Source organism: Corvus moneduloides, chromosome 5 (genome assembly GCF_009650955.1).
Source record: "Corvus moneduloides isolate bCorMon1 chromosome 5, bCorMon1.pri, whole genome shotgun sequence".
Classification (NCBI taxonomy): Eukaryota; Metazoa; Chordata; class Aves; order Passeriformes; family Corvidae; genus Corvus; species Corvus moneduloides.
This window is the reverse complement of record NC_045480.1, coordinates 67,281,129-67,425,307: the sequence shown is the minus strand read 5'-3', so window position 1 is coordinate 67,425,307 and position 144,179 is coordinate 67,281,129. Positions and strand designations below refer to the sequence as shown.

Genomic DNA, 144,179 nt, shown 5'->3' with positions numbered 1-144,179 from the left:
ATTGTTTGGCTGTAATTCAAAGCTTCAGTGATGTGTTTTGGAAACACATTTCGATAGCAAGCACGTGCTAAAAACAGTCTCTTTCCCAGTGCTGATGCAGGGAAAGGAAACGACTCACAGTGGCTTACTCTACATGATCTATTTACATGTAAATCCTACCATGCTGGTTCATATCTAGGACTGTTCACAGAGGCATCTTTTGGCTTCTTTTTTAAGAATAAACACAATTCCCCAAAGAACAGGGCTGTTTTGTTTACTTCTGCTCTGTATATGCTTATGAAGGAACCAATGTACACATTCTATTTCCTGACAGGTAGGGCAGGTTCTCCCCAAAGAGGCAAACAGCTGAGCTAAAGACTGTAGCTGACATGGGAGAGTCACTGATGTGACAGTACTGGGGCTGTTAATGACAGGTTTACTGCTGTTCTTGCTGCCCTGAAGGATTTTTTGCTGAAGGTAGGAATACAGTGCAGGCAGTGAGAATTAGAGGGCTGCTGGTTCAGATTGCTGGCTTTGCTTGTAATACTGCTTGGCATAGCTTGTAAGGAGATCTTTTGTATAACCTGAAGTTTGTCTCTGTCAGCTCAGCTGCAACTCCCTTGTCTCTGACTGCAGTTCTTTATTTGGTATATGAAGAGCAGAGATTTGAATTACGGGGGTGGGGGGGAAGGGAGGGATGTGGGGCCTGGGGCAGGTGGAGAGCACTGTGCCAGCAACAAGGAATTATTATCCAGGTTTAATAACCTGAAACATTAGAGAAATGGTCACTGCATCATGTTCTAGAGAAAGGAAAAAACGGTTGGCTGCAACATTTTTGAGCCACCAGATATATATTCAAAGTGCCTTTAAAATGTTGACTCCAATACTCGTTTTCCCCAGACTTTAAAGTGTGGCTGTGTATGGGGGTTGGCTGGGGGTGCTGGTTTGACTCACACAAGCAAAGGTTTATCTGTAAGCAGTGCTTTTCTTTTGGTGAGCTATACTTTTCAAAAATTAATCCATGAGGGACTGCCAGTGCAGGATTTGTTCAAAAACCTTGGACCAAAAGCTTTAAATGACTTGCAAAAAGAAGGAAGCCTTTTTATGTTTAAAGAAGTTTGTCAACATGCTCTCAGTGTGTCAGGATGTGTGTTTCTTCCCCTCACCCTGCCTGTTGTTGAATGTCCTGTTGCTTGATCTTGTGAAATAAAGCTGGGCTGTGCCTAGGTCTGGGAATAAACTTGGTTCTCCTCAACCTTTTCCTTTTACATCTTGGGGATAAAAGACATTTGTTTTTGTAAAAAGGTGCATTCACATAAGAACAAAGAAGAAAACCTAAAAAAAAAAAAAAAATCCTGTGATAGCAGCTTTTGTGAGTGGAAAGTGGTTAAAGGAATAACCAAGAATAAACTCTTTTTGTTGAGCCTGGTGAGAGGTGCCAAAAGGAAGCCGGAGATGAAGGCAGAAATATGAAAAAAACTTATTTTATGTTACATTTCTGTCAAGTTAAACCACCTATGCCACTGAATGGAACTCGTCAGTTTGAATGTTGTAACAGACCAAACAGCAAAGCTACATTTGGGAGAGACAATATTCTAAATGGCATTTGCAAGGACAGTCCCTTAAGCTCACAAGTTTTACACACATGCACACAGCTATCCAAGTGTGTCACTAGGGCCTGCTTGCTCATGAGCAGCCAGGAAGTTGCTTTTCATGTTCTTTTTTCCCTGTTCTGCTGGTAGTGTCACCTGATGAAGCCTCTAGTGCTGAAGTGGCCTCTTCTCCTGACAGGCTTTTCCCATGGCGTGGTACAGATGCTTCCACTAAACTGAGCCAGACCCTTTGATCTCATAGACCAGCCCCAGGTCCTGCTACTTTTGGTAGAGGCAGTCCCTACTCATATTAGTCCTTGGGCTCCTCTCAGCTGTGGCATCTAGGTTTGCCACACACTTGTGTTTATTCCCTAGTTCTCCTTTTTCCCAGTAAAACTGCAGGTTACTTTTGAGTTGAGGGAGACTGCACAGGCACTCACCTACACATTCTGCTTTGCACACAAGCCCTACTTTGTTGGCGTAGATCACTCCCTGAGCCCTATTTCTCATCCCCTGCAGCTTCTCAAAATGGCCATGAGCCACACGTTCAGGGGTGTTATGGACTGAAAAACTATTGTTACCAGAATATGAATATCTATTTATAAAAGAGTTAAAGACAGTTGGATGCCCAAAACATTTGAATTTCAATTGGAAATATTCAGTCTTGTTAACTGAATGTAATATTTTGCCAGCTTTCTTTTAAATGACATAATGATAAAAGAACTCAACCAGTTTTCAAATGGCTGCATATTAATAGCTTTGAGCAGGTGCTCTGGAAATCAAGGGAGTCTATGAAGTTTCAGAATGCCCCCTCCCCCTATTGAAAGCTTATTTCTAAAAAGTGCACATGTCTTTAGTCTGGTGTAGCGAATGTGTGAGACTATGATCTGTTTGTACTTCTGCTGTTTTGAGATCGGTATTTTTGTAAGGATTCATCTTGCATCTGTCTCAAGTGGAAATTCCACAAAAGCTTAGCCAAAGCACCTCTAAATCATACCATTTTAGGTTCCCAAAGTGCAAAAAGAGTTAGCATAAAGCTTCCAGGAAGAAAAACACCAAACAACAAGAAAAAGCCCTAAACTCTCTGAAATGTCTTTTGTCACCTGACCTGCAATTGCTCAAAAAGCTGGCACAGAAAACTACAAAACTGCATTTCATCTGCAGTTACAGACTGATAGATGTTCTTTGTGGCTGACAGTAGGCAGTGAGGCATAATTCTTTTTTTTTCCTATGGCTGTTTAGCACAGTAAGTAAATTTAGGTCAAACTCTCAATCGTTTGACCGTATGCCTGGAGATGTAATACATTTTGTCTAATAGCCAGGGGAAACAGCCATTTAACCAAGTAACTGTTTCATTTCTTTAAGTGACTAATTTGATAGACAAGGCACAGTTCATAGGAGAACAATAGATCCTACAATAGGATGTTCTTAGCCTGACCTTTCTGCCCAGCTGGATGCCAGTGGGGTTTGTTAGCATGGAGATGTTTGCCAGCTTGAGGGAAAGGTTTTCAGCATCATATCTATAATACAGTTACATCATGCAGTGCATTGCATCATGTGTCTACTACAAGTAATTTGCCTCTTTTTCTGCCACAAAGTTGCTGAAGTAGGGTACAAAGGAAGAGCATTTAGTTAAAAGAAAAGCAAACAGTTTGCTTTACCTTTAGTTTCAGAAGAGCAAGGGCTTGTGTGTTTTGCACCCTTCTTGATCCCGAAGACGGAATTCAGCACTTTATTGCACAGCTAAAACAGCCAGTGGATTTAAAAAGAAGGGACAGCTGTACAGATGAGCTGCTGTATAAGCAGATTATAAAATATGCAGTTTGTAGAGGTGGAACGTATCTACCCTCAGTAAGGAACTCTCTGCTGGCTGTTATTTGACAAGTTCAGCCATCATCTCTTGAAGATAAATGTTGGTATTGCCGTTGTAGCTCTGACTAATTCCACATTAGTCCTCTTTATCACCATGGTTTTGACTCTTTGGAAAGGTTTAGTTCATAATGGAAATATATTTTGCTCGTCTACTTTAATCATTATAAACCACCTATACTTGTAGTTTAGTGCTGTCAACTGAGCATTTCAAATTATTCAGTACATCGTGTTCTTCTCCAGTGACACAATTCCTTTCTGTTTGGTGATGACCCAGGAGAGAGAATCTGCATTTATATCTAAACAGAAAACCACTAGAATTATTGCTAAATCAGATACTTTTATATTCAGATTTAACTGAAAAAAGACTTTCCACTGCAATTTTTAATTCAAATTGGAAAACAAGGCTGCACAGCTAGCTTTGCAAATTGTTGTAGACTTTTGTTCAGGCAGAACAGGCGTGCATCCTTGCTGTTGTTGCACCACACCTTTTATACCAGGCTCTCATTGGTGTGCCACCTTGAGGGAAGGTCTTTATCATACCTTCATCTGGGATGAAAATTTGCAGCAATTACCTTTCATTCTCTTCTTTCTGTAGAGCATATTATGTGCAGGATTTTCTCAAGTACATACCAGCTAACAAGCATATTTAAAATGATGAGTCCCAAGGACTGGAAAAAAATTTAATGTATACAATTCAGCTCTCAAAAATCTTTGTTTTCAAACTCGAAATTTATTTCACATTCCTTTAATCATATTCCTTTCTTTCACTGCACTTTCTCTTCACAGAGGTTGCTTTAAAAAACTTATTTTATGCTTTTTTTTTAAATTCATGAAGGTGCCATGATCCTATGTGTTAATTTGCCCATGGTTCCAAGTGGTGTGATAGACTGTCTGTTTTATCTTCCTGCCTGGTCAAATCCAAAAAGTTGAGCAAATGGGATGTTCTGTACAAGTGACTGCTGGGCAAGTGCAATTTGTATGTGCTATGCACCAGAATGGATTCCTTTCCTTTCCTTTCCTTTCCTTTCCTTTCCTTTCCTTTCCTTTCCTTTCCTTTCCTTTCCTTTCCTTTCCTTTCCTTTCCTTTCCTTTCCTTTCCTTTCCTGCTCTGTTTCTGATACACTTTGGGATCAGTTTCATACACAGGCTTCTCTGGAGAGTCTTCTCTCTCAGTTTTCCTATAATTAATATCTAAATCACTGCTCTTGGAAGTGAGAATGCAGCCAATTTTATGATTTCTCACCAGGGTCCCCTTAGTCTTCCCCCAGTTAGGGAGAACAAATGGGCCTTTTAGTCTGCCCTAAAAGTCAATAAACTAGAACTAGTTTGTAGGGGGTGGGGGGACAAGTCTCCAAACTAGGGGGGTTGACAGCACAGAGGGCACATCCACCTCTTAGTGGTATTCCTGCCCTAGTGCTCAGCTGCTCACAGTTTGGTACAAAGAAGTTGTTGTTCGGCCTGGTTTGCAAGAGTAAATTACTTTGTTGCTTTACAAGCAAACAATGATAAGAACATACATCTGCTTCAGAATGGCATGATTACAGTTCTGGAGTGAGATGGATTTCCTCTGAGCGCTGGGAGTTATCAGATCAGGCCTTGAGGATGCTGCTGAGAGCACAAGAGCACGTCAGGGCAGGACAGGCTTGTCTTAGGCAAACAGATGTCAACTGACTTTGTAAAACAAGGCTGCTCCATTTTGTGTCTGGCCAATGGTACCACGAGGATTCTGCCTCACTTCTGGGGTGAATAGTTTTGAGGTGAGGTGTGTTTGGTTTTTGTTTTCCTTTTGAAAGAGAAATTCCTTCTATGCTTGCTTCCTAATAATGTCAAAAGTGATAAGTTTACAAGCTCTGAGGCTTAAGAGCTCTTTCATTTCCTCTAAGTGTAACAGAGATGTTACACCCGTATCACATACACAAAAGGTGTTTGCATCATATTATATTAATATAAAGTTTTAGATGTCTCTTGAGAGCTAAGACAAAGGCCTTGGCTGCATCACCAGTTTTTATGTTGAAGTACATCTGCACTGAGATATCCTTTTCCTTCTACATTTTCTCCAGAAAATTCATTAGAAATTACAAGTTCTCAAGTACAGTCATTACACTGGGGCTCGAATTTGCAGAAAGAAGAGAGGAAAACCCATTTCTATCAGCAGAAATAATGTGTTTTTGGGCTTTGCCTACCTGTGATAGATGAACCACCTACTGTGAAATCCCGAGGGAGGCAGGCTGTTGCTGTCGGGCATTTAAGGACAGGGTTCACTGTACTCATTTGTTCATGACCGACTATCTGGTTTGTTTAGTGATAAGACTAAGACTCTCTGTAGACTAGAAACTGTCTCTACTAGTGAGTAAACAAAAGAAAACCATTTCTGGCAGTCAAGACAGAGCCATAATGCTCCAGATGGCTCACAGTATTTGAAATAACTCTAATATTAAATAGTTACAGTGTTTCAAAAACTACAAGTGCCTTGTAGGGTTTTTTGTTCCCTTGTCTCTTCTTCTTTTTTTTTTTAAATTTTTTATTTTTAATTTCAGGATTATTTGACAAAGACCATTGCTGGGGTAAAAAATGTGGCATTGACACCCAAAGTTTAGGAGGCTGCAGAATAAACCAGACTTTGTGGTAGTCTCATCACTGGAAGAAACGGCTCAATTCTGGTGTTTGTAAATGATACAGGCTTGTCTTCGTGTCTGTGTGCTTCTCTTACAGTCCCATACCTTTTCCTGTGTGCTGTTCTGAGCATTTTTTCAGAAGGAGCTTAGTAGAAATGCAGCATCTTAAGACAAAAAGTCTGCATTTTGCCAGATACTGTCTTCCTAAGTATCAAGTGTAAATCTGAATTTTCCCTTTAACAGTTATTCAGCAAGAAAGACAAACAGATTAGGAACACAGAGGATGCAGATGACTGGGCAAGTTACAACAATAGTAGTAAAGTCCCAAGCAGTGCTGGAAGCAATGCATTTGCAAAGAAATGTATAGATCCCAAATTAGGAGAGGGTAAGCAAATGGGAGAGTGCAGGAGGGCCAAAAGGTTCATTTGATTGATTCTTTAATTTTTCTTCACATTCCTGGGACTTGCTTAGGTCAATGAAGAAGGTGTATTATTTAAGGTGAGCTGTTGGGAAAAGGTATTAGAACTACCATCAATCTCTCCTTGGCTTTCAATAGAACTTGGAAAATACCGGCTTGAACCTAATTGTAGCTAGAAATAGATTTTGTCAAAAATTAACTTACTGAACTTGAGTGAACATGAATCTAAATTCTGGACAAAATAATTAGGCAAGACTCACTTAGCATATTTTGGCCTGTACTGTGCTGGTTATGTAAATTAAATTAGACCCCCATATGATGATGAGATGGGGATAACAGGCCACAGCTACTTCTATTTGATTGCATGAATACCATGATTTATTGATGAGAAAAGTAGGAATGACTACAGCTTAGTGAACAGCAGTTAAAAAACTCCCTGTGGGACCAACATCAGTTGGAACTGACCTCGGGTGCAGTTACAGTATCTCAAGGACACTGAAATTTATGTGAGCTTTTCAGCTTTATTAAGAGAATAATTTTGTGTGTGTGTGTGTTCTTATTAGCTGCTGAATTGCAACTCGCTGTTTTCATTTTCCAGAGGCTCCTAAATCCACAGGAAGATCAGTAGTGCTTTGCAATTAAAGGTTTTCTCAGGTGTGCTGTGCACAAGAGCTATAGCCAATAATGTAGTTTGGGGAAGATTTGTACGTTGGCAGGTAAATTCTATGGGGATGGTCCTTCTTTGCTCTTTTTCCAGAACCCTGTGGCCTTGGAAAGCTTTGGAACATTTATGTATGCATACAGGCTGTGACTAGGGAGGTCAAACATTGCATGTGACTCTTCCTAGTTCAACACCACAAAACTGATGATGTACCTTAGACTTCACAGTCCTTAGGATTTATCGTGATTGATTTTGGTTTTTATATAATGAAACTACAAGATACTTTTTTTTTCCCCCCACAAAAGGTGAAATAATCTTAATTTGTGTCTAAAATATGTACAGCACATGCAATGATTTTAGAAGTTTACTTACACTGCCTAATACATTCTCTTCAACCCTGTTTCTAAGAACAAAGTGAAAAACTAATTTGCTCCACCCCCCTCTCCCAAACAATTGCAGGCATTTTTTTATTCTGAAAGCATGGGAACCCTAAGAAATGGATAGCATATTTATCCAATGACTGGTACAAAGGGAGAGTAATCCTTAATTTTAGGCTTTAGCTATTTTCAACAGAAACCATGATTTTGACTTCAGATTCTGTGCCTATTTAATCCTTAGACTGAGGTTAAACAAGCATTTAGACACCTGTGGTGATGGGGAGGAGGGATGTTTCCTGGCTAGGCAACAGGTGTAGTTCATTTAGTGCTCAGTAAAAACATTTCTAAATGACATATACTGGGTTGTCCAGATATAAGTACAAGAAAATAATTACCTGTTTGTAAATAGAAACAGAAGAGAGAACATACATGGCCAAGGTTTAGAACAGTAATGGGAAGACTAAAACTGTGTCTATATTAGCAGCTGGGTTTTAAATAAGAGTATGGTTTTAAAGTGAAGCTCTTGATTGTCCCAATTTACTGCATATGTATTGAGTTCTTAAAGGGATCTGGAAACAACTAGATTCCTCTAGGAGGGATCTGACCTGGAAGTTCAGGTCCAAATATGCTCCTGTGTTGGTGTTTGTTAGGCTCTATCCTTCAGTTTGGGATTTGCCACCGTGAGGTTATCTTGGAAGACTAAATACAGAAGGGTCAAGATGAAGAGCTCAAATGCTGATGGCTCTCACAGCATCCTGAAGAAACCTTCCTGATTCATCTATACCTATTTGGAATTGAAATCCTTTTCCTTCTGTAATTGCCCATCTTTCTCTTTTGTCTTCCCTTGCTGAATTCCTATTTCTCTTTGTTTCCACTTTGTATAATGAATGCCTTCTCTGTTTTGTTCACCAACTTTTGCCAAGTCTATAGTTGCCTGGTTTACCTCATGAAATTCAGAAAGCTGCAGCTTTGGGGCTCCAAAGATCTGGCAATCTTTGAACTGTGCAAGAACTGGGATTTTAGTGCCATCAAATACATCTGCTGTTGACCTGGAAGTCATTAATATAATGATGGCTGTTGAAAGAGGAGACTGGCAAGCAATGAGGAATTCAACCAGCTAAAAAAGTGAAGGTAGAGGCCTTGAATGGCTCAAGAACAACATCTGACAGAGGCACCATGTAGAAGAATCCAAAGGAGAGTGCCTGTTCTGGAGTTTGCTCCAGATCCCAGTTCCACATAGAAGGCTTCTGCAAGGACAGACCAAGAAATATCTCCTTTCATGTTTCCATCTAGTCCTGGAGTCAGTGACCATTTGTGCCAGTGCCCTGGATCCCCTGGACCCCACAAAGTGAGCTGCTTTATGTTGCTCTAGGAACAGGGGGGAAGCCTTTCTGGTAGGCTTCCAGCTTCAGGCTCAGAGCCACGAAGAAGCTGTGCGCTGCTGTCTGATACTTTTAAAACACACTCCTTCAGAGCCATCAGCCGTGGAAAAAATTCCTGTATGGAGCAGCTATCTCAGAAATTTCTTCTCTAGTCCTAACTCTGAGTGAGTACCTAGCTCAGCCCCAGTGTCAGGGAGCTGTGTTTCATGCAAGCTGCAAAAGCACAGCTCTCCAAGGTTCCTGTGCTGACAGCCTACAACACAGCCCCTTTCTCACTCTCGCTGCCAGGGATTAGCCTGCTCACAGGGCAGTAACTTTGTGGAGCTTGTCCCTGACCCACAAAACACAAGATCAAGTACCATTTTTCTGACATACAAAGCAGTTATTGGCTGAGGTGCTGGTGGATTACTGGGGAAGTAACCCTTCTCTGCATTTCTCAAAATTCAGGAGTTGCTGCGTCACCCATCCTCTGTCAGCCCCTGAAGGGGAGCCACAAGGATGTGACCATCTGTAATTGTGACAGTCCTTCTGCAGAAATGTCTGTGCAGGACAGAGTCATCCCCCTTGTTTTAGGAGGCTGGGAGCTGTGTTGGTTCCTAGTTTCAGCAAAGAGCTCACAGACAGGATAAGTTATAATTCTCTTGGGGTGAGAAAGAGAGAAAGGGCTGTTGGCTTTGTGTGTTGTCAGGCCATTACTCCAAACAAGATGTTGGGTTCATGTAGTACCACAGCATTACCAGTTTGGGATGCAGATGCAGGCAGGCTTGTGCACCAGCAGGAATGCCAGAGTGAGCAGCCCACAGTGTTCTTCAGAGCTCCCTATCTGCAGGGGTTGAGCAGATTTCCAGCAAAAGCTCATAAGAGGCTGCTGATGTGTTGAGATCACTTCTCTGTTATTCTTGGGAAATTGGAGATTTTCTGCCTCCTTCCTCTATGGCCCAGGCTACACAAAGTCTGTGAGTGTGTGTGTGGAGGGGGGTGGTGTCAAATGGGACAGAAATTCATGTCTTAATAAAAGGAGTAAAGAGAAGGGTTTTTTGCTGGGAGGATATTATCCTTCCCACCCAAATTGGCTGCTGCATGATTCCCTGTTACTGATTTTCCCTCTGCTGCGATATGCTGCTGCTTTAACAACTCTTATCAAGCTTTCCTTCACCTCTCCTTTCTTGTGGCTTGATGATAAAAGCTTTATGACTGTTGTGGGTTGACTTCAGCCAGCAGCTGAGCACCCACATAGCAGCTCAGTTGGTTCCTCCCTCGGTGGGATAAGGGAGAGATTAGGAAGACCAAAAGCCAAAAAAAAAAAAAAAAATCATGGAACAAGATAAAGACAGTCTCATAAGTTAACTCCATCCCAGGCAGACCCAGTACAAGAGTCCAGTGTCACAGGGGGTCTATAGCACATCCTGTGGTGCCCATGGGCACCCAAATGCTGCAAACGATCCTCTCTCTTCCTCGTGTCTCCCTGCATTCATAAATGACATTAATGTGGTGCTGAAAGATTTGTAAGAAGTGAGAAGACAACGGGTGCTTGGAGACACCCTTAGTTTAGGCTGTGAAGGCCTGAAGGATAACCGCCCTTCAGAAAGTTTGGAATAATTTTGTGAAGGTGCTTTGGCCTTAGGCCAGGCTATCATCCAATGTGACACCCCTAAACCAAATATGAAGGAAATATGAGGTGTTTCAGCACCAGCCTCATAGAGCTGCTGAACAGCTCATTTTAGACTGAGAAATGATGAGAAATAACTTAAAACCCAAGGTGCTGGCCTCAGTCTTTGGAGCCATTTAATCTTCTTCCTCTAACTTGTTTTGCTTACAAAGAGCATCACCCTGTTTCTGTAGCTAAATACTCCCAAAGGGATCTGTTATGACTTGTGAAAACGATGCCAGTTTTAATTGAAAAGCTCCATCCCACATCCTGACTGTTCTCTTGATGAAGCAGCTGCACAGCTGTTGGGATCCCATTTATATTGACAGACTGTACTGAAGGGTGGGGGCCACTCAGTTTCCGTTCTCAGGTTTGGTGTGGCAAGTGTTGCTGTAGTGTAGTATATCCATCCTGAGCTCCCTGATTCGGTACTGGCCATCAGCTGTGCTTGTCAAGGCTGAGACAGCAGCAAAAACATCATGTCAATGTTTTTAAGGTAAGGGGATTTGGGCAAAGTCACTATATGCATGGGAAATGCCCTCAGAAAAACCAAAAGTGCTGAAGGAAGGTGGTCTGAATTGCTAGACAGTGGTTTTTCCTTGCTACTCAGTACTGCATCACTGGTGTAGTTGAGAGGAGGTTTCTAAGCTCGTATCTTTTAAATGTCAGACTTTTTTAAACTAGATGCGGTAATGCGATACCACGGTGACATTTACCACCAGCAAGGAGCGTTAGTCTGGGCATCCTGGCCTACTCCAACAGGCAAGAGGTGAACTTTGAAAACTTGCCTGTTCAGGAGGTGCCAGTGACAACACACATGCTGACACTCCTGTTGCAGCACTGATCTGTTCTAGGATAACACGAGCACGCAGTAGCTTTTATAGCTATCGTTTGTTCTGTAGTCACATAAGCAAATTTAAACCACAAATCCAGAGTTGACAAAATATTTAAAGTTAGAAACAATGCCAGTAAATCCAACTGTCTTTCCGTGTGGCACTGTAGCTTCTTAGACAGCTCTGTGGGATTGCGTCTGTCTCGCCCTGCTGGGTTTGGAGGAGTGTGGGACAGAAACAGGATGTTTGCAGCTGAAAGGAAAAAAGGGGTATGGCTGAGGATCCAGTACTGTGCAGAGAAATCTAGGTAGAACTAGTAACTCTCCAAAACCTGAAAGAAGGAAGTACGTCTCCAAGGACTGAAGTTGAGCTATCTGGAGACATGCTGAAGAGAAACTTAACCCGTTTTAAAGAGAACTGACTTCCAAGAAAACAAAATTAATTTGAGCCATATGCAAGTATTCAGAATTCCTGGAAATAATTAAATAGCAAGACTGTTGCATATTTCTCCTCTATCTAAATATCAAGGATCATTATTAACATATGACCCCTGCATCTGTGACTTTGATTTTTGCACACACTCATTGACCCTCGCAATGCAGGATTTTGCACACCTAATTTGCTCTTTCTTCAACGTTTTGCCCCAGGAGGCACAGCAGAAGTGGACAAGCTCCGTATCAAATAATACAACCTGTAACCTACATACCAAAACTTCACATGGCTCTCTGGCCAATATGTAATATCCATAGGAATTGATGCCTCTTAGTATAGCCAGTTATTTAAATTGATTGATGTTGAGGGGTATCAAAGTAAATCGATATCAAAATTCATAGGTATTGGTACTTATCAGTTAGTATTATGTCTACTGATGACTGCCATAACAGTAAGTATCTCTATCAAAAGGTATCAATATTGATAGGTATTATAGGTACCCATTCTTATCTAAATCAGTCTATCAATACTTACCTATCAGTAGGTATTAAAAATTATAAGTATTAACTACTCTTGCTTTTGAAAGGTACCAATATCAATAGGTATAGATGCCTACTGATAGCAAAATCAGCATCAAAGTCAACAGGTAGAGATGACTATTGAAATCAGTAGCTCTTGAAACTGATAGATTTTCATGCCTATCAATGCCTATTGATTTCAAAATCACTACAGAAATTGATAGGTATAAATTCCTATCTTTAGATACCTATTGATATCAGTAAGTATCAATGCCTAATGATATAAAAATCAACACTGAAATTGATAGCTATGGGTGCCTACCAATATTGAGATTAGTTTTGACAGACATTGATATTAAAGGTATTGATTCCTTTAAGTAGGCACCTTAATCTTTGCATGCCTATTGGTATCAAAATTTATCAAAATTGAAATAGGTTTTGATGCATTCTAATATTGAAATTTGGTTTCAAAACTAGGAGGTACTGATAACTTTACTTATCAATGCATTAAGATAGATATTGAGATTGGTGTTAAAAAATAAAGGTATTGGTGATATTGATACCAAAAGGTGATGATCTGTATAAATATTAATGCCTGTCAATATCAAAATTTTGAAATTAATAGGCATCAATGGGTAGTGATGCCAATGGATATTGATATCAATAAGTAGCAATGCCTATTGGTATCAAAATAGGTATCAAAATTTATAGTATTAATATCTTTACTATGCCTAGGTCCATGGGCTCTTGTTCAGTTTAGAGAGACGAGATGGCAGGTGCTTAGTATGTCAGAATTCCTGTTTAATTACACTGATTTGTTACACCCTTTAAGTTTGGTAAAGATAAATGTTGACTTACTGGGAGATGTAATGTAGTTAGATGTAATGATGAATGAAATTACAACTTGGAGATCTCCTTGGTGCTTTAGTGATGGTGCACTCATGAAATGAAGAGCAGAATCTGTTTCTCATTCTCCTTGAGACAATCTAGACCCATACATAGATATGAAGTTCACCTAGTCCTCAGGTATTTGAAAATATCTGTGTCCATACTGCTACAGACAACTTCTTCTCTTTCAAAGAAAAAATGTCTGAGAAATGTAACTTTTTATTCCAACTTTACTCTTTCTACCACTGTCCTGTTTAAGTTTCCTTAAAGTGCTTCAATACTAAATGGACGTTGTGGCTTTTTTGCTCTTCCTAAATGGTTAATCCACAGTTAGTAGGCTTTGTAATGTTCCTGAAAAGCTACAAGGTTATTAAATCAAGGAGTGCTTTTAAGGATAGAACCCTCATGGGAAAACATGCTCTATCCTTTTCTTCCATGGTTTTCTTCCATGGTTTTCTTCAATGGTTTCTCCCTCAAGTATTTCTGCTGATCATCACAGGGTGCATACAAGTTAATGTGCTAGTTCTGAGAGGGGATGTCCTGTGACTGGAATCTCTTCATCCTCCTTCCCTGCCTTTTGTTGGTTTGTGTTGTCAAATTCTCTTGGAGAGCACAAACTGAGTTCCTCTTAGATTAAACTAAAACAAAAGGCAGGCTATAGGCTTTATGTAGCCTGTGTTTATTTACAGGCTGGATGACCATTAGCTTTAACTGCTATTGGTCATTCAGTGCAAGGTGGAGCCAGTATAAAGCATTTCTCCTTCCCTCCAGTAACACCTGTAAGCGTGAGGTTTGAATTTACAGCTACACCTGTTTTGCTATTCAGACTTGCTCTGAGTGTGCTGCACAGCTTGCTAATAAAAGTATAGCCTCAATTATGCTGTATTCTCATCCATCTAAAAGAAAAATATTAAAAGTGTGGTGTGAGTCCTAAAAATAGGCTTAAATATTTGCATTTTGGTGCTGTTTTCAACAGAATAGCATTTTCTACAGAAAAATGCAGGTCCTCAGTACAGTAGTTTGGTGTCTTAGTCTTTAAAGCATCTTTTAATCCTGGTGTTTTCAGATGTATATGACAGAATTTTAGTAGGGAATTCTGTTGATGGTTACCAGAGTGAAATAGAATTCAGTTCTTTCACAGATACTCTTTAGTGAATTAAAAGAGCAGTAGATCTTATTTTCACCACTAAAAGAAGCTCAAGGGACTCTTATCTGTATTGAAGGAACACATTTCTGAAGTGCAGGAGGACTATTTCTTAATGCTGATGACTTTAATGGAACTGTACTTGCAGACCTGAATTTCATTCACTGGCATCATAAAACTCCAGAGAGTTTTTCCAGAGAAAATCCTTCCTGTTTATTTGGGCTTTTTTTTTTTAATACATGGTGTTTTTTTCTTCTAAACAGCAAGAATATGGATAGCGTGACTCTGCTACAGCTCAAACCATGGCATGGATGCTTTCCAAAAAATGTGCCATTGTGCTTTTTTGCCAAATGTTTGTTACTAACCAAAATAAACAAAATTGATTTCTGCTGCTTTCTGTCTGGCTCTGCAGATGGCTTTTACAATGGAGGTAGTCCTAAAGATAAACATCAGTATTTACTGATAAATTAGCAAACTCCATTTACTTTCTGAATTCTCCTTAATTCTCACCAAGAGTACAATAATTGAAAAAATGCACTCAGAGAAATGTCAGCTTTATGATGCAAAGAACAAGGTTGCTTCAGCATTACTTCTATGAAGAGTTCCACAAGTCTAATGTGATTTATGGCAGAAGCAGTGATCAAACCAAACCCCTAACCATTCTGCCAGGTAAACAGGAAATGGCTCAGCTGGCAGATGGAGGAACTTAAAGGCTTTGATGAATAATACCATGAAAAGAAATCTGGATTTACAGGTCTTTTGCCAGCTGCATTTGGGATGGTGAAAACAAGTGCACTGAGAAGGGAGGCAGAGCTAATGCTTGGTGTGCCTTCTGTTTCAGAAAGCAGCTCTGTGTAGAATAGGGATAATTGTGTACTCAGAGGACTTTAATCTTAGTCTTTTAGACTCTTTAGAGATCAGGTTGGTATGCACATGTTTAGAATTTAAGAGACTTTTAAAAGCTAAATCTGCAAAATGCTTGTGGACTGCTAAAATGGAGATTTACAAGTGATATGTTGCACACAGAGTTAAGGATGAGTTTGCTTCAGTAACCATGTATTCCCAGAAAAAAATGAGCTGGAAGTTGAAGCGTCCTGAGGCACTGATGTAGAAAATGGCCTGTTTTGGGGAAAGTTAGTGTTGGTTGATTTGGAACAGCAATTGGGCTATGGTAAGTTGCATGAAGAAGTGACTGATAGAGAGCTAGTGAGTGCTCTGGACATGTACCAAAGATGCCAAAGAGAGAGAGAGAGAGAATACTTGAGCCTGTTCCATACAAGCAAGACTAGACTGCCTAGACTGTGATGTTTTCGAGTGGCCAAAAGAGTCCAGGTGCCAGGGCAGTTGCTGGGAGGAACAGCCGCCAGGAATGGAAACAAAATAAAGGATATCCATGAGGATCAGGAGAAGAGGAAATAAATATTAAAATGGAAGAAAAAGGCTCAAGACAGGTTCTCCTCAATTAATAGAAGAATTTTGTAGGGGAAACTTTGTATTGATTGAAGCAGAGTAACCTTTGAGGCAACGTAACATACAGGCTGTGTTCTGGCAGACAGATCCAGCCTGTGATTTCTGGTGAAAAGGTATTTTGAGAAGTGCTACATCTATTTTGACCATGTAGATTATGAATATATTGTTGAAATACTGTTATGCTTTAATTAGCTGCTCACCGGAAGGGATGGCTCGTCAGAAGCTCGTGCACTTTCCAGAAAAACTTTATAGCCAGCTTCTGCTTTGAAGCAAGAAATCAAATTGCAGATTGTTTTCTTAGACGGTTGGAGCTTGGTTTATCTTACAAGGAGTTTTCTCCTGAAAATGTTATTGCTGTGGTTCGTATCAATGGAATTCTTTAGTTAACTGCCTTTGCTGTTTATCAGAGGACTTTCTGTTCGTTCAAGAAGGGTTTACTGTAATTATGGCATAGATTTGGACCTTGAAATAAAACAGCTATAAGGGTCTGGAGGTTATGGAGTGAAAGAGTTCTTTTAGTTGTGTAGGATTTAAGTTGTTTGATTTATTTGACCTTTAATTCAAAGTACAAATGCTGGTATCAAGAAGCGTAGAAGGGCTTTGATCTTCTATCACGGGGCACATTTAAGATTTCACAGAGTACTCCAAGAAGATTCTAAAAATTATGCCCCAAAATTGGGGTTAAAAAAAAAAAAGATGGGAAGAGGCATTTTATGTCTTTTTGTCTTTCAGAACTGCTACTGTAATACTAGAACAGAAGAATTAGTCATTCCTAAGTCTGGCACTTAAAACATCAAAGAGTAAGTTTGCTTCTCCCTATGAAATGAGGCAGTCAGCAGTTCTGCCATAGATTAAAAAAAAGGGAAAAAAAATATTAGGAAATGAGGACATTCCAAACTCTGGATCACACATTCTGCACACCCACTAAGGGACACACTGTGGTTTATCATTTACCACCAAATAGCTGTGGAATTGCCCGTGTATGTTCCCTTCTGATTTCTATATATTTTGGGTTGGTATGTTTGTTTTTTTTCCTGTATATGAAGATAGAAGACATGTCCTGTGCTCCTCAAATGTCCTGTGCTCTTGTGATACAGGTAAAAAGAATGCCAGTAATATTTTTTTCAAAAATATAAATAGAGCTCCACAAGTATCAGAAATTATTTTTGGAAGATGATTTTCCTTACCATGAAAAATCAGTATTTTTTAAAATTAACAAAAATGGGTGTGCATTTTAAATAAATGACTGTGGTGATATTTCACTCATTGCTTCTGTTGTCTGTATGACACAAAATATGCATGTGCATACAACAGGCACAACATGGTTCAAGGACTGAACATGTGTTCATTCCTGCACATGTTTATAAAGTACTTCTCTAGGAGCTATTTCACTAGTTTCAATGCAATAGAAGTCTCTTTTGATTTCTGCTGTACTAGTGAGATCCCTGCTTTCATCCTTTCATGATCCTCTTTGCCACTAAAAGAAAATTGTGAGTGCTTCTGAATGCAAAAGCAGCAAATTGCTGGTGACACAGCCATTGGTTGCCCTGGGAGTACTTGCTGCATCCTTCAGTTTAATTTGCTTAATATATGTAATTAATTAGGCAGCTGCAAAATGATAGGAATGTATTTGTGGATTCAGCCTCTGTAAATTAGCGATAAACAGTTTGATACTGCAGGACGATAGTGCTTTCTCTGTGGGACTAATGATGTCTAATGCCTCAGCAGTCATTTGTGGAGCTCGTCATGTTTACCTATTAAAATGAAGTCATTACATTTTGCTGTAGAATTCTTAGAATGCTTTTGGTACTACCTGCTGTGAATTTGGCTGTGAATTTCTGATCATGAATAGGACCTGAATCCAGGTGGGCAGGACCTTGTCCACTAAAAGAAGTATTTTCCATAAAGGCAGAAAGAAGTCTCCTAAAGGATGGCAACCACACAAAATGCTTGGACTGAATAGCTGGAACGTGTCTACTTGTCCGCAGAGAGCTTTAGTGCGGCAGGTGCTGTGCCCACATTGTGTGCAGCTGGGCAGCTACACATGCAGCTCCTGAGTCTGCCTGCACAAATGATAAATCTTTTGTACATGAAAAGCTGCAGGAAAAAAATTTGGAGGCTCAACTGAAAGAATTTTCAAAATCAAGCTCAAGACCAAGCCTTCCTAATTTCCTGTACAGCATTCCTGTTGTTTTTCTTCCCTGAGACTATTTAAGAGAAAGTGATAATTCAGCTGGAGTCCAGGCACATGGTGATGAATGTCATCTGTACCCAAGAGATAAGTGACGTAACCTTAGTGCAAAGAAAAAAACAATTTGCGACTTCACTTGGTTGCAAAGGTGGTTTTTTTCCTTGAGGAAATTCATGTGTTTTTTTGGCGCTGTCAAGCAGCGTAACAAACTTAGGAACTTAATCATAGAATCAGTAGGGTTGGAAAAGACCTTTAAGATCATCGAGTCCAATCAGGATGGCAATGAGATGGGACTCTGCTGGATGAGCCATTAGGAGCCTGGAGTCTTGACTGTCTCTCTCCCTTGTTTTAACTTGTTCCACCTGCCGAATCTCTTAGAAAATGGATTATTTGTTTATTTTTGCAAGCTGTGGCCTAAATATACACGAGATTTTCATGTATGTGAAAGAAAATGATTTCTCACTAGGGAACTGTTAAGATGAACACACTGAAATTATTAGTAGAGTTTAAAGTACAAAAAAGTTAAGATACTTTAGCTGGTGTCTTATGTATGTAGTATGTGTAGCAAAAGTGGTATTTTTCACAGGGTTGAAAGTGTCTATTTTTTTGCTGTGAAGTGTGAACAAGGTTAGGATAAGCAAACACCTTGTTAAGTAGGACTTCATTTGGTGCTTATGTTGGAAATGGCATGCAGGTTTTAAACCCTTTTTCAACTAATTCCTCCCTGGATGTTCAGGTTGACATGGTGGTGTTCAGGTTGAGATGGTGGTTTTCAGTCAGGGCACGATGTGTTGTGTGTGATACATCAGTTTATTAAGAAATATCATAGAGTCTGAATTGCAATGGCTATACAGAATTCTCTGTAATTATAAAACATAGGCTTGGGGAAAAGCCTAGCTCCACAAAAGTTGTGGCATAAACACCCATTCACAAGGAAAAGAGACTTTCAACTTGTGCTTTTGCTTTCACTCGTTGCTTACAAACTGTAAGTACGTGGAAGGAATTATTAAGCAAGACAAATATCGGTGTCTTCTTTCCTTAGCTGGGTGTGGGGACCTCCAGGCTTTGAGATACATGTGAAAACAAAGCAAGCATGTGTGTCTGGAGCAGCAAAGGATTTTGTGTGTAGGTTGTAGCTTGATTTTCTGGACTGATATTTTTTCATGGAAAAAAACATAGAATTGGGGATATTAGTGGATCTTTGGCAACTTTAAAAGGATTTAAAACATTTAACCAGGTGAGGTTAATTGCATTCTGAAGGACAACCACCTTAGCTGGTAAATGAGGCTCCCTCATTGGGCCAGTATTTTCAATACTTACTCATTCCCTTCACCTGAACTGCCAGGGCTCACCCAACCAGTGATCTTGGGCTCTCTTTACTTTGTTTGAGGTGGGGGACCTTTTTGCTATCCCTGATTTCCTTCACTGCCTTCAAACTCCTGCCAACAAGTGAACTAGGATCTCTGAACCTTGTGTCGGGTATTACTGAGTGCACCATACTTACAACATTTTATTACAGAAGTCATGAAGGATGCTTAATTTCTTTAAAAACAGAGACACCCCAAAGAACCCACAGGAAGAGCTTTTGCAGAAGATAAACATGTAAAGGTAGAGACAAATCGAGGCTCTAGGCTCCAGTGTCAACATGCTGGGAGAGGAAAAATTCCTTTGTTCTCTCTGTGGGCCTGTCCAGCCTGTCAGTCAATATGTGCTTTACTACACACGTTATTGATCCAAAGCACCACACCAGAGTGCCAGTACACTTTGTACTCTGGCATGGGACTGGCTGCTCTGGGGCTGGTGCTCTTTCAGGCTTTCCTGAACTTATCTTCTGTAAACTGTGTGCTGTGGCCTGAGACTCTATCTTAAGTAGTCGGGCCCTTTCCCAGAAGAGCTCTGAGACACCGTGGGCTCACCTTCAGCTTTGGCTGAGGGCAGAGGTGCTGCTATGGCTGGCTGAACACTTGAGAAGCTGAGTAGGCTGGGACTGGGTTTTGGCAGTCATGGAAGGATTTGTGTGCCCACTATAGGATGTGCTTGTTGCTCCTTTAGGAACACCAGATTACAGGCAGTTGGCACATTTACTTTGCCCCAGTTCTTACTCTTCCACGTGAAGAAAGTAACCCGCCTCAGACTGCCGGAGACATAAATGTGCAATGGCCAAAAAGCATGTCCTGGATGAAAGATAGAGATAATCTTTTCTGACTTGTGCAATTTGAGGAGCAAACATGGGTGTTTACCCTGTGCCAAAATCTGCCCACATAAGCAGATCAGACTTTTTTTTTTTTAATGTTGTTCTGGAAGGTCAGAGACTATTTTTTTTTGTTGTTGTTTTTTTTTGCTTAGTAAAGCAAAGTTCACAGAAGCCAGAGTAATGATCTGATTTCCAATTTTTCTTCATTCTTCCCTGTGTGGTTAGTTAAATATAACTGTGGCAGTCCTGCCTTTGAGCAAAGATGCTGTAACTTCTAAACAAGCAATTAAAAATTTTAACTCCTTTGTCCATTAAAAAAAAAAAAAAGTAGCCTCAGAATTACTGATATAAATGGTATGAAATGACTCGAGGGCTGTTTACATCCTGAGCCCTGAAAATTTACTGTGCAGCTGTTTGGGGTTCTGCCTATGGACATCCTCATGCTCAAAACCTGTGACACCTCCTTGTAACCCTCACTGCTCTTGTAGAGTCTGAAGCAATTTGGGGTTTGACACATTCAGTGTGCAAATGCAGTTTTAGGAGTAGCTGACCTCTCCTATTGTGTATGTTTCAAACAGCACTGAAGGATTAGTCTGCTGTAATGTGTTAGGGCTGAATCATGAATTCGAGTCTCTTCACTTTGCCAGGGGCAGTTTTTATTTGTATCTCTTTACAATTATGTCTCAATATTTAATTTGAAAAAGAGATAATAATTCTCTCCCTGATAAGGTTACTGAGGCTTTTCTTATGTTGGGGGATTTTTTACTCAGTGTGTACTTCTGACAAGCTCCTAGCAAAGTGGAAGTGTAACAGTGAGAACAGTGTTGGTTTGGGTATGTGTTAATGACACAGCTCGGGCCAGTTTCTGCAAGGTTATGTGGCCCATGGATATATGGCATAAGCTGCTCTCTTTATCCCAATAGCTCCCCACCTTTCTGGGGGAGTGAGAGATGGAGGGGGTTAGATAAGGGCTCAGCTTTCCCCTACTCTGTAAACAATCTTTTGTGCTGAATATTCCAAGCCTCTTCTTCCGAGTCCTGTTTGATACTGTTGAATGTCCGAACATAAACAGTAGTGAAATGTAAGTCCATGAGGTAGCTTTTGTAACATCTATGCTGATCAAAACATCCCAAACCGGTTTTTGTGCTTATTTATACAGTGGAACTTGTAGAAAAGCCCAGCAATCAATATTGCCGCAAGACAAAGATATTTAGTTTAGTTTTCTCAATAATTTTTCCTACTCGTCAAACACTGAAAAACTTAATTTCTGAAACATATAATTGGTAAAGTAAAATAGCTAAAATAAACAACAGCTGTCTATTTGACTAGGATTTGCTTTATTTAGTAGTGATGGCTTCTTTATACCCTTTACCTTTGTGTACTACTGAGCTAAATTACTAATATTTGAAGTAGGTTTCAGGACAACTGCATCTGAAATCAGTGGACCTCTGACTATATAAGGAGAAAATTTCCTCTTTGTTGAAATCATGACTGCCACATCCCCTAAGAGGGATTTCAAGCATGGAAACTGAGGAGAGGGGCTTATTTATACCTCTTGAGGACAATCAGAATATCTCCTATGCATTGTAACTTATGGCTAATTGTCCTAGGTTTGCTTTTTGCCGTGGAGGTGTAGGATTTCTTGGCCCTTGTGGAAGGCGTCAGTTTCATGGCCTGCAGACAGCTTTAAATTCAATGAACTGTGAGTTATTCCATTTGGAAGAAGTTGTCCCACAAATAGAAACAACTCTGTGGCGATTCCATCAAGTACCAAACGGAACCCAAAAGGACCACATGGGAGGTTACTTGCAAGATTTCTGCTCTTTGTAGACATGTTATCAGAAACTGCTCAGAGCAATTTGAACAGCTGATCTTTCTTTTTTGAGTCAATCTTTTTCTGACTCCTAAAGATCCAGAGTTGCAAATTTTTTAAAGTCATTTTGGCACTAAGTTGTTACTGGGGAAAAAAAAATCGATTTTTTTTGTACTCCCCTGAAAAATTGGTACCACTACTCCACTTCTAGCAACCAGTTATCAGGTTGCACTCTGCAATCAGCAAATCTGTAATCAGATTCTTTTGAACTCTTCCACAAGTCTTGTCACAGCACCTTTCTTTCACTACGTGATTTCTGCCTGCACAAACACAATTTAATATTGAAGTTCATTTAGATTAGCTGTTGTAATGTTGCTTGATGAGCTGCCAGATAGGCACGTGTAGATACTTCAGCTGAGATTTGATCTGTTGCTGCTAAACTCTCACTTGCCTGAGGTTTTCATAATCCTTAGGGCATTACCTCGGCTGCTAATTACTTCTCTCATCATGCATAAAGTTGTGTTATTTCCCTTAAAGGTGATGCATCATCTTCATCCAGCTTAACTTGCAGACCTGCAAGGTAACCGTCTGCTTCCAGTTGTTCCATTGAGTTTCTTGTTCTACTGGTTTCCTGTCAGCTTCCACTTTTCAATTACAGTAATTTGGAAACACTGATTTCAGTAGCTATGCTTCTAGATTTTTGAATGTAGTTAATTTTACCTACTGGGCATACCTGTCCCTGCTTCCTTTTCAGATGAATGCACAGTGTCAGCAGTTGCATATCCATGCAATGATTGTGTCTGACTTGCAAAAACATTTTAAGGTATCTATGTGCAAAATGCCATGGAGGTATACTTTGTACTGTGTTATGCACTGTGGAGCAGGCCAAAGGAGAGGACATGGTTTAATCATTAGAAACCTTGGACTGAGAGGCGTTACTTTAGGTTTCTATTCTTGGTTTTAATGCTGACTTAACATGTGACTTGGGTGAGTGATATAACCTTTGTATGCCCCTGCCGACCCACAGATAAAATTAGTATTATAATCTCTACTTCTTAAGTTTTGTCATTAAAAAGAGTACACTGGTCTGTCTGCTGCAAGCCCCGTCTGAAAGCCTGCTAAATATAAATTTCAGCTCTGAGGATTCATTTTCATCCCTTCCCATCCTCATCCTTCACTGGCACAGCTTCTCCTTACTGGGGTACTGGCCCATACACCCAGTTAGTGATCTCTCACAACTACATTTCAATAAGCCAAAGGAACTATAAACCAGAAGAATGAGGGTTGTGAGCACGGGAGAAATCACATCTTTGGTGTATGGCCTATGAATAAACGAATCACTCTCACAAGCAATCCTGGTAGCTGTAAACCTCAGCTTCAGAGTCAAAGGAAATAATTCACTACCTGACCTTAGCCTTTTTGACCTGCCTAATCCAGACAACCAAATTTTTGGTAGTTGTAGATAATGAGAAGGTTGAAAAAGCCAGAGCACCAATTAGTGGGGGGCTTTGTGCATAATTCTGTGAGGCAGCCAGGTGCCATGTTGCCATAAATGATGTATTTGGGTTGGACAAAACTGACAGCTATGTTCCTCCATGGCCCATAGATGAGCCATGTTGAGTATGTTTTATTTCTGCAGGAGTTAAAAATATTGCACTTATGCAGCTTGTAAGTGGTACAGATTTACATATGCATGAGTCAAAAATCTTTTTTTTTCCCCTTGCTCTTGTGAGTAGACCAGACAGAGACAAAATGGACCTCAACAGGAATTGGCCCAAATGTGTGTCTGTCTTATGGCTCTGCTCTACAAAATACCTCTCACAGGAGATATGAAAGATCTTTGGAAAAACCTACTCTTTAAGTACGATCTACTGCTGACAGTGCTGATTTGGATCTGTGCTACTCTTCTCCTCAAGTTTGTAATCTTCAAAATAAAAAAAATGAGAAAATGGAAGTTCCTGAAAGCTGGAGCCCAAAGAGCAAAAGAACAGTTTAGAGTTTTAAGTGATACTCTTGGGCCAAATTTAACAGTGAGGAGAAACTCAACTTTGTTAGCTCCACCTTCATGTGTGGGGACTGCAAGAATTAGTGGAAGATTCCAACTGTAAAAGGAGTATTACCAAATTAGGAAAAAAAGGAATGGGAGGAAGGGAAGGAAGGATGGAAGGATGGATGGACAGATGGATGGATGGATGGATTTTAATAGCCACTGCTGCAGCAACAGATTTCCACAAAAGGGTGGAAAAGAGTGCTGAAAAGCCACATATTCTATCCTTGAATTTGTGCATCTGCTAAAAAAATAATCAAGCCAAGAGGGAGACATTAAAAAATGAATCAATTACAAAAATTGAAATAAAATGTAATGTATGAGTGATTATATCTGATGAAACAACTTGGAGAAGGGACCAGAAGTTCTGTGTGTTAGCACAAAGCCTAACTCTTAAGCCTGATGCATATCCTCTGAGTGTTCCTGGAATGAGTGATAACACTGATAGAAAGATAAGTGAGAGAGGCACAAAGCCTTAAGACATTATTTATTATAACAAAGTACCTCCTTTGCTGAGAGGGTAAATACTTATTAGAGACAAGGGCTGATGTCAAAACTTCTACTGACTCCACTTACAGCAGAATTTTCCTCATCACCCTGACGTTTAGCCAGTGCAGATAGCAGAAGACTACTCTCTCTTGTTTGACCACAGCTATACTGGTATTCAACTTCATACCTGTAGTGCTGAAGCAGTACAGGAAGTAACCTTTCCCTTTTGTTTCCCAATCATTCCCAAAGTTATTTTTCTAACTACTAGCCCTTTGATTTTTTAATATTTCCTTTTCAAACATAGAAGTGTATTATTCCAGAGGAGTCTCTGTGGACACACTGTACTCAGAGACAAAATAGCACCTTTGTTCCAGTTGTGTTACCTTCCTGTAAAGACTAGGCTAGCTGCTTGTAGAGCACACAGGACTCACATTTGGGGAGTTTTCTACAGTAATCCAGATAGTCGCTATTTTTTTGAAACACAGCCCATCATTCATGTTACCATGAAAACATACATGTTATCTTAAATGTATGGCCTCACATGGCTTCCAAGAGAAACACTTCCTAAAATACAAGGTGTAATATAAACTTGGCTGCATATGCAAAGGAAAACTAAGTACCAAAAAACAAAAATACTGCCTCAAATCCAAGGAGCTTGAGACAGGAAAGTTTCTGTCATTCCTCTTGAGAAATTAGAGCCCATTCACATTTAAGCTCTTCTCAGAAGCTTGTTCTGAACTTCTTGGAAAGAATTCAGGAAAGTGGAACAAATAGCATTTCTTGTAATTCTTCAGTCTTTTACAATGGACAATATTATTTAAAATTATTTAGAAGAAAAGCTATCATATTAATCCAGTAGAACTGCATACTTCTATAATAAATGCCAATTGACAGTAGCTTTTCTCATCTTGATTACTTTTTATGAACTCATGAGAAGTAGTCCCTGAGCTCCTGAGGGGCCTGCAAACCACTGAGGGGAAAAACTCTGACCTACTCTGTTCTGAGGTTTATACCATAGCCCAGCAGCAGGCATATGCTGTTTAGAAAATACAGAACAACTAAGTCTCTAGCCAGTATTGAAAATTAACACCCCTGGAAGTTCAGGGGTAAGGCGATGAGGGTGTGGCAGTAAGTTTATTATAATTATCAGGTACTACGGTGGGGTGTGTTGCATGGATGACCATGGATGTTCCTAATTAGGCTGACGTACAGAAAGCTATGCCAACAGGTATCTTTACAGGTCTGGATGGCAAGGCAAGTGCAGGAGAATATAGGGAATACATGCATTTTTGTATTTTCATGAAGTAGAAAACAAGGGAATCAAAGTCTTAGGCTCTAAAATATGAAGGTGCTTCAGGGTGTTCCGTGAATAAAACCACAACTGTCTGATTTTCACAGTGAAAAAATATCTCGGGGGGGGGAGAGGATGTTTTGTAGTAAAGTACAACTTTTTAGGATGTGCAGATTCAATGTAAGTACTGTTTCATTATTGGGTAGGTGGGTGGGTGAGACGGCAGAATAAATTACTCGGTTTGCACGGATGAGTAACGACCCAATTCCTGTGCTGAACTAAGGTGTGATTCTTTGGCAGACTAATATTGCTGTGGAGGCTGCATTAATTTGTATTTGCATACTATGGGGATTACTTTGCACAGATCGCCTTAATTCTGTGTCTGAGCTTATGTTGAATTTTCTCTGTGGTGTTTATTACCTCAGACTATATCTGCTCAGGAATTCTGCTCAGAAGGGGGAGTTTTTCACTCAGGGAGCACAGGTGTATGGCGTGAGGTAAAGCGATTTATGTGGAAAAATAAGGAAATCTGCATTCAAACACGCTTTTTAGGTAATGGAAAGTTTAGTATGTCATTTGGTGCCAATTTAAGATAATTTCCACTCCTGCTAGAAAGATGTGAACTGAGCCGCAGATTGTGTTGGCTCTTTCTAGTCTTTGAGAAGTATCAAAGTTAACGAGCCAGAGGGATAACGCTGGGGGCTGAGAATAGGGAGCGTGCAGTTTTATTCTTGCCCCGGCAATTATGCGCTACGCATGTGGCCACAGCGTTTAACTCTTGGTACCTCAGTTTCTCAGCCTGACAAATAGTGACTCATGCGTTCTGCACAGGGAGCCAGTGCAGCGCTAGAATTCCTGCTTGCGAAATCGGCTTAAATCTTTTGGAGAGAAGCGTTAATGGTTGCAGGGTAAGGCCAGCAGTGCCGCGGGCGGGATGCGGGTGCAGACACGTATCATTTCCCAGCTGCCAGCCGCACAGCGTTGCCTCCCATCTGCATTTTCCAGGCCGCTCGAACACAAGCGGGAGGCGGCGGGAGCCGGGCGGCCGCGCTCCCCCGGGCTCCGGCGGCGGGGGGCGGCGGGAGCCCCGCGCGGTGCGGCCAGGCCCGCCAAGAGTTAACGGCGGCTCCCCCGGGGCCGCGCCGCCGCCTCCCCACCCCGGCGCTGCATTATTATTATTATTTCTCCCCCCTTCCCTCGCCTTCCAGTTTTGGCAGGGGATTAAAGCAGCTCCCCCCTGTGGCAGCAGTGACCCAGAAACGAGTTTGATTCACGGAGTCCTTCCTCCATAACAAGTACAAACGTCAGTCAGAGGGAATCTGTGTGTGTGAGAGAGAGTGTGTGTGGCGCAGCGAGCCGCTCTCCGTGCCCGCTGCCCGGCGCCGCGTCGAACTCATGCGGCGGCCCCGAGCCCTCCGCGCAGGGGGAGCCCGGCCGCGCCGCCCGCCCTCGCCGCCGCCGCGCCGCCGCCAGCAGGTAACCGTGCCCGCCGCAGCGCCAGCCGCGGAGCCGCCAGCACAGCCATATTTGATGGGGTTTTTTTGTCGCTCCGGAGGCGGCGGGAGAGCAGTTTCGTGCCGAAGGTCGCTGCCTAGTGGAAATAAGATAGTACGTCATTAACATGGCGCCAAGAGCCGCGCCGCTCGGTACGGGGCGAGGGGAGGCGGCCGAGTTGCGGCTCCGCTATCCCACCAGCAACTTGTGCGGGGCTGGGGCGGGCGGAGGCGGCAGGGGAGGCTGCGCTGCCGCCCGGCGCGACCGGCCGGTGTCGGCAGCGGCGGCGGCTCCCTTTTTGTTCCGCTGCGGGCGAGTGGGCACCGCGCAGCTCCCCAGGTGCAGCGGCCAAGTGAGCTGCCGGTGTTCCGTGCCGTGCCGTGCCGCGCATTGCCGTGCCGCCGGCCCTGCGCCCCAGGCGTCGCTGCAGGCTGCGCCGCGGGGGCAGCGCCGGGTATCGCCCGCCGCGGAAAGTAGGAAGCGTTGGAGCAACTTGGTAGCCAGATGGCAATGGCAGAGCGCAAGTCCTGCTCGGCTACTGATGTGTAGGAAGGGGGTGGGGGAGAGTCATGGCCACTGTGTGGCACAGTGTTACCCAGATGCCCACGAGACCCGTCGCCTCTCGCCGCGGGCGAGGAGCGGTGTGCGTGGGAGAGGAGGTGTTTCGTGTGCAGGAGCAGCTTTGTTTCCCCCCATAACCCCCAGTCGCACTTGGATTTGGCTCGTGGGGAAAAAAAAAATGCTTGGAAAGCATAAAACCTGCTCATCGGTGAAATTAAACAGAAGTTGCCTTTCGGAGCGGGAGAGCCGCAGCCGGTCAGCCGCCTGCTTGATGGGCGCCGGTGGGTGCTCCGCTGGAGGCGGGGAGCGCCGGGCTGTCAGAGGTGGCCCTGTCGCCTCAGGCGGGAGCGCGGTGTCTCCCGCTGGAGAACAACTTGCCCGAGCCCCGAAGTGCACGTGTCTGAGAGTGGGAAAAGGCGGGGAAATGTGTGCGGCGCTGCCCGGCCCCGCCGGGGCGCGGGGCGGCATCGGGGCTGCGGCCGGCAGGTGCACGGCGACCCCGCCGCGCCCGACCCCCGCCCCGGCTGCGGGAGGCGAAGCGGGAGCGGGGCGGGGGGCGCGGAGCGAACTTGGGCAGGACGCGGGGGGGCCCGGCCCCCTCCCGCCGCTCGGCCCGTGCCCGGCGCAGGCCGAGGGGCGAATCCGCGTGGCCGGGCCGGAGTTTGTGGGCGAGGGAGCGGAGAGGCGGCCGGCGGTGTTGGGGCGCGAACGTAACATCACAGGGGGACAGCGGGGAGCGGCGGCGAACGCCCGCCCCAACTTGCTCGGGCGGCGGTCGGGGTAGCTCCGTGATCTGGCTCTTGCCCCGGTGCCTGGCGAGCGGGACGGAGCGGGGCTGCGGCATTTCTGTGTAACGGGCCGCTCTCCCCGGGGAGGTGAGTGCGGCTCCAGCCATCATTCCACTTGTTCCAGTTAGACAAAGCCACCCTGCCCGGCCCTGGGCTCGCGTAGTCCGCCTGCTTCGAGGAGAATTTTGGTGGTGTTTGTTTTTTTTTTTTTTTTTTCCTGGGGGGGGGGGGGGGGGGGAAGGGGGGCGGCACGGTTTGTTGTTTTGGTTTTATTTGTGGGGGATTTTTTTTATTTTTTTTTATTTGCTTTTCCCTTCCCGTTCGCGCCCGCCCGTTCGTCCCCGATAGGATGATTTTGGGAAGGGTGGAGGCAAAGGGTGTTTGTTTGTTTGCACCGCCTGCTGGTTGGTTTCCTGTGACAAGAGGTGATAACACAGTTTCCAGAACTGTCTGGGAGTGGGAGGAGAGACAGACACAAGACACAGAAAATGAGCTCGTCTCCGAGCTGCCGCTCGATCCGCCGTCCCGTCCACCCCCTCCATGGCAGTGCGGCCGCGGGGGCGGGCGGGGAAGGTGCCTTGGCCGTTTTCGGCAGTGACAGGGCTTTGAGGGAGAGGCGGCGGAGCCGGGGGCACCAAGTTTGATTTGCAGCCGTGGCCGAGCGGATTGGTGCGGCCGGCGGCGGGGAGGAGCGGGAGCCGGGAGGGAGGAGAAGGAGGGGGCGAGCCGGGCTGTTTCTCATGGAAGCCGGCGGCCGTGCAGCTGGCCGGGAAGGTGCCACCCCCGCGGGGGAGGTGTAGCCCGGCGGCGCCCGGGCCAGGAGGCTGCTCCGTGACCTCAGCCGGCCGCCGGCCGTGCCCTGGCGGCTCCGGCGCCGCTGCCGCGAGCCCTGGGCGGGCACGGTGCGGAGCCGGAGCGGAGATGGGATCGCTGCGGGAGGAGGCGGATGAGAGCTGCCCTGAGCGGCACCCGGCCGGGCTGGGCTCGGCGGTCGGGGTGAGCGCGAGTGCCGCTTTGGAAGCGACTCCCGAAGCCTCGGCTCTCACCCTGCGGGAAGGTGGCCCCGAGCCCGCAGCCGTGGGCGCGGCGGGGCGGCCGAGGCTCAGCGCACCTGCGAGCAGCGCCTGCCGCCGGCCGACTTCTCCTCCCGGCTCTCCCCGGCTCCTCAGCTGACCGCCTTGTTCTGAGAAAGTTTATTAGGTTCACCCGCAGGTGAGATCCGGGGTGTCCTGAGGTCTGTCAGCCCCCCAGTAACACAGACCGTGGTGACCTGGTCTGAGTAGGTGCCTGTAGCTGTGAGGGAGTACTAGAAATTCCAGTAGGATTTAGCAACACATTTTAGTTGACGTTTTAATGTAAAAGGCTGAAGGTGCTTTTATGCCAGCCCCATTTATTTAGAGGAAGATTTAGCTGTTATTTGGAATAACTTCCTTTTTAAGCAGATGTTGTCTTTTAGCTAAGTCAGAAGCTGCCCACACTTGCAAACCAAAAACCTTCATAAAAGTTACACCAAAATATGCTTGTTATGATTCTATTTCTAGAGGTTTCTCACACTCAGTGGGATATTGTTGAAACAGCAAGGATTGTATGTTTTAGTGGCAAGATTTTCCCTCTGGCTTCATATACCACTTGCTCCCTGCTTTTGAGCTATGTTTAATACATATGTTTAAAATAAAGTAATAATAATAAACTCCCCTTTCCTCTCACAGCTGCAGATTTCCCTTCCAGCTTCTCTGGTTTCATTCCCCATTCACAGAACCTAGAAAAAAAAAAAACTTTCAGTCTTTCCTCAAATGTTTTCTCCATGTGGTTAGTACTGCTGCTTCGTGCTCCTGTTTTCAGCTGGAGATGACCAAGCTGGCACCATTTCCTAGGTGGAAGACATGAACTGCAATGGTTGCATTAAGTCATGGAGCCCAATTTGTGCATTGCTCCAGATTTTGGGCGGTCAGTTTCACCACCACAGTCTGGGAATAATTTGTTGCCCCTGCCCAAGTAGTAAGGTAACATTATGAGTTGGCTTCCACAGGTGCATAAATGAGCATGTGGATTCCTGAGAAGTGTTGGGTTGATAACGGCCAAATTGTGCTTCTCTCTTGCCTTGTGAAATTTTGAATAGGTGTGCTGAATTCAGTAGAAATATCCCTTGTGGAGAACACTCTTGGCCTTGTTTGGCCAAGTACTTCTTTGTTTTGTGAGATTTGGAGGATTTTTTTTTCCTCCAGATTTAAGGTCTGTGGCTCTTTGCACTGTGGACTGTGCTCCATAATACTGTAATATTTCATTTAAGAGCTCTGCTTGTACCTCTCTGACTATAAAATGTTGCTATGAAAACTTTCATGGAATTTTAAAATTTTAGGTGGATTTTAGTAATACAATTTTTTTCTGATGTACTTCCTTTTTTTCTGTTTTAGGTCTAGGATAGAAGCAGAAAAGCTTCTTGTGATGTCAGGTGTCAGTGAAGAAGGTGTGGTGTTACAAACAAGCTATTTAAAAAGAGTCCAGTAATAGAAGCCAAATGTCTCTATCTTCTATGCGTTTTATTAAGCTGTGTCACACTTCACTTCCATTTGTACAATAGGTGTTTTGAAGCAATTTCTTGTGTACTAGAGATAATTAGGTCTTCGTTTCATTGCAGTTAGTGGGTTACTTTCAGGAAAAGCCAGTTTTTCAGTTTGTCTTCAGGGTATACATCTGTCATAACTCTGCTTTCTTCCCATTCTGTCTCTGCAGCTGTTCAGTGCAGTTTGTTATAGTGACACCCGTTAACATGGTTACAGTTAATTGTCTGTCAGAGTTTGAATTATACACTCTTTTACCCAGGAGTTTATACGGCCCTTGAAAATACTTCAGTAAGAATTGTGCTGTGGAAAACCCTTGACCTGAGGATGTAGATTTTTCCATGTATAATTATTTTTTACAATCTGGTTCTGTTTAGCTATTTGCATAACAAGGACTGACACGCTTTACATCTTTCTCTTTGATTGCCTCTCCACTTGAGGTCAAACTGAGTGAAGAACAATGTGGGGTTCTTAACTGTGCACGTGGTATGTGGCACATGGGTGTATGTGTGTGCACGCTGTTGTCCCAGTTTTATGGGGTAGTGTCTGGATTTCTGCTCTTTGCATTTTTTACACTCTTACCAGTGCGACTCCTGGGACTCCAGTGTGGGAGAAAAAAAGGAAAGGTCTTGACATTGCTGTCCAGTGGGGTCTTTGGGTTTTTGCTGCTTATTTTATCTCTTGGAGAGGTAAGAATGGGGTAGCATGGTAATGCACGCTGCTAAAAATAGTGAATTTGCTGTACTGTGTCATGTTGCTGAGTCTAACCCGTTGCACTGCACCTGCCATCAAATACTGAGAAGTGGACAGCAAAGTCTGTGTGCCTACCTGCATACAGTTATTTGTATAGACTTAGATGTTTGTTGCTCAGCTCCACAAGGATATGTAAATTCAAATGCTGTTTTGTGGCCTGACATTGATTGTATTGGATTATTGTCTAGTCATTTCATTTGTATAGCATTTGCAAGTATTTTGAAAAAGGCTTCCCACGTTCTCCAAAATGCAGAAGCCAGTTTCAGGTGGTGTAATCTTGCCTTTAAAAACACTTTGAGCAAATGCACCATCAAAGTTCAGAATTGCATTTATTTGTTTAGAGTTTGTACCTAATCAATGAGCAAAACCCAGAGCTTAACTTCCAGAGCAAGCATGATGGAAAAGCAACTGGTGATGTGTTTCTGTAAAGCAGAGCAGCACCTTCAGCCTCTGGAGCAGCACAGGAGAGTGTGTTGCAGGCTGTGCTGGCCTCACCAGTGCTGCCCTGGTGTGGCCAGCTCATCTGAGGACGATGGGGGCTAAAAAGACGTGGTCTCTGTCCCATCTATGCCGTTAATCACGGTGGTGTGATTGCATGAAGTGCTCTTGGATGCTTTGCTGCCTGTGATATTGGAGTAACACTGCCTGCAGAGCTGTGGGTGTTTCTCAAAAGCTGTGTTTGGTTGAAGGCTGGCATTAGACTGAGTCCACTTGGATTTCTCCCTGGTAAATGTTATGCTGGAGTGTTCAGGAGAAAACACGATCAGCATGCTGTGTATTGGTCTGACTGATTCCTGAAAGGATGGTTTTAACACAAAGAAACAATCTTCTTTCAAGGAAACGAAACTGAAAGTTTGCATACAAAAGTTGCTGAGTAATTAAGAATTCACAGGTGTCACTGAAAACTGATAGAGAGTGTGGCTTGGTGGTGCAGCCTTTGTCAGCTTAGGGTTGTTGGACTCTGTGGCAGCTTCTGAAGTGCTGGGCTTTCTCTTCAGGTGAACAGTGTGTTGTGCAAATGCCCTTTTGGGGCTGGTGTAATAATTTGAGAAAAACAGCCATAAAAATGTTTGATAGAAGATCCAGGGTTCACAGGCACTGTTTGGCTGACTGCTTCCTTGCTTCAGAGCACTGTTGGTCCTGCGAAGGGAGTTGGGAGGTCACTCTGTGCCGTGTGTGGGTTGCTGTGAATGTTTTGTGGAAACTTCTGGGCTGGACAGCAATTACGTGATTGCACGCACTTGGGAATTGAGCTCAGTCATCTGGGTGTCTCTTCCTGCCCTGCAAGAGTTGCAGGCTGGGGTGCATAGCTTTTACTCTGGTATTAAAGCCAGCATCAAATGTTTTACCCTTTTTATGCTTACATGTGAATTCTCTTTGCTTAGAGGCATGGTGATCATAGTGTATGTCTGCTGGAACAGGGAAAAAACTTGCAGCATCAATCTGCATCTAACCATCACTATCCATAATCCATGCTTATTTCTAACGTGCACTTTTTAATGAGTTTCTTGTGTGACTTTGAGTCACCCACTGCCTGACAGAAACTGGTAGCCTTTGAGGCAGAGGCACCACAATACGCTGAAAACCATTTCAATCTGCCTGGTTATAAGTCTTATTAGCTGTTCCAGTGTTACCTCTGGAACATGTGTTCTGAGCTGTGGATATGAACATCTGGTGGGAGCAGTTTAAAATGATTTTAGAAGTTGAAAAAAGCTGTTCTCCTAATGACACAAGTTCCAGGGGGTTAATCTTACTGGATTTGAGTCTTACTCTGAGAAGCCAAATGCTGCTTTTTGATCTGTGATTTAGCTCCCTGTAAACTCAGGTTAGGTTCAAAGATGGCAAAATGAGAACTCTGAGTTTTAACTCTTCCCCCCCCTCCCCATGCATCTATAAAACAATTTCACATGAGCTTCATCAAATGGGATATTTCTTTTAATGTTACTATTGAGAACACAGGCTTTTCAGTGTGGCCAACTTCAGACACCTGACTAGAGTGGACAAGAAAATTAGCTGCCTTATTTCATACTCTGTACTCAGGAAAAGTGGCTTCTGTTCTGGCTTATTTCCTGAAAAACTCTGGAGAGTGCTTGAACTGGGAGGAGTGAATACCATTCTTTCCTTTAAACAGCAACCAAAAAGGCGATGTTCAGTTTGTTTTTTAAAGACACATGATAGGAGGAAGAAGGTTCCATCTCTTTCCTTATTTTTTTGAATTTGCGGAAAGTGTGCTAGGAGAAGATCCATTCAAAATGCACTTGTCCAGAAAGCTGTGAAGGAGCAGAATTCCAGATTTTCTTGTTTGTTGCAAGTTCACAGGTGTGTCTCAGTGTACATACGCTCTGTTACTTTGCTTTACAGTGTATCATGCCTTTCAGACCATGTGGGAAACAAACCAGGAAGTGAGGATTTTGACCAGGAATATACGAATTACACTTGTGAGATAGGACAATTTTCCTTTATTTTCTTCCAGTTTTTCTTTACTTTGTTTATGGGAGGTTCTTGCTGAGTGAATATCTTCTTTTACATTGCTGTTATTAATATGTGAACTAATAGAAAAAGTACCTTACAGAATAGATATTCATTGCCCTAGTTTTGGCCTTGTAAGAACTAACTGATTTTTCAGTTCTGTCTTAGCCTGTTTTGGATCTGCATGTTGGCTCTCTGTCTTCATAAGTGACTGTATAGGAACTTGGCTCTGGATCTCCTGCATTTACACCAGATCTGTATTCAGTGGGTTTTGATGGTCCTGGCTGGTCTGTGTATTTATCCACTGACAGCATTTCCGTCTCCCATACACACAAAGTTCTGGCCTGCCTCAGAGCAATTTTTGGAGAGAATTCTTCTAGCCCTGTAAGAGGCTGCCATTTATGATTCTTTATTCTCTGGCATCAGACATTGTATGTGTACTTTTACTCTGTGAAACGATGCCAAAAGGTCTTGGTAAGGTGAACCATTCAGCTTCTCTTTAGTGAATAAAGTTTGCAGTTCAAAACTGTTACATGTTTCAATGACAGATGTATTAAATAACACTCTGAAAAGTCAGTCTGTGGGAGAGAGGCTTCCCCCCAACTCTGTTTGCCCATATAATACGAAAAAGGAGGCAATCCTGCAATGCTCAGGCTCTTAGAACTGTATTCACTGGAAGTGTAAAATAGAGTCTCAGGTTCAGTTGCTTGTGACTTGCTAGTAGGGACAAAATGAATTCCCTCAAAAATGCTAATTTCTTTTTACATGACGCACTTCTGGAAGAGCAGATATTTTTGTGCTCTTTTGGAAGTAGTGTCAGGCTTTGGTTAGGCATTTTGGGAATCAGTCTTACAAAAGTTGAAGGCATTATTGAATTTCCTACAATGAGCCGTGTTCTCAGTGAACAAAGTTGAAGCAGTTAATTCTTACACTGAAGGGCCAATGGAAGGAGTTTTGTTGAGAGGTTTTGAGGAAGTCTGAACTCTCATGGAAATAAGGGTAGATTTTCTGCACTTAACTAGAAGCAAGAAAATATTTTTGGCATCTGATCTCCAAATCTGTGTGCAGAGGTGTGAGGGATTTGCTGCTAGCAGAGTGCCCAGACCTTGTTGATACCACGATTGATACGTGGTAAGCGAAGACTCAGGGGTTTTGATGTGCATCTGGAGTCCTTGTCAGTTTAACTTATGGTGGATATGCCTTTCTGGACTTGTCTTGTCATGTTTTTTTCTGCTCTTCAACTTGCACTTTTTAATAGCTTTTTACATGCAAATACTGACTAGCTATTTACAGCTTCCTCGTTTTTTCTGAATTTTGTTTCGTTCCACAAGGAATACACATGAAAATAGCAGTGCCCTGAGAATAGCAGTTAAAAAGATTTGGAATTTTTGGCCTTTTTATCACAGGCTCATGTGCCCATGAACTTGGTTTTGGTAGACATCTGGCGGTTTGGAGTAACCTCTGAATAATCATCTGAATAATCTTACTCTCAAAGAACAGTTAGTGTTAGGCATGGCACTAGAAATGTGGCTGCAGGAGGAAGTAATTCTCTCATCTTAGAGGGTGGTGCTTTCCAGGGCATAGATGATGCATGTTTAGTTAATCTGGGGAAACTGGGCTTGCTACTGCTGATGCTTCATTTTTTATGTGTAAGTGGATGACTTTAATCTCTGATTTCGTAAATCTGGCACTTTAAACAGGAATAAAATTGCTCCAAAAATATATTAGCCAAAGTAAATATTTACACAAGCAGTAAAAATATTGTTGTATTGCAAATCTAGTGCCAGAATAGGCAGGGGAAGTTAAGCACATTGGCTGCAGATATTTAGTGATTTTAACACCTCTCAGGACAAAACACAGTTTTTTGGTGGGGTGAAAGCATTGGTGGGATTGTCATTGCCACTCTCCAGTGTTGTCCACCTGTTCATATGATAACAGCCTAATTAAGCAGCCTTGAGAGGTTCACTGTTCATATTTCAGCTGCTGCTGAAGTTGTTTGTTTTCCTTTGTGTGCTGTAAATGCTCGCATGCCATCAGAAGCACAAGTTGATGACTGTGTGTTATTACCTGGGGTTAAGTGCTGTCTCATTGCTTCCCAGGCTGCCTGCTGTTTCCCGGGGAGATCATGAAACGACATCGGCTTCCTAGCAGCAGTGAGGACTCTGACGACAATGGCAGTAAGTGCTCCTTTGTTGTAGAGTGCAGGAGGTTATGAGTTGGAAAACGTGTTCTAATGCAGTGTTTCATGTGCCAGAGGCATTTTGCATGTTGGTTGAACTGGTAGAAATGTGTGTTGTAAGGATCTAGTTTTGAACTCAAGTCATTCTGAGCACAGGTAGACAGTAGATCCAGGACGCCCCCATTGAACTGGCACGTGGTTTTAGTTAATAATATAAAACAAGAGGAAAAAGTCAGTGGTCATCTTTGAAATCTTATCAAACAGCATAATTTATCATTCTAAGGACAGAATGAGCATGGAGACGTCTGCTGACATTGCCCATAGAAGTTTGCATAAGGATTTTAAATTTGCCTCAGTGTTCCCATACCCTCTTACGCAGTGGAAAAGTCTAGCGCTTGAAGCTTAAGCAGAAAAGATTAAGGGAGCATAAAAGTTGTTCCTCACTGCATCTGAAGATTTTCTTTGAGGAATTACTCACAAGAATTTGAATTCAGAAAATCACTAATTTGGATACAGAATGTATTTATGGTTTTTAACTGCTTCTATACTGATGGAACTAGCACACACTGTGGTATCTCTCTGTCTTGTGTTTGGATTCCAGTGGCTGATAATCTTTCATTTAAGCAGAAAAAAGAAGAGGGGCGGGGGAGAGAGACAAAATGTCAGTTTGGGGAATGTGCCAAGGTGTCTTATTTGCCCAAAGAAGCAAGTAGATTGTACTTGACAATACTGCAGCTTAGCCAGTTGTCAGAGAGGTTTTTGTGGTTTTAATTTGATCTATCTGGGTGCACGCCTTCACACCTGAGGTCTTTTGTAAAACTTCAGTCTGAAAATGATCGGGGTGGTTTCCCAGGTGCTTTTGGAAGCTTCACTCTGAGAACTTATCCCTGTGATACACTGTGGCTCCACGTAGGTGACTGCTTCACCTGCATGCATTTCTTAGGTGTGTCTGTGCTGCCTGGGAATCCACTCAGGTATGGCCAAATCTGCCTCTTAAAACAACCCTAGGCAAACTGTTGCTGAAATGAAGTAGTAAAGGTGAAAGGATTAGGGAAGGTAAGAACAAGCAGGCTAATTAGCAGTTAATCCAAATAAGGATTGAGCAAAATCTGCTAGAGGTGAGGAATTTGGCTTGGTTTTGGGGACCTAACTGCAGCTGGGGGATTTCAGAAGAAAAAACCCCAAACAAATCAGACATGTTTTTCTTGGTTTGAAGTTTACTTGAGGTTATTAAAATTGCAGTGTACTTCCTCAAAGGTGATGTGTACTTCCCAGAAAAAAAGGTGTGTTTTTACTTGTAAGATAGACAAGTGGCAGCAAACAGGATGTCTTCCATTAGAATTTAGCGTAATCCTTTTTTCGTTCCCTAGCAGCTTTATAAAATAGTGTTTCATATAAATAATAGTCTTTATTTTCACTCTCTTTGCTGTCTTTTTTTTTAAGCCCTTGATCTCTTCATGTGCCTTGTGTAGCAGCTTTTACCAAATAAAATATGAAGCAGTTAATCTTGGAATTGAAGTTGTGAAACAGACACAATTGACTGACCTGTTGCTGATTACAGCACATGTTTGTAATGTCATTTGATGTATGACTATTTGAAATGGAGTTATCAACTTAGTGGATTATATTTTCCACAGAATCTGTTCCACAGATCAAGATATAAGAAGATGAGTTTGGAAAATAAAAGGAAACCTCTTGCCCCTTTATGATCTGTCTATTTTAAAGCCTGGTTATTGCAAATGACTTTACTGAATAAATTGCATGGCAAAGGTAGTGAACTTTTAAAAGTACTTTCAAGTATTATTTGAAATATATACCACTTCCTTTGCATCACACTTGTTTTTTTCTTGATTATGGTTTTTTTTTTTGTTGTTGTTGTTTTTTTTTTTTCCTCTTGTGAAGTTACTGGGCAAATTCAGATACAGGTTCCTGTGTATCCATTCTATTTCTACATACATGTTCAGAAAGATTAAGGGTTATCAATCAGAAGCCCAGATAACATTTAGTGTGGGGTCAGCACTTCCAAGGCTTTTTGTCATTCAGACTTCCCTGAAAAGAATGACTGACTTAGCTTAGGTCCTTTCCAGTTTCCCTGTTACAGGAGATACCAGTGGCTCCTTGTAACTATGTTTGAATGTCAAGGGTGTCCCCTTACAGGTTTCACCTTCACAGGATCTCTCTTGCCTTTAGTAGAATTACTGATTAGTCCTCACTATGTTTGTTTCTGTATTCTTACTTTACCAGTAGTATTCTGTATTCTTACTTTACCAGACTGATCAGTAGTCTTGAAGGGTAAGCAAGTTTTTTTCCCCCTTCCCCCCCCCCCCCCCCCCCCGAAAAAAGATAAAAATTTCTATTAAGTATTTGTGGTCTGTATTGAAGGCTTCAAGTCTTTCACTAGCTATTTTTCCTTCTCAGAGTTTCCAGAGGCTGACAACAATTACATTTGACTATTCTGGGCGTTTCAAGCAGACATCTTCTAATTGAAAAGTTGAAATTTAAATCAACGCCTAGTTGGAATCCTGTTGGCAAACACCTGCTTCCCTTTCAGTCAGTGGTGTCTCTTGACCCTCCAGTGGACTTGTTGCATCATTATGAGCTCTATGGCCTCTGAGCTTAGGGCTCAGCACTGCTCTCCCTCATCCTACAAGGTGAGGATTCAGCCTCCAGCTGCAGCAGTTCTGCAGCTGAGTTTTCATACTGTGCTTTACTAGGCTGCGATCAGGCATCTCAGGTTCATCATGAGGGTAGCTGAGTAAATGTGTTTGGATTAACCTGAATGATGGTGCTTTTTGGGGTAGGCTCTAGCACGTAGGCTAGTGCAACCTGGAAGATATTTTGGCATTAAAAAAACCTGCATTTTATTCTGTTGAGCTCAGGAACCTGAATATTTGGAATGTAGTAATAATGATGTCACTAATAATGGAATTTATTTTTAAAAAAATTGTTGTTTTGCATTGGATCACTGAACTGAATCAGTTTCCTTGGTAGTCACAAGCAAACAAAGCTCGTACCCAAGTGCTAAAAATACATTGTGCTGGAGATATAGCAGTTCTTCAGGAGAAAAAGGTGCTCTCATTTTGTTAGATGAAAGAAGGGAGAATGGCTTTCATTTAGGAGCGAAATACCGAAGAGAAGTAAGCTTAACAGCATGGCTGCAGTCCTAGAGTATATACGTGTATTTACTGGCTCATGTAAGGTACTTTACTGTAGGTGGTTATGTGTTATTTGCAGTATTTTAAAGCCTCTCAGCTTAAAGTCAGCACCCTTGCTTTCCTCATCACTTCTTTGCCCTCAAGACTTGATTCTTTCCCTAAAGCTAAGCTTCCAAGAGTATTTATTTCATGTACTTCAACCTAACTACTGGAAATTGTTAAGCTGTGTCCCCTTAGAATCAAAATTCTAAATCCTCATTTCAGCACAAAGCCAAAATAGCATATTTGAAGCACTAGGCAAGAGGTGTCAGTGCCAGTTGTGCCTGGCAGTTCTGCAGTTAGTCCCTGGGTATCCGAGCGTGTTCTCAGGGATTTCGTTTTCTGAAATTAGAGGTCACTTTTGAACATCTTATCCATGAAATATAATTGAATGAAAAATGGCTGCAGGCATCGCTCTGGATTTTGAACTTTTGTCTAAATACAGAGGAATGGTATTGAGAGAGGCTTGGGGAAGTGCTTAAGAGTGTTTGCTCCTGACAGCTTTTCTTCTTTGGTCACCTGGCAGAGCTGGTTTGTTTCTGTGGCCTTCCAGATAGCGTAGTACAGCAGCTGTAATGGGCATTCATATTAGCCAGGCCCATGGTAAAAGCCTTGTGATGTACGTGCTGCATGCTACAAAGCCTGTAGGAAGGAAATCACTAATGTTTACCTGAAATCAATTACGCTCCTGTTTTCTGGTGGCTGGCTAGAGTCTTGATAGTTTTTAAGCAAATTTTGTTACATTCCATTTCAGCTTGCCCCTCTGTTGCTAAACCTTCTCTTTATGGTTCTGGGTCTCACGCTAATTAAGTGCTTGATACTGAAGCAGTTTTAGCTTTCCTGCTCAGTGTTTGACACCTGTCTTTTTAGCCTCGTTGGTCTGTAAATCTGCAAAGGTGGCTTGTGCCGAATATTCCATATGCTGTTTCCTGGTGAGATCAAGTTGTGCAGTGGAGGAGTTCCCATTTATTGCTTCAAGGCATTCCTTTTAGCATAAATTGGTTGGACATGTGGACAGCTTGTTTTTGAGAAAGGTCTGAAGCTCATGGACATTTGTATAAGGGAAATTGTGTGAAATCCAGGCACTTCTGGGTGTCAGAGTTTTCGTGCTGTTTTCCGTGAGCAAGGAATTCAAAGCATGATTTTATTCAGACTTTACTTGCTCCCATGAGGCTTTTTCATTTATTCTTGGAGGGCTTATCAATTTATCATACTCCTACATGCAGAGTGTCCGAGACAAGAGCTGAAGACACTTGCAGATGAAAAATACTTTCAAGATTTACAGAGTTTCACGTGAGTTCTGAGAAATGAAAGATTTAATACCTATGGATTATGGAATAGAGTTCTGTAATTTAAGCAGACCCTTATTCTATCATTGCTAAACAAATGTTATTTTAAAGTTAAACGAATTTTGCCAATATCCATTGCACTGACTGAATGACGGGGATCTTGGATTTAGAAAGGGCTTTGAATCCCAGTGGATTCCTGCAGTGTTTGAGATGGATCCCAGAGTGCCTTCACAAAGGTTACCGAGTACATAACCTTGGGGGTGTGTGTCATTTACTGTAGAATTGTAGCTGCTGCTGGCCTGAAATGAGGTGATTGCATGTGCAGAGCTTTGTGAAAAGGAAGTGAGGAACATTTCTTTGTTTTCCATTTGAACTGGCTGGGAGGTGAGGGATGGTGATTAAACAACAGAACTTATAATGTAGTTACAGTGCTCAGAATTTGGGCAAAGCAGCAAGTGTAGTGGTCACTACTGTGACTTTGAAAAAGGGTTGGAGAGTGATGACAGATGGTAAGAACGAGCATCTTACCTGGAGGTTAATCTCAGAGTGGGGCAGAGTGGCTTGTGGTGAAGTTGCTGGAGCAATCTGGAATAGTGATTTGAAAGGCCTGTCTTGGCTGATAGGGTATCACGTCTGAGGAAGGGACTTCCCATAATCATCACCGTCATTTGACAGGAGTAAAAGTGCCGGGAAAACCGCAGCTCTGGACTGAGGAGAGCAGAGATCAGACTGCTCAGAGAACTAGTAAGTAAAGTCCCTTGGGAAAAATTTTTTGCAGGTGCTGGGGTCCATCAGCGCTTTAAACACCAGCTCCTAAGGGCATAAGAGCAGGCAATTCCTAAATGTTGCAAGTCAAGCAGGCGAGGCAGAAGGCTGGCTGGGCTGAACAGGGATGTGCTCTTGGATGTGAGGCGAAAAAGGAAGGTGTATGAACAAGCAAGGTCAGGTGATAAGGGAAGAACACAGAGATGCTGCTTGCCACTGTAGGGAGAAATTCATGTGGCCAAAGCTCAGCCGGGAGTTGAAGGTGGCCAGAAATGTGGGGGACAATAAAAAGAGTTTTATCAAATACGTTAATGGCAAAAGGTAGCATTGAAATAGCCTGTTACAGGATGAGAGTGGTCACCTCACAAACAGGGACATGGACAAGGCAGAAGTGTTTAATGCATTCTTTGCCTCTGCTTTCAACGTGGACAATGGACCAAGAGGGTCTCAGTGCCCTGAGCTGGAGGATCATGATGGTGAGATTGATCAACTCTCAGCTGACCCTGAACTTGATCATGATGGTGAGATTGATCAACTCTCAGCTGACCCTGAACTTGATCATGATGGTGAGATTGATCAACTCTCAGCTGACCCTGAACTTGTGCAGGATCTGCTGCTGCAGATCCCTACAGATCTATAGGGCTTGATGGGATTCATCAGAGATTCCTCAAGGAGCTGCTGATGACATCACAAAACCTCTCTTGATGATTTTTGAGCAGTTTCAGGAATCCTGAGACATCCCATCTGACTGGAAGCTGGAAAACATTGACAATTTTCAAGAAGGGCAAGAAAGAGTACCCCAGAAACTACAGATTTGTCAGTGTCACTTTTACCAATGCCTGGTAAAATCATGGAAAAGATTATTGAAAAACAGCTGTAGGATAGTGCAACCAGCACTGGTCACAGCCAGCACAGCTTCGTGAGGGGAAAGTCCTGCTTGTCTAGTCCTTCTACAACAGGGTGACCACCTAGCTGATCTAAGAAAAGCAGTAGATATAATCTTTTTGGACTTCAGCAAAGCTTTGGCTACTGTCTCCTAAGATCCTTCTGGACAAGGTATCCAGTACACAGCTGGACAATCATGTTTTGTGATGGGTGAGCAACTGGCTCATGGGTTGGGCACAAAGGGTTATAGGGAATGGGATGACATCAGGCTGGTGTCCAGTCACTAGTGGGATTCTGCAGGGCTCTGTCCTTGCCCTGTGCTCTTCAACCCCTTCATAAATGACTTGGACACAGAACTGGAAGGGATACTAAGTAAGTTTGGTGAGGACACTTAACTGGGCAGTGCTGTTGACTCCCTTGAGGGCAAAGAGGCCCTGCAGAGACCCCAGCAAATTCGAGGGCTGGGCAATCACCAACCATATGAAGCTCAACAAGGACAAGATTCTGCACCTGGGATGGGACAACCCTGGGTGTACGGACAGACTGAGGAATGAGAGGCTGGAGAGTAGCACTGTGAAAAGGGACCTGGTTGATTGTAGGTTGAACATGAGTCAGCAGTGCCCTGGCAGCCAGGAGGAACAACCCTGTCCTGGGGGGCATCAGGCACAGCATCGCCAGCTGGGCAAGGGAAGGGATTGTTCTGCTCTGCTCTGCACTGGGGCAGCCTCACCTCCAGTGCTGGGAGCAGTTTTGGGTGCCACAGTATAAAAAAGACATTGAGCCATTGGAGAGGGTCCAAAGGAGGGCCTCGAGGATGGTGAAGGGGCTTGAGGGAAAGGTGTGTGAGGAGTGGCTGAGGTCACTTGGTCTGTCCAGCCTGGAGAAGAGGAGACTGAGGGAGAGTGTCACAGTGAGGAGCGTCACTGCAGACTTCAACATCCTCGCGAGGGGAAGTGGAGGGACAGGCACTGATCTCTTCACTCTCATGACCAGGGACAGGACTCAAGGAAATGGCATGAAGCTGAACCAGGGAGGTTCCTGATATTCAGGTTGAATATCAGGAAAAGGTTTTTGCATAGAGGGTGGTTGGGAACTGGAACAGACTCCCCAGGGAAGTGGTCACAGCACCAAGCCCGACAGAGCTCACAAAGCTTTGGGACAATGTTCTTGGGCACATAGTGTGACTCTTGGGGCTGGTCCTATGCAGGGCTTGGAGTTGGACTCCCATGATCCTGATGAGTCCCTTCCAACTCAGCATATTCTGTGATACCATGATTCGTTTTTGGAGAGGTACAATTTTCTTTACAAGACTGCTAGATTGAGTACGCCTAAGTCCACTGGACTTTCAAGGCTGGACATCATGTTATCAGCCTATGAATGCTAGCATGGGAGGTGCTCAAATTGGCTTTGATAACCTACAGTAAACTTGAGTTAAAACTGTTTACTGTTATGGTAAAGCATGGCTACCATGGGAATTGGGCTGGGGAGCTTGAGTGGCACTTGGGTCTTGTGCTGAAAGATAAGATGAGATCTAGGAATTCCTGACTGTTAGAAGAGTGACATGTACCTGTGAGTGGTTATGTGTGTATTCTTTGAGATGATAAAACTCAATATGAGCTGCTGAGGAAAGGGATGACAGCAGGGAACTTGTGTAAAAGTGCTGTGGTGGGGAGCTGCAAGGATGGTTCATTACGTGTGTCAGAGACTGAGCAGTTATGCTGTGGTGTTGTAAAGCACTGCAGAGATCGTATGGATCGACGCATTGTTCAGCAGCTGCAATTGGGGAGTCATCAACTGACACTAAATTTCAAGTAGCATTGCTGTTGACAAGAGATATAAGGCTATTACTTCTTCTGTTTTGATCTTGAGTGAGATTGTTATATGGTAATATGCTATAAAGATAAGGAAGATAGAGGGGCAAACCCTCCAGCAACAGAAAGACAGGAAGTTTGGCTACGTGAGATGGTGTCTTAGGCTGTGTTTGCTTGCATGCTGCTTTCTCTGTGGTAAGGCCTGAAGACTTCTGCCCAGCCAACTCTTCGGTACCTGATATAATGCAAACTGCTTACAGAATAGTTTGCTTCTCTTTGCTTTGTGCTGGAATTTGAATCCAGGCACGGAGATACTTCTAAGTGACATGGTGCCCCTGCTGTAAGGAGTAGTGGGCCAGGCACTAAATGGGGAGACTGAGCACCTCTGTTTTCTCCTCAGGCTGCAGATCTTTCTGACAGCGTTGGCAGCGGCACCTAGTTGGTCTCAGAGTGAGCTGCAGAGCAGCATAGGCATCTGGAAATGCCAGTGTTAAGCAGAAGTGACAGCCAGACATAGATCCGTGTCAGGGCTGCTCTGCTCTGTTGTGCTGCGTGGTGTAGCGAGGTAGCAGGAGTGTATTTATGGTGGGAGAAGTGCTTGCAGTCACCTGAGGCTTCCAAGTGTTCAGAGGCTGTAGCAGCAGGTGGTTCTCCAGGGACACAGCTGGGTGCCTTACAGGTGGCTTTACAACAGCCTTGTGCGTGATACCTAATAGCTGAGACTTCTCTGCTCATGCTGAGCAGTGTATTAGTTGTGGGGTAGAATTCCCCCAGGGCTTGAATTGTTTTATTGGTTCCAAGCAATTTTCTGTTTTGATTGGATTTTTTTTTTTTTTTTGGAATGAAAACGTGTTCTTGACAGATCATTTAATAAAATGATGCAGTTAAAATTGATTAAGTTTTTCCTTTTGGGAAGCTTGTGTTCTTCACAAATAGGGAAAAAAGAATGCACACTCCTTGATTGCTTTCTTTTATTATCAGGAGGCATGTGTGTTACATACACCCTGTGGCGGTATTATAAAAACACTGTATTTACAGTGTGAAGTGTTCATAGCAGCCTTGGGGAACAGAAAAAATTCCTGTTTGAGTCTGAGAAGTCCTTTGCAGCACCCGTGGTGTGTTAGAGCTCTGCCTCCCTTGCTGAGGATTACATCTTTTTAGTGGTTTGGGATTTCTTTTTGCTTTTTGTCCTTAAGTAGATAAAGGCAAAAGGAAAACCGAGAACGTGTAGTAAGAGTGTGATCCCTCTCCCGTTGTTCTCAGTGATGAAATCTTTTTAAAACACACAAACACCTCCGTCATCTGAAAGAATCTGAACTGTAAAAGAATCTAAATGATCTTGGTCTCTGAGAGTGGTGATGCTGACTAGGCTACTGTGTTCATCCTAAATTTGTGTGATTATGTAACACTTAATAAGATACCTTTTATCTTTGATGTCTAACAATGACAGAAATGCATGTTTTGCATGTGTTTATTTAGCTTCATGCCTTGGAGTTGTGTTTTTCATGTTCACTGTTTCTCACATGGCTTATGGTAGCATGGGCTCTCTTAACATCTCACTATTTTTCCGTCTGCTGTGAAACTCATTCTTCCTATGAGGTTTATAATGGTATCTTACAGAACTTTTATATCTTCCAAATCCCAGTGATTCAGACTTGCCTTATGATTTTTTTTAAATTTTAATTTTATTTTACCAAAACTGAGTTTAACTCTTGTCTTGATCTTTAGTTGTTTTTCTAGTCTTGGTGATCCTAATCCAGTTTGAGACTAAGGCTAGTTCTCAGGAAATTTGGTGAATACGGTGATTTTGGATACTTAATAAAAGAGGATAATTGTGGCGAGAAGTGTCTGGAATCTTTCTAAAATAACTGAAATAGCTTCATGTGCTTTTTATAGTACAGAAGAGCTGTTTTGAATCCTGTGTTTTGTTTTGACCACAGCAGATTCTTCCTTTTGTAGAATCCAGGAATGGTTCTTACTTCATGCACTCACGATGTACAAATCAGATCATTAACCACTGAAGTAGGTGTAACGGCCTCTGAATTTTTGCTTTCAGTGAGGTCCCTTTTCTGGATTAGGAATGAAAATATGGGAAAGATGCTTAATAGACAAATAACATCCTTCATTTCCCTCCTGCACTTTTATTGGTGTAGGCAAAGTGGGTGGATGGCTTGTTAATGAGAGCAGCTTTGGGAAATTCAGTGTCCTGTGCTTGGCACTGGTAAAGACAGGGGTATTTTGCCATTAGCTGTGATGGAAGCAGAATTGAAACTCTTGTTTGGGATTTCAAAAGCAGTTAGATGCAATACTGTTATGGGCTGAATATTTTGCTGTCATTTGGCTGGCTCCTCCAATTTCTTACTTTCGTGTCTAAGCAGTGGTGCTGTTTGACTCTATGAATTCAAGGCTTATAGTCTGGCTTTGTTTATTCAGTGAGTAAATGTTTTCCCTATTGACGTGAAGCCCTTGCCAAAGGTCATCTGTTAGCTGCAGTGTCTAGTAAAACCTCAGTCCCATGAGGAATTCTTCCACCGTTTTCTGCTAGTATTATGGAGTTTACACTACTCAGAAAAATCCAACAGCCTCTTCAGTAACAGTGTTTCCACTGTGCATTTACCAATTTTATGTGCAAGGATGCGTCTGTTACAGAACTATCTGAGAAACTTTCTTTTTTTATTCGGTGTAGCGAGGTAGTTGGCATGGAAAAATCACTCATTATAACTGAGGATCCTGAGGAAGGCTGGCTGTGTTTGTCTCTTATGCATGGAAATTTTACACAGTGTGCTTTCATATAGCACTTAAAAAATCATTTAAAGTGAGGCTCTTGTAGTTTTGATGATGAGAGTTACCCTTTTGTGTAACATGGAATAGTTAATTAATCTAGTGACCAAACCCTTGTGTACATGGACATAGAAGTGTGTGTTTAAGACACTTGTTCTGATGTGTAAGATGACACAGTGAAGAAATGGAGATGGATGATATGGCAGGGATTGGTTTACTCCTCACCTTTGTAGCTTCTTTGTGGCATGAGAGAGACGTGGAAATCCATCTGATAATACCCCCTATTGAGGGGGAAAAAAAAAAAAAAAGGCAGCCCATACTCTTTTTAAATTCAATTTATGATAAATTGTCATCAGAGCTGAATTAAAAGACACTGGTAAAGACCCAGAAGTACATCACACTGCCACTACACTAATTTTGCCAGATGCTTGCCTTGGGAACAACTGCCTTAAAGCTGCCAGACTCACCAGCTCATCTCTCACAGAAACTTGAATCAAACTCTCCTTGCCAGTATGGCTTGTTGTTCTTAATTCTTTATCTTGTGTGCAGGATCTCTCTCCCAGGTCCAACACTGTACAAAAACACTCAGATCCACAAAGGAATTAGAAATTTCCAGGTGCTGACTTGCTGGCACAGTGGTTTGACTCGCTGAACACCTCAGTGGCAGCTAGTTGGTCAGATATTAATGTCTTGGCAATGGAAAATATCAGAACCCATGAGAACTGAATGCTAATCTGTGTGGGTATGTATGTGGTCTGTGTCTTCTAGGGAGGCTGTTGATTAAAGAAATCACATCTGTCTGAGTGTTAAAATGTTAATATTTACATTGCTACATTGCAGGGAAAAATTCTGGGTTTTTTTGTCATGCGTTTTAGCTGTATATCTCCCAGTTTTTGTGAGGCATTTTACTTATTCCCTTCTGACCTTAAGTTGAGTTTGGGGATGGGCTGATAGGATCCTCACAAGAAGTTCATACTCCTGCTTGTGTTTCTTCTTCAGTTTTCTAGGGAACATTTAAATGGAATGGTAGTTAAATGATTTTGGGAGTCTGGCTTTTCTCACAGATTAATAAATGGCAGTCAGTCACTATTTTTCTTTCTTTTTCTTCTTTTTTCCCCTTCATATAAAGAAGGAAGAGTACGTATAACTTCACCGTCTTTTATATTAAAACACTAACATTTGCTTAAAATGATCCTCTCTGTATTCTTACCTCAGGAGATAAGATTTTTAGCTATTTGCTGTGAACATTGCTTCAGTTTTGACCATTATGCATATTCTGTGTAATGTTTGTTATTCATTGCTGTGTTCCAGAGAGTTTTTATTGGGGCAGATTCCTTAAAGTATCACTAACTGAAAAGAGAAGACAAACAGATAACTAAAACGTAATGAATTCTTCTGATGACTTCTTATTCAGTCATATCTTTCCAATGAAAGCCTTGAACAGTTACTTCACTTCTAAAATTATTTTTTTTATTTTTTCATAGAGAACTTATCCCATCCTGTGCTTTTGAGCAGTGCTTTCTGATCCTCAAGAGGTTTCTGCTGGCTGCTGTGGGGCGGTGCTGCTCTTACAGACTGTAGCCTTACCCTTTTAACTCCTACCGTGTTTGTGCACAGGCAGTGAAGGAATGAGTGGTGTGGGAAGGTGTTTGCATCAGTTTGTTTCAATTTGTCTACAATTAATGCCCAGATTTTCAAATTCTGATTGTATCCTTCAGAGTTCACAACATAGGTCTTAGCTTCCCTATCAGGTGGACCTAGTACAAGTCCTTCATCTCTGCAACCCAGAAGGATTTATTGGTTTTTTTTTTTTTTTCCTTTACTGCTGTGTAGTTGGCAGTGGAAAATACCTGCTGTACCTGTAAATCTTCCTGTGTTGAAATTAGTTGATTTTCACAGGTATAATATATTCTGGCGTCAAAGCACGATCTTGTCAAAGGAGTGCAGATTCTTTCTCTTTTTCCTTTCCTCCTGTTACAATATTTCTGAAAGCTGACAGAGACTCTGTCAAACGGTTTCAAGGCAAAAAAGGTATAATTTGTTTGGAATGTCGTGAATAATTATGCAGACAAAAATCGTACAACCACACTGGGAGATTTGCTTGGGAGAAGAGACAACAGCTTCTTCGTTGGGCTCTGCTCTGTGTGTGTGTGTGTGTGTGGCAGTGTGCTTCATTCTGCAGGGGCTTACGCCAGCAGAAATCAGGTAACCGGTGTAGGTATCTAGGACATTAACTTCAAAGAGTACATCCCAGGCTATTGGCAGAGCTCCTGGTCAGTTATTAATCTGCAGTAAGTCATTTATTGATGCTCAGGGGGAAGGATGTTATGAAGTGGCTTTTTTGGAATGCTGGGTGGAAGGCAGGTAATTGCAGTGCAACCAGTACAGGCATACCTCAGTTAGGAAATGAGGAACAAAACAGACCCAGGAGAGTGATCACAGACGCTTAGGATTGAGTGGCTTTTATTTTCTGGTTCATTTTGAAAGAGTTTCCTGGAGGTTTGTCACAGAAGCCTGCAAATTATCATTTCTGTATCCTAGGTCTGTCTACCTGGTCCCAGCATTCCAGATCTCGGCGTTGTAGGACTTCGTGTTCCAGAGATGAAGACCGGAAACCTTCTGAGGTATTTCTGGAATTTGATTTGCATTTTGTTACATCTGTCGAAGTACCTGTACAAAATATATACATACATGTTTTCTGGTAATGGATCAATTTTTTCTGATTTACTTTTTTTTTTTTTTTTTAACGCTACATTTTGGCTGGCACATACCTCCCCTCCCTCACCCCTTCTTCCCCACCCCTCTCTCCCCCGAAGATCAGAGAGTTCAGCTGTTGGCACAGCTACTGCCACCACCAGTTTCTATCTGTGAATTTTGTTGTAGTCTGACACCCATTCAGCATAGCTGCAGAGCCTTTCTTGTGCTATTTTAGGCATCAGGGTTTATTTGCAGCTTGATTTGTGAACAGTGGAAATTTACATTAGGCGCATTTATTTCATAGTTTGTATTGGGGCTTGGTGTGTGTGATCTTTGCTAAAGTGCTTGTCAAACTAGAAATCTGCTTCCTGACAGTTCTCTCTCGTCTAGTGCTTTGAAGAAATACTATCAGGGGAGATAAAAATCTTTGAACTTTCCAGGTTGGATCAGCTGTTAGTAACACACAAAATGTGATCCATTTCTTTGGAAATGTTCTTGCTGAATCTTCCTGTCTTCAGGCAAAATACTACACTGTAGACTTTGTAGAAGCTGCAAAGAAACAATTAGCTCTGGGAGATGGAATTTCTCATTTATTGTGCGTGCCCAGTACATGTGTTCCTGACACATTAGTGAGTGGTGTTGAGGAAAAACTGCTTTATTAACCTCCCTAATGACAGTGTACTTAAGTCTCAGAGAAGAGTTCTCACAAGGAGAATCCCATTCTTTGTTCAGAGTGAACTATGCCTGGTACTGGCAGTTTCCAAACTCCTTTGATTGTTGGCTCTTAAAGACCTTTTTTTTGTGAATGTGGAGATCCCTGGTGAATTTATTCTTGTTAGCAATAGGCTTGTTTTCCTTAGTTATCTTTTGAGTTGTGCATCCCTTAGAAGTAGCCCCTTATGCCTGCTTTTGAGAGCTACCTCATGAAAGGCTATCAAGAAATTATCTGAGATAATTAGGAGCCTTGCTGTTGTTTTTTTGCGTGCTTCTGTTTTCTTCTCTCTCTTACCTTGCTTTTGTTGTCAGAATCTTAGCAGTTTTGTGCTGTTCTCTCATGTTTTCTCAGGCTGGATGAACTTCTCTTGTACTTCCCTTTAGCTCTGCTCCACAGCCTTTCCCCCCTCTGTGTTGTCCCTGCTCACCACAGCAGGAGAAGCGCGCTGGCAGGAGAGTGACACTTGGTAAATTCCCCGGGTGAAATCCTGTGCTCATTGAAGTTGGTGGCAAAATTCCCATTGACTTCAGTGTGGCCAGGGTTTCACCCTTTAGCTTTGAAGTGTTCAGTGCTTCTGAGAGCCAGCACTTCTGTAAGCTCTGCTTTCCTCCAGGCACTCTGATTGCATCAGCAGCTAGAGCAGAAAGAATGGTGTCACGGGGCCACTGGCCTGGGAAGGAGTTTCTTGGCTGTCAGGTGCTGTGTTAGCTTTGCTTCTGAGGGAGTTTTGTGACAAATTTATCCAAGAGCCTGAGTTATTTTGGCTCTGAGATTGAGCAAGGTTTGTGTCCCATTTTATATTTTTAGTCTTTTAATTTGACTTTTGATTGCTTTAAGTCAAATCACTTAAAAGTGCAGAATCCCCAGGCCAGCTGTGCTTGTTTGTTTTGTGAGCCCGTTTACTTTGTGGCTTACTTTTCATTTCTTGATTAAAGCCTCACAGGACTTGTAATTGAATTGTTTAAAACATTTCATTATATTTCATTACCAGCGTTCACCTTCTTCTTCATATGGTAATATTTTTCTTTACTTTTTAATGTTGGCAGTTTTTCTGAACAAGTCAAGACAAGCGTTAAGAAAAATGTCATGATTTTATGCTATTTTAATGACAAAACCAGAGTGGAAACAGAAACATACACAGACAGAAGTGGGATAGTGTGTGTGTGTTGGGAGGGAGGAAAGGCTTCAAGGTGTGCAGTGTGGCAAGGCAAATCACACTTGAAAAGATTCTCAGAAGTGTGATTAGCTATCAGATGCACTAAAATCCTTCCCAAAAATCCCGGGGTTTTCAGGTGTGTGAGTAGTGGATGACAGAAGTGGCTGCCCTGGGGAGGCCTGCCTGGTTAGCTCTCTGTGTACATCTGGTTCTGCCTCAGCCACGTGCAGCAGCAGGCTGGGGCTGAGGACACAGCGTGGCCATTGGTTTGGGGCTGGGAGGATGGGTCACTTTGCCCCCTTAGCAGCCTCGTCAGGGAGCCTAGGAGCACTGCTCTGAAAACCCAGAGTCTTTTCCTCTGTAGCTGCAGCATGGGGCTTGCTGGATGTTGATTCTGACAACCACAGACTGAGAAGTCTGCAGGGAGCTCTACCTGTAGTTTTCTTGTCCTAGTGGTGCTTATTTTCTGTCACCTGGTTGCTTTTTAACCCTTTCCTTTGAATGAGGCATGGAGTAGTTACAAATTAGTGTTGTGGAGGTGAGGAGGGCCTTGCCTTTTGCAGGGAGTGGAGTGGGAAGGGCTGGAACTCACATCAGCAAGTGCAGGCCTGTAGTTGGGATGCCTGTGATAGCAGCACTCTTGGCTTTCTGCAACACCAGCAGGCTGGAGCTGTCACAGCAGTGCCACAGCAGGCCTGCCACAGGAGTGAATCCCTTTTTATTTCATTCTGTGGCTTGTTGAAGACAGCACGGCTGCTTGTTCATGGCTGCTAGCCCAAAGGTTGCCAAGCATCCTGCTGGCTTTAGAGCTGGATGCCTTTGCAAAGGCAAGGTAAAATAACAGCTGTGACACAGAGGTTTCTGTAGCTGATTGAATAATATCTGTGCTGAACAGGGCACTGCCACCAGAATTCTAGTTTGGGTCTTATTTTTTTGATCTTTTGGGTTATTTTTTTAAGTACTTGCACAAAGAGTCATCTCCTTAGAATTTCCTCTTGCAGCTGGTCATGGTGGAGTCATGCCTTTATTTGTACTACAGGGAATTTCTAGAATGTCTTCGTATGAGTCAGAGCTCCAATAATTTAAAAAAAAAAAAAAAAACCAAAAAGTCTTGGAGCAAAAATGAATCTTCCTTGTGCTGGTGTTTTACAACTCAGAGCTCCTGCAGCTTTTATTGCAGCCAGTGTGGAGGTAAAAGTGGGTAACACCTTTTAGAACTATGTCTCCAGTGCAGGAGGAGAACCAGTGGAGTTAGAGAAAGTCATCCTGTCAGTATTTGTGCCTTCAGCCACCCCTTTCCCTGCCATGAAGCTAAACTTTATTCTGCAGTGGGCTGGGCTAGTGCACTGGTGGTACAGTGACCCTGTTACACACTGTGCTCCATGGTTACCCTGAAGCTGTGAATCATAGAGTGTCAATATCAAATGTCAGTGTCTCTATTTTTCTCTCTTGGTCACTCTCTTTGCAGGTGTTCAGAACGGACCTGATCACTGCCATGAAGTTACATGACTCCTTCCAGCTGAACCCTGATGAATACTATGTGCTGGCAGATCCCTGGAGGCAGGAGTGGGAAAAGGGAGTTCAGGTGCCAGTTAGCCCAGGGACCATCCCAGAACCAGTAGCCAGGTATAATTTGGAGGAATGTGAACAAATACACACACATTTGTGCTAGCAGCTTATGTCTACATTGCCTTGGCTTCCTGAGCTTTATTGCACAGTGCCCAGCTAGGAAGGTCTTGATTCTCAGAGATGAAGAGCAACCTGCCTCACCTTTTTGAATGGTCAGAGAGGTCAAGAATCAGGCCTGTTCTGTATGAAATATAAATGTCAGAGGACTGATTTTGGCAATACACTAGCATGGAGTGTGATGACAGAACCTTAAAAATAGCTTCTATTTTTAAGCCAGACTTGAGCTCACTTATCACTGCCGGAAGAGCCCTTGTCTGGTGTTCCCTCTGCTTATTTCCAAGCCTTAGGTTCCTTTCAAGGAACAGCTGGACAAACCAGGCTTAAGGGCTAGAGAAAACACAGCATTTATTTTGTTTTCGTATTATTTTCTTGTGTGATTTCATTTACTAACCCAAGAAATTGATTGTACAACATTTCGTCTGTTTTAAGAACTGTCCAGATGTGCATGTAACTAAATAATGTGAGATTTTCTACCTCGTATCCAAAACCCCCTTATTTTCCTTGCCATGTTTGTTACACGTAGATACTATTTCCTGTTTCAAATTAAACACTGCAGTTCTAAGGGCAGGAGTGTGCTGCAGCCCATTTTATGCTTACTAGGGATTGGAGAAAATAAGAACAAGGATTTTTGCCATTTAATCATTCTAGATCTCTTTGAGTCAGTCCAGGCTGGCCCATAAGTCATTACCAAACGACCCACCAGTGCTAGTGGGACCACAACAGCTCAGTCCTTAATACACAGCAAAAAATTCATGATGATGGTACACTGACTTCTTCTTGTTAGGTCTGCATCTGTCAGGTCTAACCTTGGATTGGGGGGGGCTTCAGGAATATTTGTTAGTGTTGTTTTTGTTCTGTGCAGCAACCTGCAGAGTGCCCCCCTAGGTCTGTACGATGAGGAGCTAACCTGCACATGAGGTAAACCCTGTCCTTCCTTCTTCTGAAGGGCTGGACCCAGAGCTCGAAGGACAACCTGGCATTTTGCTCTCTGCTCTGCAGTTTAGAACATGGGAACATAGCCTTTCCCTGCTCCACACTGACCTCTCCCAGTCCCTGCAGAGACAAACACACACAGAGTACATGTGCACTCACATTGCCTGCTCCTCACTGATTTCTCTGTTCAGCATCTCCCAAGGCTGTGGGAGGGCCAGGACACCTGTGGACTGGAGCAGAGGAAAAACCTCCCAGAGGATCACTGCCCTGTGTCTGTCAGGGAGGTGGTTTGGTGGTTATAGCAGGTCCAGGTACTCACCTAGGAGAGAGCTTTTCTCTGCCAAGGGCCAGTAGAGATGTTGCTCTAAATTTAAGATGTGAAAAGATAGGGAAAGAAGGCATCTACAGTTGTAGGTTTTGGCACAGCAGGCACCACTCCTTGTTAGCTGCTGAGCTATCTTGTGTAGTCCTGCTGCTGAGCACCTGCTGGTCAGAGGGGCCCACTGATGCCTGATTATTTCTTTGCTCCCTCACAGAACACTTGGAGAGCCCTGCCAGGGTGCTGCTGGAGTGCGGAACTGCTCTGTTCCTGACTTTGGGAGGGAAGGGAGGGTGTTCTGTATGTGGAATAAGCAATAGACAGATCATAGCTGGTGTAGGATAGAAGCCAAGGCTGTACAGGGAGCTGATGCAAGGAACATAGCAGCAAATGAAAGGTGTGGCCTGGTAGTGACTAGTGAGGGCAGAGGAGCAGGAGAGAGAAGGGAGTGAGGCTGTGTGGTGATTCACTGTAAACACGTGGTCAGAGGGACAATTCAGCTGAATGGTTTTCAGTGTGTAGTAAGACTTGCCTTTTTTTTTTTTTTTTTTTTTTTTTTTACTTCTTTCTATCGCAGAAATGAAGCCAGGAAAGGGAATTGTTTTGAGGTCAGAGTCACTATGCTTGTTTATTCTGTGCCACTACTGTGGCAGGGTGCTGCCCAGAGGTTATGATTTCCATTGAGAGGTACTCTGGGAGGAATTTATGGTAAGGAAGATTTGAAGAGCAGTGCCCAATCTAAAGTACATTCTCTGTGAAGATGCAGTAGTGTCTAACATTTTCATACTGTGCAGTATTACCAGAAACAGGGCAGTGCAGTTAGGCTGGCAAGGTCATTCACATTTGTATTTTTTCACAGCACCTCAGAAGCCCCAAATTCAGCATTTGGCTCTTGCTTATCGTTTCTCGTTGTCTGAAATAAGCTAGAAGAGGGAAAGCTTTAGGGATGTGCAGAAGACTGAAAGAGGTAGAGGATTTACTGAGATCTGTTTGTGCAAATACAGCAATGGCAGATCAGGGTTTCTGCTAGGAGGAGTTAACACACGGGACCTCAGATGGGGGCAGAATAGACTGGAGGATGGAGGCTGTCCTGCTTATTGTGGAGCTTAGGCTGTTCCCAGCAGAGAGTTGTGGCAACACAGAGTGGTGCAATCTCCTCCTTTGCAGCACCCCGAAAAATCATCTCCAGTGGTACTGCAGGAGGCACACATTTGGCAGTGTGGCCTGTTGCTCCTGGAGGGACCAGGGTTGTGCTGTGAAGTGGGTGTCATCCAAGCTCAATTTCAGTATGTGCTGTTAACTAAGAGAAGGGACAATGTCCTCTGCTCCCACAGCTGGAAATACTTCTTTTCTCCTTGAGTGTTCTTGTTGTCAGTATTTTAGTTAAACAGATTTGATTTAAAAAATGTCTTAAACCAGAGTTTAACATCTGTGTATATGGCAGCCACTATGTAAATACAGTGTTCCTGCTTTAGCTTTAAACGAATGGGAATTTCAGGTAAGAGGAAGCACAGCTCTGTCCTCTAATATGTAATTTTGTTTAGAATTCTGGTAATGAACTGAATTTCTAGATGACTCCAGTTAAGTTCTTCTACCACCAGTCTGTTATGGAAGAGCACAGAACTGTTTTCCCATCTCCGTGGTGCCAGGTGATTGCTGGGATGGTTAGGTGGCTGCTGCTGCTGGTTGTTAGTCGCTTAGAGTAAAGCATTTTGAATTCTCTAGAGATGAGCCTCTCAGCAGCCCGGCACACCTCATGTCTGCCTGTGTGTCTGTTTCAGAGTTGTGTGCGAGACAAAAGCCGTCACCTTCACGCGTCCCAGGAAATACATTGTTTCCTCAGGCGCAGAGCCTCCTGAGCTGGGCTACGTTGACATTCGAACCCTGGCAGACAGCATGTGTCGCTATGACCTCAATGATGTGGACGTAGCATGGCTGCAACTTGCCAATGAAGAATTCAAAGAAATGGGTGAGCAATGAGTGATTTGTTGCCTTTTTTCCCTTTAAAGCTGGCAATCTTAAGAATAATTTCGGGGAGGGCAGCAGTGGGAGGAAACAGTAGAGGTATGAGGAGATAGTAATTATGAGTTGGGGTAGCCACGGGAAAGCAGACCTGAATGTGATTAAGCCCTAAGATAGATGCCTTCATAACTCCTGCATTGTATCTGCTTAGACCTGGTCAGAATCTGACCACATGTTTTGGTCTTTTCTCTGCTGCTTTTCATTTCACAAAGTTCCCAGTTTGCCATTTTGGTTCTCAAAGAGAACATCAGATAGACCACTGAGGTAGTTTTTCGAATTTATTCATTTTTCTCTTCATCACAAATCTGTGTCATCATTTTAGGTAGTGGTGTGCAGTGTGGATAGACAAGACAAGTTGTTTGGCAGGTTTGTGCCAGCTGAGTGCTGCAGGGAATGGGACAGTAAGGAATTCCTGCAATGATTTATTGGAGGGAGCTCCCAAATCTCTCTGTGACTGTGTGCTCTAGTTCCAAAGCAGGAGGAGCTGGCACAAGGGGAATAGCTGTTCCCTTTTCTGCAGAATGGGCTGTGTGTGGGAAAGGACAGGGGAGAAGGGTGAACTGGAGTGTTTCTTTGGTGAGTGCTTCAGGAGAGGATTTCCTGAATAGGATGTAAGTCAGCACAGAACTTCTACCACATTGTTTGGGTGAGGGAAATGGTGCTGTGCCAGATAGAAGAGGTTTGGACATGCTGGTGAACACTTCTGGGTTTTGTTTTGGCATTGTGGCAGTTCCCTGCTTTGGGTTGCAGTTTAGTCAAACATGTTTTACCTGGCTGTAGCCCATAGGTGGCATGGCTGAAGAAGTGGTAAACCACAAAATGACCATTTGTAACTCTATTTCTCCTTTCTAAACCAACACATGAAAGAAACAGATGATGTCTTGACCTGGTCTCTTACCCAGGTGTTTTTTCCAGATTTCACATCAGTCCTGCTCAGGTTTTGTGTTGGGCTTAGAGGATTTCAGTTTACGATTCCAGAGTTTAGGTTACCTTTCCAGTTATCTTCAGGAAAACAGCAGCAGCAAGTTCCCTTAGCTTTCCTCAAGGGAAAAACGCATTTTTTATTGTTTATTTGGTATCCTCCTATCCAGTCTGTCCGTCTTGTGCCAAAACCAAAAGAGGGCTCTTACAGTGGCATGTGAGCAGCACAAGAGGGGAAGATTTGTACCTCTGCAGGAAGCCCTGTGGTAGCCATTCTGCTACACCAGCATAACCTTTAAAAGTACATGCTGCACATGGCACACTGAACAGCTAGGATTTGTTGGATCTTATGTTTTGGTGTAGTTTATTGTAGTTTGTTTGCTCTAAATCATGACCCAGTCAGTTTTGCTGCATGTAAAGGGAAGGAGATGCTCCTGTCAGTGCCAGGCAGCACGTTGGGGCTCTTGAAACATGTACATGGGTGCTTGGTCAGACACTGCACACTACAGATACTACAAATGGGCATTTGAAAAGTGAGCTACTTTCTGATCTGCACCTGGAGCACTTCCTTATGGTGTCCCTGCAGCCATGAATTCCCTGTGTTTTCTTTGATACCTGTTGGACTGCTTCAGGTACTGAGAAGGTACAGTGTGTCCGTAGAAGAATGACTGCAAACCTCTGAACGGGAGCTGCAGCGCCTGCTTCCCGTGCTGTGACCCTTGCAAATGCACAGTCAGTCAATCACACGTCCCCAAGGGTCACTTACAAAGCGAGAGCAGTTGTGAGGTCAGAACTCAGTTGCAAGCTGGTGCAAAACCTGCCATCATCTGCTTTGCTGGTGCAGCAGGTCTGGGTTGCACGGCAAAATTCTTTCATCAGCAGGATGTTGGATGTTCCCTTTTGCTGCCTTTCAGCTGCTCAGTTTGGGTAGTATGGGATGCATTGATCTCTGCTGGAAGGATTTACCTGTCAGTAAGGGAAGCTTACTTTTGTGGAGTGCTTGTCTTCGGATCTGGAGGAGCTAGAGAGGCTTTTTATTCTTCATTTGTAGAATTTTTGGCTCGGTTTTTCACAGGAAGGGCCAAAAGGAGAGTTTTCTTGTTAAAACACCCATCCTGAGGTGGCCATCTCCTCTCTGTCTGTCCTGGTTTCAGCAAGGATAGAGTTAATTTCTTCTCAGTAGCCGTTACAAGTGCAGTATTTTGGATTTGTAATGAGAATGGTGTTGATAACACACTGATATTTTGGGGTTCGTGTTTATCCTAAGTTAGGGGCTTTTTTTTCCTTGTCTCAAGCTTCACCAGTGAGGAGGTGACCAAAAGAAACTGGGAGGGAGCATAGGCAGGGCAGGTGACCCAAACTGACCAAAGGGATATTCTACACAATAGAAGGTCATGCCCAGGATATAAACTGGGGGAGTTACCTGGAAGGGGAGGCCTTTCTGTTTCAAAACAAATCTGAATTACACAATACCACAACATAATCAGCCTGTAGCTGTGTGTCATGAATAATTTTCTGATGGATGCTTTTGGAAAAGAGCAAATTCCAGATTAGATATTGCATTTATTTATTGTCCTAGATTTGATGTTGCATTTATTTCAGATACGTTTCTCACTTTTTAAAACAAATTAATTTATTGGTGTAGCAGGGTCTGATGGACACCTCAGCTGGGGTTGCACCCTGTTGGGTTGGAACTTGTGATAAACCAATAACTGTTGTTAGAAACTGCAGATTTGCTTCTAGTATCATAAGAGATTTTGTCATTGATTTTTCTCCCCTTGCTCCATCACTTTTGGTTCAAAATACTTTCAAATCTTTCATCAAAGAGTCAGCATCTGGATGGCAAAATTGGAGCAAAAGCCATACATGGTGCCTGTCCCAGAAGGAAAAGTGAGAACAAGACCAGGAAGCCAGAATCAGTCTTTGAAAGTTTCTCTCAGAATTTGAAAGATTTCGATACTCTACTTCTGTTAGTTTAATACAGTTATAAGACAACTTTGACGTTCTTTTTACAGTTTCCCTGGTGGTTTATGCTGGAATAGACATGATTGTCTAGGAATGAAATGCATCCATGTGGGGATTGGCCGTGTCTGCTCAGCTGTTTAAAAAAAAAAGGTGGAGATGTTTGTGGTGATGGTCATCACTCTTTTCTTTAACTAAGTGAACAGCTCCTGTTTTTCAGGGATGCTGGAGCTGGATGAGTACACCATGGAAAGGGTGATGGAGGAGTTTGAACAGCGCTGCTACGATAACATGAACCACGCCATCGAGACGGAAGAAGGGCTTGGGATTGAGTATGATGAGGACGTTGTCTGCGACGTCTGTCAGTCTCCAGATGGAGAGGATGGCAATGAAATGGTGTTCTGTGACAAATGCAATATTTGTGTGCACCAGGTACGGTGGCCCGGGCACAGCAGCAGGGTGTAGGGTGGTAACAGAAACTTCTCCAAAAGGGACTCAGGTAGGGTTTATTACAGGTAACTTAACAGAGAACCTACTGAGCCTTGCTAAGGAAGCACTACTATGTGTCACCTTTCTGTGGTAGTTCAGAAGTTTTCGTAAGGTAAAAGAAGAGATACAATTTTAGCCTATCTGTTTCCATGGGTGCTTCTTACTGTGGCAGGTGCCTTCCTATCAGCCTGTCCTTCCTTCCCAGCTTTAACAAGTTTCTGTTGTCATTCGGTGTTTGGAAAAACTTGTCTGGTGAGCAGGAAACCCATTTTCTGGCATGTGTTACTTAACTGCTTTTGTACTAAAGATAAAGAATTGGGTGCTTTATCATTAGTACAGTGATATGCAGCTGTAAGTACAAGTGACTATCCTACAAGATATGCAGAGTAAAGTTGATATTTTCGGACCTGTAGTGTGTCTCCGATCACATCAAACCTGAAACTTACGCATGTTAAAGCTGATAGGAATTTGGACAGAGGGCTCCATAAAGACGCAGTCTTCTGACACATGGGCTCTTAATTAGTTGCTGTCCTGCACTCTTCCCTCCGAGTAAAAATAACTGTGAGAGTTGAGAGGCTGTGTGTAAAGAGCTGAGAAACAACCTGGTGTTTGCTTTGTTCTCTTTGCCTCTGCTGCCCGCGGGGGTGCAGGCGTGTTACGGGATCCTGAAGGTGCCCGAGGGCAGCTGGCTGTGCCGGACCTGCGCGCTGGGCGTCCAGCCCAAGTGCCTCCTGTGCCCCAAGAAGGGCGGCGCCATGAAGCCCACCCGGAGTGGCACCAAGTGGGTGCACGTCAGCTGTGCTCTCTGGATTCCAGAGGTGGGTGCTGGAATGTGATTCTGGGAGAGAGAAAAAAACCCTCTTTAAAGCATTGTTCAACTTAGAAGTGCAGGATAAAAGATTCTTGGTTAGATAAAAAGCCTGGCTGGGGATGATGCCTCACCTGTAAAGAAACTGATTCCATTCCCTTTTTCGATCAAAATTGGACCTTGGAAAATGAGGCCTTTGCTGCTGGCAAAGCTCATTTCACAAGGACACCAGATACTGTTTCACTTTGTAAACAGAACATTAAAGGTGAATCAGGAAAATTTGAATGTGAAGGTTTGAATTCCTGTGTGCTCTTGTAGTCAGAGTGTTCATTCTGTATGGTAATCTTAAATTGGTGGGCTTCACCTTGAAACTGGTTTGTTTGTTCACAAAGTGAGAAGCTGATTTTTTTTTTCTAAAAAAGAATTTTAGATCCTTATAAACTGAGGAATTTGGGACACACGAAGTTGCATAAACACACAAAGAATTTGACTTCTTTGATAAAATTGTTTCTCTTTTCAGTTAACAGTGTCACAGTCACTCCATTTTTTGACCATTTTTCTCTTAGGTGAGCATCGGAAGCCCCGAAAAAATGGAGCCCATCACAAAAGTTTCCCACATTCCCAGCAGTAGGTGGGCACTGGTGTGCAGCCTTTGTAATGAAAAAGTTGGAGCTTCTATACAGGTAATTTAACAATAAAAATATCCACATGTTTTCTTTTGCCAGTTTTTAGTAGACTGCGAAATGTGTTTACTGGTTGTTACAATGGACTTAACTGACCCGATCTGCACCAGAGCATTTCAGACTGGGCAGTGCTGTTGCACATGCATATTTATATTGGGTTATTAGCTGTAAGGCACCTGTAGATCCTGTACAGTGGAAAATCACCCAGAAATGTTAAATAATCCTTTTAAGAAAAATTTTAAAATCTAGAAAGATTGAGAAAACATTACCAAGCCTCAGATTTTTGAAAGAGGAGATACTTTGTTCCTTGAGACAGCAGACAACACTTGATCTCCTTTACTTGAGAACAAATGATGAGGGAGTGTAAGGACAAGTGACCCATTTGGGGCAGTGTTGTTATTGTGTAGAAGAAGACAATAAGACGTAACTTAGCATTGTGGTGATGCTCCTCATCCTTAGAGCACTTCCAGCAGCAAAACAGTCCTCAGGATTGAGACAGAGAGGATGATACTACAGTCTCATAAGGAGGTTCAAGTAGAGCTCTTTCTTTTGGGGCTAGCTTGATGTTACAGGATCCATGGTGGCCAGACTAGCATTAAGACACAAAAATTGCTCAAGTCCTACACTACTTTGAAATTAGTTTATATCCATTTCCCTTTTCTCCTGTGCTCCAAGTCATTTGACGAGGTTGCCAGGAAAAGCTGTAAGCCAGCAATGCAGCAGTAGTTCAGTGAAACCTATCACAGTCCACTTCCATGTGAGGAATGTATGAAATAGTAAGTGTTAACTAGAGAAAATAAATCTGTCCACAGCATATAAATTTGCAACCATAATCCCTCCTTGCAGAGCCATCCCCTCCCTCTTGGCTGCTGTTACGTTGCTGAAACTGTTTTGTCCATTCTCCAGACCACCTTCTGATATGTGCACAACAATTAGGAAAAGTGGCAGCTGGAAGTGAGTGTCAGGCTGGTCAGGGAGCAGCTGCAATAAGCTGGGAAAAACAAGACTGTGTATTCTCCCAGGTTCAGCAGATTTCCTCCCAGTGAGACAGGCTTTCCCCTCTTCTCCCAATAAAACATGAGCTGCAGTAAGAGCTAATTATGGCTAAAGTACTTCTCTGTGCTGCTCAGTGTTCCAGTTGGGATGCTCCTGGCCTGTTTTTTAGTAGGAGAGGAAAGGGCAAAAGATGCTTTGGTATTTTTTAATTCCTTTTATATGTTGATTTTATTAAAGACTGCTCATTTAAAACATGTGCAGTTTAAACCCCACTGTACCTTCATAAGCCATCTGGCTGCTGAGTCAACCTGAGCAGGAAAACCCAGAGGAGAGAGAGATTTGGCTTCTTTACAAAGCACTGTATAAACATCCCAGTGCAGTGTGTTGCTCTTTCAAGGCCTGTGGCTTGGGTTAAGCATAGTTTTGTTTCCTAGTTAGGAGCACTAATGCTCATTTCCATTTTAAATGCTGTTCACCAAAGGTGTGAGTGGATAAAAACACAAATGTATGTCTGTTTGTGTATATATACATATATATATTTAAACCTCTCACTTGGTGGCTGGTGGTATCTGTGACAGAATTTTGCAAAAGGAAATTAGGTATAATGGAAATGAAGTGCTAAATCAGCTGAATTACTAGTGGCCATGACGGCTGGGTTCACTGAGAGGGAAGAAAAATGACAACATTTGAATTTCCTGTTCTCCTGCTCTCCCAGGCAAAGTGAAGGCTGTACTCAGTGAAGTAATGGTTGACAGTGATTTAATATTTGATGTTATAAAATTGGGGTAACGGGAAAAAAACTCCCCTGGGTTGAGGCCTTTTGGATAGCATGGGTCCAGGTGCTGGGAAAGACTTTAATTAAAAGTCTCAGACTGGCCTGGAGCCACCATGATGTTTTTTTTCCCCCCCTCATGCTGGCACAGTCCAAAGGGGAACACTTTACTTCGGATAACGGTGCTATACACAAGTGGCTCTGGTGTCAGTAGGAATGTTCCTTTTGTGGCTTTTTGGGTCTGGAATAGCGTGGTGGGGCTGGAGGCAGGGTTAAACACTCCTGTCCCTCTGGGCCACTTGATCCTCACCTGGCCTGAAAGCACTAAGTCAAAACCCTAATGAGAGAGAGCAAGGACGTATGTGCAGCTTAGAAGCAGAGTGCAGTGACAGGGTTCTTCTTCCAAAGCAGCCCTGACTGCTCGAATAGGTTTAGGCAGTGTGGCTCCTTAACTTTACATTTATTTGATTAATTTCAATTTATTTCCTCCAGTGTTCAGTGAAAAACTGCAGAACAGCCTTTCATGTCACCTGTGCGTTTGACCGCGGCTTGGAGATGAAGACCATCTTGGCAGAGAACGACGAGGTGAAGTTCAAGTCGTACTGTCCCAAGCACAGCTCCACCAAGAAAGCGGATGCTGAGACTTTGAGTGAAAGCCCAGGTCAAGAGAACAGGAATGGGATTCAGGACAGCTCTCTTCCTGCCCACATCGACCCTTTCCACAGCATGGATCAAAACCAGGAGGAGGCCCACAGGGTCAGCCTCCGCAAGCAAAAGCTCCAGCAGCTGGAGGACGAGTTCTACACGTTTGTTGAGTCTTTGGAAGTGGCCAAAGTGCTGCGCCTGCCCGAGGAGCCGGTGGAATTCCTCTACCAGTACTGGAAGCTGAAGAGGAAATCCAACTTCAATAAGCCTTTGATTACCCCAAAGAAGGACGAAGAGGACAATCTGGCTAAACGGGAGCAGGATGTTCTGTTCAGGAGGCTGCAGCTCTTCACACACCTCCGGCAGGACCTGGAGCGGGTAAGCCCTGGCACTGCCGGTGCTGGCCACAGTTGGCCGAGTTCCCAAACTATGCTCACCCCGAGCTGCATCTCAGCTCAGAGCTGTGCTGTCAGGCAAGACCACTAACACTAGATTTCTCCAGAGCACAGCAATTACCCTTTGCACACAGAGGTCAGTCACAGGGCCAGCAGGTCTTGGCGTGTAGCATTCAATTGCCTGCAACTGGACTGTCGTGTTTTCACTTGTGCTTTTTTACTGATTAACTCTGATGGCTGTGGACTGTACTGCAGCCCCCAGCTGAAGCCTTTTCAGCCTTTAAGGGCTTTCCACGCTCCTTCCTTCTGGTGACAAAGATTATGAAACTTACTTTGATTTGCAGCAGATCTGTGTTTCATTGGCATACCAGAGTAGGATGATGTTTCCCTGGACTATCTATGTAGGTTTGGGAGGTAAATGATGTTTGATTCATTTAGGTTTTGAGTGTTCCAATAACAGTGCAGTAGGATCAGTTTGGTGTTTTAATGAGTACATCTAATCCTAAATTCCTTTCTTTTTGGGTTAACTAGTAGAATTTAAGAGCTCTTAAGAGCCAGAAAGAGCACTGAAATGAGTCTTTTATGTCCTTACAGCATGTGGCTCATGTAGGTCATGGACGAAAGCTGGCCCAGGAGGTCCTACCTCAGTAACCTGTAGGTGAACCAGGGCCTTTCTTCCATAACAACTGTCTAATCTTTAAATCAGGACAGCAGGTGCTCATGGATATACTGCATCCTTCATAAAGGATCCTGATGCCTAATCACTCTTATAATGAATTGCTGCAATTTTTGGTTTTTGTTTTTTTCCTAGTTTCAGCTCCAGCCTGTGGCCCTTCTCTAGCTGTTCAGGTGGCCCAGATCCTAGCTGTTACTTGGGATCTTTTGTTCCTGCTCCAAGTGCTCAAGCTTTCTTGTCATCTTCTCTTTGATCAGCTAAATAATTAGACTTTGTGACTATGTTCTCTGGATCTTAAATTATTCTGTGTGTATCCTTTCCATTCCTAAATGTGATGTCAAAACAGGATACGTGATTTTAGTAGTATTTTTAACATTTTACTACTCTGTTCCCACTGATTGTACATTCAAGATAATTTGGATTTAAGAAAAGGGACCTTTGCAAAAACAGACACACTTGCTACATTTCTCCAGATCAGCCCACAAGGTTGTAGTTCATAGGGCACCATGCTGTACTGAGAGAGGAGCCTTGGAATCGTCCACCAGTACTTCTCAGTGATTCCCTCATCTGGGGAGTATTTAATACTGAGTACATTCAAGGATTTCCAGCATTTGTCTAGATTCTGTGTGTCTGTGACTCAGGTGTTTGTAGAAGTTACTTCTGTGCTGTGGCTCTCCAAATCTGATGAATAATCTGTCAGTTAAATAGCCTGTCAGTTAAACAGATAATCTGTCAATTAAATAGACTGTTCTCTACGAATTGTGTTGAAGGTGGTTAAACTTAATGCTCTACTAACTTGTTTAAATGGTGTATAGTACTCCAGCTAAATGAATTCAAAGCACAGATAGGGCAACATCCTAGGAATGCAATCCCTGTAAAACCCATCCCCTCGCTGTCTTCCAGGTGCGTAACCTCACTTACATGGTGACGCGGAGAGAAAAAATCAAGAGATCCATTTGCAAAGTTCAAGAACAGATATTTAACAGCTACACAAAGCAGTTGGAACAAGAAAGAGTTTCAGGTATGCCTCAGTGTTCCTTTTCTCATGTTAGACCACAGGCACAAGGTTTGGTTACAGGCTGGGAAGGACAAACAGGACCTCATTTGTTCTCATTTCATTCCTCAGAAAGATGAATACCTTCAAAATTGACCAGATTACCCTTTAACTATTGAGTAACTAATAAACCATATATTAGATGGCATCAGTGAGATCCACTTGCTGGTTGCTTTTTGCATCCCTCTCTGAGGAGTGTCTCTGTCTTAGTGGACAGAACAGTGCTAGGACTTGTATTTGCTACACCTGTAATTAGATGCAGGTACAGGAAAATAAAATCACACCAGCATGACGTTGTGAAACCGTGACATATCCCCAGAGATGTGACCTAAAAGTGCAGGACAGGCAGCCAAATACCCATTTCTGATATGGACACATCAGGCATGAGAAGCAGAGTTAAAATAGGTACATTGCAAACTGGTATTTACACAGCTATGGAATTGCTTGACTTGAACTTAGTTTGCTTCTCTTCAGGTGTGCCTTCCTCATTCTCCTCCATGGAAAACACGGTGTTGTTCAACAGCCCTTCGCTGGGCCCCAACGCCCCCAAGATCGAGGATCTGAAGTGGCATTCTGCATTCTTCAGGAAGCAGATGGGCACATCCCTGGCCCGCTCCTTGAAAAAGCCTCACAAGAGAGACAGGGTAAGAGACAGGCCTGGGAATGACAGCAAATCCCTGCTGAGGCAGCCCAGCCCGAGGGAAGGAGGTGCAGCTCCAGGCAGCTTTTTAAATTTTGACAAGACCTTTGCTGAGACACGGATTGTATCGGCACAGCAGAAAAATGGCATCGTTATACCAGACCACAGGAAAAGGAGAGACAATCGCCCTCAGTGCGAGGTGGCGAAGGCAGAACTGAAGGAAAAGACTTCTAAACACAACCACAAACCGCTGAGACCCACAGAACTCTCTCAGAGGCAATCGGAAAACAAAAGGGCTATGAACCACTCCAGTGGTAGGTCAGCGCCTGGCACTCGGAGGGATATAGTGCCTAAATGCAACGGGGGTCTCGTCAAAGTAAACTCTAATCAGACAGTAGTTAAAGTGCCTACCACACCCACGAGCCCAGGGAAAAACTGGGGCGGATTCCGAATTCCAAAGAAGGGGGAGAGGCAGCAGCAGGGAGAGAGCCTGGAGGAGGCCTGCCGCCAGAACTCCGGCTACCCCTACCTGGGCGTGGGCAGGGCTCCAGCGAAGGAGCGGACGAAAAGCAAGTTAAAGCCTGACAGCGAGAACGATGGGTACGTCCCCGACGCCGAAATGAGTGACTCGGAGCCTGAAGTGGCTGAAAAGAAGTGCAGGCAGCAGAGGCTCAGTCCGAACAGCACCATCGGCAGGAGGACGGACATTATTCGGAGAAGCATCCTGGCGACCTGACTGGACACAGGGACAGGGTCAGCAGAGTCACTGCCTACAAGCCAACTCCACCTTACCCATCGGTGTGAGAGAGGAGCATTCTTAGAGCTACAGACTGACAAATTGAAAACCCATTTTTTCTGAGTTGTATAAATATGTTTACATGCACTTAAAGCAGTTTTAAGCTCTTTGGTTTTGTTTTGGTTTTTTTTTTTTTCTGCCCCATCCAAATGCCCTCACCCTCCCCCTTTCTGTGAGAAGTTTGAATCTCCCATATTTGCAGCTTTCCTGAGTAAGCAGAGAAGTGACATCAGTACTAAAACAGGAGTTGGGATGCACACAACTCACAAAAATCTTTTTAAAAGGGGCTAGGGTGGGTAGGAGGAATTAGGCTGCATCCATCCGTTCTAGCTAAAAGGCACTGAAAATTTTACTCCCTTCCCCTGACTTCTGGAAAAGCACAAGCTTTTAATTTAACTCGTGTGTATTGAATGGAAGATGGTTGTGAGACCATACTGCACTGCACTGGTAAATCCCATTACAGATGCTCCCTGTCCCTGGGCAGGGGCAGCTCTTTCTCCTCTCTTTGCGGAATGTGTTCTGTTGTGTTCAGTTTGAGCACAGGTGGCAGCTCAAACGCCTCCGGATGCTCCAGAGTTTACATGTAAATGATGACCAGGCATAGCCATGACGTTGTACTGGAGAAGGAGGAAAGGACAGGGCAGGGCTTGAATGATTGGGACTGACACAAAGGATGCTCCCATATGGCTCAGTTCTGAGCAAGGGGCAGGTCTGGGGTTTCCAGCACCCCATGGAATAACCTGTCACCCTTAGTCGGGCACTTGCCTTCGGGAGTGTGATGACAATTCCAGACAGAAGTTTTCTAAGGCACTAGGCAGTAGGATTTCCCAAAGGCCACCACAGATGCACTAATGATATATACTGGGAGAGTCAGGCTTAGGACACTAAAAGGTTGCTTTAAATGGACATGAATATATATTTTTAAATAGGATAAAAAGCAAAGGCAATACATTATGATTAGCTCTTTACAGTCAAACAAAGAAAAACTATTTCATTCTATTATGGACTAGATTTGATGGAAGAGGGAACTCGTATTCTGATTGTGTACTTTTTTAATAATTGCAAGTGGCAATAATTAGTAAGCAGTGAGCAATAATTATTAGGTTGTGAGGATACTGTTTTGTACCAAGTAGAGTGCACACAGCGCAGTGGAGCCTTAGGAGCCTATAAATTTTGGAATTCTTCATAGAGGTAGGTCGGGTATGTACTGGTGAAAAAGCTTTAGCAGCAATGTGTTAACAGAGAGACAGGCATAAAGAACCTCCTTCTCCTCCCTTTTGCTACTCCCAGCCTGCTGTTATGGCATCCACTCACTTTGGAATGTCTGACCCTTGCCTCCTGAGGAGGGAACACTGACAACACAGAATTCCTCTGCCATAGGACTGAGTCTTCCAGAGGATTCAATCAGAAAATAAAAAAGGCTTAACACCCTATCTTGCTATGCAAGTTAACATTATCAATTATGTATTTCACCAGAATGCATCCCTATTGTTTTAAAACTCGGAAGTCTTAACCTTTTGAGGAAGGGGAATTTTATGTACGATAGTACTTTCAAAATCCCTCTGCTGGTCCCAAGAAGTCAGAGTAATTACATGACTTATAGAGGTAAAAGTCAGGCAGGGCACTGGTGACTGAGGTTACAGAGTCACTCTTGGGATGTGTTCAAAGTATAAACAGCAGACAGACAAAAGGTGAAAGCCGGTAAGTTCTACTCAACATCCAGCAGCCTTCCTCAAACAGGCACTGATATTTGCAGAAAGAAAGAAGCTCATGACCACACAGGAATTGCCAAGCCATAGATGGAATACCCTAAATCTGGATTCTGAGTAAACCTTTAACCTCACACCCCTTGGAGAGAGGTACCTTGTTAATTTGCACTATGATGAACACTAATGTTGTGCAGAGTGAATGCCTTAGCTGCTTTGTCCCCTGGCACTGAGGGTAAAAAGCTTTGTGAGGTTTCCAGTCGAGCTGAACCCAAACCAAAAAGGCTGCGGTACGACCGGCTCTGTAGGTTAGTTTTGTCCCCATGCTTAGCACTCAGCAGGAGGTGTTGTAGGTACTGCAGTGACAACCCCACCCCTGTGTTTTACTGGGATTTGCTGGATTTCTGTTTCTAAGCGTTACCTTTCCTTGTGCTGACTGACCAAGAGATCTTTGATATGATCGGTGTGTTCTGTCGACTGTAGGCTAGTTGAACGTCTGTAGAGTTGCCCGGAATGCCATTTGTTAGGTTATAAGCTCACACAGATCTAAATGAAGGGTTCATGTTGTGTGCAAATCTTGATTTCAGACATTTGAGACAATTGTGATGACATTTGTAAAACTTGTACAGATTTTTCACTATGTGCCTAGCTTTGGTGTCCATTCAGCTGAAATTAATTAAAAAAAAAGGTGCATGAAGAGAAACAGAAATAAAAAGTATATGTAGAGATGACTATTTTATATTACATGGCCCAACCTGTATTTATTTTCTCCCTTTTTTGAAGTATTTCTAAAGACCTAGTTGAAACAGCTGTATTTTTTTGTTAAAATATTCCGTAGAATTGTGCCTTTTGTCTGTATGTGAATAAATGCTGTACATTTTTGCAGTATCCTTGCCAGCAGTGGTTTAGACCTCCCCGTCTTTGTGTTTGGGTTCTTCACTGCAATGATCTGAGCAGCTTTCATGGTTAAAACAAGCACTTGATTTGGCTTAGTACAGGTATCACAATGCACACTGCAGGTGCAAGATTTTGTAAATTTGTAAGGTTTTTTTAGGACTGCTTGTTACTGACAGCTGTGCCCATCCCATCAGCAGAACACTGTGTGGTTTGTCCCTTGGGACCCTCAAAGAGATGTTGCTTACCTCAAAACATTTGCATTTGTGGATAGAGGATGTCCTTGCAAAGTCCATAATCTCCATACGTGTTCTGCTGGAAAAGGAACATGAGGTTTGAACCTGTGGCTCTTCGGGATAATTAGGCTGAAAGTTCATTCACTCTCTGAACTGGCTGGGGTCAAGCATTACTGGGAGAAGATTTGCTTCTATGGCAGGATTTCTGGGAGATGAGGATTCCTCTGAACTCCAGATGTAGAAATACAGAATGGAGTTGGTGCAGAGCAGGAAAAGGCAAGGCTGTGAAAGCACATGCTGAGCACTCCATCTTGAAAAAAACAGATCTCCCCATCTGGGAGCAACATGGGAGCAGAGCAGCCTCCTCTAGCCACCTCAGGGAAATGAAAGGAGGTGATAGGTGTATGATGAGTTCCATGTGACCACATTCCTGTTCATGGTTGCATTGACAGACAGGAAGGAAACCTTTTCCTTTCCTTGGTCATCTGCTGGAATTGCTCTCCTGCCCCTTTCCTTCACCATGAGGTGCTTGTGTCATCCCTGCAGTTCCTGTTCTGGCAAACAGCCACCACACAGGAGCTGCACCCCAAGGTGAAATGAATATACCCATAATTAACAGGGAAGCATGCAGGAGCCCTTCTGTGCCTTCAGGAACAAATACACAAATACTTGGAACTGCCTGCCCCTTCCAGCCAGGTTTCACTTCACAGCCAGAGCCTGCCTTTGAGGAGTGAAGGGGATTAATAGCTCACACAAAATCTTCCAGGTGGCCTGTCATCATCGCAGCTGCGCATTATGCAAATCAAAACAAGGTGTCTGGTACTTGCCTGCCTCTGTGTCACACACACTGCTGATTGATGAAAATCTCACCCAAACAGACTGCTTGAAGCTTCTGAAAAATGTATCCATGTTGTTTTGGAGAATCTTCAACATCTTTTACCAAAATTGAGATTTAGAGATTGCACTGGATACAGGCATCTATCGAAAAAGCAACCACTGTAGGAACTAGTGGCTTTCCCTACAGCAAGCAGAAATTGTTCCTGAGGGTGCATCCATCTTGCAGGCTCTACCTGAACTACCAAGATTTCAGGAGGCAGCACAAAGTCTTGCTTCCATGAGGGGATCAGCCCAGCTCTGTCCTCTAAACTGCAAATACGGTGAAGCTCCACTGCCATGGACACGCAGGTTTATTAATCCAAATAAGACATTTCCATCAAGCATTGGGCAAGCACTACCCATCAGCTGAATGACAGGTTAGAAACCAGAATTACACTCTTCACATTTAAGAGGAAGGACAAGCAATTTTGTCACTTCAGGCCAAGATGTGAGCACTTCAAAATCAGTTAAAACACCTATCAAATGCTTGGAATATATGCTAAAAGAGAAAATGGAGTTTGGCTCTAATTTTAGAATGATAGGTGTGACATGTCTCAAATATCAAAGAAAAAATACGTACATGAGGATTCCCACATCCTGGCATCTGTAGAATTCAATCCCACTATTTCAAAAGGCATAAGAGCTGGATGACTTCACCTTTGTGCAAATTAAAGTAAGAGAATAGAAGTTCCCAGACATGTACAAACCAAGGGTGCAGATCAACAGAAAAGCAAGGAATTGTAAAATCACAGTAAAATAAATAGTAATTAGGAAGAAAAAGCACAGCTGCAGGAAGATTACAGTCTTTAGAAATGAGCTGAGTAGCCATAGCAGCATTTTCATTATTACCTGTTACTCTTAGGGGCACCAGACCAAACTGAACTGAATTCTTTAAACTGGAAGGCAATGGAGGTTTCTTGCAGCTCAAACACCGCCCATCAAAACAGCAACTCTTTGACATTCATGATGTAATGAGTCTAATTATAATTCATAAAGGATCCTCAAGTGGTTCCCAAGTTACCTGCACTATGAAGAAGAATTAAGGTGCACGTGAGCAAAGCCGAGATGAATTTCAGTACCTACTGAAGTGTTACCTACTCCCTGAACACAATCCTGTCACCGTTGGAGCTGGTGGATTTTAGACCAAAAAACCCCTGAATGTGCCACAGCACTGTGTCAGATTTTTTCATCTGCTACATTAAAGGACTTTAAGGACAACATTTTGCGGTCTTCTTCCACTCTTTATTGTGCATACAGAGACAGGATCTTCATCCACTCTCTTTCTTACTGGAATAAACCAGAATTTAAGTTTTACAAGCCTTGCTGTGCATTTGACTGTAGTGCTCCAATATGAAGTTTCTCCAGCAATCCTCTTGAATCCCAACATGGTGAATGATAAAAACACGTGTTTAAATATTTTCCAGATCCTTCAGGGGAACAGCTTTTTTATTCTGTGTAGTTATCAGGCTGAGCTGTAATGAAACACAAGCAGATGATAGCTTCTTAATAATTCTTTGTAGGATCAAAGTAACAGCAGAACTTCCATACTGAATGTGTCATGAAGGAGAGGGAACATGCACAGGCAGTGTGAATTTACAATGTACTCTGTACATGACTACTGCTCTTGTCTTATTTCAGATCCCAGAGAATACAAGATGATAGGTACCAGGAACACACTTTAAAAGACACCTACAGAATAGATGTTTTAAACTTGAGCAAACATTATCCTGCATTTTTTGTGTTTTGTACTGAATTGCTATTATTTCAGAATAAGCTAAGATTTACAGTCATTGAAGTGACCAAAATAAAAGTGTAATTTTCCAGGCTCCCTACTAGTCCAGCTCTAGCCTATATTTGATATAATTCTACAATGAAGGTGGATAATGTAGTGAGAATACGCAAGTCAGAAAGCAGCCCTGCGCCTACAGATTAAGAATAGAGAGAATCATCATTCTGCATCTGATCAAATACACATGTGAATGTTCAGCCTTCTGAGGCCTAGAAGAGAATAAATACCCAGATTCATAAGAGTGGACATTCTTGCACTGCTTTTGAAGATCTTTTTCTCCAACTTTTAGCAGGGACAGTACCAGTATGTCTTTTTTTTGGGGTGGAGAAAAAAAAAAAGGGGCTTGGCACAGCAGCTCTGAAGTCACTACAGAGCAGCGAGGCCTATGCAGTAACCTCTGCCACGAGGGCAAGGCAGTTCTGAAGTCTAGCAATAAGATCTGGGCAGCATTTGGGCTGCACAACATCAAATCTCTTTGTTATCTTTGAGAGAGCCTGGTGAGGTACAGCTAATTACCTGTGTTTTCAGGAATAGCAAGACCTCTTCCTCTATGGGCACTGAGGCCATGAGTTTATTCCCTTGAAACGTGACATGAGTATGTTTGGGTTTTTAAGGGGAGACAGCATCTCAGAAGCATTAGAGCTAAACAGATCCATATAACAAACAGGAGGTTAAAAAAAATAAAATTCCTCTTTCAGAGCAAATCTTCACCAGCTGAATAGACTTTGTCATGACAGAGAGCATTTAGAGCCAGGAACCACAGCTTATGTTAGGACAGCTTGGCAGCTATGCCCATTTATTCACTGCTGTTGGGAAAAAAATGCTATTTGTCCTAACTGAGCACTTTAGGTCAGCCAAACATTTCCTCTCTGCAGCTCACATGGGGTCACCCACATTAACAAGCTGTAATTTGCAAATGGTTTTCCTAAATCAATGTAAAAAAAAAGCAGGAGGCAGAAAGACCATCTTTACTTAATAGGAGGCCAACTTGAGTAATGAACTTCCTTGGCAAAAAAATGAACTCAGTGTATAAACTCCCATGGGATTTGCTTCAAGTTGTACAGCTTGAACAGTATGGAAAATTAAATACTGAGAGGGATACACTATCTCTCCTTTACCTCTCCAATGGTATGGAAGGAAACAAGCAGTTCCTACTCTGTCTGCACAATTTTTATTGTTGCAGGAGTTGCTGCAGCTGTTACACACAGCCGACGGGAACTGCAGTGGGTGCACTCCAACAGACCTGCTCCATGCAAACAGCAGCTGCAGTTATTTCAGGGGTTTTTTGTCTTTGCTAACTTGCCATTTCTAAAGCTGGAAATGCCTCTGCACCTTCATTCACACATTTTGAACTGTGCAGGTTTAATTAGTATCAAACTGGTTTTCACAAACAAACCTACACTGTCACATAAGCATCCTGTCAGAAGGTGACATGTCCAAAATCCAAGCTTGCTAAAATTGTGTTGGTAAAAATGCTCATAAATGATCACCTCAGCCTCAGAAATGATGGAGAGTGAGTACTTTTACATATTCCACGTGCTTGGATAACATGTTTTTTGTGAGCTGGGTACCTGTTGGGATGCTGTGGCTGCTCTCTGTTCTGCCTGGCTCAGTCGCCTCTGAAGCCTGTCAATGTATTCCCGATATTCCATGATCAATGTCTCATCCTGTGGAAACAGAATCGCTCATCACCAATGCCAAATTCTTTTTACTGAATTCACACATTCTTTAGCAAAAAAAAAGCTTAACACAAGAGGAACATCAGAAGTGGAACTGTTTTCCCCTTACAGTAAAAGCCTGAGGACAAACTCCTGACACATCATAGAGAATTTCCAGCTCAAATGTGACATCATATGACTTTTCCAATCAATCAATCTGCAGGGGAAGTTTTACTCATTTCACCATCTTGAAGCAAGATGCATAAAAGCTGACATTTTAATTCAGGTTATTTAATCCACACAACCTTACAATGTAAATGTTTTAGCTACACTCAGAAGAAAGAGGAATATATTAGATAGTACAAATGGGATGATAAAACTGCTACAGATCTCCTCTGTTCCCTTCAAAGGGTCTGTAAAAAGCCTTTCTTAACCAGCCTTTACTCACAGTGATGCTTTAAGAGGCCCCATAGAAACAGAGACTAGGCAGGATTAAGGGAATAAAGATAGGTATTTATTTGAAAGGCCTTCAAAGGTACACCCTGGGGAGCCAAAGGCTATTGCCAAGATGGACCCCAAGATGGACAACAGGTCATGAGTTCTCCACACTTTTATAAGTTTGGTTCATTTGCATATCAGGGTTAATTCTCCAGTTAAAGCTTCAGTTAATGATGTAGTTTCCCCCAAGCTTGCCCCTCCCTTTAGAGGCTTTTGGTTTATATTTTTGGGCCTAGGACGGTCTGAATGTCCTTGGAGAGCAGGCCTGGAGAGGCTTTGTTATGTCTGCCTGGCATGAGAGAGCAGAAATTAACAGGCTACAAGAAACTTTTGAGTTACAATCTAGGCAGTACAGGATTTGAAAAATATGAAAGTTAAAACCTAAGGCATCAACAGAAATCTGTTCTCACATCAGCCCCATTCTTCTCCACTAAATAACGCAGCACTACAGAAAAACAAGACAGAAGGACTTATCCTGGCTAGAACTGGATGTTATCCCACATTTATAAGGCTGACAGGAAAGCCCTTTTCTAAAGTGGCCATTAATTATGGAACAATGCACATTCCAAAACAACTCTGCCCTTAATCTTTAATGGATGATGCTTTTAGCCATATGCAGAGATGGACACAGAATGTAAATTGTGCATACACACAGCATGTACTACTGTGTATCACAGTACACACTTGGTGCCTCTGTATACGCCACATTATCCCAGTGCCTGTTCCTATTTAGAGGCTTGCATGGATTCACAGGCAGAAGTAAGTTCAGAAACATCTCCTGAATTTGTCCAGAATTGCTAGATTAGTCACCTAGAAAGATGATTTCTCCTTTCACTTTTGTAATTTGATGGTAAAGTTCATTTGTGTTCCTGCCATTGGAACATGTCAGTCAGCAAGAAACAGTGAGGCTTTCCAATTATTACTGACTATTCCCATCAAAAATCCTTAATTTTCTCTAAACCAGCAATATAACTCACCTATACAGGTTTCTGATAACATCTTAGTGTATGCACATCAGGTTGTAACTGAAAGTAGCTGTCACATCAGTCATTATCTTACCTCAGTTACCTTCTCATTTGCTAGTTCCAGCTGGGAAATGAGCTCCTGGCTACGGAGTTTTTGTTGACGCAGCTCACTTCTGGGAATCAGAAGAAAAGATGCTGATTAGCAAACAGTAGTACTTCAGTTATTGGAACGTAATTTCATAGATAGTTCATTGAATTGTGGAGGCTTATGGTGGGTTTTAATTACAGGGTTATTCTTAAAACACCGATTTCAAAAAGCACCACACAGCACTTCTTCATGCTGTGCATTCAGAACTGTAATGGCAAAGGAACAAGATGTATTTGTTGGAATCAGCAAGACTTTGTCAAGAACACTTGACATTTTGCAGGGTTTTCTTCCTGTTTATTGAATCTTATTTTGGAAGCATGCTATCTAGTATGCAATAAATATAAGCTGCATTTTGCACAGTAAGTTCAATATTGAGATTAACATCCTAATTAGTGTTCCATAACCAGACCTCAACGTGGGCGTTTTTAAAGGTGCTTTGAAGTACCTAAAAATAAATCATTCTGTACTTGTGAGACAGACAACAATGTGACACTTCACGAGGAAAAGGAAAATACCCCCTACTTCAAAGTGGTCTTTTTACTTTGATACTGAATGAGTTTTAGTGATCTTCAATTTACACAGTATTGAAGACAAAAAACAGTTGGGTTATGACAGACATCTCTGAGCTGGTGCTTAAAGGAAGCTGTTCTTGTCTCCTGTCATCTCAAGAAGAGGGATGACTAAAGATACAACTCCAGTAATTTTAGCCAGGGAAGGATGCAAATCTAAGTGAGCTGCTCTAACCTCTGAGCAGTCTCTACTCCACCACCTCACCTTAAATGCTCTACCTACTGCTGAAACTGCATGTGCTGCAAGGGAAGCCAATGCTTTTATTTTTTTTCAGAGAATGGAGGTAATGTAGGAGATACTCCAGCCTCATTACATCTTAATGTAATGCTCTTTTAATGATGACACTTAGTTCTCAACAATAATTTACTTTTATAAACTTTGAAGCTTCGTATTTAATAAAAGTTTGAAAACTGATCTATGGCACTTGAAATACAAGGTTGCAATGCATCTGTAACATCAGGTCACCCCTACAGCTGGTGAGGAGTTTCCACTCACCTGTTCTCAACCTACTGGTCCCAGGTAGGTGTCACAAAAACAGTTCAACAACTTTAAACTTTCATAAAAATGAAAGTACATAGGCAGCATTTCAGTGATGTTAACAGTTAAAATTACATACAGATTACACCTGTTACCACATATGAACACTTTTATATAAAGTAAGAATTAAAGATGGATTAAGATTGCAGGATCAAGACAATATGTTAGTATGTAGCACTATTTTTGTAATTTGTCCTCTGTAATTAGTATTAAGCATCAAATGAGGCAATTTCAATACAGGAGACCAATTTTTAGGTGCCCTAAAAATTCTTAGTTACTGAAAAGAGCCTGTCTCCTGTGCTTGTCCTGAGGTGTGGAATTAGCATGCTTAGCAGCACAGACCATAAACAGAGTTTACGGGCTCATATACAGCTGTAATCAAGAAATTATTTTTATAATGAGATCACACTGAACACATATTTAAAAGGAAACAGTTTAACCTTGTAAGCATAAGGAAATGTGATGGCTGTTGAGGCAGACAGTTGATTCATTCTGCGTGTTAACCCTCCCCCAAACACACCTCATGAGATCTCAATATTAGAACAGAGCAATAACCCCAACTGCTGGATAATTAAATCAGCCCCCACTGCACATTGTCTTTGCTAAGTGAGTAGGAAACAAAAGGTGAGCTTCTAGCATTTCAGCAGACAGGTGATAAATCCACCAGCTGCAGCAAGTACTTTTCTGCAAAGCTCTCATGACAAATATAGCATGTGCCAGCTGTTTTTTTGGTTGAATTATACTATAATATGCTTCAGTTACTCTTAGTAATTATGAATTTTGTATACTGCCAGTACCTGCAGCTGTCTCTCATCCTGTTAATTTTTTTCTTTAATGAACATCTTAAAATAAGCAGCTATGGCTGCCAAACATTACACAAGTGCAGCCAAGAATAATGTTTTAGAAAAAGAGGCAACTTCTCCATCTCAAGATGCCACACAATTCACTCCATGTACTGTACAGGATGCAGGGAAAACGAGAAAGCAGTCGTGGCCAACGTTTCATATACTGCCACCAGAAAAGGTCACTCCTCAGAGGCAGATTCTTTTCAATCACAGAAAAGATAAAAACTGAGAACACTCCAAACCCCACACATGCCTACTGATGAGTCAGAGACTCTTAACTATGACAAAGAAATGTGTCAGAGGCAGAAATTGGAACAAAGACACCCAAAATAGCTGCAATCAGATGGCTTAAGCTAAGCAAAGTCTTTAAATATAAAAACAATACAGCAAGGATTCCCTTTTGTTAAGTACTGACAATTATAATGCAAGTGACTATTAAGGAAATGAAGCCATCCAGTATAGTTCTTCAAATAAATGGGTTTATGCTACAACAAGTATTTTTTATTTTTTCCCCAAAAAGCTGTATCGTGCTACATAATGGCAGATGAACAGGATTATTAATTTATTAGTTTGTTCATACTGTGTATTGTTACTGCATTCTATTACTTCTGTAATTAAAGACTTCAGATTTTTAAAACTCCTCAAATGCAATGTTACATGGAAGCAAACTTACTCTACCATTTAAGCCAATGTTTATACATTGTTTCATGCACTGTTTTGTAGAACAGACCTGTCTATACCTATTTCTACCCCTATTCAAGCTAACCTGTACCTAAACTGAGCAATCACCTACGTGTCTGACAGGCCAAAGCAATATCCATGGCAAAGTTGAGAGAACTGTCAATCTCCTATCAGGTTTTCAAGTTAAGAGGATCTACCTTTTTCCCTGTCTGCTGTTGTTCAGACCTAGTCCACTGAAGGGCATTCTGTGATGATTCAATCATTTGATTCAATATAAAACTTTGCTTATTGATGTGAATCTTCTTCTGTTCCCTGCTCCAGCCAGAATCGTGTTCAACAAAAATAAGCTCTTGGCGTTGGCCACTGGTGCAGAGTCTGGAAAGGGTTTATCTGCTCACCTGCAAAATTCTCTATTTACCCCAACTCTTCCTTCTCAGGATAAGGATATAAAAATCTACAAAAAATACTGATATGCCAATGAGATGGGATCAACCATCTTTTGTATTCATGCATTCATCTACAAACCTGTAAAAGTGGGCTTTACAGAACAAATGAATCATCTGCCCCTACTTTTAAAACTTGCATACAGTCTGTCACTTCATTTTCTTTCAGCAAATGCTGGCAGATTGAGTTAATCTGGTTTTGCCTGAATTCTGCTGTCAGAACTGTCTCTCTCACCCCTTCTCATTCTACCCTCTGTTCTGTTGTTACTGAAGTTTGTTTCCTTCCAATTTGCAAATTTCCTGAATGTTCCTTTGGTGTTGCTGATTCCACTTTCTATCTGCTGTCATTTATTCTTCTCAGCTGAAGTCTGAAGAACTACAGAGCTTTACACTGATGCTGTAACAAGAGCAGTCTCAGCCAGCCTCTTCCCCCAAATGTGGCCAGAGGAACCATTCTTCTGGATTACAGCGCTTCAGTGAAAGCAAGAGCTTTTAAAAACTTGTGCATGCTTTCCTCATTTCTTTCAAAAGTAAATTCTTTCAAATGAAGACAAGAAAAGTAAAAAGCTGGAAGCACTTGATACTGATTTTTTTACCATGGCTGTCAAAGGCAGATGACCTTAAATTTTCAGGACATTCAAACTGACAGTGATCTTAGAGCCTACAACTTTACAACTGGAAGCTCTACACCCTGTAGATAGCAACAATAGTAACATGGATTCTAGTTCTTACCAAATTCTACACCCACTCGTGGAGAATGACACTGAAGATCCAAATAGCTTTTTCAACATTAAGTCTAATTCTGATTCAGTGATTTAGATTACTTGGACAACATTCCAGATATACAGCAGGAGGGGGAAAAATCAAATAGTAACTCAAGTATCAGTTAAACTGATAAACATAAAATACTTAAATTTTTCACTAAGACTTAAAAGCTCTTTTTGTGTTATGAAAGAAATTACATTTTGAAATAAGTTTGATAGTTTTATAAAATTTCTATACTTGTTTTCCAATTAAACCCCTATAAAGAATATGAAAGATGACTATTTTTACAACTTTTAACAGTGATCACTCATTTTATACTATTTTACTACTATTTTATAATTGTAAACATTTGCTGTCTAAGTTCACGTCAGTACCTATCATTAGAATGCAAGGCACATTTAAAATGGATGCAATCAAAGGTCAGAGCAGTTTGGTTTCTGACTCTGCCAGAGCAGACACTGTGGGAATAAAGGGAATAAACTTAGCAGTGAGTTGTTAGCCATGCTGCCAAGAGCAAAGGTTTTATTTGGAATGATGACCCATGTCACATGGGGCACTGACCACCTTAGTTACCTTCAGGGTTCACTGGCACAAGGATAGTGAAGCAAAACTGGCTCCTTGCCCTTCTGCAAGGTGAAGATGAGGTCTATTACCAATAAATTCTCCTTAAGATGCACACAGCATCCTAAGATGCTTAGAGGGAAGAAGGCTTTTCTCATAAATGAAGACTGTAATACATTTGTATGAAGAAAATGGTGCAATTTAGTCTACAAGCATTCAATGCACTGCCTCCCGTTTCAGCACTGGTTCTGAATTCCAAGTTCAGTTTTATCAGCAACATGTTTAACTTGAATGAGAGCCAAAGGTCTAGAAAAGCACAGAATAATTTTCAATGAAGCCTGGAAGTATCAATTTACTTATCAACACTTCTATCTACAGGTTTTTCACGGATCTACTGGATTCTTATGTTATTTACATTACATGATCTAAAATTACAGGTTGAAAAACTTACTTTTACTTCTTAATTTTTTTTTCAGATCAAAAATCCCCTAACACTCACTGATGTTGCTTCATTCCTTACAATTATTTAATGCTTCCTTCGTGCATATGGATTACACCTCATGAAAAAACCACTGCAGACTTAAGACCATGACAAATGAGCAGCACAGAAAATGGAAGTTAGCAGCTGCTGCTGGTAAGTTTAATAAAGAAGCCGAAGTGTTTCAGACACCCTCACATGGAAAAGGAAACCAATGAGGACAGAACAGGAAAACCATCATGACTTTAAGGCAAAGGAATGGGAAACACCTACACTAACAAATGGGACACTGAGTCAGTGTTTATGGGAGCTGCACTAACAGCAACCTCCTGGTGAAACGCAATCTAAAATGCCTCCCCCATATACATGGATAGGACTTGGTTAGGAAGTTTCTAACTTCCTAAAAAGCCACTCAGCTATAAAACACTTTAGTATGCTGCAGGAGTAATGATTCTAGTTAAAAACTGTATTTTTGTGAAAAAATGAAATTCTGCTACATGTCACCAACACAACCTCTGCATTTGCTCACATATTTACATGAATCCTCCTTTCTCTTGGACCCCAGCATGAGGCTTGGTGAGAACATTTCCTTCATTAGCCTCAAGAGACCTTTCAAACAGAGCCTTTAATTAATAATAGATAAATGAATCTATTACCAGTATCAGTCTGTCATTTTGTGTTCTGACATTTCCCTGATAAGTGCATTTGCTGCAAAATTATTCTGCTTTTTAAATAATCAGCAACTTGATTTTAGTTCACAACACAGTAAGAAGCGATTTGTTGCTCTGTACTTGCACTCAAAATGTTATTGTGATAGATGAAAATAAATATGATAATTACTCGTTTATAATATAAGCAAGGACTTTTGTGTTGAGTAACTACTACAGTGTAATTCTAATTTTCATACCAACTGCATTCTGCACTACATCACTGGGTGTCTGGCAATGCATGTAAGGTGAAAAATAAGCTGGTTTTAAAATTTCCAGATACTACTGATAAGGTTCAGTTATACTACTTGCCACCATGGTATCAAAGCATCACTGCACAGATTTAACATGAAATTCCTGATGTCAGTCTAAATGACAACCTTCCTGTTTCTATTGCCAGCTTCCTTGCCAGGTAGAGCAAATGCCTGATAAAGACTTCTATTTCTAGCTTATACAGTATGAAAAAGCATAACACACCAAATCATATCATAAAGCAACTGACTTAGCTTTTAGACTTGCACCAAAATATCTACTGAAGTCACATAAATAGGGACATTTTCAAAATTTACTACCCATTTTTTATTCAGGTTCACAAAGCAGACTTCCTTGTATTTTCTATGTCAGCATTTTGCTGCAGATAAATAAGGTCTGAATCTTTTGGTCTGCTGTAACAACATTTTAACACTGAACAGTAAAGGTTTTAAATGAAAACAGCTGTTTCACAGACAATTTTAATTATTTTGGAAGTCTGCAATTTTTCCCTTTTAATCGGAACTTGCTGAACCACATCCAGGATCTGGTGATGAACCTAGATGCTCAGCTGTGAGTTTTGTATTTTGATTTACAGAAAATAAGCTACAAGTTTAAGAGCTAAAATTTACCTTAGCATGGAACATTGCAAAATAATTTTCTTCTCCAGTTATTGCATTTACAAAAGATGCTGAAAAAGTATCAGTAAGAGCCAGCTAATTACATACAGTGAAGCTAACACCTCTAAAACTGTCAGTGAATCAGCACAGCTCCCAGTGTCTCACAAAAATGCTCAATACTGATGTCTTCTGAGAGATACTTTTTCCTTTTTTAAAGAACTGTTTAATAATAATCTTTGCAAAATACAATATATTTTAAGGGAAAATAAAGCCAGCCTGTATCTGAACAGATAAGGTAAAAAACCCCTATAACTGTTTCTCAGGGGAAGTAAAGATGAGCACATACTTCACTGCAAAGACGGATATCCAGGTTAAGAGTAGTGGCAGGGTAGATTTTCCTGGCTTGTGTTTAGAGGTTTGGGTTCTAATTCCACTCACACCACTGGAATTCTGACAGCCAAGAAATGCCAAGCTATGCTTCAGAAACTGTAATTCCAAAATTGCATGGGATACTGGAAATATGATTGAAGCTGAGAATATGTAAAGCCTTACATTAATAATAAAACATGAAAAAATCTCCAAGACAACCCCAAAGGAAATGACAGCTAGAATTCACAGGTTCCCAGTTTTAACAGGGAAAGGTTTTGCTTCAATGTTAACATGATAGTAAAGCAACTTCTAAAATCAGTCTGAGCAAAGAACCACATGAGTGCATCACTTTAAGTGATTAAAGGGTTGCTTCAAATGTATCAGTTTAACACAGCTGCATACCCTGAACTTTTGTTCTCAAACCCACTGAAAGATAATGCAATGTTATATTCCTTTCTAACCACTTTAATTTTAAAGAAATGAGACTTATGAAATCAAGCAGTTTAGCAGTTACTGTGGACCAGTGCGTCAACCTCCTCCAATTTTCAACCAATTTTGAAGAGGAAGAGATCTTGAGGACATACATTTCTATGCAGTTCTGTAAAACCACCAGGCTAATTTAATGTCAAATTAATAGTCTGCTTGAGCTAACTGAAAGTTTCCTGAGCCTAGAAATGAAATGAAGCAAAGGGCAAACTTGTGAAAATGAAAATATTCTTATATTCTGTACTGTAAGCACAAGTATCAGCCTAGAAATATGGACGAATTAAGAGAAAAGTAAAACGTATACCGTATTTTTTCTTAGGACAATCACACAACCCACTTTTATCTTCATTTATGACAGCAAGTGCTCAGAAGAGAACATTGAGATGTACATTCTACGAGGTTTTTGTCCAGTTTATTTTAGAAGTCTGGAGACTCACTCCACAACTGATGCTTTTCTGAAGAGGTAAAGTTCTCATAATCCACAGCTAAAATTCTCTAAATTGAGTGTGCTGTACCTTGAAAGGGAAAGTCAAAAGTAATATATTCCATTTACCTTTTGTCATTACAAAAACTCACACATTATCAACAAGATAATGAAACAGTGTAACTTTTACTTCAGTGCTAACTTGACAGAGAGCATCAAGAGTTCTGTTTACATCATTCTTCTTGGTTTTGCTGCAAGCACATCTTTGACTCTGGATGGTTTGCTCCTCATGGTTTTTCACCACAGGTCTACTGCCATACACAAAATAATATCTGAAACACACTTTGCAGAAGGGGAACAAAACTGCACTTACTTCAGATTACGAATCCTGGCTTCTGTAGTTTCAGTGAGGTTTTTTGTTTCCTCTTTCCACCGGTTTGTTGCTTTTTGCTGAGCTACTAAGAGACGTCTGAGCTCAGCAGTGGACTTGTGACTGGTGTCCTCCATCTCCTTGAGTCGAGCTTCATACCCATGTTCTTTCACTGCATGCTCATGCTCCATTGTGCTTATCTAAAAAAGCCCCACAAATCCGGTACAATCAAATCTCTCAATCTCTCACTCTTCACCTTTTCTTTTTCAGTTGTTTTACAATGCCTGAGTAAAATTTATAAACATTTGTTGAAAGCATGTAACATACAATAATTAAACTTCTAATTATATACTCAGAGATACATGTTCCCAAAGCCAATTTAAGCAAATAGTACAACTGACAATAAAGGATAATGAGCTGTGTATGCTTATTTTTGTAAGTAATCTTTATTCTTCTCCCTGGTGTTTTCTCCACAGAAACACGTTCTTTCTTTTTCATCTAGCTAAATGTGTTAGGAGTTTCTTAACTGCATCTGAAATCCTTGGTACATCAGAGGGAAATGAAATCACGCAGTGAATCTTATCTGTGACTATAATGGAAGCCTGTCTGATTAAATATGAGACAGACAAAGATTTAGTATATGCCTTCTGTGCTCCATGTCCACTACCTATCTGTTACAAGATTCTGATCCTTTGTTTAAGCAAAGGGTTCTGGAGTTGGACAAGATTTCCTGGTAAATTTGACAGCTTCCTTTATCTTGTAGTGCAAAGTGGAAGCCAGATTGGAGATGGTCCCCATTCACACCTTGTAAAACTGCTTACTGAGGTTGTCTTCATTGCTCCAGATTCTTAGATCCCTTTTTTTGGTATCTTTACACTGCAGAGGGGAAAGTACCAGCTTTGTGTATTCAGAAAGCACATCAAGGGTCCAAGCTGTTCCCCCCTCCAGAAGCCAAGGGTACCATGAATCCTGGTACTGACGTTACTACTGATTCCTTACCCCACCGCCAGTCTGCTCAGGGGCATTTAATGGAACATGCTCAAAAAGAACAAACCAGCTTTCAGCCAATAATCTTGTTTGCAAGATTAAGCACAGAGAAGAATTTTTTCTGTCCAGAAAATACAGAGCCCAAGTTTGACAGCCCCACTATTAAATTATTTATTAGTTACACGCTGCCCTGACAACATGGTGCACACACAAGTAGAGGAACACTCTGGGCAGAAAGTCAGACATAGATTTCTAACACATTAGAGACAAAAAATAAATAAAGATCGGGAATTGCAATATTACTTAATGTATTCATCTTATTTTAAGCAAAGAACTTCTGGGGTCTTCTTATCACGGAGAATTTAATACACACTAAAATACAATTTAATTAGCAGAGATTGAGTTACCCCATGGATTCTGAGGACACACAATGCAACAATAAAATTACTTTTAAGCAGCAACCAGGAAGCATCATTGAAACTCTCAATCTTAATTTAAACATTTAATGCTTTTTTCTTAGAATTGCTGCCTTATTAAGCAAATATTAGTCTTACATTACAAAAAAAAATATATATATATAAAACATACCTTTATTTTAGCTCTTTGCTGAGCCTCCACTGCCAGTTTTCTCAAACCATCCATTTCATTTTGCAATTGTTCATTCTCTTGCTGAAGTTTTAGTCTTTGTTCACTGACAGAGGCACTCTTTTCTCTTTCTGAATCCAGAGTGCTTTGCAATTTAGAGATAACTTCCTGGCAACGAGATTTCTCTTCCTCAGAGCTAAAAGAGAAGGAAAGTCTGGCTGTAGCTGAAGAATTGAACAACTCCTGAACCAAAGGACAAAGGATATAGACCGGGAGCTATGCACAAATCAGCAAAGAATTTTATCATGATGGAATTGATAAAATCAATCTTGGGTTTGAAAATTATGGTATCTTGATATTATGTCTGCTACAGAATAAAAAGATTTCACAAAACCCTAACACACATTCAGCAATTGGAAAAGTCTGAAATAATTTCCACTGCTTTCTCTTCTTACTTCTGTAAACATCTGTAACATCACTTACTTCATTTCCAGTTGTTTCAGTTTATTTTGTATCATCTGCAGACTCAGCTGAAGGTCATCTTTGGCAGCTTCTGCAAGTAAATACTTCTGATGCAGCTGCTCGAGCTGTCTACTGTTAGATTCATGCACTCTGTGCTCCTTGTAAACCTGAAGAGTAAACTTATATGTAAGTTTACTCCTCATTGCATCCTATTTTCTCATGATTTAAACTAAAACTGCATTTCTATCACTGTCACTGCAACTTGAAAAAAAAAAGTTTCCAAAGATCTGATCAGACATTTATTTAGTTTCCTGTCTGTTGATCTTAACTGGGATATGTACCAGCACTCCTCTGGATTATATTAAACATCTCTCTTTTGCTGTTTACACTTTTCAGAGAACTTTCTTTTTCAGTTTGGTGTTGCAGCTTTAAAACATTCTCTTGATTAAGAAAAAAAAAACCCCAAACAACTAAACAACCTTGAAGTAAATATATGAAAATTTACAATTAAGAAAATCTACTCAAAAATAAAATAAGAAAGTTAAAGGAGAAACACGTGAAAAACAGGAAAAATCTATGTATTTTTTCCTTCTGAAATGAGATCTTAAATGTGATGTAAAAATACAAACAGTTGCCTTACCTTTTCAAGTTCTTCTTCCACGGCTCTCTTTTCTCTAATGGCTCGTTCAATTTGACTCTGTTTTTCTCCACATTCCTTTTTATAAAAGTCATTTTTAAATAAGATTGAATAAATCAAAATAAAAATTCAAGAAGTGCTGAAGCCAAACCCTGCCCAGTGTAAATGCAGTTCTTGCTCCTGCCATGGATGCATTTGATTATATTTACCTGCTCATTATCTTCTCTATAGGATCACTCAATACACAGACTAAGACAATGTAAAATGAAACCTTTTTTAAAAAAAACTAATGCATAAATAGGTGCATAAGCACTGAATTCTTGTGGTCACCTGCATGATTTATTATGTAGTTATTGATGTTTTATGTATTTATTTACAAGTTCCTGGTTCATTCAAAATATGATGACTGTGATCCACAGACTCTCTTAGGATAGTTTATCAGCTTTCATATATTTCATTTCTACACACAACTACAGATAAGCACAGAAGGCTGAGTTTAGCGTATCTCTGAAAAAAACAGGGATTCTTAAGAAAAGCCATCACATGGGAAATATTTTCTAGAGCACAGATCTCACTGTCAAAATGCCTGTGAATCCATCTCTGGAGACATGCAGCACGTAATGCGCTATACAGTAACAGAGGAATGTCCTACACAATTACTCATTCATCACATTTAGTTGACCTAAAATACTAAATTCTAGCGTAAGTATTTGATCAGCAAAACCCAGAAGTCTCAAATGTTTTGCTACTGAAAATACTTTTATCAGTCAACTCCATACCATCTGAAGAGCTGAAACTTCTTCTGTCAGCCGAGAAACCTGCACATTACATTGCTTCTTTGCAGTGTCTACCTGTGACCAAAACAAAACTACAAAATTAGTCCCACAAACTACTTTTCCATCTTGCTTTTTGACACACATATACACATATAGTCTATATGTGGTGCATGTATATAAAGCATGAAAATACCTGGGACTGCAATAACTGAAAACTCTTATGATATAAATGTTAGAAGAATGATTATTATCAATCCATACTACTTTAACTGAGGGTGTTTAGAAAACACAAAAGCACAAATGAAGACGCCACAACAAGTGTCATTCGTATCTTCACAGTGCAGACCTCTCCATACCAGTGTCTGCAGAGACATCAACAGTTTTGGTTCTTGTTTAGGATACACGTCTAGACAATAAATGCTGAAGAGTATGGTGCTATCAGCAGGCTGCTTTGCCATTTATATTATCCAAACTCTTGTAAGAAAACTGGTCATGATGACTGTGCACCAGCAGTAGCTTTGCACTCTGAGGAAAACCAAAAAATCTTCCTATTCTTTCTAAAGATAGTAACTTACTTCCTTTCTAATTCTTGCAGCAGTGCTTTCTGCAAGTTGAGACATTTCATCCTTCAGTTTTTTGATTTCTTCTTCCTTTTGTTTCTCCTCAAAGAATGCCTAGAAGAAAAATAACAAAATGAAAGACGACTGATATTTCAGTGTGATACTAGGAGCACCAATAGAAAAACCCATACTGCTCAAAAGACACCTTTTTTTCCTTTTTACTTTGGAGTAGCTGACACTGAGACTCAACACGAAAACAAGAACCGTGAAAACATGTACTAAATGCACATTCTTGTAAATCAGAACCACACAAAGAGTTAGTGACAGTAGATGCCTGTTTCTGTTGGGATGGGGAGATTTTGGCTGAGCATGGAATTATACAGAAGAAAGCACAGGAATCCAGAGCAAAAGGCAAAACTACTCTCCAGTGTTCTATCTGGGGCCAGGATGTCTAATAAGAAAGGTCTCTCTTAGGAAACGGAATACCTTTAGACACACACACTCCTACATATAGCCAAGCATTTTATATTAAATTACTCATCTCCCAGAAAACTAAAAGTAAAGGAATAAAGATTTATAAGTAACTAAGGAACATGCAGGCAGACACTCTCATGCTGGGTAACAGTGAATCGTGAGAATTACAGAAAAAAGTGTAGCAAGGAACCCTTCCTCTGGGGGATGTAAAAAGCTACTGATTTTACAGTGTAACAGGACAAAAGATTACAGAATACAGGATTTTTGATCTCACCTACCAAGAATCCTAGGTGGCACACAGAGAATGTGTATATGCATAAAGGGAGAAGGACGTAAAAAAGCCCCTAATGGATGAAATAAACTAAACCCATGGAAGGTTACTCACTCCAGGCAGTAACACGCCATTTCATTGGCCATGCTCTCTTTTACTGCTCCCATAAAATTCAACTTTGTTTTTTATTACTCAAACTACTCTCAAAATTCTTCAGATGTCTGTTTATAAGCTTAGCTTCGTGTGCTTTATAATGTGAACAGAAGAAGTGTTATTGTAATTTCCACCTCCATCTTCTACAGAGCAGGGAGAAGACAATTTAAACATAACATGTTAACAGATATGTATATTAATGTGCATTTTTTTCTTCTGTTCATTAATAGAACATTTTTTTCCCTTTGTTCATTAAATTTTCTTCCCAGCTTGAAAAATTCAGGATATTAGCCAGAGCAGTAAATTAAGAACTATCTGCTTTGTTTTGGCTCCTTCAGCCATATATTCGTATCTATATTTTTGGCATCAACATTATTCTATGATAGTTTAATCACACATTGTACATAAAAGTTTCTTTTAAGGCCTCTCCACATGTCTAGATTTCTTTGTTGATGACTGCACTTATTTTGTTTCCTATGTCTGGTTGGAAACAGTTATAAATTCATAACAGAACCTTCCTTTTTATTCTGACGCCACCAATTTGTTTGTGAGTACTTGGTAAGAGACTCTGAACTCTTGTCAAAAACTTTGGAAGATTCATGTTTAGGTACAGTGCTATCCCTCAGATCACCTTTGTCCAGGCAACCAACATATGCTTTGAAGTTTATACTGTATGACAAGTCTGAGTGATGTGTGGTCACATCCCAGTTTGCTCTCTATGCACAACTAATTTTAGCACAGCAGACATAAAAGAAGCTAGTTTGTATATCCTAAACACCCTAATTTCTAGGTAATACCTTCATCCAATGACTTACCTGACTTTTTTCCAGGTTAGCTTCTTCCAAGAGCTGTATGCAATCTTGGACTTTTACAACAGCATCATACCTCTCACTTTCTAGATTGGCAGACTTGGCCTGAAGCTCTCTGATCTGTTCCTCCAGGGCTACTCTTTCTGTTCTCAGCCGTTCAGCATCTTGAATAGTAACACACAATCTACAAGACAGTAGAAATTTAACGATGTGATGGCTAATTAAGACACTGATCCATTCAAACTGAGCTATTAGGAAGTATCTGTTCATAAATTGTCCAAACTGCATTGTTTTCAGCCTGTTTTTGGACAGAGTATTTTGAGTTTGATGGTTAATCAAGTCCTAGAAAGAAACAGAATTAAAGGAGTTAACTCAGATATCTAATCTCAGAAGATCCTTAGAAGAATCCCAGTGATACCCTGGGATACATCACTAAAAATGCTCTATATTAAACCAGAATAGAACAGCCCCAGAAGAAATAAAGTTTTCCTCTGTGGAGGAAATGGAGTAATTGGATGCGGGCAATGAAGTTGCAGCTATAGTATTAGAGACAGAAAACCACTGGTAATTTCACAACAGCTCAGGAATTCTTATTGTTTAACTATGATTGTCAGTATTGGCAGGCACAAGAAAGGACAAGAGAGCCTCAGAGGGATCGTCAAAAACATCTCTTTGTTATTTCCTAACATGTTTGCCACAAACACATACAAAGACAGACAACCCCTCTATTTTGGTAGAGCCAAGGCATAATTTTTGCATGTATCTTGTTTGTTAGTAACACACCATGAGCTCTCTTTACCTTATTTCCAATTGTTTCATACTAGACTGCATTTGCTGCAAGCGTTTGTCAGATGCCGTTTCTCTCTCCTGGGCAGATATCCTGTCTTCTTCCTGGAAAGAACCAAAGTATTATCCAGACATGGTTTGAGCTTCCCTGAACAAAATAAAGATATACTTACATAAAACAAGCTAGATAACAACTTGCAGTTAATTTAACGTCAGCATTCAGAAAATGACTGTCCATTCAACTGCAACAAATTATTTCTTTCTCTACAATACCTTTCTGTCCAATTGGCTCTGAAGCTTCTCTTTCAATGTTGTCATTTCTTCAAGCTTTGCATTTGCTGCCTGTCCATCAATTTTGGCTTGCCTGTATATCAAGAAAACAATTATTATAGAAGGAAAAAAAGGGCCCATTAAAACTTTGTTGGAACAGCTGTGAAGGGTAGAAAAACCTCACAATATTGTTCTTACAGGGCAGAAGAGGTTTCCCCCTTCTCCTTCTCACTGTGTGGCAGAGAGAGAGAGGAATATCAAATTCCGAAGTCCTGTGGAAATGACTTCTTAAAGACAGGTTAGGAGGAATGTGTATGCATTTGATTAAAGGAGGAGGACTAGGCAATCAAAAACTTCAAGTGATTCAATAACAAGTATAATTAGTCACAGATATGTAGCAGAGAAGTCTTCTGCAGAATTAGATTTCACTTTTTAGAGCAATAGGACTAGGAATTTAAAAAATCATTATACACTTCTAAAGAATTTAGCTGATGAGCTTTGTAATCTGAGTAATTTTTGTGGGCTGAAGGAGAAGAGGAAAAAAAAAGAAAGGAATTCTTAGTGAATGATGTAAATGACTAGTGGTTCTTCATCCTCAGTAGAAAAGTCTGCTGAAAAAAGCAACCCTCCTCCTCCTCTGACTTGGGAACAGAAAGACACAGAGAGCCTTCACCTGGGGTGTAACCCAATTATTAGGCTAAATTTAAAAACCAATGACTGACTCTATGATAAAGTTAGAAGAGAGAAAACATGTATTACATTAGCTCATGCAAACTGCAGCACCAATAGTCATGAAAAAACCTAGAAAATATTTAATACTTCTAACAATCAACTTCAAACAAAAACTTCTTATAGAAATAATGGTTTTGAATTAAGGGCATAAAAGTCAATACTGTACATACACGAAAATCTTAAGCAAAATATACATAATCCAAGCAATTTTACAGCAAATACTTTACTTCAGCCCAATTAATTGAAAAAGTTAATTTGGTTACAATTTCTTTAACAAGCAAAATCTACAATAAAACCATTATTCCTAAACACAGTGTCTTCAGTGCAGGTCCAAAACTTTGACCCTTCTCCATCTGAAACGTTGCATCTTTCTCCTACAAGAAGTACTGTAAATTCAGGAGGACACTAAATTGCCTCCTGCCAAATATTTTAAGTGTTGTAAAACAACAAAAACCCAAAAGGCAGCGTAAGAAGGGAAAAATAAGAAAAACGTAAAGACATCATGAAAAATAAGAGCACCTTAAGTATTAAAAATGCATTTGAACACCAAATTCAGATTCAGATTGAATTCTGATGTATGCAAATGCAACAAATTGATTGTAAAGAGGAAGCTTTTATTCTACACTATGCAATCTATCTTTAACCTCATCTTAGCAAGTTATCTCTGTTTGAGAGCTTTAAGATTCTGAAATGCAGATCCATGCCCTAGCAATGCCAAGTTTCTTAAATTTGCGTGTTTTATCCAGGCCATACAAACCTAATTTAAACCTAAATTCTACAACACACGAGTTGGTTTTTTTCAATCTACTTTTGCATTCCTGACTTAGCACTCTATTACCATAAATCATGTAAAACTATTAAAAACATCCAAAAGGATTAGAACTGTCTGCACTATATGCTATATAATCCATGCAGACTATGTCTTCATGTTTACCAGAAGCAACTGGTGAAAATATTCCAGACTTCTTGGAGAACCACTGTAGCACTTTTTAGGGCTAGACAGAGCTGCTCCTATTAACTTTGGGAGTAAAACCCAGCAGAGTTTTTAGGTGTGCAAGGACTTTAGGCTGATCTGAGAAGGAAGTGAGCATAATCAGTGCCTGTAATTACAGACAGATAATGACTGAATTTCTTGTTTTACCTCAATCCATAAATCTACTGTTGAATGAAAAAAAATTTTAATTTGACCTCAACCATCACTAGTTAGAAGAGAGAACAGACACAGTAAACTGGCATTGAATAGACTTCAGCTGTAAACACAAATCATCACGAAATTGTGTCACAGATATTATTTTGCCTTTTCCTTGATATACTCCAGGTGTAACTAACACTTCTTTTGCCTTTAACTTCCACAGAACCTGTGGTTTAGAGCTCTTTATTGATACGGAGTGAAAGCAAATTTTATTAAAATTATTAAAAATTGGAAGCTTGTTTGAACATTCAAATTTCAGAACTGTGATGAGCAACCATGTAACTGGCATTTGAGCAAACTGTATTCTAATGAAAGCCTATCTTCAGAATCAATTGTGCTGTGATAATGACACTTTTTTTCCTTTTAAATCAAAGGTCAAATGTGGACTATTTCAGGGAAAAGCTGAACGGAATAACACTAACTGGACATATGTTACCATAACACTAATGATGTCCAACAAGCTTCAGAGACAGTTACTGAAACCATTGTAACTACGAGGATGGAATTATCTTGCAGCACAAACAAGGCCCATGACACAGCAGCAGGTTAGGAAAAGCTATAGAAAAGATATTAATTTTTTTTTTAATCTTCCTGGTTTATACCTCAGTTGTTTTCGTAGCTGCTCTAGTTCCACATTTTGTTCTGTCACAGTTTTCAGAAACTGCTGATTGGTCTGCAAAAAAAAAAAGAGATATTTGCAACATGTTCATTACAGTATTGAAAATCTTATACATTCAGAATTATTATAGGACATTTCCACAGAATATTGTACCATAAATTTAACGCTGTAGCTGGTCTTCAAGTGCCAAGGTTTATGCAGAGTATTTTATAAAGGTGAAAGCAAAGAGATGCTCCTCCCCTTCTTTCCCCATACCTTGGTAATGTAAGAACTTCATGAGACAGTAACTGTAGTAGCTGAGACCTGTCATTTGCACTTCCATCTAGTTTAGGAGTCTGGAATCCCTTGTGACACAGTAGACCACGCACTGCTGCGAAGACTTCCTGTGTTTTAGGGACAAGGGACAACGAGCAATTGCTCATCCTTCCTTCTTTTCTATGCAAGCCACTATACTGGAGGTGTAATTCTCGTTCCACTGTCTTCCTATTTAAGAATAATTTCCTATTTTTATGAAAACTAGCCTTTTCTAAAGTTCACATATACCTTACACTGAGATATTAAAGATGACCACAATGGCAGGCAGTATTCAAAAGGCACAATAGTCTCCTTTTCCCCCCTCTCTCCTATTAATTGTTATGTTCTTCTTGCTTTTTTGACTGTTGCTAAGAATTGTTTTCAGGCACTTCCTACTTCTAAAATATCTTTTCTGGGTGGTAACAGTCCATTTCAAGACCATCATGGAGTACCCAAAGCAAAAACCCCATCTTGCCCACAGTTAACATTTTGGTTTTATTAACATCAACAAAATGTCAGATAAAATTAACTCAGATAATCAACAAGATCTTTCTGCAGATTTCTGCAGTTCACATCAGTTTTTTAATATCAGCAGTGAACACTGTTGCTTCAATACTGAATCTCATTTCCAGAACATGCATAAATATGCTGAACAATTCCAACCTGAGCACACCTAGGAAACACAGCTGTTTTACCACAATAAAAAACGTGGCTAATTAATGTGTCTCTTCCTATTTTTCAGTTTGTTAGTTCAAAAAAAGGGCTTGATGCTTTATCCCATGACATCTTTATGCCTTTGGTAACAGATGGCACCAAATGTTTTTTGGATCATGCAAACAAATGGATTATCTTTATCTTAAATACTGTCTTAACTCTTTTCTCTGATGTGAGGAAAAAAGGTTTCAGTGAGAAAAACAAAAGAGTAGGCTGCTGGAGTAGGTTATGAGTCTTTTTGCACTGCCATTATTCAAAATAAACACTCAAAAAAATCATACAGGAATCATCACTTTCAAAAACAAAGCTGCTCAATCAAAAACTTAAAAACTTCATCCCCTCCTGCACCTCAATTTTTCTACAAAAAACTACCTGACAGTTTCTCCTAAAACTGTTTGTCCGTTTTGGAAGTCTTAGGCTAAAGCTTAGTGACTAAAAAGCTTCACAGTCTAAGGATGTGAATAAAGCATTGGAAGATTATTAGAGCTCAGAAAAACGTGCAAAAAGGCCAAAGACACTGAAGACAGCAGTACCAAAGTAGGAATGGATAAACATGTGCCAGAGGTAGCATATCCAAGACGGCATAATTAAAAAAAATGTTTCCTTTGTGAAGACGTTTTTGAATGTGTGAAGTACACTAATCACACACTATAATTCTGAGTGTAAGCTTACCACTGAATTATAAAAGAGCTCACATAAAATTAAAAGCTGACCTCTCAATCACCTTGACCTGGTGTTTGGAGTTCAGGAATAAAGATATCACTACTTTCTGGCTGCTGGAGAAGTTTGCAAATTTGATTGGCATAATTTCTTTTTCAACCATGTATGTATGAAGGACTTTTTGCTTTGGTTTTTTACTTTGGGGGGGTCAAGGAGGAAAATAAATTCTAGTTCACTGCTCAGAAGGTTTTACTCACCAACTCTATCTTCTCCTTGGCCACGTGCAGCTGCCGAGTCAACTGCTGAAAGCTAGTCAGTTTATCCTAAAAAGAGAATTCAGAGTTTCTTATAATCATTATAATCATAAAGAGTGCACAATGAGAAAGCTTCAGAGTCAACTGAAAACATTTGCAACTGCCTCCTTCCAAAAGTCACATGCACTTACTATCAAAACATGAAAGTACAGATGAGCAGTGCCCTTGAAGAGCCACACAGACTGTGAGGCTGCTACAAGCATTTTTGCTAAGCAAAGTAGCAGACATGTACCCCTTAATTCAAAAATGCCTGTTATGGACATTTTAATTTGCTCTTTGCCATACAGGATGTCTTGTGTCCATACCAAATAAGCTCTTGAGTCCCTGAATGTCTATCATCCTAGGAGAACTAGGATAACCCAGAAAAACCATCTGCAGCATGCCAGATGCCTTCAGAGCAGAGAGAGGACTGAAGTCCCTGAGATGAAACACCTTCTAATGGTGCTATCTAACAGTCTCAAGGCCAAGGATATGCTAGAAACCTACTCCTGCTCCTCTCTTACCAACTACATCCAGTCCTTATGACAGCCTCTCTCCTCCTTGCCTTCCATCAATTCTAATTCTACTTGGTCTTACCTATTTCTGTTTAGCTCTGACAGCTCTTTGCTGCTCCTTCAGTGAAAGCTAAACCTAAAATAGAAGTTTATTTAACTGAAGAGCTGTTTTCTCTGGGAGACCAGTAGCATTTAAGAATAAAAGGCTGTTTAACCTTGTTCTTGTCACAGTGGCATTAATATCCACCCAAGATTTAGTTACTAATAAAAATGGAATCTGGCAACCCGAAACCCTCCCACAGCTACCAGTGACTCTCTGTACTCTACTGTTTGAGTATGTTATTAGTAACTGCAATACAACACAAGAAATAATCTAATAGAAGAAACAGGAGCAGAAAGCTGGAACTACACAAAGGTAAGAGTCCTCTTAACTATTCCTTGAAATAATTATGAAACTTGACAGAGTACAACAGCTGCACAAACACTTACCCTGTTTCTCAGAAAAGATCACATCACTAAGGTGAACTTAATACCACAAAATACCACAAATACCACAAAAATCAGTAAGAAAATATTTGAGGTGAGCTGTAACTGTGCCCATAAGTCAAATGTGTTCAAAAACAGAGATGAAATACTAAAATAATTTTCAGGTTCTCTTTACAGGCCTAGAAATACATGCAGCAAGGTACATGCAGGCACCAAGTTTCTATTAGTTCTTCACACACTGAGCATCTTTACATAGCTCACCAGAGCAGAGCAGCTTTTCTAAGAATTTCCTGAAAGGCCTTCCCCAGGCACAGCAGAAGAGAACCAGGCTGCTAAACACAAGCTAGCATTAGACAAATACTAGAGAACTTGATTTTTCAACTGTTTACACATGTTTCTTTACTGAGTAACAGCAGGAAATGGAGACTACTTTTCTAACTATTCAAACAAGAGAACAGATGAAAGACTTTCCCCTCAGAATTCAGAAATCATGAGCAACTTTTTCAGATGTTTTACTGCACTGAAGATTTCTGACCATTCAATTCAAACACAGGATTATTAATATGCACATGCATATTTTGTGCGTATATATATACACGGAAAAAACTAAAAATGAACCAAAATGAATGAAAATTACATTCTGCTTTTTCCTTTCAGCCACAAGAATCTGCGTTTCAGTCAGGCGCTCCTGGTACTGCTGCTGAAGTCGATCGTGCTCCTGTAACAGCGTCTGCCAGCGGTCAACTGCTTGGTCTTTTTCCTGAGTTACAGAATAACATTCTATTATAGCACACTTATCTTCCTCTATCATTCTCTAAAAAGACAGGCCTTAACTTCTATTTTGACAAAGTGCCATTACTTATGCTTTTCTCTGCACATATTTTAATTACACAGAGAAAATGCCAAACTCAGGTGCAGAGAAACAGATGCTTGGAAGTTCAAACTCTACTTACAAGTAAATTCCAAGTTTTCTGCTTTTTAATTTTTTTTTTGAAGAGCTCAAACTTTTTTACAGGTCTTTAAGGTAGACCTACACTTGAGATAATATTCAAATACCAAAATTCAGCTGTCAAGTTCAACTTAATCATACAAAACAAGATTGATATATTGTAATAAGCTGAAAAAATTTGCTTATATTTTCAGATTTAGGTATTATTTGCTATATCCCACATACACTTTCCTCCTCGTATCACTTCACAATAGTTTTGATTACAACGACAAGCTACTACAAAAAGCATGAATTGAAGAAAATATTTCATTGAGTTGGTGATCAAGAATTCAACATAAGGATCAAGTCAACTAGGTAAAATTACTAACACAAATCAATATTAAAAAATTATTTCATGAATCTAGGAAAGAAGTTTCTTCAGGTCTTTTAAGTTCAAGAAGGGCTCAAAACAGCCTTAAGGAACTCCAAACACATAATTTCTGAATCAAGAAATAAAATAGCCTCCCCTAATCAGCCGAGGCATAACAAGAGAAATAAAACAATATAAATGTTTAATCTCACACACTTGCTTTGCCAGCCGTAGTTGCTCTTGAAGGGTTCTCACTATGCCTTCATCTGCAGGAATACCAGTTTCCAGATGCATGAAAGGAAGAGCCTCCAGTTGCTTCTCAAGAGACTCTTTCAACTCTGCATGCAGCCTGAAATTCAAAGAATTAAGTTCAGCGAAGTATTTCTTTAACAGGGATTTTTTAAACAAATGAAATACACTGTACCTTGCACCTGTACATTCCACTTCCTTCTAAGTCAAATTTAAATCAGTTATGTTATGTTCTATAAACACAATGGACAGTTTGGAATAGTTTCACATCTAGTTCTTTTAGTGACATGGTAAAATCTCCTATATCTAGTGCTGCAATCTATATTAAGCACTGAAAGACTCTAACATTACTTAGCAGTTGAAGATTTCAGAGATTTCAAGGTCCTAGAAAAAAAACTTTTTAATGTCTAGAAATCATGAGAAACAGTAGTAGTAACACGGCAGTGCAATTATTTACCTTTCATTTTCCTTGGTGATTTCTTCCAATTTTAGCTTCATCTCACTCATTTGTGCCTGACACAAAGACATGCAAGAGTAAGCACTCATTTAAGTTACACAAGCTCTGGTAACACTTTCATCCTGTATTTCTGACTGATACTATAAAAGATGAACAATTAAATTCAGCACAATACAGTAAATGAAAGTCAATTGCTTTTTAAAGGCAAGTCATAGGATACCACTTAAATTTAACAGCTGCCAAGTCCTGTTATACCTCAGCATCTGGAAGTTATCACAGGCATTAAACTTAACCTTTTGAAATTTTTATGGCTCTTACAGATTGATTTTTAATTAAATCAAGTTTTTAGGGGCAGAGTAGATAACTCATCCTTTATACCGCAAGCATTTGAGAAAAGTTTAGGAATTAACTGAGGAGAAACTCCAGTTGTATGAATCACACTGGCTGTTTTGTTTACTAGTGCAAGAAAGCCATAGTGCTTCTGCTGCTTTCTGAAATTGATCAAGCGTGAAGACTATTTGCAAAATCTTTATGATGGACAGATCAAACAAATTAAGTGCATGAAACCAAAACCAGTGAATAACTTTAGCATGTAGATCACAAGTAAAAATTGCTTTCTGTATGCCAAAGGTCTTTACATCACTTTGCTTTTCAGTCCTGCCACGAAGCACTAAAAAGTTTCACTTCGTGTGGATGAAAGGACGACAGCTCCGTTCCACCTCAATCCCCACGATAATACACTGCTGCAATTCAGACAATCTCCCAATCTTTTCACGGAAAACTCTCCATTCATCCCCTTGAGGCAGCCTGCAGTCCAGCAGCTTTGTGAAGCATGACAAAAACTAGTGGCCTGCATATTAAGACCACTGAAGAAGATCCAGTTTGAAATGTTAGGAATGCCAGTACCTGATAAAGCTGCAGCTGTTCTTTCATCTCCTCCATGTGTTTATCATACTCTGTGATTAGAGCTGACAAGCTAAGAAGTTGAAAAACATGATTAGAATGAGTTTTGTAAATGCTGAAATGCTCTGATAATGAACTAGTTTTAAAGAAGTCTTAGTCTAGAGAGACCAGAACAAAACAGTCACTTTTCTTGAGTCCCAAGCTCGACATTCCCCAGAATCAAATGAACAAATTTAACCCCTACTTTTAAATAATGATCATTAACAGCAAGGCTCCTATATAACAGAGCATATAATGGGACATTATAAATGACCATTAATACAACATTAATATTTCATATATTCACACAGAATCCCAAATATTAAAAGACTAGACTTCATTGCTGCTTTCACATACAATAGTAGAGTGGCCTATAAGATAATGCAGAACATTGTAGTTCTACTTCTATACTTTTTCCCTCCTAATATTTTCATAACTGATAGCAATTCTCTGAAAATTCTGTATTAAAAGCTAACAAGAAAAACTAGGTTATTTTTGTAAGAGGAAATTACAGTGATCATGAAACCATTTACTGATTAGACAACTGTTAGTTTAAGAGTGTCAAAAATTTTTTTTAAAAACATCCCCCTGATCTCAACAGACAGCAGCTGCCTGTGTTACCTAGATCAGTACAATCTTACCAGAACTTCTGTTTATTCTCTCAAAATTTAGACTAGAGAATTCCTTCATTCATCTCGCATCCTTTATTTTACAGATTGTGGAAGCAAAGTCAGTAATTTAAGTTACTGAATAAACACAATACCACCTAAAAACAACTTTTACAGTAACACCTCTACAGACACATGCACACACAAGAGCTGGTTCACCTGGATATTTACACTCCTATGAGCATATGACGATTTCCTTCCAATACACTGCAGTATTCCCACTTATCACTTGGAATCAGTTACCTTTGGTCTGTCATCCTGGATCCTGATGTGCCATCACCGCCAAGGGCGTGTTCCTGTAATGGAATAATTTACTTATTAGTACTTGCATATAACTGTATGGAGTTTTCAACTTTTACATGAAGCCCAAAACTGTCTGTAATCTGTACACCATATGCCACAGAATCACTTTCAGCTTTATTTTCAAAAACCCTTGAGTGCTGGCTCAATATGAAAAAATAATGATTTTTTTTTTCCCCCTGGAGATGTTCTGATCTAAAGCGTAATTGCATCTGAGGGAAAATCAGCTCAATCTTAAAAGAACAATCATAGGTTTGTGTAAGTGCTTGGTTCATTTCCATGCATCTCATCATCAGGAAAGTGCTGAAGCCCTAGCTTCTGCACAAGCTTTCAGACAGGCTTATGGTTACGTCAACACGTGACCAATCTCTTAGGAAAGGGAAGTCTATAAAAGTGAGAAGGTCTACTAAATTACAAATCAAGTGCTCTTTCAGGGATAAAACATTTAAAAATGCACCCAAAATACCCTAATTCACGGCTAGGGCAGTTTTGTTTTGCTGTTGCTGCATTGTATGATGGATCCAAAACAGGGCCAGACAACACTGAAGCGGGCTGTGCTCCATATTTGCAAAGCTGTTTATCACAAATCCTCATCAAAAAATTCTTACTACTTCCATCCCTGAGTTCACATACCTGCTCAGCAGTAACTCTCAGAACCTCATCAGTTTCGTGGTGTCCAAGTGCCATTTTCAGCCGCTGATCTGAAAAACACCACGTTTGAGAAACACGGCTGTAACATAGGCCTTTATCTACGTAAACGTGACTGGCAGTCAGAAATACGTTTAACACTAGAGTGCTTCGAGGGCAAAAAAAGTACTTCTAAAATTCTTCTATTTAGCACAACTGTTCAGAAAAACCCAGGACTTGAAAAAACCTACAGGAACTGTAAGAATAATAATAATGAATTCCATTCCTTTCAAATTCTGTTTTCTTGAAGAAATATTTTTGTTCTGTTTCGTAAGAATCTGCGTAACAGTTTCGTAACTGGAATGGGTAACGAAGAAGAAAAAGGAAGTAGGGAAGGCAATGGCTATATTTTGATTTAAACAACTTTTTGCCTACTTTTCTTGACACATGCAGTTCTTTTACAAGTTCTAAACTTCTCAAGGAGGATATAGGAAAAAGTGAGGACAGAAAGGAGGTAACAACAGCAAAGGAATGCCAGGGAAGAGGAAGGGGAAAGTTACTGCCCTTACCAGCCAAAGGACGTAAACTTGAGAGCCCATAGGTGCAAAAAGGGACAGATTTTAAACATCACTTATAGAAGCTCACCTTCAACAGTAATGCATTAAATACATCCTGAAAAAAAGCCGCGTGTGTGCAGCAGCGTATCACAAAAATATGTAATGGAATGGAGGATCATGATTTGTAGGTCTCACTACTAAAATTTCAAAAAGAATTCAGGTAAAACTCAACCTTCTTTACAGCTATATATTTAACACAACAAACACTTATTCTACGACACTAAATATAATAGTGCTTAGAGAATCTCTTTTCAGCTGTATTACACACGTTCAGTGTTTTAGAACTTAGATTCCACATTCATGAAGCAAGAGAAACATCAATCCATGTATCAGACTCAGGGTAGGCCTCAAACAGCTCAGGGCTCAGCTGGCATACAAGACAACTTCAGATCTGTCTTTTAGCACTTGTGAAAATGGATAATTTTTTTTTAAAAAAGAGGATTAAACTCTTTGATAGGAGAGGCAATTCTTATCACTTCACAGAGAATTCAATTTGAGTTTTACTTGGAGTCTAAAGATTTATAAAATAAGAAGCTACAGCCAAAGTAAATACATATGAAAAGGCAAAATTCCAATACTTGAAAAAACCATATTTTGTTCACATCACAATAAATACTCTTGCAAAGCTCAAGAAAGATACAGATTTTTGAACCAGAATGACTCTGTTATCTCAGACAGAAGCTTTTCTGCTAATGAAATCCTTGGAATCAAAACTTGCTCCTTCACCTTTGGCCACCCAAAGGCACCACAAGAAACTTAGTACCCACTGAAATTCTGAGATCTGAGTGATGCACAGCTGCAAACACTGCATGCACACTGAGCAGGTCTTACTGCCAAGTTTGCCTGCAGCAGTAACTAGGGACAGTGACAGTCCTTGGGATGATGCATCTACCCCATCTCCTACTTACAGGAATATAAACTCTGCAGAAGCAATTTTTTTGGCCAGTATTTTGTTGGTATGTAACTGAGATGTACTCTGATCAACTCATATTAAGTTATATTAAACCCATCAATAATGTATCTGATAGCACATAATTAAAAATACCGATTTTCGTCTGTACAGCAAATTTCTTGAATAACTGGCAAGAGAGCTTTCAAGTGTAAATAAAGCATAGGAAACGCCGTGGTTTCATAACTAAAGAGGCATTCACACAAAAACGCATCTGTTTTTAGCTATTACCACCATTAGCAGCTTTTAATTATTAGTGTTTAGCTAAAAGTACTATCCATGCTGCTACTCACTGCAGCGAACACCGGAAAAGCTACGGAACATAAACTCTCACTGCTACGGAACACAAACCCCTCACTACCAACACTCACCTGGCCGTGCCTTGTTCCCAGCTTTCCCCACGCAAACTCCGCGAACCCCCAGTGAAATGCCGCTTCTCCGGCCGCCGGCGGGGAAGAAAGGCGAGACCCGTCCTGGAGGAGCGGAGGCGGCAGCTCGCAGGCGCCGGGGCGGGACGCGCTCCCCTCAGCCGCCGCTGCCCTGGGGCGGGGGCAGCGGGCAGAGCCGCCCCTCTGTTCCCTCCCCGCAGCCCGGTGCCAGCACCGCCGCTCGGGAGGGGCACAGCCCTGTGCCACCGCTGCCACCGGAGCCACGGCCACGGCCAGGGCCCCGCGGCGGAGCCGCACAACCGCCGGGGGCCGGGGCGGGGCCGGGGCGGGGCCGGGGCGGGGCCGGGGCGGGGCCGGGGCGGGGCCGGGGCGGGGCCGGGGCGGGGCCGGGGCGGGGCCGGGGCGGGGCCGGGGGCGGCCGCTCCCGCCCGCCCTCAGCGCCGGGCCGCGCCGCCAGCGCCGCCCCGTGACGTGGGGAGCAGAGATGGCGCGGCGCTGAGGCGGAGGTGTAAGAAATCCCTCGCTGAACTTTCCTCGAGGGGGTTATGGGTTAAAGATAGGCGCTGGCGCTTTTGAACTTCCCTTCAGGAAATCAGTTTGTGGCCGGAGTCGCAGAGCGGGGACGGGAAGCGGGAGCGGTGCGGAGCCCTGTGGGAGCTGCTGCCCGTCGGAGGCTGTAGCCAGGCGGGGCTCGGCCGCCCCTCCCGGGGAACCCGCGACGGGAGGAGAGGACAGCCTGAGGCTGCATCCGGGGAGGGCCAGGTTGGACTCCAGGAATAATTCCATTGTAGAAATGCTGATTAGGCTTTGGAACGAGGTGGTGGAGTCAGCGTCCCTGGAGGTGTTTAAGGAAAGGCTGGTTTGCAATGTCTGCAAAGGAAAGCTTTAGCTAGTTGCTTCATTGTCTTGTGTCTCAAACATTAAAGGTTTTTTCCCTCAGTCTGTTTTTCTGATGTTACCAAATCCTTTAAGATTATGTAGTGGAGACTGTTTCTTTATTTGTTCTCTTGATAAACATTTCTGGTGTTTTTGGAAGGTATTTATTTAGATGTATGGTTGAAAAGCTTTAAGCTTAATAAGATTTCAGAGTCATTTGTAACCTGCAGATATAAAAACCTACGAGAAGAAGCATTTATGTAACTGTTTATTCAGGTTTTTTTTTTCAAAGCTAATTTATTTCAATTATGTCTAAAAACATGATTTGATTAAGGACTTTATACCAAAGTGTGGTGTTTTTTTCCTGGGCAAACAAACAGCAGTTCGTGCTGAGATGGAATCTGAGATCTTCTTTGACGGAACTTTCCTTTTGCATTTGTGTAGTATCTGAAGATGGAATTTAGAATCAAACACACATGGGATGGTTTGCCTGTGAGCCACGAGCCGGTTACGATTGGGCTGAGGCCGGATAATGCAGGACTGCTGATGGAAGTTCATGCTCCTTTCTTTAATGACCCTCCAGCGCCACCCGGAGAGCCAGGGAAACCCTTTGGTGGACTGTGGGACTATGAGGGTAAGTGTAACTCTTCTGCTGCAAATATATCTGATTTCTGCAGACACTGATGTTCCTCTGTATTTAATATGCCTGGTCTTTTTTAAGGGTCTATGGTGGTTGTTTTTTTTAAAAAACGTTGAAGTTCAGTGATCTGGGTTGATTTCATTAATGTTGAAGTTGACTTCCTGTCGACAGTATATTAGTTTTTGGGTTACTGATATAACTTGGGCACTGTCAGAGGCTTGACATACTTGAATATCAAAATAATTTTGTGGCATGTATATATTAAATTGCCTTTGTGGAAGAGAAGTGAAATTCTAAAGAGAGATTCTACTTTTGCTTTAAGAAGTGTTTTAATCGTTTTTCCAAAGTTCCTTTGAGGAATAGGAAGGTGTGAGACACAGAATTTACACCTGATGAAATGCAATTCAAAATTGCACCAGAATGGAATGGAGAAAATTCTCATAGTAGTGCTGGGTTCTTTCCTCGTTTCCTGTCTGTACTGCCACTTTTACCCATTGCTTTGGATAATGCAAGAATTGAGTATTTCCAGAAGTTCTTTACTTCTTGAACATTGAGCTACTCTGATTAAAGCTAAAACAGTAGTAGCAGCTCTTTGATATTATTATAATAAATATGCTTAAGTAAGAATAAATAAGGATATCAGTCATATCATAATTCTCACTAAAGCTTTCTAATAATGTCATCGCTGCGAGAAGCACCATTGTAATTTTACATGAGAAGCACCGTTGTACTTCTACTTTGTGTTCCTGAAATGTGATTCGAATTTAGTATGTGGCTTTCAAGTACACCTGGAACAGTAATCCTCTGTCCAAAATACCATCTATAGGGAAAAACCATTTAAGAGCTAAATGCTTTCTTACTCTTTTTGAGATTTAGCGGTTTTAGTTTATGGGGTGTGTGCTCTGCTGAGAGTGTATGGTCCTCTTTCCCTTACTTTCCTGCTGCATCAGAGTGAGCATTTTCAAAACTGGAATTGGTAAAACTAATAAAGTTAGTACAGTACTTTACAAAGCTCTTTGTGATCATAGCAATTAAAAATAAAAAGCTCCTGAAGTTAGAATTATGGCACCACATTTTGAATATTTGGGTTATAGTTACTGTGTACACGTCAGTAGCAAGTCAAACTCTGGCATGGCACAGGCCAAACCCCATGAAAATAGAGTTGTACTAATGGGATATGACGATCTCAGGATATTACAAAATAGTTAATATAAAATACTGACAGCCTGGTGGTTTTTTGTTTGTTTGTTTGTTTGGTTTTTTTCAGTTGTAGAAGCATTCTTTCTGAATGACAGAACTGAGCAGTATTTAGAAGTTGAGCTTTGTCCGTAAGTACAGCACTGGAAACATCACAAGTGTTAATTTACACTTGCAGTTCTAATGCTTGTGAGATATATGGATGAGGGAGACTAGACACAGAATTTGTTTCAGTATGGGGAATGTACATATTGGTGGCGGTATATTGCACTGATTACTTGACATAATTTTAGGAAAACTGTGCTCTGATTCTTTGACAGCCATGGGCAGTACTTACTGCTGCTGCTTTCTGGCAGAAGAAAAGTATGGAAAGTAAGTGGTCAAGTACATTCATAATGATTTTTATTTGCCTATTTTCCATCAGAACATGGCCAGTGCCTCTTTTTTCCCCCCCTCCTTTAACAGAAAGAACTTCCTTTGGAGTTTGAGGTGACCAGAATGAAAACCAAATGGGAGGGTAAAGCTCTTCTTCCTTGGAGTTACTTTCCACCATGGACTGACAAGTTCAATGCATTTGCAATTCATGGCTCGGGAGAAGAGAGAAAATATGAAGCACTTTATCCTGTGCCTCGACACGAACTGCAGGAAGGACAGAAACCAGATTTGTAAGCATAAAATGAGCTCTTCTGTAATACTGCTGCACTATTGTTGGAATACTTAAAACAGCTGATCTGGTTTTTGGGTTGAGTGCCACTAGAACTTTTTATTATGCTGCTTAGCTCTGGGTCCACTGGTGCTGTACTTTGTATAAAGCACCGTGGCAGAGAGCTGTAATTAGTACTTCATTTCCATGTTGGGTGCGTAGCAAATTATGCATTCAATACCATTGGTATCTGCTTTTATCACCTTCCTCATCTAAATAATGGAGAGTTGTTCTGCTTTTTCCTTGACTTCAGCTCCTCTTGAAGTGCCATTTTGTGATAATTTCACCAGATACATTTCCAGTAAATCTCTTCTGCTTCTCCTCTACTGTTCTAAAAGCTTTCACCTCTACAGATGTTTCCATACTATGAAAAAAATTGAAAAGGCTGACTAAACTAAAAAAATATAATTAAAGGATACCTAGTATCAATAGAAAACCAGAGAATTTGGATTTTTGAACTGCGCTTTGGGCCTGTTTATTTTCTTTGGCTGTGAGGCTGAGAGTCTGATGAAACCTCTTACTCCTGGGCATTTTGTATAAATGAACCAGCTCTAGAGGACACACTATAGTTCTTATATAGACTTGTCACACAACATACAGTGGTGTCAGGTAGGGTAAATTTTAGATAAATTACCCTTTATTGCCTTTATTAAAGAAAAGTTTAGCTTCTGCAACTGTATATTTTTAAAAATTCTGAGCTATTGCTAATAAAACACATTATCAATGTTCTGTGTGAAATAGATATTTTTATTTCTCTGTATTAAACTGGAGAATGCCTGTAATACTTTTCAAGAAGTAATTCTATAGTACCCCTTTTAAAAAAATCTTGTCTTTTTCAGATTTTGGTAGCAGATGCAATTATGTGAAGAGGCTGTTCCTTGCTGCTCTTGTTACTCTTAGTTTGTCTTTACTCTTACAAATTACTTCCTAAGAAAAGAATTTCGCCTTTTAAGATGATTAATGTAGGGTCAGATACAAAGTAGTGGTTTTTATTTGTAAACTGAAGTTTTGGAAAATAAACACATGGATTGCTGGTTACATTCCTGGCCAAGAAAATCTGAAAATAAAGATGAATTTAACACATTGAGGATAATGCCTTTATTAAGACACATACTACAAGACTTACAACTGTTTTTTGTTTATTCCTCCTCTCTTTGCAGTCATCGTCTGGAATTTTTCAAAGACTTGAACCTGAAAGAACTAACAGGAGAAGACTGGGAGCAGCCTGAATCAGATATGTGGAAATCTCTCACTAAGTGGATGGATTGAGGCATAAATTTTTATAATGTTGAAGTTGGATGAAGCTGTATGGAAACAGCTTCCTCATTCTGAGCAGAGGTTGTAAATACCAGATTAGCAAGACTTTCCTTGACACCCAAATCATTGATCAGTCTTAAAAACAACTGTAAAGGATGTGGATCTGTTGATTCTAAATGTATGAATGGCTTGTGTTTCAATTCATCTGGGTATGGGGTTTTTTATCTGTGCAAGAGATGAATCTGCTGCTACGAGTGAAGGAGAAAAAATGTGCTAAAATTACAGCTGTGTTTTTGTGCGAGCTCTGAAATCTGACAAGACCAATACCTGGCTTGCAATCTTTTGATTTCCGGTAGTTGCTGCATTTCTTTTGTATTTTCACTGCTGCTTGTTAGTTCCTTGACTGCTGAATGAAATCCTTATGTGCCTAAATTTTTTGCTTACAATGAGGAGGAGGAATGCCTTGTTCAGGAATAGAGAGGAATGTAGCTGTCACGGATTTTGGAGTCTCTGTGCTTGCCCTGCAAGAGGTATAACACTGCCCTATCCTGTATGTTCCTATACCTGAAGTTTTCCCTTGCTTAATGCTGCTGAAGGTTTTATGTATTTCAGGTAAAGTTTCTGGGACAAATCATGCTTAGTAAAATCTTTTGGTATAGTTGCGAGCATGCCAAAGTGGGTTTGTTCTAAGACTTGTCACATCACTTCAAGGATTCAGCTCAGATGTCTGAGAATATTTTTGCATGCCACCGAAGGCTGGAGATACTCTAGGTGTATGTGCCTATATTTTCTGCATATGGGCATGAATAATTTTAACAGTAGTGAGTACTCTTAGATGGTAACACGTAATCTGTAAACCCTCACAAGGTTTACAACTGATGTTCTTGGTTTTTTGTCTAGCATAGCAATTGCTGCTTGATTGTGGCTGCTGATATAATCCTATATAAATTAACTTAGGAAATGGGAAACTTGCCCACTAACCAGATCCTTGCTTGTTTGCAGTAATAATCACAGTCTGATGGTCCTATTTTCTTTGCTGTCTTTCAGTTTAGCTCTAGCTGTAAGTTCTGCCTGAGAAGCAAAGAGGGTGGGAATATCCCACCTTTGTGAAGAACATCTCAGTGTGATTTAATACCTGAGATAGAACATTAGCTCAGAGTTTTTGTTTGGCTATAGATTCCCTCTTTAAAACTTCCAGTTTTATACAACTATACTCTCAAATTTGAGGATTTTAGGCTTTTTCTGTGGCAGACTTTGGCATGTCAGTGCACTCAGCCGTCCAATTGCTCTTGCTCTCTTTCAGTTAGACAATATAGGTTCCTTGCTGTAAAGTGCCATCTGTTGAAAATTCTAAGTATTGTACATTCAGTTGTTTGGCTTCTTTTCTACCTTCATGTACAGTTTTCTAGAGAATAATATGAGTCCGAAATACTGAATAATCCAATAAATGTTGATTAAAATATCATCTAGACATTGATGTCTCAAAGCTGCTTTGAAAATTTCAGTCAAAACCAAAACAGCCTTTCACTAAACTTTTAGCCTTTATTTTAAAAAGTTTGTCAAAAAAGTGTGTGCAAAGATTCAAAATGAGTGTACTGCTTTTCTCACAAAGGTTGTTTCCATATGAGGAACGATACTTTGTATATAAAGGACAGTAAATAAAATTTTTTAATTCATTTCGTGTTTATTCCTACTTCAAACTGACTGCTTCAGATTTGACTTTGGATGTAAATGATGAACATGGAGGGAAATAGATTGCTTTCCCTAAGTAAGTATTTTAAAGTAAAATCATTGTCCTTGCAGTACAAAATGCAATGCTGGGTGCTCCTGAAAATGGAAGTCCTCATACAGACTTTATTCAAGCCCATGCTACTCCATGCTGCCATTAGTTGGTTCACTTGTATGTTTCTGAGCTTGTGTCTGAAGTGTAAGTGCTGGGGGCCAGTTGTGGGCTATCTTTTCTGCACTGTCTCCTTTTTTTTGGATGACAGGAGTTAAGAACAAGCTCTCTTCTGCATGTTAGTGATAGCATGTTTATTGTGAACTTAAATATGAGAGCCAGAATTGTACCTGACTCAATCTTCCTTACGATGTCAGTGAATCTCTTTAGAGTTGGTGTTTGAAAACAAATCTTAACGTTTGCACTCCCGAAGACCTTGTTCTTTATGCTTCTTGCCACTAGGTGGGAGAAGAAGGTTGTCTAAACTGTGCCTTGGTGCTGCCAGCCTAGTTATCCTTAACCAGATCCATTCCCTCTTCCTGTATCCTTGATTTTAGAAAAAGGATATTTCAATCAAGCTGATGGTGGCTTATTTTGATTTATTTGGGACATCTTTGTTGTAAGAAACACTTGTCATGCGGTGTAGTTACAGTTCTAATGTTCGCTTTCCTGCAGGGCTATTTTCAAAAATAGTTTTTGAGACAAAATCAAACAGAAGATAAATTCCACGAGGTGTCAGTCAATCTGTAGTATAAAAGATAGTTTTGTGATGTTCAAATGATTTAAATGTTATTCTGGATTTTATTTTTTTTGCAGATGTCTTAGATAGTCTTGCAAACTTTCCAAAAAGGCTGTTTTGAATTCTGAAGGAATTATTTTTTTTAATACAGCCTGATTTGTAAGAGGTGGTGCACCCCTTCAAGAGTGAGGCTTCAATGGTTTGAACAACCTGCAGTGAAGCTTGCTGAAACAATGTGAAAACTGTGGCTTAGGGGGGACAGAAAATTCTTTCTCTCCAATACAAAAATGCAAAAAAAAAATTTATGTAAAGAAAACTTGAATGGTAATGTGTGCTACTGGTAGAAGTGATTTGTATATTAAATAAAAAGCTGGAGCAACTTAGGTTGTCAGGTAACATCTAGTATTTCTTGTAGTGATCCTGTACAGTGGGGTTTTTTTGATGCTAAAGCTCTTAACAGGAGTAAAATTTTGCTCATGTCTTTGTGTACTTTAAAATATTTTTTTCTGATATGCCAGGTCAGATATTGGAGCTAGAAAGCTCTAATTTCATTCAGGAATATATACATTTTGGCTGCTGTAGCTGATATAACTACTGTATTACCCGTTCTAGTTATTAGATACACGAGTCAGTTAATACTTGTATTGCCCAGCACCATGATGATAAGTTACTGCTGAATGTGATGTTAAGTACTATGTTGCTTGTAGTTCCTTTTTTCCAGGTTGTTTTGTGCCTCTGAAAGGCACAGCACAGAATGTTTTGTTGTGTTTTAAATTCTGACCATGTAAAAAGTCCTTTCGAAATGTGAATGGCACAGTGCATAATTTGCTGCACGTAAAATTTAAAAGTATTCCTTCTTGCTACCAGGGCAATTTCTAAAGCAGAACTCATTGCATTTAATTATGGTACGTTTAGAATAATGCTACTGAAATTTGATAGTTAACCTGCATTTATTTTGTTGGTGATCCCTTCCTTTTGCTTTCAGTGAGTGCTTTAGTTTGCGCCAGTGTCTCTGAGCAGTGCTTCAGCAAAAAGTACAGGGAAGTGCTTTAAGCCTGATTTATTTGCACAGGTTGTACAAACAGCTGTGCACGTGCTCGTACAAACAGCCTCAGTGAGATCAGTGCAGCACTTACCATAAACTGTACTGCAGTTACGCCTTTCTCCCTCTACTTCTCTTTCTGTCAAAATTAGTATTATCAGGAGAATTCAGTTTGCTGTTTGTTTTCCTTATTCTGTTCTTAAACAGGTAAAAGCCTTGGCTGCAGGGGGTCTGTGGGAGGGTTTCCAGTGATGGCTCAGGAGGCACTGTTAGTGTCTGCACTGGCTATGAACAAACCAAAATATGTTCCTGTTTCATTTTCAGAAATTATTCTGTGGACTATCACTAAGCATGTGTTTAAATACTCTCTGCCAGTATATTTGCAAATACAAATGTATTTTTACATGTGATAGACCAGAACTGACTAAATAGTGTTTAAATGGTACTGAAGTAAAATTAGATTACCATGCCCTCACTGCTGTTTTAAAACTAACGTAGCCCAGTGGCTTTCTTGGAATATGGAACAGATTCCTGGGGGGGGTGGTGGGGGGAAGGACTTTTCAGATGTTTTGTTTTTAAAATACAAAAATTCCCTCTGTAGAGCACATTTGTTGCCAATTCAATCTTGTCTTTCATTTCATGAGTTAGTTCTCTTGAACTCAGTCTCTGCAGGGAGTGAAGTTTGTACTGGTGCCAGTAGTAGCTGTCATAAAATTATTCATCTCTAATTCTAGGCAATGTAATTGGTTCACTTCTTACTGCTGAGTTTGCTTCCTTCAGCAAATGAAGCAGTTTGGAAAGTGGTACTTTCTCTGTGCTTTATAGCTTATACAAGCCATGGCATTTATATTTAATTGTGTTTGGCACTTTAAATAATTGGTTCTTGTTTTAAAATTGCGTATTACTTTCCTAAATGTTAACAGGGTGGGCTGTAACCTCTTGTGCCAAGTATCTGCTTTAAATCTTTTTAATTTCAGCAAAATATTTAGCAGTTTTAGAGGGAGGTAGTTCATGATGTCAGAAGGCAAAACTCTGGTCTTGTACCTCCTTAAATTCTTATGGGTTCTGGAATGAAACCTTGAGACTTGGTGAGAGATCCATATTGTCAGGAGTCTTTTGTAATTTCTGTGACACAGCTTTTCAGCAACTTCAGAAGAGTGCGGGTTGAGAGGTGGGTTCTCTGCAGATTCTGCTGGGAGTGGGAATCCACCCCTGGCAGACAGAATTGCCAGGGTTTCACTTTTTCAGTGGGAAGTGTTCTTTCTGCCTGGCAGTGACAGGTTATGTGATGGGGCATGGTCTTTTATTGTGAGCACCTGCTGCTAAGGCTAGGGATGTCTTTAGCCTGGCTCACAGCAGAGGAAGGAGGTATTTATTTCCCTTAACACTATGTTGCCACTGTGTGCTTGAGGAGTTCCTGTGGACTCAGTGGGAGACTGGGAAAGGTACATGGAAGAAAGATGAAGTGATGGGTTTAAAGTATATAAAATCAGATTAAAGAAATCCTCTCAGCATAAAATAATTGGAGCTTGGGAGTGTAATAGGATAAGCATATGCTCTCAGTTTTACTCTTCTTTAGGCATCTACCTATGTAAAAAGGTCACTGTGCTGGGTGGATTGTTAGCCTGAAACATTGCAGCTATTCTTGTAGCTGGAAACCCAACTGAAGGAATTGTTGTGTAATTCCCTGCAGTGGTTTCTCATTACTTACAAGTAATACTAGAACTGTGTGTTAATAGCTAGGGGCAAAGCAGAGCTCCTTGCCGATGTTCTCAAAAATCTCTTGCTGAGAAAAGGTAATGGGAAGTGGAAGAAGAAAGCTGCCAGAACTCAGGAAATTGGGAAGCTCAGACTTTGCTGTTGTGGGCTAAGTGCGAGCCATGAAATGAAGAGGGCATGGGAAATCTGCAGAAGTCTTACTGGTAACAGATTAATTCTCTTCATGCTCTCTATCATGTGAAGTAAGAGTACAGCATAAAACAGAATTGTTAAGGTTGGAAAAGACCTCTAACATTGAATCCAATTGTTAACTTACACTACTGTATTCACCACTAACCCATGTCCCCCAATGCCACATTCACACATTTTTTGAACACTTCTAGAGCTGGTGGTGATTCCACCACTTTCCTGGACAGCCTGTTCCAGTTTCTTGACCTGGGAAGACAGTTATGGTTCCTGTCTGATCACCCTTTCAGTGAAGTTCACCTGATAAATGTCATTCAGTGGAGTGTAGGATCATATAATCATAGTCTAGAAACTAAATATAAGATGTATAAGGCTGCAGAGTACTTGGTCATTTCTGAACACTTGAGTAGTTGATGCAACAATGCCTTTCTGTGCTCCTTCATGTTCTTGGATGGATCCCTTCATTCACCTCTACAGGCTTTTTATTGTCCTGAAGACAATAGGTGAAGTGCTACCAGCCTGTATATCACAAATCACTGTTTGAACTAATGTCAGTTATGTTTCCTTATGTTCTTAAATGGATCTGACTGTCTTGTTTGTATTTTTAAATAGGTGATATAAAATCTGTGTACAGAGGAAGAGAGTCAAGTCTTCCTTTAAGGGATCTCTTGTGTCAAGCTCTGTCAGATTATTGTAGTAATATTTTTCTTTGAGTAGGAAGTGGGGATTATATTTTATCTGCTCAGATATTATTGATGAGATGGTCCTTAATGAAGTCTTTGGCATGAAAAATGGTTTTGGCAGTGCAGGTTGCTGCTTAAAAGCAGACATCTTTATCTTGCCAGTGCTTTTGACTCGATACGCCTTTTGAGCTCAGAGTGGAATTTTTCGAGTCACAAAGTGTGTCATTATAGACAAGGGGAATTTTTTTATATACTGGAATTTCCTTCAGACCTGAGTCCATTTCCACATGCTGCATCTCTGAAGTGTCAAGACTTATTGAGATTTAACATTCAGGACTGGAAAAGAATGTCTGAGCTAATGAGAAGTGGATTTTTTTTTTTCTCTTTTTATTTCTGCACCTGTTTAGTTATAATAGAGAAGTAAATGGACTGCTTTCCATATCAGTTAGTCTGTGTATTTGATGCTTGTGTGAGGCCCTCCAGATTAATTAGCAGGTTTATTAAATGATACAGGAAAGACTAATCACATTCTGCATGTGTTAGCTTCAGAGTGCCAAGTCTTTACTTTCATCTTCCTGAGTCTACAATGCCTGAAGTGCTTAAAATCCTGAGGCCTTGCTTATAAGATGTGTAATTTACTTGTTAAAATGAGGGATCACAAGCACTGACTGACTACTTTGTGTTCCCTGTAATGCGACATGCTGAGTAAATAACCTCTTTGGTTATTAGCACCTTCTCCCTCTATGATTCATAGACGTATTCTGAAAGTCCTTTACAGTTTTCAACAATGTCTGGGTTTTTTTCTTCTGGTGAAGTGTATTTTTTTCCTGATTAGCAAGACCACAAAAACTTCCTTAGAGAAGATCTTTGTCCAAAGATCTGCGTAACTTCTCTCCTTTCTGTCTTTAGCTTTTGCATCAACATTTATACCTCAAAATACTGGTTTAGCCACTACAGCCCTTAAAAATTGCATTTTAGTCAGAAGAATTCTCTGCTTCACATAAACTTAATGAAACATCTGGGTTGTTTTATTTTGCTCTACTCATGGAAAGATTATTTAATTAAAATTGATAGTGTTAATTGACAAATGTGATGATTCCTTTATTAAATATACTGCTTTTAAAAATCAGTCATTTTTAAGTACAAGTTAATAGCTATTTTATTAGAACTACTAATTGCCTAGTTTTTCAGCAGATGTAATGAATCTAATTATGGTCATAAGGACTGGATTGTTTAAAATAAATTGCAGGTGTTATGCAAGATGAGTTTTTTGGTTTTCAGTAGGCCAAGCAGCGGGAGACACTAGTGAATGAGTAAAAAGTAAGGAATGTTTTTTCATTGCCTCTTCAAAGATAAAGGTTTGAAAGTTAAAGTGTTAAACTGCGTGAGTCTTTTCTCACTTAGCTGTGATGTTCCCTAAGCCATCTCAAGAGTAGAATTAATTGTGGATGATTGTGTGTCTTTTCAGCATCTAATTAGAATGTCGTAATTAAAAGCTGTTTTGTGAAGCCTGGTTTCCACTGGATTTGTGTTCCATGTTCCCTGAACCCTTCTACTGCATTAGAAGTCACTGAAGAATCTCAGGTCTTGTTAGAAGAGTTTGTAATTGCTGTCAGACTCTGATTTTGCCGAGTATCCATCACTTGCTTTACACAAATGGAGACAAACAGGACTATGTTGAGATTTTTTTTTTTTTAAGAAAGATTAACTTTCTTTGCTTGTGTTCATATTGTCACCTTTCTGTAAGCTCTACGTGCTTGCATTTGACATCTTAGCAGTTTTTTTGAAGCAGAAGATAGTCTGAAGCTTTTCACATTTGCTTAAGCTCCATTAGCACTGGTATTGAAGGCTATTTTCGTATCTCGTGGTGAAAGGTTGGCAGAGTCTCAAGTGATGTGTGGATCTGAAAGGCTGGGTGTTAAAAGACACTGCACACTGGAAGAGGTCTAATTTTGAGAAAACAAATGATGCCACCTGTTACCCAATCTGGAATGCTAATACTTGTGATTAGGTATGTCAGGCCCTAAATTGCAGCGATCAGCCCTGTACAGCACAGCCCTTTGGAATCAAGTTGAATTTGAAAACTGAAACCAGAGAGGTCACACCAAATTTTGCAAGGGGCACAGGAGGGAATCTATGGTAGATGATGAGATCGTAATTTTAAATGTCCATTCCAGTTCTGTTAAATCAGCTTTGTTGTTCCCAGAAAACTGTTAGAATGACCTTGCTATATGATTTGCATATTGATTGGATTTAAAGTCTAGTCTGAATCAAATTTGGGCCAAATTCTGAGCTTTGCAAGCTTGTGATTAGTAAGAAATCCAATCTAGTATTCTAGTAATTGTGGATTTTTTAATGATGTAAAATGAGGTGAGAACCATAATGGTAAAATCAGTTTATCCATATCTCTTTTTTTAGTGTTTTCTCCAGTTTTTCATGTAACAAGAGGTTTTCCAATTGACCATTGTTGTTCTTTTCACCATCTTCCCCTCTGTGATCTTTATTTCCTTCTGGTTACTAAAACCTGTAAATTCCATTTAGTTTGTTTTTCTGTGCTAAAATAAAGCATTGAAATGATGCCCTATGAGTAGTAACAGGATACCTGTGTACCCCCTTGTAAATTGGCTCAGGTTATCCAGTAAACCAGAAAACTGTTCTGTGAGTACCTCTTTATATTCAAGTTTACACTTAAGCTCTATGAAATACAGAGCTGATCTTTCCCTGTTCATTGTCAGAAAGTCCAACCTCCCTGTGGCACATTGTGCAGAATACAAACACGTTTTTTCACTAGCTCAGACTTTCAGTTAACTGCACACTTAAGTTAATGTTTATAGAGTAATAGAATGTCTTTCCCAACAAAGTGCTTGATCTCATCTAAACGGGTTTCTTTTGTATCCTTCAACCCTAGATTTTTGTGGAGGTACTTTTATGCATATCTGCAGCATGTTGTGTCTGTGCAAGCATATGAAGTGAACAAAAGTGAAGCCCACTCCTCTCATAAGCTCATAAATATTCTTTGTCATCCACCACTTTCTGTCCTAATGGGCAGCACTTAGGTTGTTGCAGGTATTGTAACACCTAATCATGCAGTAATCAAGGCTAAAGAACAGAGTAATTTTCCTGATTTATCTTAATGTTTTATATTTGTCTGTGGTTAGAGAACACGGTTGGACAACTTCATGATTGTCCTTTATTTTTAATGAGTCTTTGACAGAGTTGTAGAAGAAAAAAAGTATTCCCTTTACCAGCACTGTCCACAGTAAGAGTGAATTAAAAAACACTTAAAACACTTAAAAGCAGTTATCTTTCAGGGTGATAGTGGTTTAGACATGGCTGTCTTGACCCAAAATGTCCACACACACTATTTTATAATACATAGAAAATAATTTATACCCTTGCATCAGTGTTTTACTGAAAAATCAGTGGTCTTCAGTTTGAAAAGTTCAAATGGAAATTAAAAAATGGAAAAACTGATGAGACCACTTAGTGCTTCGATAGAAGGCCTGCACTTTTCAGTGTATATATAGACAGGGCAGATGTAGATTAGATAGAAGGAAGAAATGTTTTACTGAGAGGCGGTGAGGCACTGGAACAGGTTGCCCAGAGAAGTTCTGGATGCCCCAACCCTGGAAGTGTTCAAGGCCATGTGAGACTGGGCTTTGAGAAACCTGGTTTAATGGAAGGTGTGCCTGTCTGTGACAGAGGTGTTGGAACGAGATGGTCTTTAAGATCCCTCACAACCCAAATTGTTCTGTGATTTTATTTTCATTTGTGCATTGAAAGCGTTTGCCACCTAAAAAGACTGAATTTAAGATTATTTAAATAAGAGTAGAAGAATATGTAATAATTTTATCCAATACTTAAAGAAGAGATAGAACTGAGTCAGGGGCCTGATTGTGAGTAGGAACAGTTTCTTTTTGTCAATAAAGCAAGATTGGGCTTTAAGGCCAACATAAGTTGTTTTTTTTTCCTTTTGACTCGAATGTGTTTTGGATTAAATTAACAATGAAATATCATCTGCAATAGGACCTTTCACCTAATGAGAATACAGAGCATCCTGTGTAGGTTGATTATTTGCATACAATTACAAGGAAGGAATGTTTTAGAGGAAATACAGCAGGTATATACAAACAACTGGCAGAGAATATATATTTAGCTGTATTCCTTACATGGGGGAAGACACAGACTTTAAAGGTCCCGGGCTGATTTGTAGTGCCCAGTGGCCCTGATTGCAGAACTTGAGCAGAATGTTGTTAAGAGAAAAAGCTACTGTGACAGCTTTTCCTTCATTTTAGGCTTGGTGGTTCTGTAATACCTAAGAATTTTTTGGCTTCCTGAAGGGCCTTAGGTGGTCTCTGGTTAACTCTATTAGAACACCATTTCCTACTCAGTCCTGGTCAAAAAACCATATTTATACTGCTTTAAAAAATTTAGTATTTTGATATGTAGCTACCTGATTGGTGGGAATATAATAGCATTCACATTCTTAATGGTATACAATATTAATAAACAATTGTTATTCTACAATACTGGTTCAGTTAAGGCCGATAAACTCTTGATAATTACTTGCTAAACTAACTCAAAACCTCATTGCATTTAAAGCAAAATTGAATTTTGCTGCCCTGAATGTGTGTCCAATACACAGCTGTATCTGACAAGATACATATGAGACCTGGAGTACTGTGTTAGACTTCCAAATGGCTTCATATGAAAGCCAGAGACTGAATTCTGGATCCATAACATCTAAGAGAATTTAATTTTTGAGTGGAAATTGTTCGTGGAACTCATAGCATTTACTTGTACAGTGTTTTCCTGTTCCATATTTTCATCATTAGTTACCATCTGGTGTATTTCAAAACGTTAAGTCCAAAATGGAACCTGGAAGAGATCTGGGACCCAGCTACCCTATTATTGTGGATATAGATAAATCACTTCCTACTGTCAAGTAATGACTAAAACTACTTGAACAGCTTGTTAAATTGTGTTGTCTTATGTTGAAAATGACAGGCAAATGTACAAGTTCTGTATCTGAGGGGCTACACTTTAGTGCTCCTTGTGTTTTGCATTGATTGTTATAAATTCTGACTGTGGAGGGATAACCGGGGCTTTAAACTTCCCTTCCTGGGCACACAGAGCTTTCCTGAAACATTCCCTTAATGGAAAAATATTTGAAGTTATTTTCCCCAGTCTTCTAAGTAGTGATGGTATTAGTATTAAAAAGCTATATTAATTTCTCAAATTCAGAGACTTGGTTGTTCATGTTCTGTTACTACCATCTCTAAACCCACATTTTTTTGTGTCTATTTCGAGCATTTCTTTATGTATAAAATAACTGCTGCCAGCTTACCCTTTCTTCACCTATGGAGTAAAATCATTTTCCAGAACATCAAATCATTTTGCCAAACACAGTTTTTGTTTTTCAGTAGTCAAAAAAGCTGCTAAAACTTCTCCCCTTGTAGGAAGGGACTCAGACCTTTGTAGCAGCTACAGTTTAATTATAGCCACGGTGTACCTGTTCCTTTTTGATACAGATTTTGACTTTGCAGATTTTCATGCAATGTGTTTCAGCGTTGCTCTTGGGAGTGATCTTGCAAAGCTGCTAAAATTGGATTATTTCCAGTGGCTGAAATGGAATTCTCTCTAATGAGATTTTCAGAATCATGGAGAGACTGCATAGATTCCTCACTGTTTGTAACATGCAGGTAGGAATATAACAGAAAATAGGGCAACAGTGTTTATGAACTGTTTATTCTGGACAGTCTTTACTTAGGATTCATGGCAATGAGTTAACTCTTCTCAGATCCATGTAGATTTTACAGGATTATGTATTCTGGTGTGTTTCAACTTTCTTTGCTCTAAATAGAACCTTTAGGATGAAAATCAGTAAAGAATAAGCTGATTCATAAACCATAAAATATTACTCCCTGTTGTGGTTTAGGAATAGTATTCCTCAGTTTAATGCTCCCTCTGAGAGTCTCCACACCACAAGCCACTCACTCCTCACTCCTATCATGTTTTCAGTAACTTGGTTTTAGGGAATGATTTTTGTAGGTGGCTGAAAAGAGTGGCTAATAGCTGGGCTTCTTCCAATTAAAACCAAGAAACCTGTTTAATATCGAGCTTGTTCTTGCTGGATGTTACTCTATGAAAAAATCAGACACTGGTATCATTACAAGTGATGACCCAGCTGATGGTCATCTATTTTTCTAGTTAGTTGCCCCTTTTCACTGTGTCCTTTGATCTTCTCTGCATTTGAGAACCCTGTCCTGGTAATGGAGTTCCTGCAATGTGTAGGTCAGTTCCAAAAAGCCCCCAAAATGGTAACATATTTAGACATGTTACTGCATTATCTTGTGCACTGTGGTTTGGGCCAGACCTTGTTGTGGGTTCAGCACAGCTATTTTCAAGTCAGCTGTGTGACTGAGTGTATCTTGAAGTCTTTGAAAACATTCTCTGAAATTCTGTATAGTGCCACTTTAAATGTAAGTTTAGGAAGTTTAAATGAAAGTGTGTTAAGTTTTCTTTGCAGAGTGTTATTTAACTAGAGGGATTCTGGATTAATTTAGCAGCCAGGTCTGTTCTTTCAGCCATAAGCCATGCTGTCAGGGAAACTTAATTACACTTTAAGTGGGATGCAAATGAGTTGTGACACTACATCATTTCACATGAAAGGTTCATTACTTACATTAACTGCACAATACTCTCTCCTAAGCATAGGGCTTATTGCAATTTCTCTATTTTTTAACATGGTCACATCTGACTCTGGCTTTTACTTTTAATATGTCTTTTCCGACTACGTGTCCTTACTTTAATCGTTTCAGCTTTAAGCTGTTGAATTTATTAAATGACTTGAACCTGAGTAGCTTAGAAGATACTAAAATAAAGCCTTTAAAGTCTTCCAAAACTCTCACTTTGAAATTATTTGTCTTCTTCTGAGTTTTCATGTGTGGCATATACCTTGATATGGCACATGTCCTTCAGTAGGGACATTTTTTCCTTCTTTCTCAGAAAAATTAGAAGAAAATAGATGCCATTATTCTTAGCACTTCACCATATTTGTCAAGTCACAGTAAATAATGATGATGGAATGAAATGTCTTTTGAACAACTCAAAATTATGGCATTTTGATTCATGGTTGGTCATTCTCAAGTGAGAAGATAAGACATGGTGGCATGTCTTAAACTCCTAGACCTACTCCACCATTCCTTGGGCGGGTTTCTGCCGTCCACCAGTTGTGCCTATACTGGTGAAATAGGTCAGCGGGACAGCAGCTGGAAGGAGTCTTGAGTGGCCTTGGGGCTTATTCTATTATCAGTAAACTTGTTTTGTTTGCAAGTTCACACTAAAGTAGATTCTAGTTAAGCCCTTTATTGCTGCTTAGATAGGGTCTTGAAGGCAAGACTCTCAGGTACTATCAACACGTCACTGCTAATTTAATAATTGCCAAATCTTTTAGTAAACCCCATTCCATTTCACTGAATTTAGTGCTTGTGAAAAAGGCTAACATAATACCCTTGAATATATCTGGCCAGCATGTTTTTTGCTAATTCCTGTGGGTTCCTGAGGAGCATACTGTATCCCTGGCTGCAGAGGGTGAACCAATGATTCTGTATCAATGTTTAAACAGGCTGTTGTCAAAAGCAGGGCTTTAACTAATCCTTTGGTAGCATCTCTAAAGCAGTAGGGTCACTATGGAATGGAGTGGGACTCTTCCTTGAAATCAGTGGGCCTTCCCTTAGTCTAATTATGACTTTGGGAAAAGTGATACCTGAACAAGTTCTAATGAAAAATTTATTAGGTCTGCAGTCTACCTCAGTCCTAATTTTATGCACCTCTGAAGTATGGCTCATTAAGTGCACTGCTGCAATTTTAAGAAGGGTATCCAAGTTCACAAATGCTGTTTGGCATGCTGCTGTGGCCCTAGCAACAAAATAACTTGCTTTTCCTTAGGGAGAGTTTGGATATCATCATGCAGTCTCTTAATTTCATCTCTTTCCCTTCTGTTAAATTGGAACAGAAGGGAGATCTTATTACCTTCCCACTAAGCTTGAAACAATGTGGTTTTGTGAAACTTGTGAGAATGATTACCCAAAATTAATGTGCTGAATTGTTTTAAAGTATAAATGCACCCAGAACTAATTTCTGGGCTGAAAACTGGTTCATACGTAGCTACAACCATACCATCACCAAATGTTGATCTTGCTGCTTCTTTGAAAATTTGTCACTCTATGAATATACCTTTAGTTTTAAAGTGTAGTACACATTAGAAAATGAAAACAAAACTTCTCTGAGATATTTACTCTCTGATTAGGTTATATGTTTGTGGATGTACATATTCCCACACCCAGCAAGAGGACAGACTTGGCAGTCTCAAGTTGAGTGAATGGAAAATATGATGTTATGAACTCAGTACTCATGACTTAGAACTGAGTCTTCATGAAAGTCACATGTGATGCAGTCTTGTGTATTATCCAGGCCAAGGCAAGAGCTGGTTCAGGAGAGGTGTTGCAATGTTCCACAGGTTTTATTTGGGTATTATAAGGAGAAATAGAGACCTGGAGCCACAGTCAGCTAAGGCTCAGGACTCGTGACACTAACTCATTCCTGCAGTGCAGTAAAACAGAGTTCATATGGAATCACTGAACAAAACAAAAAAAGAAATAGGATTTTTAGTTCATGGAGAACTTGTTTCACACAATTGCACAATGTTTTGGTATTTGTGGTGAACTGGAGTTTTGAAAGCTTCATTTTTTTTTTATAGGTTGATGCATTTTTCAGAAATTTGAAAGCTTACTTAAATAAAATGAAACTTCAGCTTCTTTTAATAACATCCCTTAAGAGCCAAAATATTCTCAAATACCAAAATTTGCATTTTCCAGACACTACCTGTTTTTTTGCAGTGAAAGGGGAACGGTGCTTGAAGACTATTTAACTTTCTGATGTTATCTAGCATCTTCTTATCTTTAATCAAAGAGTTTGGAACCAGAATGCTATTTACTGTGCATTCCCATTTTTGGGAGCAGCCTGGCTTGAACGGCTGGTACTTAGCAGGCTGGACTGAAGAAGGGGTTGTCCAAAGTCCATTGTTTTCCCCTGAAGTGAGAAGGAAAAGAACACAAAAGAATTAGAAGGCAGAGGCATAAGGAGTAACTATGATACCTAGGACTTTTGGGGAACATTTTTACTTCCTCTCCCTCTCCCTTCCCATTAAAGTAGTTCAGCTCTTGAATTGTATTTTGTAATAAACTTAGATTTTTTAAAAATTACACACCAGATTATTATTTAATTGTGGTTAAGATAGTAAACATGCCTTTCCAATATCTGTGAGAACAGAATTATTCCAGACAGTGCAACTTGCCCAGTGCATTAACAATACTTGGATGTAAAAACATTTGCCCCATTACTAATAATTTCTGTGCAAATCATTAGAATTTCTGGAATACCATGGGACAATAATGGCTAAGAACTTTTGAAAAAAATGTTTATAGTTTCAAAAATGACTGGGAAATAGGTTGGAATAATCTTGAATCTCTAAACTTGTTTCAGCTTATATTCAGCTAGTGTCCCAGAGGCCAACTGAGATGTTTTGGCCTGTTTTATATGCTAACCTGCAAAATATTGATAGAGAAGTATTTCAGTCTCATTTGATTGTTTGTAATCTTGAAGGGGGAACAAGACACAAGTAAAACAGCTGCTATGTAAAGTGAAACGCAGGACGTGGAGAGCAGCTGAAAAAATATTCCTAAGAAAGCATGTATTGGGGAGAAAATGGACTGTTCTAACGTAACATTACCAAAAAAGGATATCTAGCACTACTGTTCAGACATTGAATTGCACAGAATTAGACATTCAGTAAGTTGTGGAGAAATGTAACACCTAAACAAGTTGTGGGGCATAAAAAGCATGCCAATAACTCACTTGTCATTGTAAATAATAGAATACTGCATCATTTTCTCTCAGCTAAAGTACAGGTTCCACACAACTGCTTTCTCAAACAGTGTAATCTTACTGGAATATTCAGCCTTGACTTCCATGGTTGCTGAGGGCCAGAATGCCAGGGAGAAAGGCATCTTCAGTGCACTTTCCTGTGTGATTCTTTTTCTCAGCTGCCTGTTCTGGCTGTCTCCTGTGTCCATTGCTTTTGCTGAGTGAGGTGAGTTGAGAGAAGTGGGTAATGACACTTAAATTTTAGCTTTTGCTGTGCTGGCCTTTCTAACTCATACTGGGAAGGGTGGGCATGGGGAGGTGGTGGCAAATGGGAAGAATGAACTTGTTACTGATAAAGGTCTCGAGACAAAAGGTAGCAAGGAAATAATTCTAATTATTTCAAGAACCCTGCCTTCAGCACCTCCTAAGGCACAGCAGTTATGAAGTGGCCAATTTATTATTTGCAATGTGCTTTTGAAATTGAAATATTTTTCCTTTTCCTGCAGTTGTTATAATTTCTGAAAAGGATGCCATAGTATTTAGTAGCAATAGTGATAAGAACATTTGAAAGACAATGAATTTTGAACGAATGGAAAAAAAATTACTTTCCTTGAAAAAATAAAATGTTGACTGCAAATATTATTCAAAGTGTTCTGAATAAAGGAAGTGTGGTAAATGAATAGCTTGTCTTGCTTTGAATAGTAAGCTGTTAAAATCACAAATATTTACATTTCAATAGAAGCACTAGGGTACTTCAATGTCTTTACAACTAATTGTCTGTAACTGGAAATGCTATTTTAAAGTAGCCTTTATAACTATTATTTTTCTGCCGTGAAATTGCACAGAAGGTGGGGAACGTTACAGATTAAAAGTAAATTGCAGGAGACAGTTGAGAGTAGATATTGCCACCATTGTATTGAGTGGTATTTTATGCTAAATTAGTTTAAATAGGGCTGTCTTGGGACTCTCAGCTCAATAAGATTTAGCCTGAAATAAGAGTCACACTACGCCCAAAGTGGTCACTAATTTAATTTTCCCTTTGTGGCTTATCTTGATCTGGATTTTTTTCCCGTTTCTTTGACGTCATGAATTTTATGCCTGTGTTCAGAGAATTTAGAGACTCTGACCACCTTTGCTGTGATGGTGTGAAATTATAAATTATACCCCCTTGGGTTTTTTGTATTTGCTGTAATCTTATGAACATTATTTATAAAGCAAGGCTAAGGAAGGATTAACTCCTCCTTTTAGCACAAAGCAGTACTGCTTCCACTCAACCTCATGTGATGAGGAAGAGGTTTAAAGGTGTCATAAATTGGGATTAATTCTCCACACAGGAGGCTGGAACCCTTTCTCTCATCTGCATTAGCAGTGAAATTAACAGTCCTGTCACAACAGCAGTGTAAACCATAAAAAAAAGGCTGCATTTTTGTATTTTAAAAAATGAGGCAAGGCTTACCTGAAAAAGAGGATATTGATGATACTACATGGTAATGGAGTGTATAAACTCTGTTAGGGACATATATTCCAGAAAGCCTGTTACCCTTTAATCAGGATGGCAAAAGCATCTTTGAGAGTGTAATTGCCTTTTGCTCTTCCAGCCATGGACACTCATCTCATGGTGTGCCTGTTTTGAGCAGTTCACTGCATCTGTGTTGTGAGGTCTCTGACAATATTATCTCCCTCCTAGCTGCACAAGTGGAAGCCCAAGAAATCAATGAAGCTAACAAATAAACAGCATGTGGCTGATGCATGACCTGCCAGTTAGAAAATAGAGTGTGCAGGTCATATTGATGGCTTCTGGTGAAGAACCACACGCAATATTGACAGCAGGAGTCTGTCTGTGATGAACATCTAATTGGGATTGTGTTTACATGGGAAACTGTAGCCAGTTTACAGTAGAGAGAAAAAAAGTGATCCAGCTCTCTGCTGTGAAAAGAAATGATAAAGTATTGTAACAGTAATGGACTTAATAATGTATTCCAGAAACCTGTTTCAAAACTCAACGGGCTATATGAGCCTTTTATTTCTGCTCTATATAGGAAAAAGAAGTTGTTGTGAATAACAGAATATTGTCTTTTCTTGGGAAGTCTTGGTTTATTTACTATTTTTGTTTTAATTTCTACCTTTTCTTGATTTACAGGGTTTTTTGGTGTAAATTCTAGCATTTACAGCATTTAAAAGGCAAACAAAAAAAAAATCCAGAGGAAAATGATCCCAGAAATCCTTGGTATGACATGGTTTGAATTTCTTTTAGCTGACACACCCCTTTCCCAATGTGCCTTGTTAATGAGCTACTGATATGATGTGAATTAGCACAGGTTTTCCCTTTGAGTAAAATAAATAAATGTTAAATTTTAGTATCTTCAGGATATGGAAAAGAGTGTCAGTCTCTTTAAAGGGATTTTCAGGAAATAATCATGTTACTCCAAGGTCCCAGAGTAGTATTTCAATATAGGCTACTGTGGATTGGTTTTCCAGGCAGCTGAATCCTTATGCTGAGTGCAGTTCTTTTATTTTGTTATAATTTCTGTAGTAGTTCTGAAATACTCCAAAATATTGACATATAATGGACTATTTTCTGGATTGAGGGTCAAATTTCATCAGGTTATGTACAAATATTTCACTGAATTTTTTATCTTTTCTTCCTCTCACACTTCTCAACTACCTAGGAATGTTACATCTACTGTGTAAAAATTAATAGCTACTTCAAATTCTGGTCACATTGGAAAGCAAGTGAATTCTATCTAAAATAGAGGAAAAATAATTGAGCCTTTTGACTTCCAAAAGGTAAGTGTAGTTCAGCATTATTGTAAACCCAGTGAGAACCTATTCTATGCATTTTTATGGCTCTGATAAATTTGTAATGATTGGTACAAGAAATCAATGGAAGTCACATTATATACTTTTTCTGGCAGGATTATTGCAAAGCAATTTTAGAAGAACCCAGTGAACACATGCCTCATGTTAAGCAACAGAAGTCTTTATTTAATAAATTTAAAAATAAAGTGAAAATGGAGACAACTTACCCTAAATACGTAATTTTTAAGGATGCTTGGCAAAGCACTTGAGCTACACCATGGAAAGATGCTTGTGTTTGCATTTCAGCTTGCCATCTACACATGCTTTGGAAAAACCCAGGGAAAACGGGGTTTGTGCCAGTAAGGTAGATTCTGCAAAATGAATAAATTATGGACCCTGCTTAAATGTCACCTAACTTGTTTTGTAGCTTCTATGATGTATAGTACCTGTGCTGATCTTCTGTGCAGAGAAAGAGTGTGGCAATGCCTAATCCAGTGAGTGGTAAAGCCCATTTCTGCCAAGGTGTGTGACATGTTCATTTTCCCCTTGCTACCTTTAATCAGGCATGGAAAAACCTGGAATGTAGATATCAGACAATAGAATTCATCCTGTAGTTTTGAGATAGAAAGATTCTTAATAAAAATGAAAGACCTAGTAGGGTATGACCTAGTTTTCACCGAATCTTATTGTTTAATAAAAATTAATTCATCTCCTTGGTAAGCTTTCCTTCAGTGCTGTAAGTGATTGCTTCAAACTCTTATGCTTTTGAAGATACCAAAAAATGAAGTAGATGGTGTGTCTAGAACCAGAACATACTGCTAGCCTTAGCAAGTCTTGAATAATTTTACATTGCTTATATTAAGCAGATATTACTAATTATATAGTATCTTAAAGAAATTTCCTCTAGTCTGAGTCTTAATTTTAGGACAAGTTTTCCATAGCCCATGGTGTACAGCTCTGCACTGTGACACCTCATTATGGCTTTTGGAAGAATGAATTTCTTAATGATACCTGATACTCCATCCACTTGAACCTGATCGTCTCATTAATGAAAAAGGAGAAAGATACCACTACTACCTGCTCATTGTGGAGGATTTTGAACCTCTTTTTTATAGCAATTACTGCCTGCTTCTAAGGGGCTAGGAGTGTGCCTTGAATGACCTAACACAGCTTTAAAAAAAACAAAAAACCAACCAAACAAAAACCACCAAAAAACTCAACCTTGTAAAATACTTCCAGCTAAGAACTGTCTGTTTACTTTATATTTTCCTGGAATTAGGTGCAATAATAATCACAAAAGACTCTGGAATGAGTGTATGCCATAAATTTCTTTTTTATAGGGTTTCCTCTGTAATTTAGCATGATGCTAAACAGGCTGTTATTTTAAAGCACCATTTTATTTTTCTAAGGAAGGGGCGTCTGTAAGTTATCCTGACACACGTGCTTGTGAATGGTGTCTGCAAACAGATTTTTGGTTGTTTCCTTTTAAAATGAAACCGAACCCATGCTTGCAATTTGAAATATTGCACCTCAGAGCAAAGTAACTTTTGGTTGGTGAAAAGGTTTTTAAACTTCTAGGCTAAAATCCACTGTATCCTGGAGGTGGCAGCAAAGTACACGCAACAAGGGAAGTAGGAGCCCACTAATGCATAAACAAGTGAGAGATTAATGTTGCTCTGCAGTGCTGATGATGACTTTGAGTAAATGCATCAGCCTCTTCTAGCTTCAAATGACAGCGCAGGTAAATATAGGCTTGATGTATTTATCTATTATTTTTAAAATTATATTGGGTGTACTCCAAGTGCATTGAATTCTTACTTCAACATACCGATTTTTAGCAGAAGATAGAAGTTTGCATATTTTTCCCTTTCTTTTTCAGTATCATTACAAGAAACTAAGACAAAAAGCCCTTTTGATTAGAATTTTTCAGTTTTGTGTGCGAATCTGGCACAGTTCAAAACCTATATTCACTAGTCTGCCTGCATATTTTTAAAGAGCTTTCCTTAATCTGGAAATATAGGTATTTCAATCCCTCTTGGTTTTTTTATGCCTTCAGCATTCATAATGGTGTGATTAACTGGCAAGGTGATTCATACTGTAATAATGGATTGCAAAGGACATCATATTAGACGTCCCGTGAGGCCTCTTTACTCCAAAGTATACACACAATGACGCCCCAGAGACATGAGTTATGGCTGCTGCAGCTGGAATAACAAGAACTGTGAGTGCTGGGCAGAAACATTATTAGAATGAAAGACAGAAAACCCATGGCTGCCAAATTGCAGCTGTTGCTTTCAATGTTAAACTTGTTTGTCAAAATACTGTTTTGTGGAATTGATGAAAGCTGTGGCCAGAATGTTCTACAGGTTAGCAGCCCAAAGCAGGAAAGTTCATTTTAGATCTGTCTAAATGTGTTTGTTTTGTTTTGTTTTGGTTTTTTTTTTTGGTAAAGAATATAGTGTAACTTCTTGCAAATGCACAGTTGGCTTTTTTTGGTTAAAAAAAAGGCCTGGCAGCATGGAGCCATTTATTCACAGACACAATGTAGGCAGAGATGGAGCAACTTCCCAGCTCCCACTTCACCTGTGTGTCTAAATTCCAGCTTGTGCAAAAGGCTGCAGGGGATCAGAAGATGTCACGTTCAGGAGCAATTTGATGTTTGGTCTTCATGAAACAATAAGCACACTCAGACTTTGTATTTGTATTTAAGTGGTTACTGGGAGAGGGAAAGAGGGATGCGTCTGCCTAACATGAAGAAACAAGCTTTGAGGCCTTGCTTCCCTCCTTTCATTTCAGTGGTGAGAATGCTGGAATAGTAACTTCATGGAAGCAGTGAGAGTGGGGCCAGCACAGCTGTGTGTAACAGGAAAAGGGGATGTGCCCTACAGCTGTGACGTCTTTGCTGGAGCTTCTGTGAAAATCGGTAAGGAAGCCTGAAAGCAGAGCCTGTTCTCTGCAATGTAGGGATTCAGTGTCCTTTTCCAATGTCTATTTTAACATATCCAAAGGTATTCCTAACACTTGTTTGAAGAGGAAGGAAGCAGGAAGCCTGGCAGCTTTCTAAGTTTAGTAGGAATGTGTAATGCAAAGGCTGAGCAGTTGTGGAAGTTATTGCCAGGCAGTGTTTCCTTCCTACTGAGTTAAAGAACGTGCAGCACAGTTAAATGGTGTCTCTGCTCTCTCATCTTCCTGCCGAGTGTGTGTGGCAGCAGCAGTGACAGTGTGATTCCAGACTGTCCCTTTTGTGGCAGGTGTGACTGAAGCAGCATCTCTTCTACTCTACCCATATATAGCTTCATGCACTATTTGCTATTTTATCCACCCACTGTTTCATCCAAAAATGGCTTTTTGAGGAATAAAGGAACCACAAACATTATTAAAACTGTTTTTACATATAATGGTGTGATAGAATAACTACCATAATATAACATGTAAAAATGTTGTAGCTACTGTGCGTGAGCAGTAAGAAATCCCTGTATTTTAAAATACTGAGGTAAAGCCGTTAGAAAAATATTTTAGATCTCCTTAGAAGATTTTAAATGTTATTGTTTAGGTGATGTCACAGGTGGAGTGGAAACTTGAGACAAAGGTTTTAAAGCAGCCCTGCCTCTGAATCATGAAAGCCCCCTTGCTTAAGGGGTTTAAGGTTGCCTAAGTTTTAAGTTTTCAGCTTTGTCCCTCAAGTGTTAGTGATGGGAAGTCAGATATATTTATAAAAGATGAATTGTTTATTAAGACAAGTGAACAGACAGAAGATTTTAATCAGAATTACTTACTACACAGTATAAAAGCTAAAGCCACTATAACATAAGATGGCAAAAGGCCCTTTATTAAAGCAATAACCTTAAAGCAATAATATATTCAAGTTAGCAAAAGAAACAGAGTAGAAGTTTTGATGTATCTCACCATACTGTTTCATGGAATATTTCTTGATTATGCCATCTTCATAATAAACTGCCAATCTGTATTTAAAAAAACCAAACCAACACTACATGAATTTTTCCTGAAATATGTATTTCAACTGAATTGTTCATCTCAGGGAGACCTCTCCTGAAGTCCTTAAAAGAGTTATTTATAATTACCATTTAGTTTAGCTTATGTGACGTTTAAGATCACCTAGAGCTTTTATATTAAGTGGTTCACATCACTTTTGCTAAACCCACTTGGAAGTAAGATTCAAATTAATCCCACGCAATATTTTACTGAAGATTAAAAGGTATTTCCTGTACAGCCTTGAAAAGAGGGAGGGAGAAAATTAACAAATTTGTCTCAGATGTAAAGTCATGCTGTTTAACATTATTAATAAACAGAACTGAGAAATGTGTTCAACACACTAGAAATTTTTGTGCAGGATTTCTCTTTGTTACTAGAGGCTATGCATGTAGTCAGGGCTTTTTTTTTCCATTTGTTTAAAGGTGAACTTAATGGTAGATTTCAGCTTCAAATGCGTTTAAATCCACTGAGTTAACTCACATCTCTTAATATTTGAAGAAGACAGCTTCCGTGTTTTCTCCCTCTTGAAACTTTTGCTGGCAACAATGTCTGCCAGAATTATCTTAACAATTCCCATGCTAGAATTTGAGATGCAGCCCATGAAGTTACTCTGTTACACATACATCTGCATATTACGAAGACCCTGTGACACTGTTCCTTGCTGCTACATCTCATCATTATTTTGAAATCCATTAGATTCAGTTCCTCTCTTAATTTCTCGGCAATGAAAGTTGATTCACTGTAGTTTTATTGCTTATTCTGTTGATATGTCGTGCCACTAAGGAGGCATATTGAGAAGATGGCATGTCCCAGAGCAAATGAGATGCATAAGGAATTCAGATGGCTGCAGCAAATCTCTTTCATTGTGCCAATCACTGGTATTTGTACCATCTTTCTAAGCAACATGGCATGTGGTAAAAATATGTCTCAGTCATAGTTAGGAACATATTATCTACCCAGCTTTCCTTCAAGGAAAGTAAATTCACTCAAAAATTTCATCCTCCAGTTTCCATGGCAGTGCCTATCAATCAAAGTCACTGCCTCTTGATTATCTGTGAACCCTTTGAATAGAGAAATTTTTAATCACTATTAAATGCTTGCCAAGCATGGACATAGGGGGAAAAATTGGTCAGTCAAGGTGTGGTTCTGGTGTAGGCACTGAACTGTAATCAGAGGACACTTTAGAAAAGTAAATGAAATAAAATTATTTAGTTAGAAAAGCAGAGGTTATACACAGGGGGCAAAGAAGATTTGACAGGAGAGCAGAGACTACTTCATGGCCCTGTGTGCAAGCTCCTTTCCACCTTGTGATCTAATATCTGTGCCTGGAATTACGCTGATGGTGTGTCGGGAAGGAGGCCTGCTAAAAAAATGTTTTTTAGATTACTTTATTTTGGAGCATTATGGTTACAAATGAACACAAGTCTCGGACTCTGCTTTTCATTAGCATTCTTTGCCCTCTTGTCTTTTCAGGTTGAAGTACCTCGGGATGCCTAAGTAGGACCAGATTGAGGCAAAAGCTGGGTTTAAACCAGAATATACTTTTAGTGTGTTGGAGTTTAGTTTTTTTTTTTTTTTTTTGGTTTTGTTTTTGTTTTTTTTTTTTAGCCCCATATTAATTTAATAAGAAATTACAGAGATATTTGGAAATGAGGAAAACAGGTCAAGTTTAGTATTTAAGGTTCTTACAGCTAAAATATATTTGCTACAGCTTTTATCCCTTGAATTGGGATCACAACAGATCCCTATTCTGTAACACAGTTGGATTTTAATCTCCTGTTTGAGAGAAGTTGATTTCCATCCTCTACCTCCTTTGCTGCCATGAGAAAAACCTGTGGAATAGATAGATGGAGACTCTGGGGATGTGTGACATTTCAGCTACAGTTGTGTTTCACATGCAGGTATAAGGATTTTTTACTTCTTGTTATCTGTGTAACTTCTGCATGTCCAAACACTTAACTTAAATGGGCTGGTTAGATGCTCAAAATAATTGGAAAAACAAATACTAAATGAAGTTACAGGAAAACAGCAAAAATGGACAACAACGTGTTTATTGAACACAAAAATACATCATTTCCCCATTCATAGAGTGCTGCTGAAGTAGCTATGAAATGCTACAATTAAGTAAGTTATACTTCTTGTTGACAAAGAGATATTAAATGTAATTGAAAAATAACTGAGAGGCATTTGAGACTTTGCTTTTTGGAGCAAAATCAGATTTTGAGTTGTAAAATAAGTCCATAAGCATAATTCACTGGTATGAGAGGCTGATAAAAGACATTTTGCTTTCTTTTTTCTAGGATAAATTGCACTCAAATGTACAGGAATGTCCTTTTCTAGTTTGAGAGTAAATGGATTTGTATAATAAACATTTCTGTAACATTCAGCTACTTTAGCCCAGACAGCTCAATTAGGGCTGTGCAGTAAAATACAGCTTCTGTGCACTTTGTGAGCACTTAATGTGACTGAAAGCCTGTTAGCAAGAAATCTCATAGAAAATAGGTCCTGTCAAGTGTTTAAGGAAATTGAATTGCCATATATTTAACTCATAGATCTGGAAAGCAAGAGATTTCTGGATGCTTAGTAATTTAATTACATTGTCATATTTGACTTCTCCCATTAGAGTCTCCTTTATTCATTATTTTTAATATATTAAAAGCTGTGCAAAAGGGGATGGAAGTTACTCACACAAGCTGACAAAGGTAGAAAATAAAAAATTAGGCTTGAAAAAAATTTTTTCCTTTCATAGTCATCCATAAAACCCAGTCTCTCAGGTAAGTGTTGGGCTAATGCTTTTCAGCCAAGGGTTTCAGCCAAGTTTTTGAAAAAGAACGCATTTTCCTTCATAAAGCTTTTAAAAGAGTGTTCTGATGGTAGAGAAAAAAATATTCTGTTACACTGATATGGCATCTTTAGCAGAATGTAAATATGTGTAGCATAGCTATACTTAATGATAACGTATTCTTTATTTTTCTCTAAAACACTCTAGCCATTGAGGTAGAATTAGGCCAGGAATTACTGTTTTGCTGTAGCCACCATTCCACAAATGCAGGCTGAGGGTTGCTTTTATTGATGTATTACATGGTTTGCTTTGGACAGAGACACTCTCTGAGGTGATTTCCTCATCTTTAGTTATCTGTAAAAAAGCATCTATCTCATTTATTCAGTGGTGAACAGATAGGTGGCTGCAATTCTGTATCATGACATTTGTTGTAGAATGGGATAGAGTGCCCCCTGAAGATGCCTGTTTCTCAATATTGGCTCCAAGGATGGCCTAGAAGTCTTGCTTAGCCACTTGGTCTAACCTCTGGTAGTCAAAGGGAGAAAAAATCAGCCCTCTCTTTTCACTTTTCACCATGAAAAACTCAAGGTTTGATGTGGAAAAATACAGATAATGCTGAAGAGATGCTTTCAGGCATAACTAAGGATTTGGCTCCTCATTTATAGAGTAAGTATTTCAGAATAAAAGTAAGATTGGACCTTTAAAAGAAAATAAACTATATCACACTAGCAATCCTAGGAAGAGTGCTTTGCCTAGTTCAGTTATTTCCCTGGTGAAGATGAAGCTGAGATTCCTAAATTGGTACCAGTTGCATGCCTACCAGGTGGGAGGCAGAAAATGAGGTGAATTTTTGTGTTACCTGGTTGAATTAAATAGATATTTAATTCTGAAGAAAGGTTTGGGTGGGCAGACTATTGTTACTATTTTAGATGAGATTTATTCCAAATATTTTGAATGATAAAATGGAGGGATACTTTGGAGCACCCATATCCCTGTGTATGGTGACGGTTTACTATCAAGAGACGACATAGTTAAAGCAATAAGAATCCTGTTATCTGTCTTCCATGGATTTTACACCAGAGAAAATAAAAACCAAGAGGACTCATTTTTGTTATGAATCAAAGAACCACCTGCAAGCAGCCTGTGTCACTCTTATAACTGCCATTGTAGCATAAATGTGCTAGGAACTGTGTCTAACATGAGATGGATGCTCAGCAAGTGCTGATGATGGTTCATGCTGGTATAGTTTGAGTACGCCAGATCTGTCTTGTCACAGTGAGAAATTGCTGTTTGCTTTAGGGCAGAAGGCAGATAGGAAAATCAAAGTTTGAGATGCTGTTTCGAACCAGTAGCACTTCCAAATGTATTTGCAATTTACATTTTCTATTTCACAAACAATAGGAATACAGAGAATATTTTGGCAAATATGATTTTTTAGAAGGAAGGTCAAGTGATTATGAATGCACTTATAATTTCTCTCTTTTATTGCACAGCAGGGAAACCACCAGCAATTCTGAGTGCAAGTAAGTATTGAAATGCTGCAATTTGCTTTTGAAGAACCAGTCAAATATTTACTGTTGTATATAGTGCCCAGTATTCCATTATTTGCCTCATTTATTGAATGCTTCAATTATACATTGAGGAAGGTGATTCTGTGTTACAGTAAGCAGTTTAAATCTTGTACTGTTGGAAATAGTAGTTGAAGTTTTAAAGAAAGGGATTTTAAAACAGGATCAAATAAGATAGCCTGCTGTCTGGTGCTGCTGCTCTGAGTCACTAATACTGCTGTTTTGCTAATGAAGCTTGGTTGATTTGTAATAATCATTCTCTTTCCTTACAAGGGTGTGGATACACCACCACTTTTTCTTCTTAATGAGTCCACTTCACTATGAACATCAAGTGGCATTAATGACTGTAATGATTTTATTACAATTGACTACATTTGATCCTGTTCAGCATGTTCCTGAATAAACACTTGGGCAAGTCATTCTCCCTTTTACATGCACGTCCTACGGGCAAAGGTTTTAAGGGAAACCTAGGGGGCTATTTTACTGTGGAGTCTTTAAATACCATGCAGGTATTTCAATGAAGTTAGGAACAATTGTATAACATAACAATTGTGTAACTGTTAGGATGAGCTCTGCAAAGGGAAGGGGAGCTCAAGAGAAGGTTAGGATAAACAGTTGTTGGCAGTTGCAGAGTTTGTAGCTCTTTTACATGCAAATGATGTCATTTAGCTGGGTAAGGTCCTCATATTTGATCCCCTGATATGTTTGATGCTGAGAGAGAAATGTGTGTACCCATGTTATTTTTATCTAGTGGAGCAGTATTTGATAGTCAGGAAGAGCTTGGACCTTCCTGCTGCTTAAGTTTCAGCACTTTGGTGACATGCCCAACGAGAGCCTTGTTTTGTCAGCATCTCTCTGTTGCCACTCAAAGGAGGTGAGCACACTCCAAAAGCCATTAATTCCTTTGAAAACCTGAATTGCTTTCTGCCAGTGCTCTCTAAGGGTTATGGAGGGAGCTTATGGTTACTGCACACCTACTTTTGCTACCTTGGTTCAGTGTGATTAACCTCAACCTCAGCGCTGTAGGATTTGCACTGAATGATAGTCTTCTCTCTAAAGGTAACACGAAAATCTCTGGAAATGTGTAGTATTTCCCAGAGCTTGATGTAGATGCTAGGAGAATTTGCAGAGTAGCTTTAATTTGAGACTTAATTTTGCAGATAATCCAGTAAAGGCTCCATACCATTTTAGTAAAGACTCTATACCCTGAGGCATTTCCAGGAAGCCATTTCCAGGATTTTGAGGTTGAGATAGTGTGCATTCCTTGAAGAAGCTGTTAAAGAAATTGGCTGCTAAGAGTCTCAGAATGAAATGAAGGCATTTCTTCTTTTATTTATACACTTATGAATATAAACTGAAGTACAGGTCACTGAAAGGAAAAGAATCCCCTAATTTGTCTAATGGGACTCAGCTTGTAGAGCGCTGGTACCAGAATGAGAGCAATGAAGAAATAAAATTTCACATTTGAAGCAGATAATAATGTGGAAATAGAAAGATAGGGAATTTCTTGAGGAGGAAGATAAAGTTACACAGACACAGGTTTGGTCCATTATTAAAGCAGTGAGAGGAATATTCTGCACAGTGTAGATACCCCTTTTCTGTGCTTACACCGTATTTCTTAAGGTATTCTAAATGTTTAACAAAGTTCACACTGCAATAAAGCTTAAACCCCAAGCACCAAGCATTGTGCCTTCCTAGCAACATTCCCTGTTGACCCTGCAGATTTCTTGGCAGGAAGCTAATGGAGAACTAAAGCTACTTTTGGAATAGCACTGACTGCCCTCACTTGCCCTCCTTTCCTGGAAAACCATGCCAGTGGGGGCTGGGGGATAAGGGAGAGCAGTGGGTGACTGACATGCTTCTGTGCCAACTCCTTTGTGCCACTAGGGCAGAGTTCCTGTTCATAATTCAAGCCCTGCTAAGGTGGCTGCAGGAGCATAAACCCTTCTGGTATCTATTACAGTCACAATGATTTTGCATATAACTGATTTCTCTGATGTTTTTCAAAAGGCAGTGTTCAAGTAAACATACTCATTTCATGGAAACAAGTGGAACAGCCGGGGAGAGACAGTTTTCTGTAAATATGTATGAAGATGGTGCTGCTTGATAATAATACCAGATAACTGATAATTCTGCACATAATCAGTGCTGTCACCGAGCTAAACAAAGCCCTTCAGAAATTAGATGAGCAACTGCTTCATCATATCAGGAAATGTTGCTGAAATGTGAGTGGTACATGAGGCTGTGATTTTAAAGAGAGTGTTCTATTAGGCCACATATGTAGATGCATTCGATACCGAACCTTCCAGATGGAGCAGTGTCACTCACAATTGTGTGTTAAAAAGCTTGGTTTTAAAAGCAAACTCCTCTGTTTAAATTAACAATCTTTCCTTAAATGTAATTGTTGAGGAGGAGTGCTTGAGACCGCTTAAAGAATGGCTGGCAAGGGTCTCAGCAGAGAAAGGGATTTAATGTTAAGAGACAGCATGAAAAAGCTCATTGGCAATGTTCACTCTGCTACTTACTAGAGGGTTAAGGCACACTGAAGGAAAAAGCAAGAAATAAAATCCAGTCAATCAATCCAAACCGGAATAAACAGAAAACTATCTCTGTGTGTTTGTTTAGGTGGATGTGACAAAAGGAGAGAAAGGGCAAGGATAAAAAGGCGTATGGCCTGACAGCAGGCTTAGCAGCACTTAACAGTACTTAAATTAACTTGTATCTTAACAACTTAATAGAGGAACAACACTTAACAGCATTTAGCTTAGCTTATAACTTAAATTACACTTACTTACAGGCCTAACTTACTTAGATACCTAAAGAATCTGAGAGAGCAGCATTTCTGCCCTGTTTGCCATAGCAAATGCACATGTGTGTGCACACAAAGAGTCAGTGCAAGGTACCTGTGATGCAGCACCACAATAATATATATGTTTTACACACCTTTGGAATTCACAGTGCTTTAAAGTGCTTAAAGTGTCTTTATGAAGTTATGTTAATGGGAAATGAATCTTCTAGATTTCAGACATAAAAATATCTTGTGTACCAGTCAGGTCCAGGACTTTTTTGCATTTTTCTTTAGGAAGACTACTGGCATGTGTAAGTGCATCTGTTTCCAAGGCTTTAGCATCTCAGAACACAGACTGGAAAGGACCTCAAAGCAGGTCTGTCTAAACCATGTTCCTCCTTTCCTAAGTGAGAGCTGGATTCAAGGTAATGTTATTCTGACTGTTGTTGTTATAATTATGCAGGTTATTTATGGCAATATGTGCTTCATAGTTCTTATGTTCTATGAAACATGAACTTCATTTTTTTGCTTCCTGAAGAACACTTAAATTCATATAGAAGCAATGATTTTTTTTCCAAAAGCATTTATTTCTTTTCTGAACTGGATGAGCCATTTCTTTTGACATTGCTCAAGCTGATTTGAAATAGAATATTGAAAATAAAACCTCCAGGATCCCATGTGCCAGGATTAGAAGCAAAACAAATAATGCATAGTGCAATCAATATTAGAAGGAAATGTTTCTCTTGAGACTAGGCCAACCGCAGATAGATAGAGTTCAATGTACAGAAATGTAAGCTTATTAAAAGTAGAAGAAATTAAATGATCTGGGGACTACCTGCTAAGTGGAACAATCATCCAGCACACTGATCAAGAAAAAGGCTTAGGGATTATTGTGGAAAAAAAAAAGTTGAAAACATGATCTCACTGAACTCAGTTTCAGTAAAATAGGAAAATTGTATATTAGGTTGTATTAGAAAAATGAGAAGGCAGAAGATCAAGGAAGGTTACTGTGACCACTTAATATAAGCTACCAATGTTGCTGAACACTTTTATTCTCAAACCTCCTTGTGACAGTGAAATACATTTAATAAGGTGGCAGAGCAGGTTGCTGAACCCTCCTTTGGTTAGTCTGTCAGTTTAATTTGTTTTGTCATCCAAACTGGGGATTTGTTCTTTCAGTGACTTGTGCTGCAGGAAAGAACATTAGGCTTGATGCTGTTTTCCACCCATAGCTGTACGAATAAGGATTTCAATGATGTTGTTGATTTTTATTTCTAATTATTAAATTATTCTGCATTTTAAACTGGATGCCAAATTAGGTCTAGCCTGAAAGTGTAATTTCAGTGTTTTACCATTAATGGGTCTGGTTAATTGGTCCTATCTGGTCACTTAGTTCCACTTCTGGAAAATCTCTGCAGGATAATAGTTGGAGAGGAGATGAATGTTCCAAACTGCATTCCTCCTCTGTAAATGTGTCATAGATAAGAGATCCAGAAAAACACCTAATTCTAATTCTCTGTTATGTAGTTACATTAGATATTTGAAAAATTCATGCATGGTACATTTCTTCACTTATTTCAAGCTGGCAGCTCTTACTATATTAGATGTCAAGCCCTCCCTGTTTTTTCCTCATCTCTGTTACAAAATTATTTGACGTTCTGGGATATGGCTCTAGAAGCATTCAGAAATGCATAAACAGATATATCATTTTTATCTTGATATAGATAGCAGCAGTCTTAAGGAAAGGGGAAGCAAGGCAAACAGAACAATTTACAAATTGGCAAGGAAAACAAGAAAAAAAATTACAAATGCTTCCTGAAGTTCCCCAAATACAATGGCTGGGCTGATCCCCAGCAGAGGATGCTCAGCAAGATCTTGCATTCCATCTTCATTTAATCGCTGTTGCCGGTGTCATTCTGCAGAGCAAAACTGGCTTTTGAACCAACTGCAAAACATCACAAATGGATCTCTGACTTAGGGAGGTTTGTGCAGATGTCGCCAGAGAATGTTCTGTGAAGGAAATTAATTACAGGTGTTTAATTTCCCATCTTCCCCTCTCACAAACAGATTTGCATTACTGCCATTGTCATATGGCAAACTCAGTGCTTTCCCATGGCTTTGCAACAGCACCTGCTTCTCTATCAGTCATTAGCAACTGTGAAACTCAGCAGACAGGAGAGGCAAGGTATTTTAGCTTTGTAGCATATTTTTGCATCTCTGATGGAGATGACAATAGTGTGTTTTTTTCCACCTCTCCAGGCAAGACATGGCCTAAGTGAGAAAGAAATTTTCTGAGATTTGTTTTGGAAAAAATACTGGAGTTTAAATAAAGGGCTTTGCTTTGTTTTCCTGTGCTTTAATTTTTCCATGGTCTATAGAAGGATTTCACTGCTGTGGACTTTAGGACTTAAAAGGACAGAAGTGAATATTCATCTCCTGGAACCTACTCCTGTGCCCTGTTAAGATTTCCTTTATCCCCTAATTATTTCACAAGTGGGGCTGAACACTTCAGAGGGGAGGGAAGAAGAGCGGAAATGTGGGGAAGCTCCAACTGTCAGACTTTCAAGATTTCTGCCCGATGGATAGCTGTTGTAAATTCATATGGTGAAATTCCCTTGATTTCCCTAGAGTTCATCACTGCCCAGCTGGAGCAAACAGAACCATCACAGGTAGGTAACGTCACTGTTCTCTGCACCTCTCTTGGCATCTTTGCTGGAACTCAGGGAAAAGAGCCACAGTCAATGATCCATACTTAGAAGGAAGTGTTTACTGGAAGTGACTGTGTACAAGGCTGCATAACCTCCTTTGAAGGCATATAAAATATATTATATTCTTGTATAATTTATATACAAGAAAACTGGTATCAATTTACCTTGCTGAGAGACAGGGAGGATTCCTTGAAAATGTTGAAACAATGCAAAGGAAGACCTAGATTATGTGCAGTCAGCACCGTGTGCAAGCAACAATTTCGTATTTTATACTTCAGTATTAAACTGAATTCTCAGAAATTTGGGTAAAACATTATAGGAACAGAATTTATTATTCAGATTTAGACAATGGAAAATGCACTACATTCCCAAACTGGAAAGAACTCTTTGGTGTGAAGCATTAAGGACAAGTTGTTTTAAAATAATTCTTGCCTTTCATAAGCAAATTGGAAAAAAAGAGATTGAGGGAGCAGTGATAGCTGTACTATTTATGCATGGAAGAAACTTTTTATCTGTAAATCTTATACCCAGGAAATTCTGAATTATGCAAGAGAAACTTCAACTGCGGGAGCACTGCCTTAGCCCAGACTGAATCCAGAGTTTTCTGAAATGATGTTAAGGGCAATGCAGGCCAACATCAAATACAGTTAAAACTCACTCTGTTCCTTCCATCCTCAAAAATTAACATTTTTTCAAGGGGCTGATTCTATTCTAGGCAAATAGTGGCAAACTAATGCAATCAGGACATTACTGTTGCTTTTGTAACACCAGGAATTGTATTGTCCTTTCCAAAGGAGGAAAAATGGTAATGTTCCCTCCTTGAGGGATTGGTTAGGGATAAATATGAAGCTGAATAACAGTAACTTCCTGAAAAAGGATAAAATGTTGAGGATTTATCTGCAGAGGCCGGCCGGCAGCCTGGAATGAAGAGATGGAAAGAAAGATGTTTTCTGTAAGAGCTCAGAGAGATCACTGGAATCAGAGTCACCAAGAGATTTCTGGCTTTTTTTTGGCCTGACCATGGGGCTGAGGGCAGAGCTGAGGATGGGAAAGGAATCTACCAGCCCTCCCTGTGTCTGTCTGTCCTAATACGGGGGTAGCCTTTTGGCATTTTGAAAGCCTGATGTAATTTTTTTTTTAATAAAACCTGTGTTCCTCCTTCAGAGCTCCTGGCTCTGCTAGTCTCAGGAAGAGTAGCCCACACTTGCCCCAGCTTCCTGACGCTGGCCACATCTGCCTCCTGTCACTTTGCAGCTCTGTGCAGGCTCCTTTCAATGGCAAAGTCCTTGGTGTTCCCCTCTGCAGAACCTGGAGCCCTGCGAGGACAGTGCCACAACAAGCACCAGGTAGAAACAAGCACGCTAAGAAATAATGTTTAAATTCCAAACAACGAGGGAGGAAATTCCTAAGGAAATTCCTAAGGAGGAAGAGGGAATGGAAATGTGAGGAATAGGGAATGGAAATGTAAGGAATGGGGAATGGAAAAGGGACAGTGCAGAGACACGTTTTATCCTGGGGTGCTACTGGGATGGAGATTAAGTCTATACTTTTAATAGACACAGCCTCTAACTGCACCCTTATTTACTTGTAATGTTTTATTCAAAGCCATGTTTTCAGGACTTGTCCTGTTGAATCCCAGTGACTGTGCTTGAGGTGAAGGAAAAGCTTCTGTGTTTCCCATATTTCACAAGGGAAGTACTGCCTTTTCAGACATCATTTGTAGGACTTTAAGAACTGCAGAGGCTGGGGGAGCATGGAAATAAAGAAGATGGGCTTTGCCCTTTTAAAGTGTATCCAATGCCATGGGTTTTTTTATATTGAGTTTTATAGAAAAACTGGAAATCTCATACTCCATATACCTCCCACTGCTACTAGAATCTGTTTTTTACTGGGTTACATGAGAATGGGGTCATGCCATACTGTGTTTAACAAACCAGGATGCTATTTTGAGAAAATTCTTCCTGACTCTCTCCTAGGATTCGTTTTATGTAGTGACAGATGGAATTGACACATCCCTATAAATACTGTCTCTTCCTGAGACACAAAAAAATGTGGTAGTACTCAAAATCTATTTTCCTTTAGCTCTGAGTTCTACTGGTTATTCCTGAAACTTCACAGTTTTACTTCCAATGTCCAGTGTGGTTTCACTTAAGTTTGTATAATTTTTTCCTCCTCTATGGTTTCCATTCATACATCTTAACCAATGCTCCTAATGTCTGCAGTGAATGGGAACTATGTACTTCTTGCAGCAGAATTAGAAGTAATCCCTTAGCATAAAATATCCATTAGTCAAAGGTAATTGTATATAATGCTCTTTTGGTACCAGGCCCTTGACACTTATGAGTTGTTAATGTGATTTAGAAGAGTAGTATCATCCATTTTCAAAATAATTCCTTATTTTTTAATTTTTTTTACTATGGTAATTCATTTCTTGAAAAATCCTTGAGTGTCTGATTAAATATGTTTTGAGCTCTTTTTGTATGTGGAAAGAGTTTTAGTTTCTATAGCAGAGCATGGAATGATTAAAAAGGCAGTGACTTGTTATGTGTTATTATATTATATGCAGAGGCTTAGAAACTATCTTCACCATTATTTAAAACCATATAATAATGTCATTGTAATGTTTGGTGCTATCAAAAACGGAGTAAGGGAGGAGACTCCCCCTGGGTTTTGTTTGCAGAGAAAAATGGAGAGAGAGGGACTTCAGTAAGATTTGGGTCTTAAAAGTCTGATTCTTCTTCTAGGAAAACCTGAAAATGATAAGGTCACCAACCTTGCATTGGATTTCATGATGTCATTTGCTGTTGTCATGTTTGTGTGATTTTTTTGGTTGAGATAACACATATGCCATTTACAACTCCGACAGAAGCCAATGGATGTGCCCTTTTTTTAGCTGAAAAGAAATTGCAAGTAGAGTCTGGGACTGATTTCAATATAAATTATTCTTTTTTCTGCTTCTGATTGTACGTTCACATATTGTGTTTCCTCTAGCATGAATTTTTTTTGTCCCTTGTAGACTCAGCTTGTAGTGTAAATGATCTACCTTCCTATAGGTGCTTGGTTCTAGGTCTGTTTCTGCAGGATTTCTGCAGACATGTGATATGTTGGTAGTGCAGCTGATAACACATGAACACCACCAATTATAATAATCACATTCTTGTCCATGAATTCCCTACTTTTCAGGAAACTGGAGCTTCTGATTTAATTTATTATCAACTTTGTGAACAGTTGTAATTATACATTTGGAAAATGTAGCATTTTTCTTTCCCTCTTTGTTCAAAAGAACAGATGACTGTAGAAAAGGACTACCTTGTAACGGCCCCGAATTACATTTAGGTGTTAATTTCCTGTTTAATTCTTCCTAATCTGGTCTTATTACTTTTATTATTTTTGTATGCTTACTTGGCTTCAGTTTGATGGATTTTATTGCATTGGCATGTCTGATTGTTCTGGC

The 144,179-nt window shown here is 40.4% G+C and overlaps 3 protein-coding genes across 10 annotated transcripts; 2 read left to right on the top strand and 1 right to left on the bottom strand.

Annotated features, from left to right (window-relative positions):
• The first annotated feature begins 27,138 nt into the window (after positions 1-27,138).
• On the top strand, positions 27,139-70,355 carry JADE1 (jade family PHD finger 1). Of its 7 annotated transcripts, none has more exons than XM_032108598.1 (11): positions 27,139-27,157; positions 36,580-36,657; positions 49,926-50,008; positions 53,421-53,578; positions 56,675-56,862; positions 60,019-60,230; positions 60,938-61,105; positions 61,662-61,778; positions 64,039-64,569; positions 66,166-66,283; positions 66,791-70,355. In XM_032108598.1, exons 2-11 carry the CDS (start codon positions 36,606-36,608, stop codon positions 67,690-67,692), a joined length of 2,529 nt encoding a protein of 842 aa, XP_031964489.1. In that variant the 5' UTR covers positions 27,139-27,157; positions 36,580-36,605; the 3' UTR covers positions 67,693-70,355. The 7 variants fall into 7 exon arrangements, with proteins under 7 accessions (XP_031964489.1, XP_031964492.1, XP_031964488.1 ...); XM_032108601.1 differs by lacking the exon at positions 27,139-27,157 and adding an exon at positions 27,260-27,330; XM_032108597.1 differs by lacking the exon at positions 27,139-27,157 and adding an exon at positions 27,441-27,462.
• Positions 70,356-72,424: 2,069 nt separating this feature from the next.
• On the bottom strand, positions 72,425-103,715 carry SCLT1 (sodium channel and clathrin linker 1). Of its 2 annotated transcripts, XM_032108602.1 has the most exons (21): positions 103,381-103,713; positions 101,450-101,517; positions 100,760-100,812; positions 99,813-99,882; positions 98,907-98,962; positions 98,417-98,549; positions 97,540-97,662; positions 95,866-95,931; positions 93,924-93,994; positions 91,401-91,491; positions 91,141-91,232; positions 90,348-90,525; positions 88,650-88,748; positions 88,078-88,149; positions 87,302-87,376; positions 86,683-86,828; positions 86,203-86,395; positions 84,631-84,827; positions 76,469-76,547; positions 74,825-74,920; positions 72,425-72,936 (listed from the first exon to the last, which is right to left on the bottom strand). In XM_032108602.1, the coding sequence occupies exons 2-21, from the start codon at positions 101,501-101,503 to the stop codon at positions 72,874-72,876; spliced, it is 2,007 nt and encodes a 668-aa protein (XP_031964493.1). In that variant the 5' UTR covers positions 101,504-101,517; positions 103,381-103,713; the 3' UTR covers positions 72,425-72,873. The 2 variants fall into 2 exon arrangements, 1 of the variants encoding a protein (XP_031964493.1); XR_004240078.1 differs by lacking the exons at positions 72,425-72,936; positions 74,825-74,920 and adding an exon at positions 84,138-84,348 and having other exon boundaries at positions 76,468-76,547; positions 103,381-103,715.
• A 273-nt stretch (positions 103,716-103,988) lies between these two features.
• Positions 103,989-109,747, top strand: C5H4orf33 (chromosome 5 C4orf33 homolog). Its single transcript, XM_032109781.1, has 6 exons — positions 103,989-104,160; positions 104,719-104,908; positions 106,182-106,242; positions 106,432-106,483; positions 106,577-106,776; positions 107,975-109,747. Exons 2-6 carry the CDS (start codon positions 104,728-104,730, stop codon positions 108,081-108,083), a joined length of 603 nt encoding a protein of 200 aa, XP_031965672.1. The 5' UTR covers positions 103,989-104,160; positions 104,719-104,727; the 3' UTR covers positions 108,084-109,747.
• Positions 109,748-144,179: the final 34,432 nt, after the last annotated feature.

Coding starts and splice junctions, on each gene's coding strand:
- SCLT1 (XM_032108602.1), bottom strand. CDS start 101,503: ATGGCACTTGGACACCACGAAACTGATGAGGTTCTGAGAGTTACTGCT. Junction 93,995..95,865: donor CCAAGGAGAAGATAGAGTTG/GTGAGTAAAACC, acceptor TTTTTTTTGCAG/ACCAATCAGCAGTTTCTGAA. Junction 88,150..88,649: donor CTGCAAGAATTAGAAAGGAA/GTAAGTTACTAT, acceptor TTTTGGTCACAG/GTAGACACTGCAAAGAAGCA.
- C5H4orf33 (XM_032109781.1), top strand. CDS start 104,728: ATGGAATTTAGAATCAAACACACATGGGATGGTTTGCCTGTGAGCCAC. Junction 106,484..106,576: donor GCAGAAGAAAAGTATGGAAA/GTAAGTGGTCAA, acceptor CTCCTTTAACAG/AAAGAACTTCCTTTGGAGTT. Junction 106,777..107,974: donor GAAGGACAGAAACCAGATTT/GTAAGCATAAAA, acceptor CTCTCTTTGCAG/TCATCGTCTGGAATTTTTCA.
- JADE1 (XM_032108593.1), top strand. CDS start 31,086: ATGTACTTCCTTTTTTTCTGTTTTAGGTCTAGGATAGAAGCAGAAAAG. Junction 36,658..49,925: donor GGACTCTGACGACAATGGCA/GTAAGTGCTCCT, acceptor TCTGTATCCTAG/GTCTGTCTACCTGGTCCCAG. Junction 53,579..56,674: donor ATCCCAGAACCAGTAGCCAG/GTATAATTTGGA, acceptor TGTCTGTTTCAG/AGTTGTGTGCGAGACAAAAG.